This window comes from Phyllobates terribilis, unplaced genomic scaffold (genome assembly GCF_046119375.1).
Source record: "Phyllobates terribilis strain yellow unplaced genomic scaffold, ASM4611937v1 Scaffold_305__1_contigs__length_2280687, whole genome shotgun sequence".
Lineage (NCBI taxonomy): Eukaryota > Metazoa > Chordata > Amphibia > Anura > Dendrobatidae > Phyllobates > Phyllobates terribilis.
The window spans coordinates 279,648-423,826 of record NW_027363065.1 but is presented as its reverse complement, the minus strand read 5'-3'; the positions used below and the strand labels follow the sequence as shown (position 1 = coordinate 423,826).

Here is a 144,179-nt window from a genome sequence, read left to right as displayed (position 1 = left end):
CATAAGATAAAAGGGATAAAACAAAAGAGACTTACTACACCGATCGCAGAGACTATTCAGCTTAGCCGAAGGAGGTCACTTTGGCTGTTCAGTGAATGGGATTCCTGCATACACGATATGTACCTCTCTACGTGAATCCAGATCCTAATTCGGCTTGATCTTTTATCAAATTGAATCTTGAGGGATCCTAAAGGCCCCCTATGTCGGATGTCTCTCCCACACACACTATTTCGGCTGAGCGATTCTGTGTTTAGGAAAAAGCCACCAACAGACAAATCGGCGGTCCGAAATAGGACATGCCTGATCGACATGTCCTCTTTACAGTCAGTTGGCCTGTGTTCCTAGACACACTAGTGTCGGTACAACCTGTCTATATCGGGAGCGAAGTCAATAAGATGCGCTTGAACTGTCATTCATACCTGCTCTAATGTTTATAATAGTAAAGTTAAATTTTCCAATTAAAAAAATATATTTAATCATTAATTTTATAAGTCTATATTTTGAATCTAAAAATGATGCAAAAAATAAATATAAAGTACTGCTCTTTAGGAAACTGTACTGCTAGGTATTAAACATGGAAAAGTGTAATAAAATGTCTTTGGGCTGTGGAGTATTGTACTTACAAGACATCACATGTAAAGCGCCATGGAATAAATGGCGCTATAATAATAAATAATAATAATTCCAAATTAAATGCAAAAATAATTCCGATTTCTTTTTCATTTGTAGGGAGATTTATACCCACAAAACATTTGAAGTTCTTTTCATGTAAAGTTAAAAAAAAAAAAAGAAAAGATTTTGCTAGTTTTACTCTTATCGAAAATTCTTGTAACATAAATTCCTATTTTAAGAAAACTTGTTTTTCCTCTTCTTTCTCCTTTTTACCGGAGATTTTTTAAAATACATTTTTAGGTCTTTATAACAAATATGATGGACAAACGAGTGAATGCTCACTGATCCCTTGATCTCTGCACATGTGCATCAATTTAGATAGAAATTGCCGTGTTAGAAATTAAGGTGAAGCTACAGAGGAATTCTCATTAAAGGCCTTTTTTTGATTTGTTGGATTCCTTACAACAACTATGGATTATTGAATTCTATATTTATTATTATAGCGCCATTTATTCCATGAAGCTTTTACATGTGAAAAAGGGGTATACATACAAGAACAATTGCAATAATCTTGAACAAAACGTGACGGCGACTGGTACAGGAGGAGCGAGCACCCTGCCTGCGAGGGCTCACTGTCTACAAGGGATGGGTGAGGATACAGTAGGTGAGGGTAGAGCTGGTCGTGCAGCGGTATGGTGGAGCGAGGGTTACTGTAGGCTTGTCGGAAGAGGTGGGTCTTCAGGTTCCTTTTGAAGGTTTCCACCATCGGCGAGAGTCTGATGTGTTTGGGTAGAGCGTTCCAGAGTAGGGGGGATGCACCTGAGAAATCTTGTGTGCGATTGTGGGAAGATGAGATCTTGTGATAATAGTAACAGTAAAGCTGTGATTATTTTCTGTGTAAGATCTCCCTGTCCTGCTCCGGTCGTCTTCGGCTCGGTTCGTCTTCGGTCGTCTTCTTCTCTCGTCGTCGTCTTCTGCTTCGGTCGTCTTCTGCTCCGGACGCTGTGTATTTACATCAGTTACAATGTGACTGACCCAAATCTTCGTCAGCTGTGGTGAAACGCGTGTCTGGTTTCTTGGTGGGTGAGCTGATCGTCCTTATGTATTACTGATCTTTTTTGCTTTTTGTCTGTATACTAGATGCAATCCCCTATTTGTACTCACTATTCATTACTATTTAGTATTATTAATATGGTCTTTTTGAAGGGGATTCACCATCCATTTTGCTACATCACAAAAATCTGCTTGATCTAAGGACTTATATACACATGTATAGGCAACAATAGACCAGCTGGCTATCACTCTATGGTGATTTACATTTGATATACCTCTGCACACATGTAATTATGAATCCTTTTTGCTATGTGGTTTTTTGACTACCTCACCCACCCACTTTCTTTGTTCTTTGCACATTTTCCTTTATCGGTTATATGCTTACCCCTAATAAATTTAATGTTTTTATTGAAGATTGATGAATAATACAATTAAAGCAAATACTGAAAAACAGACAAAGTACAACAATGTCTTACATTTCCTTGTGCCATATGGGACCTTTAATAAATGTAATATACTTGGATCAGTTGAGATTTATTTGATAAATATTATGAAAATTGAAAACCTGATTACACAACAATCGCCTCGAAGCTTTTCATCACCAATGGACTTGTTGGATATTATTTAGTGAGGGGAATAACCTGGTAATCTGCTTGTCAGAAAATACTTAAAATAGTATGTTATGGTAGATGTCTCCTGAAGTGCTGGTTTCAATAAGTTGTGCTCCCCCCCCCCCCACCTCCCTTTCCATCATTCTTGCGCTTTCCGCCCTCCTTTCTTCTTTGGTTTATGTAAGAGTTTATATGAACTCATCAGGTTTCTTATACTTGTATTCTAATGTTTCAAGATGACTTATTAACAACTGTCAACTTCTGTATTGTATGTAATTGTAATGTTCTGTTTTCATATCAATGCTGTCAAAACCCAATAAAAATTATTTAAAGTAAAAAAATAATAAAATATCTTTGTGGCATTTGCTTATGTTTTTATTATATTTTTTTTTCCTAAACTCATAGTAATTTAACATTGCTTCAAAGGAAAAATATCACTGTACATACAGTACCCAAAAAGTGTAAATGGCAGAATGCGAAGGAGGTTGCAAAGCTGATCTGGCAACAGCAATCCGGGAAATTTGGAGCCAGATTGATGAAGAGTACTGTTCATCACTCATTAAATCCATGCCTCAGAGACTGCAAGCTGTTATTAAAGCCAGAGGTGGTGCAACAAAATACTAGTGATGTATTGGAGTGTTCTTTTGTGTGTTTGTTTTTCATGATTCCATATTTTTTTCCTCAAAATTGAGTGATTCCATAATTTTTTCCCTCTGCTTGGTCTGAAAAAAATTACCCTTACTGAGTACCACATTTTTTATCTTGATTTCTTTTAGTGTTTCTTAAAGCCCCGAAGTTGCCATTTGAAATGACTTTAGTTTTGTGCCATGTCTGTGATCTGCTTTTTTTCAACAACATTAAACAACTGAATGAATATCCTCCGAACCCGGTGATTCCATAATTTTTGCCAGGGGTTGTAGTAGTGATACTGTCAGGTTTGTATAACCGCAGAGACCAGAGCTTGGTCCAATTGCCATTAACTCTTAAAATGTCTGTCAACCTCTGACTGTGGCATTTAAGTGTTGCAAGCTTGTTGGGCATGGGTTAGACTTCCATCGGTTCCCCTGCTGGGTGCCAATGGGTTGTCTTTGTAGCCGGTGGCCTGATAAATGCCACCTTAATGCTTGACCTAGCCACTGGAGACCATGTTTTTTCCACTATATAGTCCAATACTAAATTAATTTAGGATATAGAACCAGTTGATTGCAGGTTTCAGTTCCCAAGAAAGCCAAATATTAAAAAATAAAATTCCATTCACTCTCCTTTTCCTCATTTAAATATGAATAAAAAATGAGCACATTTGGTATCGCCACATGGATAAAAGTCCAATCTCTAAAAATGTAATATTTTAATTGTACAATGAATGTAGAGAAAAAATATAGAAAATATTAAAAAAAATAGCAATTAACACACATTCCTCAAAAAAAATAATCAAAAGGCCATATTAAATGTTGCCACTGAAAACTTCAGCTTGCCCTACACACAAAAAAAGCCCTTACATGGCTCCATCAATGGAAAAATAAAAGTTATTGGTCTCAAAGTTGTGACACAAACCTTTTTTTTTTTTTCAGATTTTTTTTCCACTGCTCAATAAATGTCATAAGAACAAACCTGCACAAAAATGACAGAATTTTTGGAGTTTATTTTCTCATATTTTTGTGCAGTGTATGGGAAAGTGTATGGTGTCATCAGAGAGCTTGTTTCTTGTGGGAGATGTTGACAGTAAAACAAAAATGTCATGGAGCTTAAGAGTGGAAAAAACAGCGCCAAAATGAAAGATGGCTCCAACCTTAAGAAGATAAAAACATTTCAAGAAATGTAAAATTTATTAAACTCCACATTAACCTTTTAAGGACCGGGTAATTTTATTTTTTTCTTCCGCTCGGGCTTTGTGCACACAATGAGTTTTTGATGCCATGTATTTTCGTGTCAAAAATTCAGTGTCTTACAGCAAAGTGGATGAAATTTATAGAAATCTCTCACGCACTGCGCTTCTTTACTCCACGTAAACTGATCTGTGGGGTTTCAAATCTGCAACATGTTAATGCAGCCGATCTATAAGAGAAGTTATCTGCAGATTTTTCCCATAAACTTGCATTAGATGCGAAAAATCTGCAGGTAAAAAACCCACATCCCCTTTTTAGTGCGTTTTTATTGATGCGGTCATGTATTACATGAGGTTTTGATGTGTTTCTGCTCTAAAGTTTTGTGAAAGCCAAATACCAGGAAGAATCAAAAACAAAGCAGCTTTATTTAAAACATGACATTCCAAAAAGACAAAAAGTGTCAAAGAATGCATGTAAAGATAAAACCCCACTCAGATAAAGTTAGGTCACTTGTGTATTTTCATTTTGTTTTTTTGAGTGTAGAAAACTTGCAACATCAAAAACTAAACATGAGGATGTCGCCTCAAGAGCCAGAAGTTGTGTTTTTCTGGGGACATTGCCGTATGAAGGCTTGTCTTTTGGCAGAAGGAGTTGTAGTCTTGATTAGGTTTCCTTTTACGGCTTTCATTGTGCTTTGATGGAGCTGTGTTAGGGCTCTTTTTTTTTTTTATTACGGAGCTGATCATTTTATTGATGGCATTTTGGAGTACATGTGACTTTTTGGACTCCTTTTAGTTTGTTTGGGTGGAATTGTGGTGACAAAAAACCGCCAGTTCCGTTTAGATTTGTTTTTTTTCCCCCCGTTTCAGCGCTCACCGTGACACTTCAGAGACACCAGTATATTGTGTTTGAAGCTTTCCTCCGTTCCGGTAAGAAGTAGTGTAGAGTCCTCCGTGGTTGATACTTTTGGAGATCTATGGAAGTTATTCCATTGTTCTGTAGAGCTGGATTAGAACTAAAAATGTTACCGCTTAATGAGAATGTTTATGAATGAAGCTTTATTCCCCCAGCAGAGGAGGATATGGCTTATGGACACCAGCGGTATCTCGCAGCCTGGCCATAAGACTTGTTGGTACGGAGCAGCACCAGCTCCTGACATTATTATTGTCCTCTATATGCAGAGACTTCTCCACTACAGATAAAGCTTACGGGGAGGATATGTGATACCGCTGCACATACGGCTGCTAATGATACATGCTCCTTTTTATTGCCGTCCATCAGATCTAGTGCTGAAGATACCAGAGATGTAGCGCTACCTTCTGACATTAGCAGATATAGGAGGCTCGTGGTCTCCTGCGGGGGGCCTGGATGAAGTTGGTATAATTACCCAGTTTTCTGAAATCATTTACATTGGGTTCAGTCCTTTCAGCTCCATTTGCCTCATTGGAATATTTGTACATGGAGTCTGATGCTCCAACACACAGTTTTTGTTCTACAACATATTGGCTGCGCGGGACTCTAAAAAATATTTTTTTTTTTGTTCTTTAATGGGAGAAAAACTTGGTTGCACAATTCTACAGGAGCTGTAGATCGAGTCTTGCATATCACACAGGTATGAAAAATTTGATTTGGGTTTATGAAAATGTTTTCAAATTCAATAACTGATTCTTATGTCCTGAATTAAAAAAAACTTCATTTTTTTTAACCCATCATGTATTGATTTTTGCACAAAACACAAATGATATTACGTAGATGTGAGATGAACAAGAAAAATCTTTATTGTAGCCAAAAATGTACAAAATATTATATAAAAATTTTATTGAACATTCATTCTGCAACTTTAAAATTAATTCTTGCACATTTTCCTTTTCTTTTCAAAGCTTCTTTTAATACCTTCTCTCTTATAAAAGGCCTGCAGATATTTTCTGTGAAGTATCCAGCAGTAGTTCCCCCATCATGTCCACGTTCCATCTACCTTGGTACCATCGTTTCATCTCCTTGTTATCCTGATAATCTTTCTCCTTGCTCTTCGCTAACAGCACCAAGGTTTTCAGGAAATTAGTCCAAATGGGAATGTAAAAAAAAATGTAACGCAAGGCTTTGAAACGTCTCAGCGTGTTCTGCACGCTGGACTTGAAATTTCTAGGTAACAACAATGATCCAAAATTTTTCATGACTCCTTTAAAAGAATCCCAAGGCCTTTTCTCAACAGCTTTTGTTTGTTTCGAACAATTTGTCCTTCGAGAGTTTCCGAACATCTGGACTGCCAAATATGCCTTCCTTCAGTTGTCCTTTGAACAGTCCCTGAAACTTGGTACACAGGTACTTTGTAAAAGCTCTAGTGAAAGGAGGAGAGACTTTTAAAACTGCTTCATCAGTCCAAGCTTAATGTGGAGTGAGAACTTTAGCGGGATCAACTAAAGATGGTATTGCTGGAGCCAAGAAAGTTGGTGAACGAAGAGTCCTATCCAGGCTGTCCGATTCACACAAAAAGCATTGGTATTTTGTGTATCCTCCTTGCTGTCCAAGAGCTAGGAGAACTTTCAGATCACCACACATGGACCATCCTTGTAGTTAAGTTTCTTGAGAATAAAGTCTAAATTCTCCTAGCTTTCCTTCAAGTGCACAGAATCCCTTACAGGCACTCAAGCATACTTGCTGCCACTGTGCAGTAGCACAGCTTTCAGACTTTTTTTTTTTTTTTTTTATGAATCAATAGTCTCCATTCACTCACATTGACTCAATGTTACATTTTTTCCATGAGCCCAGGAAAATCACTGCAATACACTAGAGCACCGTCTTGAGAAAATATGGAAGAAATTCCTTTTCTCTGCTTCTGTACCATGAAAAACAGGTACCAGGGGGCTAGTAAGTTCTTCTCCTTTAGGCTAAAGCCTAAAAGTTCAAGAAGGTCCAAGTTCCTGACTAAATTATTTAATTCGAGATGTGAAAAAAGCTGTGGCCCTTTGGGACTACACGGTGTTCCAAATTATTATGCAAATAATATTTTCTCAGATTTTCCAAAATTACCTATATGAATTGCAGTCATTGTAATTTTCCAGTCAAATAACTATTAGAGTACAATTGAAAGGTTTTTGTACAAACTGCCTATGATAACAGTATATTTTTTAAAAAAATAAAAAACTCAAACTGCACTCAAAATGCATGTTCCAAATTATTATGCACAGCAGAGTTTTCAACCTTTTCATTTTAATAAAGAACAAAAAAATTGTCATTTTTGAAATTATAAGCATTAGCAGGTTATTACAAACTGAAATCAAACAATTTTCAACTCAATACTTTATTCTAGGTGATGTTACATTTGCACATAGGACCCCTTGTTCGAAAGGAGCTTCTGAACTCTCTCGTCCATTGAATTTGTCAGGTTTTGGATGGTTTCTGCTTCAATTGTTTTGTGTGAGGACAGAATACCCTCCCAGAGCTGTTGCTTAGATGTGAACTGCCTCCCGCCGTCATAGACACTCCTTTTGATGATGCTCCAGAGGTTCTCAATGGGGTTGAGGTCAGGGGAGCATGGGTGCCACACCATAAGTTTGTCCCCTTTTATGCCCACAGCAGCCAGAGATGCAGATGTGTTATGTGCAGCATGAGACGGGGCACTATCATGCATGAAATGATCTCGATGGTCCATATGGATGGAGTGGAGGATGGCTGGTTGATGGACATCCCATGCAAACACGGCTATTGCGCTAACAAGGAGGAGGTGGAGTAATGTTTTGGGCTGGAATCATGGGGAGAGAGATTGTCGGCCCTTTTAGGATCCCTGAAGGGGTAAAGATGAACTCCATAATGTATGTTGAGTTTCTCAAACAGCACTTCCTTCCATGGTTCAAGAAGAAGAACCGTGCATTCCGCAGCAAGATCATTTTCATGCATGATAATGCCCCGTCTCATGCTGCACATAACACATCTGCATCTCTGGCTGCTATGGGCATAAAAGGGGACAAACTTATGGTGTGACCCCCATGCTCCCCTGACCTCAACCCCATTGAGAACCTCTGGAGTGTCTATGACGGCGGGAGGCAGTTCACATCTAAGCAACAGCTCTGGGAGGGTATTCTGTCCTCATGCAAAATAATTGAAGCAGAAACCATCCAAAACCTGACAAATTCAATGGGCGAGAGAGTTCAGCAGCTCCTTTCGAACAAGCGGTCCTATGTGCAAATGTAACATCACCTAGAATAAAGTTTTGAGGTGAAAACTGTTTGATTTCAGTGTGTAATAACCTGCTAATGCTTATAATTTCAAAAATGAAAATTTTTTTGTTCTTTATTAAAATGAAAAGGTTGAAAACTCTGCTGTGCATAATAATTTGGAACATGCATTTTGAGTGCAGTTTGAGTTTTTTATTTATTTAAAAAATATCCTGTTATCATAGGCAGTTTGTACAAAAACCTTTCAATTGTACTCTAATAGTTATGTGACTGGAAAATTACAATGACTGCAATTCATATAGGTAATTTGGGAAAATCTGAGAAAATATTATTTGCATAATAATTTGGAACACAGTGTAGTGTGAAAGTCTTTGTCAGAATCCTGCTATTCATGTTTTAAATCCAGTGTATTTTCAAGTTTCTCCAGAGGTGGAGGGACAGGTATTCCTGGACTGTGAGGCACAAGGCGAATCGCTGACAGGAGGTCCGGGTATATAATTTCCTTATTTTTAAAGTTGAATCCCTTTATGTTGCACGTACAAAAGTAGCAGTCATCGCTATGATTTTGTGTTTCGGTCCCAATAGTCACGCCAAAACTATAGCTCCATCTGCCCTTTAGACCACTGTCGTAGTTCTTCCACACAAACCTAACACACTGCACGTGGAGCTCACAACTTGCCCTGATCACCTAATTTTACACCAAAGTTACCCATAATATATTTTTCTGACACAGTCCGTAATATTCCTTCGTTGTTACTTCACTACAAAACAACCGCAAATAAGTTGTTGGGTGAATTGGAACACCCCCTTGTAGCCATTTCGATCACTTTGTTTGAAACAGAAGTTTAATCCACCACAACCACCGAATGTGGAACAGAATCGTGGTAAGCAGCTCAGCACCACACTCTTATGAACTGTCTCAAAGAAAGTCTGCCTTTGCACTGTGATTGATTGCTATGGGAAGCAGTTTTCAGTTCTTGCTGAGGTAAAATGAAAGATACGCTATGAACACCACCACGCTGTTTGGAAGCTGGGTTAAGAAAATCTTTTTTTTGCCCACAGCAGCCAATCGCCGTACAGCATCCATTAATTTGTAAACAATCCAATGACACAAAAATCATCCAGCAAAGGTCACACAAAGTGGTCAAAGTATGGTGCAAGAAAAAAGCCTATGGAGTCAGTGTTAGTAAAAATGTCAAAATTCCATCACGTACAGTTTTTCCACAGAGTTCAGCGATCGAAAGTAGATGGCAATCACAACTCACTTTTCAAACAATTTTTACCATTTCAGACCTGTGTTATCAGTCTCCCATAGACTGCAGGAACTCATCGCTCAGATCCTTTTCCAATAGTGTAGTAGGACCCTGCAAAAGTACACAATATTTTCCTCAGCCTCTAACTTGTAACATTGAGCCTGTAGCTGAAGCACATCTCCAATACGTCTGGTGGAGTTTAATCTCCTTCCACGGTAATAAAACCGGAGGAACTTTCCGTGCCCACTGTATAGTGAAGTATTCAGCCCTGCTCATCACCTGACCAATAAAATCCCAACAGTGAAACATGGTGGTGGCAGCATCATGCTATGGGGGTGTTTTTCAGCTGCAGGGACAGGACAATTGTACTTGGCTACATTCATGTTTCCTTCAATTGCAACCAGAGAGATCCTGGATGAAAACCTCTTCCAGAGTGCTCTGGACCTCAGACTTGGCCAAAGGTTCACCTTCCAACAAGACAATGACCCTAAGCACACAGCTAAAATAGCAAAGAATTGGCTTCAGAACAACTCTGTGACCATTCTTGACTGGCCCAGCCAGAGCCCTGACCTAAACCCAATTGAGCATCTCTGGAGAGACCTGAAAATGGCTGTCCACCAACGTTCACCATCCAACCTGACGGAACTGGAGAGGATCTGCAAGGAAGAATGGCAGAGGACCCCCAAATCCAGGTGTGAAAAACTTGTTGCATCATTCCCAAGAAGACTCATGGCTGTACTAGCTCAAAGGGGGCTTCTACTCAATACTGAGCAAAGGGTCTGAATACTTATGACCATGTGATATTTCAGTTTTTCTTTTTTAATAAACTTACAAAAATTTCTACATTGCTGCTTTTTTCAGTCAAGATGGGGTGCAGAGTGTACTTTAATGAGAAAAAAATGAACTTTTTTTTACAATTTACCAAATGGCTGCAATGAAACAAAAAGTGAAAAATTTAAAGGTATCTGAATACTTTCCGTACCCACTGTACATCAGATTGTATCATACTAATCTCCATATGACTGGAGATGGTTTTGTTGTCTCAGCTCCCCAGCCCCTGTAATCAAACGTGGGCTACTGAGACAATTTATTCTTGTAATGCTCCAAATTATCCTCAGACTCTGGAAATCCTCATAATTGTTTAATAGGCTTTTATGGGTTGAAGCGTTAAATGTAGTGTCCATGCAGAAGATTACAGCACCCAACGACCATAGAACAAAAGACGTCAACACATGATATCCCTTGTCATTGCCTAAATCTTCTACGGCCTTCTTACGTGGTTGACAGGAAGGGTGACCTTTTCATAATTCATCTTTATAAGTTTCTGCATCTCACATCTTTGTTCTCTCATCGCTTTTATTTCTTTACAGTCTTGTCCTTTTCTTTCCTCTATCTTGTTCATGTAAGATGAGCTTTTGTGAGATGCGTGTCAATCCATCCGGTATAGTGGTGTATACTTGTATTCCTACCAGTGTAACACTGTACTTGTAAATAGATTTTGCTTCTTTACAATGATGTTATCTGGCCACAAGATGTTGCTGTTCCTTAAGTATTGTTGAAAGACTGTGTAATGCATATAGAATTGTCAGAGGAGGGGTTACAGTCTGACTCATGGGACACAGGAAGAGGAAGTGTAGCCATCTTGTGTTCAGTCTAGAGATGGCCTAAACAGTGAAAGACGTGCTGGGAAGGGATCCAGCAGCATCTGTGTCTGGGAGAATCCCACAGACAGCAGAGAAGTGGCAGATTGGAGCTGAACTTGCTCGTGACCAGAACCTCTCCAGATTGCAGGAGATTACTGTCAGGAACGCGGTTAAGACTTTAAAGGCCTGGACCCACAGTGAGAGGTGAAGGACGCCACTGAGGACTCAAGCCACAAGCATCATTGGTACTGCTCACCGGTTGGAGGGGCAGTGGAAGGGCAGTGAGTAACTGTGCATGCATCACATAACATTTTGGCGCCAAAATATCTAAGGATGAGGCATAGCCTGTAGTTAGGCAAATTGACTGATGCAAGATACGTTTATTTCTATTTTAAGCATCCAGGACTTATGGATCTGCTGCTACGTTGTCAGTTTGTTTAACCTCTTTAAAGCCCAGGGCGCAGATACGTATTAAGAGCCTGATACGTATTAGTACGTCTTTGCAATCGCGCCCGCACACTGGCTGTGCGGGAGCGATAGCCGCCGGGTGTCAGCTGATTGTCACAGCTGACACCCGGTGCTATGTGCAGGGAGCGGTCCCACACCACTCCTGGCACATTAACCCCCGCAATGCTGCGATCGAAGTCGATCGCAGCACTGTGGTGGCAAGGGGAGGTGATCAGAATACTCCTCTCCTGCCGGCCTCCAGCGCTGTCTGCCGCGGCTTCCCAGATGTTGCCATGACGACCCGATGTCGTCATGACAACATCCGGGTCACCAGACTTTTTTTATTCTGATCGCCTGTATAGCATAGGGCTGGAGCACTATTCCTTCGCTATACAGGCTGTCAGTGCTGCAGATGCAGAAGATACTTTGGTCATGCACTGCGCAAGACCAAAATATCTTCCGCATCTGCAGCACTGACAGCCTGTATAGCACAGGAATGGTGCTCCATCCCTATGCTATACAGGCGATCAGAATAAAAAAAGTGAAAGTCCCATTGTGGGACAAAGAATAAAAGTAAAAAAAATGTCAAAGTGAAAAAAAAAAAATTGTAAAAATATTTAAAAAAAAAAAAGAATCCACCAAAAATAAAAATATAATGTACCGATCGATAAATATTATTATGAAAACCACCCCCCAAAAAAACAATAAAAGTACACATATTTAGTATCGCCGCGTCCGAAACGACCTGACCTATTAAACTGTCCCACTAGTTAACCCCTTTAGTGAACACGGTAAAAAAAAAAAAAAACTAAGCAAAAAACAATGCTTTATCATCATACTGCCAAACAAAAAATGGAATAAAACGTGATCAAAAAGACGAATATAAATAAAAATGGTACCGCTGAAAACGTCATCTTGTCCCATAAAAAACAAGCTGCCATACTGCTCCATCAGCTGAAAAATAAAAAAGTTATAGCTCTCACAATAAAACGATGCAAAAAAAATATTTTTTTCTATAAAATAGCTTTAATTGTGTAAAAGCGCCAAAACATAGAAAAACTATATAAATGTGGTACCGCTGTAAACGTACTGACCCCAAAATAAAGCTACCTTATAAATTTCACCACACGCTTAACAGCATAAAAAAATTAAACAAAAAACAACAATTCAGGAATTTTTTTTTTCTGCCTCCCAAAAATCGGAATAGAAAGCGATCAAAAAATGTCACATGCCTGAAAATGGCACCAATAAAAAAGTCAACTCATCCTGCAAAAATACAAGCCGTCACATGACTGTCAGCCAAAATATGGAAAAATTATAGCTCTCAAAATATGGCGATGCAAAAACTAGATTTTATAAAAAAAAAATGCGTCTTTTAGTGTGTGACAGCTGTCCATCTTAAAAACCCGATATGATTCTGGTATCGCTGTAATCGCACCGACCCGAAGAATAGTCGTCTAATCACTTTTACCGCACGAGGAATGGCATGAAAAATAAACTCTCGGGTTAGGGTTGTGCTAGGGCTAGGGTTGGGGTTGGGGTTGGGCTAGTCTTGGGGTTGGGCTAAGGTTGGGATTTTTTTCAAAAGTAAAAAAAAAAAAAGACGACGATATGGCGACTAGTGTTGAGCGCAAGTGCTCGCTACTAGAGATGAGCGGTGTTCGACTAGAACTGTTCGCCAATCTCAAATTCGAGCTGTTTTGGGCGGTGTTCGAGTTGTTCGACGAACCCGAACGATTTGCAAAAAATTCGGCTGCTCGAGGTTATGTTCAATAACTGTTCGTGCACCAAAAGCGTGTCCTGCATGTCTGGCGCTATTTAGAGCACCAATCATGCAGGGATTGTCTGCCACTCACTGTAATGCCACAGCCATGGTGGTTGTGGCATTGCAGTGATTGCCCAAATCGATGGGAACAGTGCTCACAGTGAAACATGAAAAGCCGGCAATTCAGCAGCGGCAACACCGGTACCCGACAATTTAGAACAGAAAGAATAGAGAATCACACATAGATTAGATAGATAGAAACATGTCAGTCACATATATATGAAGTACAGTGACAGTGTTAATTACTGTACTTGTCATTTAGTGTTAAAATAAAGAATTTATTATTAAAAAAATTGGCGTGGGGTTCCCCATAATTTTAGGCTCTAGCGGAGGTTAAGCAGACGGCTGGGGCAGATGTTTGAAGCCTGGGAAGGGGGTAATACCCACGGAGCTTCCCAGGCTACTAATATCAGCCCCCAGCTGAATACCTAGCCTTTACTAGCTATTAAAATGGGGGACCCCCCCCAAAAAATGACGTGGGGTCCCCCCCTATTTTAATAGCTAGCAAAGGCTAGGCAGACAGCTGAGGGCTGATATTAATAGCCCAGGAAGGGTGCCATGAATATTGGCCCCCTCCCAGGCTAGAAACACCAGCCGTCAGCCGCCCCAGAAATGGCGCATCCATAGGATGCGCCAATTCTGGCACTTAGCCTCGCTCTTCACGCTGCTCTGTAGCGGTGGCAGTGGGGTAATAGGGCTGGGGTTGATGTCAGCTTATAATGCCAGCTGACATCAAGCCCAGGTTAGTAATGGAGAGGCGTCTATAAGACACCCCCATTACTAACCCCATAGTCAAAGTTAAAAAAAAAAAAAAACACCCAGAATAAAATCCTTTAATTGAAATAAACACACAATTCTTTATTGTACTAAATTAAACCATACTTACCATCACGCCTATTCCAGCTGAAGCCAATGTCTTCTGCAATAAAAATAAAATAATAAAGCAACATCATCCTTACCTTTCCATGGTTCCCACGACGGCTTCAGCTCTGCTACATTCACATAACAGGCTGGATCACAGCAGAAAGCTGACATCCATCTTGCCATGCCGCACACACTGAGAAGCTTGCGCTCCTTAGTGTCTCGCTGTGACGGCATAAAGATGAGCCGAGGTCATGTCCAATGAACTCAGCTCACCTCATGCACGTCCCTGACAGCGTGGGAAAATTCTCCTGCACTCAGCGCTTCAGCGTGAGAATTCTCCCACGCTGTCAGTGACGTGCATGAGGTGAGCTGAGATCATTGGACATTAACTCACCTCATGCACATCACTGACAGCGTGGGAAAATTCTCACGCTGAAGCGCTGAGTGCAGGAGAATTTTCCCACGCTGTCAGTGACGTGCATGAAGTGAGCTGAGTTCATTGGACATGAACTCACCTCATGCACGTCACTGACAGCGTGGGAGAATTCTCACACTGAAGCGATGAGTGCAGGAGAATTTTCCCACGCTGTCAGTGACGTGCATGAGGTGAGCCGAGTTCATTGGACATGACCTCGGCTCATCTTTATGCCGTCACAGCCAGACACTGAGGAGCGCAAGCATGCCTGCGCTTCTCAGTGTCTGCGGGATGACAGGCTGGATGGCAGCGTTCTGCTGCGGTCCAGCCTGTCATCTCGATGTAGCAGAGCTGAAGCTGTCGTGGGAACCATGGAAAGGTAAGGATGATGTTGCTTTATTATTTTTCTTTTATGCAGGAGATCGTTGGCTTCAGCTAGAATGGGCGTGATGGTAAGTATGGTTTAATTTAGAACAATAAAGAATTGTGTGTTTATTTCAATTAAAGGACTTTTTTCTGGGCGTTGTGTTTTTTTTTTAAATACTTTACTAGAAATTCATGGTGGTCATGTCTAATATTGGCGTGACCCCATGAATTTCGGGCTTAGGGCCAGCTGATAATGCCAAGCTGGCCCTAACCCCTTTATTACCCAGTGAGCCACCGCACCAGGGCCCTGGATGAGTTGGGTACAGCACCAGAAGATGGCGCTTCTATGAACGCGCCATTTTCCGGGGTGGCTGCGGACTGCAATTTGCAGCGGGGGGGGCAGAAAGCTTGGGCCTCCCTGCGCTGCGGATTCCAGCCCCAGCTGCCTAGTTGTACCTGGCTGGACACAAAAATAGGCCGAACCCCCCCCTTTTTTTTTTTTTTTTAATTATTTCATGAATTTCCTGAAATGATTAAAAAAAAATTGACGTGGGGCTTCACACTATATTTGTGTCCAGCCAGGTACAGCAGGCAGGAACGGGCTGCCCCCAACCATCAGCTGCCTATTTGTACCTGGTTGGACACAAAAATATAGGGAAGCCCTTTTTTTCTTTATTATTTCATGAATTTCATGAAATAATTAAAAAAAAAAAATACGTGGGGCTTCTCCCTATTTTTGTGTCCAGCCAGGTACAACTAGGCAGCTGGGGGATGGAATCTGCAGCGCAGGGAGGCCCAAGCTTTCTGGGGCCCCCCCCCCCCGCTGCAAATTGCAGTCTGCAGCCACCCCGGAAAATGGTGCGTTCATAGAAGCGCCATCTTCTGGCGCTGTACCCAACTCATCCAGGGCCCTGGTGCGGTGGCTTACTGGGTAATAAAGGGGTTAGGGCCAGCTTTTTATTATCCGCTGGCCCTAAGCCCTAAATTCATGGGGTCACACCAATATTAGACATGACCGGCATGAATTTCTAGTAAAGTATTTAAAAAAAACACAACACCCGGAATAAAGTCCTTTAATTGAAATGAACACACAATTCTTTATTGTTGTAAATTAAACCATACTTACCATCACGCCCATTCCAGCTGAAGCCAATGTCTTCTGCAATAAAAATAAAATAATAAAGCAACATCATCCTTACCTTTCCATGGTTCCCACGACGGCTTCAGCTCTGCTACATTCACATAACAGGCTGGATCACAGCAGAAAGCTGACATCCAGCTTGCCATGCCGCACACACTGAGAAGCTTGCGCTCCTCAGTGTCAGGCTGTGACGGCATCCAGATGAGCAGAGTCTCTCACGCTCACCGCATGCGCAGGAGAATTCTCCCACGCTGTCAGTGACGTGCATGAGGTGAGCTGAGTTCATTGTCGGCTCATCTGGATGCCGTCACAGCCAGACACTGAGGAGAGCAAGCATGCTTGCGCTTCTCAGTGTCTGCGGGATGACAGGCTGGATGGCAGCTTTCTGCTGCGATCCAGCCTGTCATCTCGATGTAGCAGAGCTGAAGCTGTCCTGGAAACCATGGAAAGGTAAGGATGATGTTGCTTTATTATTTTACTTTTATTGCAGGAGATCGTTGGCTTCAGCTGGAATGGGCGTGACGGTAAGTATGGTTTAATTTAGAACATTAAAGAATTGTGTGTTTATTTCAATTAAAGGACTTTATTCTGGGTGTTGTGTTTTTTTTTAAATACTTTACTAGAAATTCATGGCGGTCATGTCTAATATTGGCGTGACCCCATGAATTTCGGGCTTAGGGCCAGCGGATAATACAAAGCTGGCCCTAACCCCTTTATTACCCAGTGAGCCACCGCACCAGGGCCCTGGATGAGTTGGATACAGCGCCAGAAGATGGCGCTTCTATGAACGCGCCATTTTATGGGGTGGCTACGGACTGCAGTTCACAGCAGGGGGGGGCCCACAAAGCTTGGGCCTCCCTGCGCTGTGGATTCCAGCCCCCAGCTGCTTAGTTGTACCTGGCTGGACACAAAAATAGAGCGAAGCCCCACATATTTTTTTTTTTTTACTTATTTCATGAAATTAATGAAATAATAATAAAAAAAAGGGCTTCCCTATATTGTTGTGTCCGGCCAGGTACAATTAGGCATCTGGGAGTTGGGGGCAGCCCGTTCCTGGATGCTGTACCTGGCTGGCATACAAAAATATGGCAAAGCCCACGTCAAAATTTTTGGGAAAAATTAATTAAAAAATAAATAATAATTTAGGGACTGCATCTTTATTAACTCCTCAAGTGTCATTTAGTGTTAAAATAAAGGATTTATTAAAAAATAAATTGGCGTGGGATCCCCCATAATTTTAGTCTCTAGCGGAGGTTAAGCAGACTGCTGGGGCAGATGTTTGAAGCCTGGGAAGGGGGTAATACCCACGGAGCTTCCCAGGCTACTAATATCAGCCCCCAGCTGAATACCTAGCCTTTACCAGCTATTAAAATGGGGGACCCCCCCAAAGAAATGACGTGGGGTCCCCCCTATTTTAATAGCTAGCAAAGGCTAGGCAGACAGCTGGGGGCTGATATTAATAGCCCAGGAAGAGTGCCATGAATATTGGCCCCCTCCCAGGCTAGAAACACCAGCCGTCAGCCGCCCCAGAAATGGCGCATCCATAGGATGCGCCAATTCTGGCACTTAGCCTCGCTCTTCCACGCTGCCCTGGTGCGGTGGCAGGGGGAAATAGTGGTGGGGTTCATGTCAGCGCCAGCTGCCATGAAGCCCAGGTTAGTAATGATGGGCGTCTATAAGACACCCCCATTACTAACCTACAAAGTGTTAAAAAGAAAACACACACACTACACCCAGAAAAAAATTTTTTATTTGAAATAAAACACACCATTTTATTTAATTCTTAGTTTACTAAAAAAAAATAGTTACCTGTCCACGTTCCTGCGCTGATCTCCCATGCACAGCTGTCACATCTGGAGATGGTGACAGCTGTGCATGGCTGCTGTAAGCTCACGCTGCCGGGAACACGTCCGCTCCCGGCAGCGGGAGCCACTGACTGAGGTCACCGGAGTGCATTCAGGCAGCGCAGCTCCGGAGACCTCCTTTACGGCACTGCTGTACCGTGGGAATTTCTCACGGTACAGCAGGGCTGTAAAGGAGCTAACCGGAGCAGCGCTGTCTGAACTCCGGCGAACCCTTACGGCCCCGTCATTCTAGCGGCGGCAGCGGTTCAGAGCGGTCACATTCTATGTGGCTGCTCTAAACTGGAGATCATCGTGGGACACTCGTGGACTACTACGGAGGGGTAAGGATAAGGTTGTGGTTTATTATTTTATATTTTATTACAGGAGATCGATGGCTTCGGGGAATTAGGTGTCTAGGTGAGTATAGGTGTAGTTTTTTATTTTTTACTTTATTTTAGGTGGCGATCGGCGGGGACAGGTAATGTATAAACTAATTTATTTTAGGTAACCACTGGCCACCAATGACATGTATTTAAAATTTATTGGGGACACAGTAGGGCAATTTAAATAGCAGGATCAGGCTGATGGGAACTACTGCTCCCATCGAGCTGATCCTGCTGGCACGAGTGGACGGGGGACAGACATAGGCCGATGGGAGTAGTAGTGTCACATCGGCCTATGTCTGCCTGCACGCACACACCCGCAGACATAGCACAGACACCGCGCACACCCACACACACTCGCAGACATCGCACAGACACCCACAGACACCGCGCACACACTAATCATGACAGGCTGATGGTCTGGGAGGTGAGGCTGACCTGTGCGGCCGTGGGAAAGTTCATGTGAGTTCATGCAATGCAGTCAAGCATGAACTCACATGAACCCTCTGAGGGCACCGCGGCTACTTCAAATGAACAGCTGATCGGCATCACCTGATACCTCAGCTGTTCATTTGAAATAACCGGCGGGAAAGCGCAGCACAGAATGGGAAAGCCGGCTGTGAAGTCTTTTCATTGCCGGCTTCCCCGCCCGGGTCCTTCGCTCCCCGCTCCTTGGCGCTGCGCTCCCCGCCCGGTCCTAACTTACGATCAGGATGAGGGGAGCGGAGGATCAGGGTGGGAGGCTGCGGGGAAGCTGTATGGGGCTGTGTGTTTGTTTAAAAGCCGGCGGCTTTTTACCGCCCGCCGGCTATTAAACAATCAGGAGAATTCTTTCAAGCTGGGATGGCATTCTGATGACAGGCTGGATCGCAGCTGAGCGCTGCCATCCAGCTTGTCATCCTTCAGAGACACTGCAGAGCGCAGGCATTATGGGAACTTCCGATTCCGGTATTCGATATTGTAAAAGTATCGGAATTAAGTATCAGAACTCCGATACAGCGAATATCGGCCGATACCCGATATTTCAGTATCGGAATGCTCAAAACTAGTGAAGAGTCCTCCGTGGTTGATAGTTTTGGAGATCTATGGAAGTTATTCCATTGTTCTGTAGAGCCGGATTAGAACTAAAAATTTTACCGCTTAATGAGAATGTTTATGAATGAAGCTGTATTCCCCCAGCAGAGGAGGATATGGCTTATGGACACCAGCGGTATCTCGCAGCCTGGCCACATGACTTGTTGGTACGGAGCAGCACCAGCTCCTGACATTATTATTGTCCTCTATATGCAGAGACTTCTCCACTACAGATAAAGCTTACGGGGAGGATATGTGATACCGCTGCACATACGGCTGCTAATGATACATGCTCCTTTTTATTGCCGTCCATCAGATCTAGTGCTGAAGATACCAGAGCTGTAGCGCTACCTTCTGACATTAGCAGATATAGGTGGCTCGTGGTCTCCTGCAGGGAGCCTGGATGAAGTTGGTATGATTACCCAGTTTTCTGAAATCATTTACATTGGGTTCAGTCCTTTCAGCTCCATTTACCTCATTGGAATATTTGTACATGGAGTCTGATGCTCCAACACACAGTTTTTGTTCTACAACATATTGCCTGCGCGGGACTCTAAAAAATATATATTTTTTTGTTCTTTAATGGGAGAAAAACTTGGTTGCACAATTCTCCAGGAGCTGTAGATCGAGTCTTGCATATCACACAGGTATGAAAAATTTGATTTGGGTTTATGAAAGTGTTTTCAAATTCAATAACTGATTCTTATGTCCTGAATTAAAAAAAACTTCATTTTTTTTAACCCATCATGTATTGATTTTTGCACAAAACACAAATGATATTACGCAGATGTGAGATGAACAAAAAAAAATCTTTATTGTAGCCAAAAATGTACAAAATATTATATATAAAAATTTATTGAACATTCATTCTACAACTTTAAAATTAATTCTTGCACATTTTCCTTTTCTTTTCAAAGCTTCTTTTAATGCCTTCTCTCTTATAAAAGGCCTGCAGATATTTTCTGTGAAGTATCCAGCAGTAGCTCCCCCACCCCACCTCCCCATCATGTCCACGTTCCATCTACCTTGGTATCATCGTTTCATCTCCTTGTTATCCTGATAATCTTTCTCCTTGCTCTTCGCTAACAGCACCAAGGTTTTCAGGAAATTAGTCCAAATGGGAATGTAAAAAATGTAACTTCAAATTTATCAGACAACGCAAGGCTTTGAAACATTTCAGCATGTTCTCCACGATGGACTTGAAATTTCTAGGTAACTACAATGATCCAAAATGTTTCATGACTCCTTTAAAAGAATCCCAAGGCCTTTCCTCAACAGCTTTTTTTTTTGTTTCGAACAATTTGTCCTTCGTGAGTTTCCGGACCTCTGGACCGCCAAAAATGCCTTCAAAGCACAACTGAAGGAACAGTCCCTGAAACTTGGTACACAGGTACTTTGTAAAAGCTCTAGTGAAAGGAGGAAAGACTTTTAAAACTGCTTCATCAGTCCAAGCTTAATATGGAGTGAGAACTTTAGCGGGATCAACTAAAGAGGTTATTGCTGGAGCCAAGAAAGTTGGTGAACGAAGAATTCTATCCAGGCTGTCCCATTCACACAAAAAGCATTGCTATTTTGTGCATCCTCCTTGCTGCCCAAGAGCTAGGAGAACTTTCAGATCACCACATATGGACCATCCTTGTAGTTACGTTTCTTGAGAATAAAGTCTAAATTCTCCTAGCTTTCCTTCAAGTGCACAGAATCCCTTACAGGCATTCAAGCATACTTGCTGCCACTGTGCAGTAGCACAGCTTTCAGACTTTTTTTTTTGATGAATCAATAGTCTCCATTCACTCACATTGACTCAATGTTACATTTTTTTCCATGAGCCCAGGAAAATCACTGCAATACACTAGAGCACCGTCTTGAGAAAATATGGAAGAAATTCCTTTTCTCTGCTTCTGTACCATGAAAAACAGGTACCAGGGGCTAGTAAGTTCTTTTCCTTTAGGCTAAAGCCTAAAAGTTCTAGGAGGCTCCAAGTTCCTGACTAAATTATTTAATTCGAGATGTGAAAAAAGCTGTGGCTTGTTGGGACTAGTGTGAAAGTCTTTGTCAGAATCCTGCTATTCATGTTTTAAATGCAGTGTATCTTCAAGTTTCTCCAGAGATGGAGGGACAGGTATTCCTGGACTGTGAGGCACAAGGCGAATCGCTGACAGGAGGTCCGGGTATATCATTTCCTTATTTTTAAAGTTGAATCCCTTTACGTTGCACGTACAAAAGTAGCAGTCATCTCTATGATTTTGTGTTTCAGTCCAAATAGGCACGCCAAAACTATAGCTCCTTCTTCCCTTTAGACCACTGTCGTAGTTCTTCTACACGAACCTAACACACTGCACGTGGAGCTCACAACTTGCCCTGATCACCTAATTTTACACCAAAGTTACCCATAATACATTTTTCTGACAAAGTCCGTAATATTCCTTCGTTGTTACTTCACTACAAAACAAACGCAAATAAGTTGTTGGGTGAATTGGAACACCCCCTTGTAGATCACTTTGTTTGAAACAGAAGTTTAGTCCACCACAACCACTAAATGTGGAAAAGAATCGTGGTAAGCCGCGCAGCACCACACTCTCATGAACTGTCTAAAAGAAAGTCTGCCTTTGCACTGTGATTGATTGCTATGGGAATCCGTTGTCAGTTCTTGATGAGGTAAAATGAAAGATATGCTATGAACACCACCACGCTGTTTGGAAGCTGGGTTAAGAAAATCTTTTTTTGCCCACAGCAGCCAATCGCCGTTCATCAATCCATTAATTTCTAAACAATCCAATAACACAAAAATCATCCAGCAAAGGTCACACAAAGTGGTCAAAGTATGGTGCAAGAAAAAGCCTATGGAGTCAGCGTTAGTAAAAATGTCAAAATTCCATCACATACAGTTTATTTCACAGAGTTCAGCGATCGAAAGTAGATGGCAACCACCACTCACTTTTCAAACAATTTTTACCCTTTCAGACCTGTGTTATCAGTCTCCCATAGATTGCAGGAACTCATTGCTCAGATCCTTTTCCAATAGTGTAGTAGGACCCTGCAAAAGTACATAATATTTTCCTCAGCCTCTAACTTGTAACATTGAGCCTGTAGCTGAAGCACATCTCCACGTCTAGTGGAGTTTTCCTCCGGTTTTATTACTGTGGAAGGAGATTACTTCACTATACAGTGGGTACGGAAAGTATTCAGCCCTGCTCATCGCCTGCCCAATACAGTCCCAACAGTGAAACATGGTGGTGGCAGCATCATGCTATGGGGGTGTTTTTCAGCTGCAGGGTCAGGACGATTGGTTGCAATTGAAGGAAACATGAATGCAGCCAAGTACAGAGATATCCTGGATGAAAACCTCTTCCAGAGTGCTCTGGACCTCAGATTTGGCCGAAGGTTCTCCTTCCAACAAGACAATGACTCTAAGCACACAGCTAAAATAGCAAAGAATTGGCTTCAGAACAACTCTGTGACCATTCTTGACTGGCCCAGCCAGAGCCCTGACCTAAACCCAATTGAGCATCTCTGGAGAGACCTGAAAATGGCTGTCCACCAACGTTCACCATCCAACCTGACGGAACTGGAGAGGATCTGCAAGGAAGAATGGCAGAGGATCCCCAAATCCAGGTGTGAAAAACTTGTTGCATCATTCCCAAGAAGTCTCATGGCTGTACTAGATCAAAAGGGGCTTCTACTCAATACTGAGCAAAGGGTCTGAATACTTATGACCATGTGATATTTCAGTTTTTCTTTTTTAATAAATTTACAAAAATTTCTACATTTCTGCTTTTTTCAGTCAAGATGGGGGGCAAAGTGTACGTTAATGAGAAAAAAATGATCTTTTTTAGAATTTACCAAATGGCTGCAATGAAACAGTGAAAAATTTAAAGGGGTCTGAATACTTTCCGTACCCACTGTACATCACGTTGTGTCATACTAATCTCCATATGACTGGAGATGGCTTTGTTGTCTCAGCTCCCCAGCCCCATCCCTGTAATCAAACGTGGGCTACTGAGACAATTTATTCTTGCACTGCTTCAAATTATCCTCAGACTCTGGAAATCATCATCATCTCTTAATAGGCTTTTATGGGTTGAAGCGTTAAATGTAGTGTCCATGCAGAAGATTACAGCACCCAACGACCATAGAACAAAAGACGTCAACACATGATATCCCTGGTCATTGCCTAAATCTTCTATGGCCTTCTTACGTGGTTGACAGGAAGGGTGACCTTTTCATAATTCATCTTTATAAGTTTCTGCATCTCACATCTTTGTTCTCTCATCGCTTTTATTTCTTTACAGTCTTGTCCTTTTCTTTCCTCTATCTTGTTCATGTAAGATGAGCTTTTGTGAGATGCGTGTCAATCCATCCGGTATAGTGGTGTATACTTGTATTCCTACCAGTGTAACACTGTACTTGTAAATAGATTTTGCTTCTTTCCAATGATGTTATCTGGCCACAAGATGTTGCTGTTCCTTAAGTATTGTTGAAAGACTGTGTAATGCATATAGAATTGTCAGAGGAGGGGTTACAGTCTGACTCATGGGACACAGGAAGAGGAAATGTAGCCATCTTGTGTTCAGTCTAGAGATGGCCTAAACAGTGAAAGACGTGCTGGAAAGGGATCCAGCAGCACCTGTGTCTGGGAGAATCCCACAGACAGCAGAGAAGTGGCAGATTGGAGTTGAACTTGCCCGTGACCAGAACCTCTCCAGATTGCAGGAGATTACTGTCAGGAACGCGGTTAAGACTTTAAAGGCCTGGACCCACAGTGAGAGGTGAAGGACGCAACTGAGGACTCAAGCCACAAGCATCATTGGTACTGCTCACCGGTTGGAGGGGCAGTGGAAGGGCAGTGAGTAACTGTGCATGCATCACATAACATTTTGGCGCCAAAATATCTACGGATGAGGCATAGCCTGTAGTTAGGCAAATTGACTGATGCAAGATACGTTTATTTCTATTTTAAGCATCCAGGACTTATGGATCTGCTGCTACGTTGTCTGTTTGTTTAACCTCTTTAAAGCCCAGGGCGCAGATACGTATTAAGAGCCTGATACATATTAGTACGTCTTTGCGATCGCGGTCCCACACCGCTCCTGGCACATTAACCCCTGCAATGCTGCGATCGAAGTCGATTGCAGCACTGTGGTGGCAAGGGGAGGTGATCAGGATACTGACCTCTCCTGCCGGCCTCCAGCGCTGTCTGCCGCGGCTTCCCAGATGTTGCCATGACGACCCGATGTCGTCATGACAACATCCGGGTCACCAGACTTTTTATATTCTGATCGCCTGTATAGCATAGGGGTGGAGCACTATTCCTTCGCTATACAGGCTGTCAGTGCTGCAGATGCAGAAGATACTTTGGTCATGCACTGCGCATGACCAAAATATCTTCCGCATCTGCAGCACTGACAGCCTGTATAGCAGAGGAATGGTGCTCCATCCCTATGCTATACAGGTGATCAGAATAAAAAAAGTGAAAGTCCCATCGTGGGACAAAGAATAAAAGTAAAAAAAATGTCAAAGTGAAAAAAAAAATTGTAAAAATATTTAAAAAAAAAAAAAAAAATCCACCAAAAATAAAAATATAATGTACCGATCGATAAATATTATTATGAAAACCACCCCCCAAAAAAACAATAAAAGTACACATATTTGGTATCGCCGCGTCCGGAACGACCTGACCTATTAAACTGTCCCACTAGTTAACCCCTTTAGTGAACACGGTAAAAAAAAAAAAAACAAAGCAAAAAACAATGCTTTATCATCATACTGCCAAACAAAAAATGGAATAAAACGCGATCAAAAAGACGAATCTAAATAAAAATGGTACCGCTGAAAACATCATCTTGTCCTATAAAAAACAAGCTGCCATACAGCTCCATCAGCTGAAAAATAAAAAAGTTATAGCTCTCAGAATAAAACGATGCAAAAAAAATAGCTTTTATTGTGTAAAAGCGCTAAAACATAGAAAAACTATATAAATGTGGTACCGCTGTAAACGTACTGACCCCAAAATAAAGCTACCTTATAAATTTCACCACACGTGGAACAGCATAAAGAAATTAAACCAAAAACAACAATTCAGGAATTTTTTTTCTCTGCCTCCCAAAAATCGGAATAGAAGAGCGATCAAAAAATGTCACATGCCTGAAAATGGTACCAATAAAAATGTCAACTCATCCCGCAAAAAACAAGCCGTCACATGACTCTGTCGGTCAAAATATGGAAAAATTTATAGCTCTCAAAATATGGCGATGCAAAAACTAGATTTTACAAAAAAAATTTGTCTTTTTGTGTGTGACAGCTGTCAATCATAAAAAATCGATATGATTCTGGTATCACTGTAATCGCACCGACCCGAAGAATAGTCGTCTAATCACTTATACCGCACGAGGAATGGCGTAAAAAATAAATTCTCGGGTTAGGGTTGTGCTAGGGCTAGGGTTGGGGTTGGGCTAGGGTTAGGGTTAGGGTTGTGTTAGGATTTTTTACAAAAGTGAAACAAAAATAAAAAAATTAAGATATGGCGACCAGTGTTGAGCGCAAGTGCTCGCTACTTGAGTTTGCATCGGGTGCTCGGGTATGCACTGAGTATCGAGGGTGCTCGAGTGACATGCTCGAGTCTCCGCCCCATATGCTTCGCGGCCAAAAAAACCTCTTGGGGATTGCCTGCCATGCGCGAGCGATCCCCGCATGTTTTTTTTTGGGTGTCTAATAACCGTGAAACATGCGGGGCGGGGACTCGAGCATTTCACTTGAGCACCAGTGATACATGGTGCATACCTGAGTACTCGATGCAAACTCAAGTAGCGAGCACTTGCGCTCAAGACTAATGACAACTTATTCAATATGATGACTTAATGTTATCAAATTCTGTGTCGTACCTCTGGGTTCAAAATGTTCACTATACCCTTTGATAAAATCCTTGAGGGGTGTAGTTTCCAAAATGGTGTCACTTATGGGGGTTTCCACTATTTAGGCACATCAGGGGCTCTCCAAACACGACATGCCGTCCGCTCTCTATTCCAGCCAATTTTGCGTTCAAAAAGTCACACAGTGCTCCTTCCCTTCTGAACTATGCCGTGCGCCCAAACACTGTATTTTCCCCACATATGGGGTATTGGCGTACTCAGGAGAAATTGCACAAAAGTTTTTGGGGTCCATTTTCTCCTCTTACCCTTGTGAAAATAAAAAAAATCAAACCTTTTCCACAAAAATTATGTTTTAGCCCCAAATTTTTTATTTTCACGGCTCCATGTTATAAACTTTGGTAAAACACTTGGGGGTTCAGGGTCCTCACCACACATCTAGATAAGTTCCCTGAGGGGTCTAGTTTCCAAAATGGTGTCACTTGTGGGGGGTTTCCACTGTTTAGGCACATCAGGGGCTCTCCAAACGCAACATGGCGTCCACTAATTATTCAAGCAAATTTTACAATCATAAAGTCTAATGGCGCTCCTTCCCTTCTGAACCCTGCAGTGCGCCAAAAGAGTGGTTTTCCCCCACATATGGGGTATCTGCGTGCTCAGGGGAAATTGCACAACAAATTTTGTGGTCCATTTTTTTCCTGTTACCCCTGTGAAAATAAAAAAAATTGGGTCTAAAGTAACATTTTTGTGAAAAAAGTTAAATGTTCATTTTATTCTTCCATATTCCAAAAATTCCTGTGAAGCACCTGAAGGGTTAATAAAGTTCTTGAATGTGGTTTTGAGCACCTTGAGGGGTGCCGTTTTTAGAATGGTGTCACTTTTTGGTATTTTCTGTCATAAAGACCCCTCAAAGTCACTTCAAATGTGATGTGGTCCCTAAAAAAAAAATGGTTTTGTAAATTTTGTTGGAAAAATAAGAAATTGCTGGTCAACTTTTAACCCTTATAGCTCCCTAACAAAAAAAATAAAAAATTGGTTCCAAAATTGTGCTGATGTAAAGTAGACATGTGGGAAATGTTATTTATTAACTATTTTGTGTGACATATCTCTCTGATTTAAAGGGCATGAAAATTCAAATTTTGAAAATTGCGAAATTTTCAAAATTTTCGCCAAATTTCCATTTTTTTAACAAATAAACGAAAGTGATATCTAAGAAATTTTACCACTATCATGAAGTACAATATGTCACAAAAAAACAATCTCAGAATCAGGGGGATCCGTTGAAGCGTTCCAGAGTAATTACATCATAAAGTGACAGTGGTCAGAATTGTAAAAATTGGCCTGGTCATTAACATGCAAACCACCCTGGGGGGTAAAGGGGTTAATAGCCAAAAACACAAATCACACTCAGGTGCCGACATGGCACAAAACGGACTCCGGACCAAAACTTGAACTTCATTCTGTTTCAGGAGAAAGTTTTTGCGGAGTATTGTATTATTGGACAGGTATTTAACTGTGATAGACTTCACTCAAGGCTAAACCGCCGTCATAGTAATTTTTTGGGGTATTTTCTATGCAATTGAGAATGGACTATTCCTCCAAATTCACTGAAGACATCATGGGAAGAGAGAGGGAGACGTTAAGTTTGTAAACTCTGGTGCTGTACTGCAGACTACTCTCTACGTTACACCCTGAGAAATGGATTAACTGTATGCGTGCAAGCCAGTAGTAGCGGGCTGATTTAGACAGGCACACCAAGAGGCAAACGTCTAGAGAAAAGAGGAAATCCCGATCACTTGAGTGCCACGCTGTATAGCACAGGGGTTCCAGACGTTTAGAAAACATTCATAACATTCTGCATACATTTGCCATTGTCTGGTTAAAATACGTTTTTCTTGAAAACAAACTGTGTAAGAGTCGGGTTTCTTTGTCGGTCACTCCGCCGTGTCCTGAAGAACACCACTGGTACACGACTGACATTTTTTCACATAATACGATTTCATTTTTGAAATTATAAATGTGTCTGAAAGATATTGGATGCTTGTGCTTGTCACCTCCGGCATCAAGACGTCTAGAATGGACAGACGGACACTGCATGTTATTTCATGTTGGTCTTTGCCGGCATCGTTTACCTGTTAACCAAGATCTACGTTTTCTATAAAAGTTATTATTAAAAAAGAAAAAAAAAATCTAAATGAGTAATTTCTGCAAAAGCGTTATTTATTTTTTATTAATAAAATTCTATCATATAATCTGATACGACAGTGATAGTAGATCGTGTCTCAAAAGTGCTACATCTGCCTCCTATCGCCCAGTCGTGTATCTCGTCGTCTCAGGCTTCTGGAGTGATTCACACAGTCTCCTGAGCCACGCGGTAATCGTAGACACTTCCTCGCTCTGCAAAGCTGCGACTTTGACTCTTTATAGGCTTCTGTGTATTATCACCAGCCTTGTTGTCGCCATACCCTCCCCCTCCTGGGGTATGAAGAGTGAATATGTCCTGGGTGAAAAAAAAACAGATTGTACGTTTTATTTTTCAACCATAACAGACCAATGTTCCTGGGGTTGTGATGTCGAAGAAAAGCATCTGGTAGATTTGCTGGTGTTCCTGTTATGCCAAGTACAGACCCCAAAGCTGATACATGACATGAAGGGTTTCATTTCTAATCTCTAGTTATGGCAATGTAAAGCGCCAAGACCAAAAGGTGACTCCGGAAGATCTGCAACACGGCCCGCGCAACCTTTAGATGTCATCAGTTGGGACAGCAGCATTTAAGAGGTTGGAAATGGTGCCTGTTCTGTCACCCATCATACCCCCGCAACATGATTGTGATAACCAAGTTATCAGCATCCCACAATAGGGAAGATGCTGGAGACTTCTGTGTCTCACATGTAGACATCAGAAAGGACCCCAAAAAGGAAATGACAGATGGTATTTACTACATGGTAACTTAGGGCCACAGGCATTCATACAACACTACGGACCTAAAAATAAAAAAAAAATTATAGGTCTTGGAAGAAGAGAAAATGATAGAAAGCAAAGGGGGTCCACCTAAACATGGAGCTGGTCTTGCCTTTAGGTACCAGGCCTCTCTAACATCTGCAATAACTTTATCCCTGTACAAGATAACCAAGCAGAAAAGAGAACCAAGGAGGCTGGGAGAAGCGCATACATTTGGCGCAATATTAATGTGTAAAGTCAAGTGAAGATTAATCCTTCATTCTCTCACCCCAGGTTCTAATGAAATGGAAGTTTTCCCACCCAAGTTGATGTTTTTCCCTTCACTTCGATGCAAGAAGTTGAGCCCAGGAGCACCAGGAGATCCACCTGGAATTAAAGTGATTTATACGTTGTTAAAATAAATTGCCATCTGATATATTTGTGACACATCCACAAGAACCCACGCCTTACAAAACACAGGTCCAATGACCTCTTATTTGCCGATACGGAGTCAGCTAGTAATCTGTAATGGTGTTGAGCAAATAATTTTTTTCCCCAAAAGTTGAGGGTACCAGAGATGAAACCAGCACCTGTCGGGTTCTTTAGTGACAGCCATTAATGGCATATCCTGTGACACTGACCTAGACTAACGCTGTCTGAACCACAGATGGCGCGAATCAGAGTCTGGCTGCGCAATTTTGCCTCCAGGTATTTCTTTAGCGATGGCGTTACAGAGAAAATATACACTACTCAACATTGACGCTGCAACACCAAGAAGGAAAAGTCATGTAATTTTTGAGATCACAGGATCGATGGATGTCACTGATCTGCAAATCAAGAAAAAAAATGGAAACACAATTTTCAAAACATCTTGAGTTATTCAGTATGGAGTACGAGCCACGTGCAGAAATACCGACACTTCCAGCTTCAGTTACTATCACTAAGATTATTAATGGTCGTCTGACGAATGTTCTGAGCAAATCATCAAGATCTGCTGCTGGCAGCTCTTGCGTATTTACTGACCAATGACGTCCAGATGTGCTTGATGGGAGAGAAGTCTGGAGATGCTGCAGCGGTATAACGTTTAGGGCACGCAGGCGGTTCACAGTAAAATGTGGTCTGGTGTCATGTTTAAAAAAACAGCTCATGGGACTCGTTAAAGAAAAGGCTGCACCACTGGTTACATGACCACATCAATGTAAAGCCGAGCTGTTAATGTACTCCGAAGGAAGACTAGAAGAGTCCGGCTACCCCACACCGTAATCCCGGGTTTATGATCGGAGTGATATTCCCTCGTGAAAGCTCCTCATGGCATTGCCCATACGGTCTTGTCAGTTTTGAAGTAAGACGTGTAGTGATCCATTTTGTACTGCAAGTGAAAGTAGATGTCACATACCCGAGGGCAGGCATCAAACAGTCTCTACACAAACCATCAGAAGGCATTGGCAAGGCACTGAGCTACAAGCCAGATGGCCATCTACAGGCATCCATAGATCTCAAGTGACTCTGCTCAAAGGCCATCGTGGTGCAGATCAATATGGCAATGGAGTCCTCGCCTCTGCAGCGACGAGTCCCACTAGGAATAAGCGTGCTACCATGGCCCCTCGTGTCTCTGGACTTGTCTCCCAACGAGCACATTGGAGATGTCAAAGGTTGGTAATTACACAGGAGCTGCCAGCAGTGGATCTTGGTGATTTGCCCAAGTGCATTCAGCATCAAAACATTCTTCAGACGAGCATTAAAGGAGTTGTCTGGTCAAAAGTGATAAGTCTGCAGTCACTCTGTGAGACTTAGCACCTGCGCTGGGGGGGATTGATGTGAGCTGCGGGGATCCGCCGGTGTCAGACTCGGTAACTGAGAGTGTGTATATGTTATACATATACCCGGGCAGCCGGCACCGCATCGCTCCATACAGGTGTATGGAGTGAGGCCACGCGCCGTCTAGTGACTTGGACGGACAGTAGGTGTGTCCGACTAAAAGGCGCGGCCTCGCTCAATACAAGTCTATGGAGAGCGAGGCTGCGCCCACTGGCCGGAGGTATGTATAACGTATACACACCCTCTGTTACAGAGTCTGAAACCGGCAAATCCCGCAGCGCACAGTGTCTGCACTGGGTGGATTCATAAGTCTGCAGTCGCGCAAAGTGACTGCAGACTTATACACGCACTGAGCACACCAACTCTTATATCACTGAGGTTAATAAAACGGTTATCCGGTCAAAGGTAATATCCGCACAGAAACATACCAGATACTGAATAATTTGAAATGTTTTGACATTTTTTTTTCCATTTTTTTCATGCTTTGCATATAATTAACATGTCTATTGATCCAATGATTTTTATAATTCTGTGACTTTTCCTTCTTGGTGTTAGGATTTCAGTGTTGAGGAGTGAAGTTTGAAAGCCGTCCAGGGCCCACAGGAAGAGATATGACTGGTCCGATGACGTCCCCGGCCGGCTTCACCACATCTCGCTCCAGTGGATTGATAGCTGTCTGCCGTGTATGTATTGACTCCACAGCTCTGCGTTTAGGTAGTGTGACATTAGACTGTATCATGAGGACCATCTATCGTGCCACCTTGGATGCCGTAGGGTCGGAACACCCTTCGCTCTGTGAGAACCGACAAGATGACGCGTTCTCTGAACAGCAGCTCCCGAATGACGCCGTCACCACCACAGAACTTTCCCCGACCACCAGAGTCCAGACGTAACTGGAAACGCTTCAGGACCACCGGATACCTAAGAGAGGGGCAGAGGAACAAACTGCAGGAAACATCTAGAGCCGATGTCTGAGCCCGATCCCTGCTAGATTATTACTAATCGCATGCAGGAGAATATACTAGAATGTTCATTAGATATTAATCCAAGTGGATTTTTTCCTTGAATGTTATGTGCTGCAAAGCATTATAGAAGGAAATCCTCTTCCAAGGAAATAAAAAAATCAAAAAAAAAATCAATAACTTGAGAATAAATATACCCCTCCCCCACATTGGCAGAAATGAATACTTTTTCCCCCCTGCCACCCCAAAAAAAAAGTTGGCCCCATATTTTACCAATGAAAAATTTCAACAGTATCATTAAAAAAAACAATTTGCCCGAATAAATTTGTTTTTTTTGTTCTGGCTTTCGGGATTTATCTACTACCCAAAAATTGCAGGTTTATTACACAAGATTACTAAAAAGGGTCAAATAAAACAAAACTTTAAACTGCGTACAAGTGTGTAGGAATACAGTGAAACTATTTTCCCCACACAATGAACATTAAAAAAAATTTCACTCTTGCTTTTTACTTTTACCTTTGAGAGTAAATAATTAGATCTTATTACCTCAAAATGGCGTCTTTGAGAAATACAACGCTCAAAATGCAAGCGCCCTACAGCTAGATCAGATAAATTACAAAGTTATGGCTAAAAAAAAATAATAAAAAAATATTTACTTCGTCTTTAACCTCTGGGCACATATTAAAAAATACATCCACATTGGGTCCGCACGTATGGGAAAAGGCTCAGGAGCTATTCCTTGTACCGTTTCTCCAGAATCTCCGGGTCTGTAATTCGCGTATTGGTCATGTGACTATGAATTCCGCTTCTGCCGTCCCAGTGTGGACCGGCCCCGGCACCGCCGGCCACCGTCTCATAGTATCCGATGTTCTGGTTACCAAATGTGATGTTGTTCATACAGCCCTGAAGAAAAGGACTCCATTATGGTGACGTGCTGCTGCTTCTTCATACATCATGGGGGATTTCAGCAGAGGGGTGAAAATATTTTGGAAAAATTTCCAATTATATTCACCCCTTCACCATATCACATCCCACCCAAAAATGCAATAAAAAGTTGTATGTACTGTAGAATGGTAAAAACCACAGCTCGGCTCACAATAAGATATAAAAAAGTTACAGGTCTCAGAAAATGGCGACACAAGACCATTTTTTTTTTTTTTTTTCATAAAGTTCAGTAAAATAAAACGTTACAAATTTAGTATCTCCATAATCATATGGACCTGGAGAATCAGGATTCCAGGTCATTCTTACAATGTAACAAACACTGTTAAAATGAAACCCAAAAAAAACAATTGTGGAGTTGTGTTTTTTTAATGGTGTCATCCCACTTGGATTTTTTTCAGCCCATTATATTGTAGTTCTGATTCACACTATTCACTTTACAACTCGTCCCGAAAACTACGGGCCCCCATACAACTTGGTCAACGGAAAAATAAAGAAAAGTGGTGGCACTTGGGGGGGGGGGGGGGGGGGGAAGGAAGAAACAAAATGCGGAAAAGTGTCCGTAATGGGTTATGAGTCCTTGCCCCATAGTACAGGGTCTGCGCGCGCGGCATAATCGTGTGAATGAGCCCTGACCCATGATTTGTGTTTGCACTAACCCATCTCACCTGTGAAGCCGCACACACTTGAAAGGCCTTAAAGATGACATCAACAATCCTCTGTGACGTCAGCACGTTGCCCCCCACAACGGCAGCGTCCGGAGAGGGGTCCAGAATCGATCCTTTTGGGATAATGACTCGAATGGGCACCAGGCAACCCTAGAAGAATTCCAAAAATAAAAACAATAATGAATCTGAGCCTTCCTATCTTTACTCAAGGAAAAAAAAAGGCATAAAGATGGTTCTAATAGAGACTTATGTTTGTGTCTTATACATTATTTCATTCGCACGATTCATGTTGCCAAAACTACGCACAGCATGAACCAGATCCCGGCTGCACGATTGCAGTCAGGTATAATGTTCTCCCAAATTCTCCAGCATTTCAGAGAAAATATAGTTAGAAGACCCAGGCGGGGACCATAACCAGAAATCAGACTGGTCCACCGCTGTCTCCGGCGGCTTCTCCCAGCACCGCTCTAGGTGATTGACAGGTCTCTTGCATTGGGAAAAACCTCTCAATCACCTGGAGTGGAGCTGGGAACCAAACCTGGAGATGACCCTAACCGAAACCTCTAACTACTGTATATTTCCTCTGAAACGCTGGAAATATTCAGGGAAAAACGTTCCAAGCTGCAGCCAAGCTGCCAGGTCCGAGTCATCATGCCTGTGATTTAGGCAGCATGAATCACCCGACAACCCATGGACTGTGAGTGCTTCTGGGGAAAGCAGCCGTGCCCATATAATCCATTAACTTCTCTCATGTGATACATGTGGAGAGATTCCTCTGCTGACCTGGTTTAGGGGAATATCTTGGCCGACCATGCAGCGTAGACAGTAGATGAGGGCGGAGAGGGTGATGGCTCGAGGGGCATTACAGTTCCCAAAGACTTCATATCCGGAGTCAGTGAAATCAAAGACCGCGCTTCCCTACGACAAGTGGAGAAAATGTATCAGAAAACTCAGAAAATTTCTTTTTTTAATTAAAAAAAAAAACAGAAAAAAAAAAACACAACAATCTGCACCCAAGAGACATATAAAGGAATTACACAATATTAATCTGAACACGGAGCCATGCCGACCAAAATACTTGGGCATAAGGTAAAGTAGTGGAAAAGTTATTTGTAAAGAGTCGGAAACACAAAAATCACCAGCTCCAAAAATATGTAAAAAAAATACATGATTTATCCTTAAATTGTTGGGTGAAATGTCCTCATATTGTGCTTAAGAAATATAATCAAAGTTGTATGTAAATTAGAGATGAGCGGATCAGGCAAAATTTATGTTTTGGTGCATTTATTTCTAGACCCCAGGGCAGACTAAATGTGAAAACTAAAAAAAAATAACTCTCATACTGACGTCACCGCTCACCTCTACAACCACTCCATGCTTCTCTCCGCTCCTCCATCGCAACTCCGGCCAGTCGTTGATCTAGGCTGCGAGCGGTGAACACCAGGACCTGCTCACGGTGGACAGAGGACAGGGAGCAGCGGCTGCAGCCGAAGAGGTTTCTCTCTTTTTAACGTTTTGTTGGCCCTCTACTGTGCAGTAAGATGGCGGCCGCAGCTGGCTGCCATTTCACTGAATTCGCGCCAAGAGGATTACCAAAAATCCATATTCTCCAGAATGCAGATTTTTGCAAAATTCAAGTACAGTTCAGTCCCATACAAATAAATGTGTCCTTCTCTAGTATAAATGTATCATAAAGCCCAGGAAAGACACAATCTGTGCCCCCCGCATCACTACACGACATCACTATTACCAGTTATTTATACCAAATCCTGACACTGACAAACTACAGTAATTACCGTCCATTATAGTGCGATACTTGTTGTTTTACCTCCTCTTTGTTAATCGTCACCTTCAGCTTGATAGGAGACCCGTCATCCATGTAATCTACAGACTCCACCTCTAGGGCTCCGGACTGCTGCTCCCACCGATGAGCAAACTCCCTCAGCATGCCCCTCACTGCCACCTCTGCGTTACCCTATATAATAGAAAAGCCATCACAGCTCCCCAAAAATCATACAAATACTGATAGTACCATAAAGAGCAAGAATGAGCAATAAAAGAGAAAGCATAATACAAGAATAGTAGATAGAACTAATATAATACTGCCCCTATGTACAGGAATATAACTACTATAATACTGCTCCTATGTACAAGAATATAACTACTATAATACTGCTCCTATGTACAAGAATATAACTACTATAATACTGCCCCTATGTACAAGAATATAACTACTATAATACTGCCCCTATGTACAAGAATATAACTACTATAATACTGCTCCTATGTACAAGAATATAACTACTATAATACTGCCCCCTATGTACAAGAATATAACTACTATAATACTGCTCCTATGTACAAGAATATAACTACTATAATACTGCTCCTATGTACAAGAATATAACTACTATAATACTGCTCCCTATGTACAAGAATATACCTGCTAAAATACTGCTCCTATGGACAAGAATATAACTACTATAATACTGCTCCTATGTGCAAGAATATAACTACTATAATACTGCTCCTATGGACAGGAATATAACTACTATAATACTGCTCCTATGTACAAGAATATAACTACTATAATACTGCTCCTATGTACAAGAATATAACTACTATAATACTGCTCCTATGGACAGGAATATAACTACTATAATACTGCTCCTATGTACAAGAATATAACTACTATAATGCTGCCCCTATGTACAAGAATATAACTACTATAATACTGCCCCCTATGTACAAGAATATAACTACTATAATACTGCTCCTATGTACAGGAATATATTATTGTACATAGGAGCAGTATTATAGTAGTTATTTTCTTGTACATAGGGAGCAGTATTATAGTAGTTATATTCTTGTACATAGGGGCAGTATTATAGTAGTTATATTCTTGTATATAGGGGGCAGTATTATAGCAGTTATATTCTTGTATATAGGGGGCAGTATTATAGCAGTTATATTCTTGTACATAGGGAGCAGTATTATAGTAGTTATATTCTTGTATATAGGGGGCAGTATTATAGTAGTTATATTCTTGTATATAGGGGGCAGTATTATAGTAGTTATATTCTTGTACATAGGGGCAGTATTATAGTAGTTATATTCTTGTACATAGGGAACAGTATTATAGTAGTTATATTCTTGTACATAGGGGCAGTATTATAGTAGTTATATTCTTGTACATAAGGAGCAGTATTATAGTAGTTATATTCTTGTACATAGGGAGCAGTATTATAGTAGTTATATTCTTGTACATAGGAGCAGTATTATAGTAGTTATATTCTTGTACATAGGGGGCAGTATTATAGTAGTTATATTCTTGTACATAGGAGCAGTATTATAGTAGTTATATTCTTGTACATAGGGGGCAGTATTATAGTAGTTATATTCTTGCACATAGGAGCAGTATTATAGTAGTTATATTCTTGTATATAGGGGGCAGTATTATAGTAGTTATATTCCTGTATATAGGAGCAGTATTATAGTAGTTATATTCTTGTACATAGGGGCAGTATTATAGTAGTTATATTCTTGTACTTAGGGGGGCAGTATTATAGTAGTTATATTCTTGTATATAGGGGGCAGTATTATAGCAGTTATATTCTTGTATATAGGGGGCAGTATTATAGCAGTTATATTCTTGTACATAGGGAGCAGTATTATAGTAGTTATATTCTTGTATATAGGGGGCAGTATTATAGTAGTTATATTCTTGTATATAGGGGGCAGTATTATAGTAGTTATATTCTTGTACATAGGGGCAGTATTATAGTAGTTATATTCTTGTACATAGGGAGCAGTATTATAGTAGTTATATTCTTGTACATAGGGGCAGTATTATAGTAGTTATATTCTTGTACATAAGGAGCAGTATTATAGTAGTTATATTCTTGTACATAAGGAGCAGTATTATAGTAGTTATATTCTTGTACATAGGGAGCAGTATTATAGTAGTTATATTCTTGTACATAGGAGCAGTATTATAGTGGTTATATTCTTGTACATATGGACAGTATTATAGTAGTTATATTCTTGTACATAGGGGGCAGTATTATAGTAGTTATATTCTTGTACATAGGAGCAGTATTATAGTAGTTATATTCTTGTACATAGGAGCAGTATTATAGTAGTTATATTCTTGTACATATGGACAGTATTATAGTAGCTATATTCTTGTACATAGGGGGCAGTATTATAGTAGTTATATTCTTGTACATAGGAGCAGTATTATAGTAGTTATATTCTTGTACATAGGAGCAGTATTATAGTAGTTATATTCTTGTACATAGGGGGCAGTATTATAGTAGTTATATTCTTGTACATAGGAGAAGTATTATAGTAGTTATATTCTTGTACACAGGGGCAGTATTATACTAGTGATATATTTATAATACTGCCCATATGTACAAAATTTAAAATGATAGCTCCAGAATTGTGTTACCTAATAATTTAGGGAGCAGAGCAGATGCTTAGTGTTAAAACACTTTTATTATTGATCCATCATTATATATTTTTTTCCATAAATCATTAATGCAAATGAAAATATGTAACTTTGTAAAACCTCTCAGAAATCTGCTCCTTTTTCCTCCTGGGCTGATTTTTCACTCAATACAGGGGTAAAATTTGTATTTGGTGAAAACAGATTTTCTCATCACTAAGAGGGGTGACGGGAGTTGATGCACATAAGATTATATGGAGAGGGGACAGGTGAGGAGCTAGAGAGAGACACAGTTATTCTGCTGCAAGGTCTCCTGAAACAATAGTTACACTTTAAAGGGGTTCTCCTAGAATGTAATAAAATGGCCCCCCGTCACTTCAAACGACGGCCCGACCTGCAGTCTAAAGAAACAGTTCCCGAGACCTGTGTCTCAACTGACAGAGGAGCTGTATTGTAAGCGCACATACCACAGAGCTTCTCAAGAAGGACTGACAGGAGAATAAATAAATCATCTTCTCGGCTGACTGAACACACAGGATTTTTTTCTCCAGCTGTAGTCCTCGGTACTCAGTCAGCTGAGAAGATTTATTTATTTTCCTGTCACCTCACCGGTATGTGCACTTACATACAGCTCCTCTGTCAGTTCAGACATAGGTCTCGGGAGCTGTGTTTCTTCACGCTGTAGCCCTCCTTGATACGTGACCAGGTTGGGCTGTCGTTTGCATTGAGTGACGGGGGTCATTTTATTACATTCTTGGAGAACACCTTTAGCAATAGGTCAGATATATAATCAGTGATTGGCAGTGTCCAATGCTCAGGGCTTTGGTACTAACCTGAATGTGCGCCATGTATGCCTGCACCACTTCCAGACCGTAGATGTCAATTAGCTCATTTACCAACTGGATGCCCTTCTGATTGGCTGCTACCTGTGCTCTCAGGTCAGATAAATTATCATGAAGATTACGGGTTCCACTGCTGCCAGGTATTAGTCCTGGAGCCATCAGAGCCTCTGTGACAGCTGTCAGGACACACAGATGTAAGAAAAAATAAATATTTTAATGGGACTAATATACCATGGAGTAAAAGGGCCAGAAAATCCCAAAAACTAACCAACAATCTTGTAATTAAAGCAAACATTCACCAATGAAAAACATTCTACAAATAACATTAGACTTAAAAAGTCACGGCACGGTGTACATACATTATATTACTTATACTGTACTGATCCTGAGTTACATCCTGTATTATACCCCAGAGCTGCACTCACTATTCTGCTGGTGCAGTCACTGTGTACATGCATTACATTACTGATCCTGAGTTATATCCTGTATTATACTCCAGAGCTGCACTCACTATTCTGCTGGTGCAGTCACTGTGTACATACATTACATTACTGATCCTGAGTTACATCCTCTATTATACTCCAGAGCTGCACTCACTATTCTGCTGGTGCAGTCACTGTGTACATACATTACATTACTGATCCTGAGTTACATCCTGTATTATACTCCAGAGCTGCACTCACTATTCTGCTGGTGCAGTCACTGTGTACATACATTACATTACTGATCCTGAGTTACATCCTGTATTATACTCCAGAGCTGCACTCACTATTAGAGATGAGCGTTGTTCTACTCGAACTGTTCGCCAATCTCAAATTCGAGCTGTTTTGGGCGGTGTTCGAGCCGGTCGGCGAACACGAACAATTTGAGAAAAATTCGGCTGTTCGAGGTTATGTTCGATAACTGTTCGTGCACCAAAATCATAACTGGATTTTTTCTCAGTAATGATGAAAATTAATGTTAATACGCAGTTTGAGTGTACAGCGGGGTGGGGGGAGGGGCAGGGGATGGATCTCTGCAGGAACAATGAAGATCTCCATTTTTTTTTCTCTTTCCCGCATTTGCAGTGGGGAGGTGCAATCTGTCAGCCTATCAGCAGCGCACACACGGAGCGAAGTGCTTTTTTTCACACAAGCAAGGGCATGTGTGATTGGCAGTGTATGTCACATGTCCTTGCCCTATAAGACCAAGCCATTTTCCCCGTCGCCACCATTTTCTCACTGCTGCAGCTGCGTGTTAGACGGCACCGCTGTTGCTGTGTGCGCTATACCTTGTTAATTTCAAGCCAATTTTCGCACAAATCTACAGATAGCTTGGGAGTAGGGAATAGTTGTGATTGCAGTCCTTTTAAGGACTAGGTTACAGCATTTCCTACGACATTTAACAGGCAGGTCTGTGCTCTTAAATAGATAGATTGTGGGAGTAAAGACTAATTGTAATTGCAGTCCTTTTCAGGACTAGGTTACATCAGTTCCTATCAGTTTTTGCCAGGCAGGTCTGTGCCAGTGCTGTGCAAGTTTTTTTCACAGCATTTGGCTGAATCTAGCAAAGCTAATCCTTTTTGGCCTACTGCAGAGTGTGTTAGTCAGTGGAGTAGCCTATCTGTGTTGCAAGATATACCACCTGTGTATATAATACCAATTTTTTTACTGCACCTAGTGAAGTAAAATCTTTTGGGCATAGCATCATTCTATTAGTCCATCTATACTGACCTCCATCAGGTTGCAAATTGAATATAATTTTTTTCTGCATCTAGCTCTGAAAAAAATATTTGGGCTTGTAGCTGTGTGTGGGACTTGTTGTATTAGGCCATCTATACCAAGCTCCACCAGCTTTGAAATTAATAATAATTTTTAGCTGCATCTAGCCCTGAAAATAATTTTTCCCAATAGTGGTAGCAATAGAAATATGGGGCGCACGCCTGGCTAACAAAAATATACGCTTCATAACACAAAACACCAGCCTAGCGCACTGCATTAATAAGATGGCATCATCGTCTCTCCCAGTGCTAGGCCTACTACCCAGACTAGCATTCCTGTGCCTAAAACACAATGTATGGGTCCGCGCTAGCCACTATGCTGAGGGGTATAAAGCTGCTGCTAACGCTTTATAACAATTCAATTGGCAGATTTTCACAGAGCTCTTCCACAACGCCCACCCATCGGGCAACAGTTGCCCACCCTCCCTATGGGATCTAGTGGCGAATAGTTGATGCCATTAATCAGAGCGTCAGTTGCCCCGTCAACGTGGCAAGCATACGGTAAGGCATGGGAAGAGTGGACACGACTAGTAGCAGGCAGACGGGTTGACCAATGTGAACAAGCCAGATCACAAGTCACCATAGAATTTCTCCACCAGCTAATGATGAGGGGCACATCAGGAGCGTCAGAGCAGCGGTGTCTGACCGGAGTAGCATTTCACTTCCAACTACTGAATTGGGGAGATGTGACAAAGATTCATCATCAGACAATCCATAAAAGGGTGGAAAAGGGGTCAGCCAAGTCAGGAATGTAGATGTCCCGTCCCGTGTCACTAAAACTGATTTCTCACATCATATCCCTAACACCATTAACATGACACTCACAATTTGAAGCAACACTAATGTCTACTGCATTTGTGATCGCCTTCTTCGGGGCGCTATGTATAAGCGAATTAGTCCCTCAATCCAAAATTACCACCAGTGGAGGCTTATTACACCAGGACGTAGTCATAGCCAATAATGCAATACGTCTACGCATACACCAATCGAAAACGGTTCCAGCGGGCAGGGGTACTTGGGTACTTCTACAACCCACAAACGGTACACTGAGTCGGGTAACAATAGTAAAAACATATCTAACCATCAGATCACAAAGTAATTTCTTCTTATCACACATTGATGGAACGCCATTATCAAGATACCTGTTCCAAGCTATATTTAATAAATGCATAACATCGGCAGGGAACCACCCCAAAGATTACGGGACACACTGATTCCGCATAGGTGCGGCCACGGAAGCAGCAAGAGCAGGACTGGCAGAAATGGAAGTTCAGAGGATAGGGAGATGGCGATCCACGTGTTTGGCGAGATACATAAGACCAGACTTGTTATCCTAACGTGGTTTGTTTCTTTTACAGGTGACGCTAAGCCAACAGTGTGAGTGATAGGCCACTCGTATATCTATTGGGCACAAAAAAGGGCGAAAGTCCGCCCAGGCGGGAGGAAATTAGAGTTTCATAACACATATTTCAACTGGAGAGGTATTAGAGGCCTGCTATGGCCACAGGTACTAATGGAGGTAATCAAGATAGGGAGAGAGGCAAGAGGTCCGGTCATCTTAGTTATACAGGCCAGGGGAAACAACCTAGGTCATCACAAGAGCGCATAACTAATGGCAATAATGAAACTAGACACTGAGCGCTTCAGAGAATTTTTCACAAAATTAGCTATAGTATGGTCAGAGATTGTGCCGATAGCGGTATGGCAAGGTGCGCGAGACATCACGGCCATCGAATGGACAAGGCGGGTAATAAATATTCGGATGGCAAAATTTAGAAGAGACAGAGGCGGTGTAGTGATACGACACAGACAACTGGAAGGAGATAAAGCAGGCCTCATACGGCCCGACGGTGTTCACTTAATAGATATTGGACTGGACATATTCCAGTCCTGTCAGGACTCCAGGACGGAGTGGAACAAGCGTTAAGAGTGATGGGTGGGGGTCAGAGTCCTGCATACGAGTACGCTGGATCCTCCGTGGCCTGGAAATAGAAAGGACATGTTGGAGAGTTACACTTGTTGGCTAACTTGCCGGAGTGGGGACCCAGGGCATGCTGCAACAAGCTGAATTATTTTAGAAATAAAATGCCTTTCTAATGGAATGAGTATAAAGAGTTAATAAAGCTGTGACCGATCCTCACCCATCCAGTTGTAAGAGTTACATTATTGTATTGTCCATGAAAGGGGGGCGGTAGGGGGGCTGAGCGTCTGGGTTTGGTTGGGGGTCCCCACAGTCTGCCTAGGCTAGATTCATTTAAAAATTCTTATTAGATACACAGGCGGTGCAGCTGGCTTCGCAGCTGGGCTACTACGCCCAAAGTATTGCCTAGGATAGATGCAGTTAAAAATTCTACGCTGACTAGCAGACACTGAAGATTTGGAGCAGACCTCTGAGTAAACAGCTCTTCAGACTCAACCATCTGTGTTACCCAAAGCCATAGTGTATGTAGTTTCTTACAGTTAAAAGGGGGGGGGGGTGCGACCCAACCCACCTGGAATTGACAATGCCAACGTCACGTAAGACACAGCAAGGGGACTCCCAAAATTGTGGCACAGACACCACTTAACCCTAGAATGCTTACCTGTGGCCTTGCAGGCCCGCCCAGTTAATTGTTTTCTATTTTCTGCAAGATTACTTTAGTTAGAATTTTGAAACTCTAGGTATGCTTCATGTATATAGTTGTTTGTCATTTGAGTTTGAGTTATTCCATGTTATTTGCACACGGGCCTAAAGGGCCCCAGGTATGTGAAAGTGTAGATTTTTATGGTCATGCGTTCTAGGGTTAAGTGGCATCAATTGCCCCACTGTTGCTTAAAACGGTTGGTGAGGTGATTTTACCAAATCCCCAAGCTTTTAGTCTCCCAAGGATGACACAGGGGTAGAAATGTCCTTGCGAATCCATGATTTGTTCATCTTTATGAACGTGAGTCTGTCTACATTCTCAGTGGACAGCCGCGTGCGCTTATCTGTCAGCACACCACCAGCAGCGCTGAACACACGTTCAGAGAGAACGCTGGCTGCATGGCATGACAAGATCTCCAAGGCGTGAGTGGCGAGCTCCGGCGATTATTCCAGATTGGAATACCAAAATGAGCAAGGGTTCAGTGACACAGTCATGGCTTCGATGTTCACTTGGAGATTCTCCTGTACCATCCTCTCTAGGCATTGACTATGTGTCAGACTTCTTGTCTCCTGTGGCCTTGCAAAGGATGGTCTAAAAAAGTGGTGAAACGATTCCACAAAATTGCTGTTACCAGCAGATACTGTGTTACTGTTACTGTTTGAGTGATGAAGACTCGACAGTCCCACCGTTGGCAAGTTAGAACTGTGAGATTCACTACGTGCACCACTGGTGTTTTGTGGAAAAGCACATGTAAGATTCTGCAACAGCGTCTGCAGATACTCCTGCATTCGTCAATACCTTTTTATGGCAGGAATTATTTCGGCAAATATACTTTTGTACCGGGGATCTAAGAGTGTGGCAACCCAGTAGTCGGGATTACTTCGAATTCTGACAATCCGGGGGTCATGTTGCAGGTAGTGCAGCAAGAAGGCACTCATGTGTCTTGCGCATCCAGAAGTACCAAGTCCTTGTTGTGTTGGTAGCGAGGTAAGAATCATGCTTCCTTCCTCTGCCCTCTCCCTCCAACCTCGCACAACAGAAAAGTGATCAAGGTCTCCCTCATCTGATGAGTCTTCCATGCCCATCGCCAGTTCGTCCTCCACTTCTTCCTGGGCTCCTGCACCTTCCTCAACAGTTTGGCTGCTACCATGCGCCCTGGTTAATCCCTCTCCCCCACCCTCCCATGCCTGCCGCCTTGGTGCTGCCAACCGTCTGGACCTTGGAGATGTTATCCCTTCCGCATACGACTCCTCCTCTACTTCCTCCACCTCCTCTTGTCCCACCACCTGACTCTGAATTCTGTTTAATGTGTGCTCCAGCATGTAAATGACCGGAATAGTCATGCTGATAATGGCATCGTCGTCAGCACTAAACATCTTCGTCGCCATTTCAAAACTGTGCAGAAGGGTGTGTGGCGCCCCTGAGGGTTCAGTCGCCACAGAGTTACTGCATCTCACCCAGAGGTACTGCATCTCACCCAGAGGTGTGGTATCTCACCCTCAGGTAAGGAAGGCGTATGGCTCGGGACCCTGACTCCTGCATCCAACACATACCCGCAGTGGGGGTAGGGCGAGATTGCTCCTAAGGGAGAGCACAGTCCCAGGTCCCTAGCTGGTTTGAGGGTCCTATGTAGTGGGTGCTTAGGGGAGCAGCTTAGGGGAGCACATGACAAGGAGAGTATAAATAGGAAGCCATCTTAGAAAGAGCAAGCCAGACAGAGGAGGAAAAGTGACAGGAGCAGAGACTAGGCATGAGCTCTGCTCCGGAGGCGGGCCTAGCCTGGGAGGCCCAGGACTGAAAGAGAGAAGAGAGGAGTGGGAGCTGGAAGGCTCCAGGAACCGAAGGGACCCTACGGCTATGGGCCGTGCAGAAGGCCACCCGTACTCCCGCTGCTACCAGGAGGTAGAGGAGTCAGGCCAGATAAGGGGAACCGGTCCCTCAACTAGCGGAGAAACAGCAAGGCTCAACTAGAAACCGGAGGCTGCTGCATTTCATGTACTGCAGGCCAAAGTCCACACCAGTCTCACTAAGAAGGTAGCCACATAGGACCCAGGGGATGGAACACACGTCACCCGCCAAGGCCCGAGGATACCGGATAGAAGTGTCACTGGGTGTGAGGTGCAGGGAGAAGGCCAGAGAAAGGACACACAGAAGGGGGTCCTGCTAAGTACTCCGGAGCTATCTGGGCGTGGACTGAGCCCCTCACTGAGTATGCACAGCACGACGGGGGAGATTGCTCTGGTACCTGTAATCTGGACTACAACAACTGAGTAATATCTTGAGACGGCATCACACGGACTCTGTGTTCATTACTGACTCCCTGCACTACAACCACCATCATCCACCCACACTGCCCTGAAGCTACACTCTTCCTGTGGTGAGTAATAATACCGTTGCTGCAAAACCACCAGCTTCAGAGGACTGTTCCGCAGCGACGGCCCCTTTGGCCGCACTCCACAGGTGGCGTAGTCAGACATTATAAAATCCATATATACAAATTACCCTTGGATTGACCGCCCTGGGTCACGGACTGGGTCACCGCCACAGTGACTACAACCCCCAGCGTCTACCGGCCCGGCTCAGGGTACCCCATGGCCCAGGGGGCGCGTCAACTTCATAGGTCCCTGATCTGAGACCACTCCTGCAGCGTGATTTGCCCCACCTCTGGATCTCGTTGGCCCAGGCTATACGTCAGAACGTATTGCACCAGGGCTTGTCGGTGCTGCCACAGTCGCTGCAACATGTGCAGAGTTGAATTCCACCGTGTCGGCACATCGCATTTCAGCCGGTGAACTGGCAGGCCCAACGACTTCTGTAGAGATGTAAGTCGTTGAACTGCGGGATGCGAACGGCGGAAGTGAGCACACAGCGACCGTGCCCTCTGCAGAAGGCCATCTAGTCCGGGATAGTGGGCTAAAAATTGCTGGACAACCAGGTTCAACACGTGAGCCATACAAGGCACGTGTGTGACATTGCCCCGGTGAAGGGCCGCACCCAGGTTTGCAGCATTGTCGCACATGGCCTTCCCTGGTTGCAGGTCCAGTGGAGACAACCTTTCATGAAACTGGGTCTCCAGAGCTGACCACAACTCCTCAGCTGTGTGACTCACATTTCCCAGACATTTCAAAGTAAACACTGATGCCGTTGAGCCCTGCTGCCAGCATAGTAAAGAGGTGTGCAGGATTCCTTCTGCGCAGTTAGAAAGCAGGTGGCATTACCAGACAGGCTTTGGGTGCAGGTGGAGGACCGAGAGGAGGTTGAGGAGGCAGAAGCAGTGGAGGAACTTCGAGATAAAGAGGATTGACGCACAACTCGTGGGGACGGTAAGACTTGGACAGCAGCCCCTTGTCCTGCTGTCACCATAGTTACCCAGTGCCCAGTCAGCGACATGTAACGCCCCTGTCCATGCCTTCTCGTCCAAGTGTCTGTGGTGAAGTGCACCCTGTCACACACAGAGTTTCTCAAAGAAGCGGTGATGTTGTGTGCGACATGCTAGTGGAGCGCAGGCACACCTTTCTTTGAGAAGTAGTGCCGACTGGGCATCTGGTACTGGGGCACTGTGACGGACATAAGGTCTTGAAAATCCTCTGTGTCCTCCAGGTGGAAAGGCAGCATTTCTGTAGCCAACAGCTTGCAGATGGTGAAATTCAACCTCTTAGCTTTCTCATGGCTAGGAGGAAATGGTCTTTTACTTTTCCACATCTGAGGGACCGAGGGCTGGCTGTTGTGCTTAGACGGTGTTGAGTAGGGTGTCCCCGGCAAAGTGCCGGTCTGTGAGGAAGATGCAGGCGGACATGTTAGGTTGCCTTGATCCAAAGGTGGTGCTCTCGATGTCGGAGAGCGCTCAACACTAGCAGGTGTTTCCACTTCCCAATGAACTGACGACCTGCCAATCACACTGGCTGTTGCGGGTAAAGAGGTGGCAGGTCTGCGTCCAAAAACATGTGTGACTGCTGTCCCCCCAGTCACAGAGGATGAAGAGGCTGCGGATGCACAAGATGGGGCAGACGGTGGTTGGCCCAGCCGGCTAGGCCGCATTGTAGCACAGTGAGCTTCCCACTGCAACTTATGCTTCATATCCATGTGCCGGTACATGCATGAAGTACTCAAAATATGGATTTTTTGGCCTTTACTTAGCTTTTGCTGACAAATATTACAGATAACACGAGTTGGGTCATCCTTATCGATCTGAATAAATGCCCAGGCTATGAAAGGCTTAGAGCCCATGTGACCTGAAGAGCCACTACGACTTGTGGTCAGAGGCAGAGTTGTGGTTGAGGATGCAGTTGTTGACGTGCTTCCAGTACTCCGTCTCTGTTCAGGAAGGCGCAACCTAACCTCGTCGTCAATAGCATCTGTGATGCCCCGCTGCGCTTGGTATCACAGATCCTAGAGGAGTGCATTGATGGAATCCTCCACAAGAGGCCCCCATAAACATTCACACATCTCCACCTTCCACCTCAGACCAGCAGAGGGAGCCCGTTAGGGATATAAATAGGGAAGGTGGAGCTAGGCAGTTCAGTTCCTCTGAAGAGTTCCTGCAGTAGAGAAGCCTAAGAGAGGTCAGTCTGCAGTGGAGCTCAGTCTAGTCTAGAGAACGCAGTTAATAGTTCAGCAGTGGAGCACGAGGCTCCTGCTTGTAAGATTCAGGGAGCCCAGATAGAGCTTAAGGTGTGCCGGTGCCGTAAGATCAGTGAAGCGCGGCAAGCTGCCGTTAGTGTGTATAGCCTAGTGAGGGCCCGAGTAGGCCGAAGGCGAGTGGCGAGTTAGTACATAAGGGGCAGAGGAGCTTAACCAGCTCACCCCGAAGCATTTACCGGACACAGGATCCGAGCTTACCAGTATCTCTATGACCCAGTAAGGCATAACCGGAATCCCTGGAGAACTACAAGTCCCAGGATCGCTAAGGTGCTGATATGTAACAGAGCCAGGAAACGCTTAGGCCCCGCATACTGGTAGCGTGAACTCCAAGAGAAGGCCCTACCACAAGGTCAGCCAGCGCAGGACAGAGACAAAGTTAGGCCTAGCTCCAGGCAGGTCAGAAACTTACTACGCAGAGGCAAGAAACAGGAGGCCCTACACCCGCTCATTGGGGAGGATCCTGATATGCACCCTTCACCCTACAGTGCTCCGGGATGTGCCTGAATTTCCACCAGTAAAAGGTACTGAAGTGACTACAGTGTCCGTTCCCGTTCTTGCTCTGACCCAGCTGGGTCTCGCCTGTCCTGCATTCCCCCTGCATACGCTGCCCTGAGACCTAGGTCCACCTGTGGGGATCTATACCATCGAGCTGCCTTATCACCGGCCTCAGTGGACTGCTGCAGCGCTGGTGCTTGTCACCAGATACCACAGGTGGCGTCATGAACTCTTATAAAATTAACAATTATCCACCCTTTTAAAGAGAGACCCCAGGGTACGGGCCAGGGAGCCGACCACCGCGACATCCCCAAGGCCAGGCAAATGCCCGGGTACCGAGTCATCCCCATCCCCAGGGCTAGTCACATCCTCCTCCACCTCCTCTGCTGACCTCATCGACTGGCTGACTGTGGGTTGACAGTAAGTGGGATCTCCAACCTCGTCATCATCACCCTGTGTGTTATCACACCCGTCGTCCTCAGAGCCAACCTCTTCCTGCCCTGACCGAAAAGTCAAGTTGTCGCTCCAATCAGGTATTTGAGTCTCATCATCGTCTTCATCATTGTCTCCACCAACAGGAGTTACAGTTTGGGAACAAGGGTCTACATTATGCTCAGAACCTTCTTCATCTGGTCCTGGATCCGACTTATAAAGATTCTGGGCATCAGATCAGATCATTTCCTCATCTGGATTAACAGAAGCTCTGGAGCAGACCTCCGTTTCCCAGGCTATAGTATGAGTAAACAGCTGTGCAGACTCAACCATCTGTGCTACCTCATACTCAGACGGGCAGCTGGAGACTTGGGAGCTGTGAGGAAGCAAGTGCGATTGGGGTGACACCTCTGAGGACTGGAGTATTTGTGATGTTGAAATTGAGGTGATGGAGAGCCCACTTGAAGGAGCACTTGATATCCGTTGAAGCACCTGCTGTTTTTGTGCCTCATTTAGAATTTGTAGCGATGGGCGTGTCCGTAAGAATGGGATCGTATCACATTGTTCACGAAAAGAAGTCGACATCTTAGTTTGGCTGGAAGATGGTCTTTCTTCTGCAGATGTTACTCTCCCCCACCGTGGGGGGCCTCGACCCACCGGCGGACAGGCACCAGTATTGGGATAGAGGGGCTGGCCGTCAGGGTCCACCGCGGCTCTGGCACAAACCCGGCGACACAGAGGTGGCACGGGCAGGAACGGACTGGCCGTGTCGGCTTCTCACTTTTTGGATTTTAGAAGGGCATGACATGCCTATATCTGTGTCTCCCCCTCCTTTTACTCCTCCACCTCTTTTCTTTTCGCATGACTATATGTACTTGTCACTTTTCCATGTGTTAGTTGTGTCTTCTGAGCAGTTTGTCAGCTTTTGGACACCTTTGAAGGTGTTTTCTATGTGTTTCTATGTGTTTTTGTTTGCCTGCCATTGGTTTTAACGGTGTTCGAAGGTGTTCGACGAACAGTTCGGCGAACACACGGGTGTTCGACGAACCGAACCGAACTCGAACACTACGGGGGAGGCTCAACACTACTCACTATTCTGCTGGTGCAGTCACTGTATACATACATTACTGATCCTGAGTTACATCCTGTAGATCTTTTATTATAAAAATGAAAAACATAACAATAATAATAACAGAAACATAACAAAATTAACAACCACAAAATAATGTAATGAACTGGTCCAGCCGCTCCCTCTCTCCTCACACACATATTATACATATATACAGATTAATAACAACTTACACTGTGACATCTGGTCCGATTATCAAGCAAAATAATAACAATATAATAAGTAAAATAAACAATAGCTGACAAAAATATATACAAACTAATATATACATTTTTTTTTTAAATTATTATTTTTTTATATATATTTTTAAAATAATATAAAATAAATACTAACTATACAAATATATACAAGACTAAACTAAGCACCCCACACTCAAGCCCACCATTCCCAACCCCGTCACTGACCTGAGAGCTGGTCCTGCGTCTCATGCCTCAGTCCATGTCCAACGTCCATAGGTCAGATCAGGCAGTGCCAGTTTTTCACCCAAATAATAAAGTGTCCCACAAGATGAGCCCACCTCCCCCCTTTTTTCAACAACCCAACCTATCACCTACACCCAAATCCATATCCTATACAATATATACAGAAACAAACAATACAATAACAAACAATACAATAACCACAACTGACAAAGCCCAAGTTTGGCGCCTGCAGCCCTACATCACTGTCTACTGATCAAAACAAAACAAAAATCTATGGTGTCAGCAGCAGCCCACCATCAGGAGAGGAGATGACCAGACTAGGGCACACTAAAAGAAAAGCCTCTCCAGAGGAGAGCGGCCCTTCGTGTAACCATTCTCTCATACTCCAGAGAATGCAACTTCACCAGGTCACCGAGTATGGTCCTAAACACATTGTCCACTGGGAGGATTTTCCTTTGCGTCGATACTAAGCACCGTGCGTTCCACGTGTGATACCTAACCACTGCACTAACTAGAAATAAGGTGCAGCGGTCCCGACCACCCAGGTCTCCGAATGCTCCATAGGCCCATTCCGCATAAGAGAGACCGGCCAGCCTGGGCCAGCCAATGGAGGCGCCCACCCTGGTGTACAACTCTGTGTTAAAGGAACAACGAAGCAGGAAGTGGTCCATGCTTTCCAGCATGGTACCACAATGCTCCCGAGGACAGTTCCTGTCCTCAGAGCTCCTACACTTCAGATTGTCCCTCACACACAGTTTCCCATGAAAGCAGTGCCAAGCCAAGTCCCAGAACTTCGAGGGGATCCTGATAGAATTCAAAAGATGCAGACCCACCGTAAGATCTCGATCTCGAGTGCTAGAGGCCTCTGAAAATGGGTCAACAGAACCCTTTTGTCAAGGAGCTTCCTCTGCCGAGTCATAGAATCATAGAATGGTAGAGTTGGAAGGGACCTCCTGGGTCATCTGGTCCAACCCCCTGCTCAAAGCAGGATTCACTAAATCATCTCAGACAGATGTCTGTCCAGCCTCTGTTTGAAGACGTCCATTGAAGGGGAACTCACCACCTCTCGTGGCAGCCTGTTCCACTCATTAATCACCCTAACTGTCAAAAAGTTTTTTCTAATATCTAATCTGTGTCTCCTCCCATTTAGTTTCATCCCGTCGCTTCTAGTCTTTCCCTGTGCAAATGAGAATAAAGATGATCCTTCTACAATGTGACAGCCCTTGACATATTTGTAGACAGCTATTAAGTCTCCTCTCAGTCTTCTTTTTTGCAAGCTAAACATTCCCAAATCCTGCAACCGTTCCTCATAGGACATGGTTTGCAGACCAGTCACCATTCTGGTCGCTCTTCTCTGAACTTGTTCCAGTTTGTCTATGTCTTTTTTAAAATGTGGTGCCCAAAACTGTACATAGTATTCCAGATGAGGTCTGACCAAAGAGGAGTAAAGACCGATAATGACTTCACGTGATCTAGACTGTATGCTTCTGTTAATACATCCCAGAATTGTATTTGCCTTTTTTGCTGCTGCATCACACTGTTGACTCATGTTCAGTCTATGATCTATTAGTATACCTAAGTCTTTTTCACATGTACTGTTGCTTAGCTCTATTCCTCCCATTCTGTATATGCTTTTTTCATTTTTATTGCCCAGATGTAGTACTTTGCATTTTTCCCTGTTAAAAACCATTCTGTTGGTTGCTGCCCACTGCTCCAGTTTATTTAGGTCTTTTTGAATCCTCTCTCTCTCTTCTCTAGTATTAGATATCCCTCCTAGCTTTGTGTCATCAGCAAATTTAATCAGTTTACCCTCAATTCCTTCATCTAAATCATTGATGAAGATGTTGAACAATACAGGTCCCAGGACAGAGCCCTGTGGTATCCCACTTGAGACATTCATCCAGCTGGATGTGAAGCCATTTACAACCACCCTTTGAGTCCGATCACTAAGCCAGTTATGAATCCACCTAACAGTTGCCTGGTCCATTGCATACTTGGTCATTTTTTCAATAAGGATGGTGTGAGATACTTTGTCAAATGCTTTGCTGAAGTCAAGATATACTATATCTACAGCATTTCCCTGATCCACCCAGTCAGTGATTCTGTCATAGAAGGAAATTAAGTTAGTCTGACATGACTTGTTAGTTACAAACCCATGCTGACTCTGGTTAATCACTTCATTCTTATCCAGGTACTTACATACATGATGTTTAATAATTTGTTCAAAGATCTTTCCTGGTATAGAAGTCAGACTCACCGGCCTATAGTTCCCTGGGTCCACCTTCTTCCCCTTTTTGAAGATAGGAACAACATTTGCTCTTCTCCAGTCTTCTGGGACTTCTCCTGTTCTCCAAGAATTTTCAAAGATTATGGAGAGTGGTTCTAAAATTTCTTCTACGATCTCCTTCAGTACTCTGGGGTGTAATTCATCTGGACCTGGAGACTTGAACTCATTTATGTTAGCTAAATATTCCCTCACAATCTTTCTGTTTACAGATAACTTGGATTCTTCTATTCCTTTAAAAGGACAGTGAAAATCAGTTGATGTTACATTTTCTTTCTGAGAGAAAACAGATGCAAAATAGGAATTAAAAAGTTCGGCCTTCTCAACATCCTCTCTTACCATTTCTCCATTTTCATCCTGTAAAAATCCTATAGCATCTTTGACTTTTCTTTTACTTTTGACATACCCCCAAAATCCTTTTTTATTGCTTTTGACATCTCTTGCAAGCCTTAATTCATTGTCAGCTTTAGCTAACCTGATACGTGCCCTGCAGGATCTGCAGACTGCAGTCCTGACCTCCCACATTCCCAGACCCCACCGGCGAATTACCTTCAGAACCAGGGTAGTTTAAGCCGGGAGATGTCCATGCGGTGTGCGTAAATCCTTCACTTGCCCTCCTGTCTGCCATTCCTGGCAGAAAGACTGAAACCATCCCCTACAGGAGAATACCCACGGAGGAGCCCTCTCTTTCCATAGGTTTGCAATATTGATCTTAATGAAGGTATTCACAAGGAATACCACAGGGTTGACCATACCCAACCCTCCTAGTCTCCTCGTATGGTAAGTAACCTCCCTCTTGACCAGGTTCAGTCTATTCCCCCATAACAGCTGGAAGAACAAACTGTAGACCCGAGTCCAGAGAGGCTCCGGCAAGATGCACACACTGCCCAGATAGATCAGCAAAGGGAGCAGGTAAGTTTTGATCAGGTTTATCCTTTCCCTTAGGGTCAAAGACCAACCCTTCCATTGGTTCACCTTCTGGGTGTCGATCTCTAGCCTGCTGTCCCAATTTTGTTTGGGGTAATCCCCCTGGCCAAATTCAATGCCAAGAACTTTTGCAGAGACTTTGGGTCCTGGAAGGGTGTCCGGGAGATCAAAACCAGGATCTCCTCCTCCCAGCCAGAGACTCTCACACTTATCCCGGTTGATCTTAGACCTGGATGCCTCCGAGTAGCGATTTACCTCTGACATCAGCCATTCTGCCTCCCCATCAGAGAAAACAAAAACGGTGACGTCATCGGCATACACCACCACTCTCAGAGTGGCTTCCGATGCTGCCCGGTCCATCACGATCCCAGCCAACGGTCCATGCTCCACCCTCCTAAGAAGTGGGTCAATCGCAAACACGTACAGCAGCGGGCTCAAAGGACAACCCTGGCAAACACCACATCCAACCTCAAAAGAGCGGCCAATCCAACCGTTCACAAGCGGGAAACTCTCTGCCCCAGCATACAAGGTCTTAAGCCAATCAACAAACCCCCCGGCAGGCCATACCTCAGAAGGACAGACCAGAGGTACTCATGATAAACCCAATGAAATGCTTTTGCCTGGTCCAGTGACAGGATGTACCCCTTCCAGTGGCCAGCCCTACCCTTCTCCATCGCCTCTCGGACACAGAGTACAGCACTAATTGTACGGAGGCCCGTAACAGAGCAATGCTGGGCTCCCGAAAGGAGTCGGGGCGCAAATTTTACCTGCCGATTAAACAGCACCTTTGCCAAAACCTTCCTGTCTGCATTGAGAAGCGCTATGGTATGTCAATTCTCAGTGCAAGATGGGTCCTTACCCTTTGACAAGATGATCAGGACAGACCTACTCATTGATTTTGGCAGAGTGCCCAAGGAAAGACACTCATTGAATACCTCAGTCAAGAGGGGAACCAAGGCGTACTTAAAGGTCTTATAGAATTCAGATGTTAAGCCATCTGGACCGGGATATTTCTTTAGGGCAAGCCCTTCAATCGCCAAATTAACTTCCTCTTCTCTGATCATCTCTGTCAAAACGCCAAGAGAGGGGTCTACCCCTGGTTCGGGGACAGCTTTAGCCAGAAAAGCCGACATCTCATCCCAATCCAGATCCCTCTTCCCCAAGAGGTGCGAGTAGAAGGATCTGACGACGTCCAGGATCCCTGATCTGGATCTTTTCAGGGACCCCGCAGTGTCAACCAGTCCTGAAACAACTTTACTATTCACTGACATCTTGCAGTTTCTGTAATGGTCAGGCGAGCGGTACTTCCAATAATCCCTCTCAAAAACCAAAGATGCTATCATACTGACACTTCATTAGCAAAGATTTCACTCTGGAGATCTCCTCGCGGCTACATCCAGTTGAGACAAGATGCTCGAATTTCCTCCTCAGGCCCTGATACAGGCAATACCAGTCCAGGCTCCTGAGGCTCGAGATCTGGCGGAAGAATCTCGCAACCCTTTTCTTGAACATCTCCCACCACTCTGACTTACTACTACAAAGATCCAGTAAGGGTACCTGGCTCTGAAGAAAATCCTCAAAGGACTGTCTTATCTCCGCTTCTTCCAAGAGGGAAGAATTGAGCCTCCAAAAGCCTCTTCCCATCCGGGGGGGTCTCTGTAACATTCAGGCAAAACAAAATCAAACTGTGATCGGAGAACTCCACCTGAACAACAGATACTGAAGAGACGGCTTCCTCCTTTAAATAAAACCTGCCTATCCTGGACCTACAGTTACCTCTACGATAGGTGAACCCCTGGTGGCCTGGGGTGTGCCGGATGTGGACATCCACCAGGCGAATCTCACTAGCTATACTATTAAGGGCGACACTATCATAAGTCAGCTTGTCTCTGGAACCTCCTCTATCCCGGGGCCTCGTGACAGTGTTAAAGTCCCCTCCAAAGACGACCTGCCGACTAGTAAAAAGGTAGGGCTTGATCCTTATAAAGAGACACTTCCGGTCCCTCTTAGATTGGGGACCATAGTTAATGAGCCAGAGCTCTTGTCCCTTCATGAGGACATCTAATATCAGGCACCTCCCCATTTCTAACTCAATAACCCGTCGGCATTCTACCGCTGCAGTAAAAAGGACCGCCACTCCGCTATACGGCTCAGCCGCAAGAGACAAATAGGAGGGCCAGAGTCTCCACTCCCTCTTAGCGATAAACACCTCTGCCATATTTGGCAGCCTGGTCTCTTGCAAAAAGAAAATGTCAGCTTCAACCCGGCTGAGAAAATCAAAGGCCGCAAATCTAGCCATATTTGACTTAATACTGGCGACATTAATAGACACCAGTGTCAACGGAGTGGGTACCGCCATCATTGGTGATTGAGTTAGATGGCTTTCTTCTTCCCACTGCCCTTATCCTCTGCCTCAGACGAGGAATCCTTCCCCCTCTTTAACGATACAGATGTGTCCATTCCCACATTTTCCCTTCTTTTTTCGTCCTCATCTCCAGACCAGTCCCTCCCCCCATGGACCTTGCATCCCCAGGAGACTCGGCGCCCCCTGTAAGCTCTGCCGAAGCCGGAACCTCACCCTCAGCCTCCTCCTCAGAGGAAGAGATGTTATCAAGGGCTTGGAACCGGTTAGAAAGACAAACTAGAGGGCAGTCAGTTTTACCTTCCTTAGGTACCTTGGTCAGAGCGGGAGAAGATGTTTTATCTCCCTTCTTTCTCTTCTTTTTGGTGCCGAGCTTACGCTTGTCCTGTTGCCACTGCTTATTATCCTCATCCATACTTTCATAATGGGAGGATTCTGAGGCAGAGGTGGTTTCATCCTTGAGGATCCTCCTGGCCTCCTCATCCAACTCATCATCCCTCGGGGCTTCAGCAGCAACACTGGCATCCAGGACAGGGGCCGCCCCAGTAGCCCGGGGCTCGCCCCGCTCCCTCTCCTGTCTGCGCTTGTCTAGACGCCTCAGCTGGGCAGGCGTCTTTTTATAGCTTTTCTTCCCTGGCTCATCAGTCCCCCACCCCTGCTAGTCCCCTCCCCAGCAGAATCGGCCTCACGGCTTTCTCCCACCGGGGTCTCGACTGCATTAGCGAAGGAGCGATGACAACAGCTGAATGGGTGACCTAACTCACCACTCAGGTGGCACCTAATCTCCACACAAGAGGCAGCAAGATGGCTGACACCCCCACACAACGCACATTTCTGTACAGTGCAGTTTGCACTGAAGTGTGTGGGGTCACCGCACCTGTGACAGAGCTTCGGTTGCCCCTGGTAGAAGACCAGGATACGATCCCTACCCAGGAAGGCAGATGATGGAATGTAGGCAACCGTACCACCTGAACACTTAAGTTTTACCATAAACGTCCGGGCCCCTGACCAGATACCAAACTCGTCGCGGTTTTTCTTTGGCATCTCCACCACCTCTCCATACCGACCAAGCCACGTCATGATGTCATAACAAGAAAGTGACTCGTTACGAGTCATCACGGTCACTTTCTTGATTTCTTTTTGGCGAGACACTGCCTGAACGGCAAAGTCTCGCCAGCTGGGCTCATTTTTTGCCAACTCATAATTCGTCCAGAAGAGCTCAAGCCCCTCCAGCCGAACAAAGCTGACATCAAACTCAGGCGTGGAATAGGGATGTATCAAGGCGTAGATATCAAATCGCGTTGAAGCCCATCCTCAGCAGTAGCTCCACAACTTTAGACCTTGGAAGACATGCATCACTGCCCCTCCACCGAAGACGGACCACATTCCTATGCACACTCCCTGGCCCGGCTGTTGGGAGGGACCACACTGTATCCCCCCCTTTTTGCTCTCGGAAGGCACCGAGGCCATGCCTCTCTATCCAGAAGGATAGATCAACCTCTCGACCCTCTACCATTAGTGATCTCTCCCCCTTCTTTAGAGCCTCCAGAAGGCGCCGTTGCAACATGCCGTCCCCAAATCCCAGAGACGAGGAGTAGGAGGCCCTATTTGCCCCGGAGGTGACACTGGCATAACTCTGGACAGGCGTTGCCACCACCGAGGGGGGGCAACCGGACCAGTGACTACATCAGCCCCAACAGCATCACCATTACCTACCTCCATCTCACCCTCCACCAAACCAGCAACCACACCACTAGACAATGAATTGGCCTCATTCACACCCACCACCACATTCATTCCTGCTGGACCAGTAACAATGGTGGATAACATTTTGACCTCAGCATCATCAGGCACAAGGGGCTCAGTCACCTCCATAGAATTGAAGGCGACCTCACCCCTGGTCTTATGTGTGCCCTCCACATCAGTCGGTAATTTCTGTTTGACATTAGGTATAATGCGCCGCTGATCTTTAGCTGCTGTGAGGCGCCGCTGATCTCTAGCATCAGGATCCTCCGGACCAGCGATGCCAACACAAAATAGCACTTTCGTGGGAGGACTGGAACTCTCAGCCTCAGCAGCCCCCTCACACTGCTACCACTTCTCAACTAAGTGATCAGCGGCAACAGCATTCAGAGGCGCCGAGGCTACCGGAGCTGCCCCCGACAACGGGCTGCTCCCCCCTCCCACTGAGGAGCGCACCACAGCATCGTGGCTAGACCGAACGCCCGCCACCGGGCCGCCCTCACTGTCCAGCCTCTCGGCTGATGCACCTCCTGCTGCGCCCCCGCTACTACAAGCAGAGATGGAGCTCTGCGCCTCACTACCACGCTCTGTAATTTCCCCGCGCCTTTGCACCGGATCCACAGCAGAACCCGGGCTGGGCTTGGGCAACGGGGCTTATACAGCGAGCTGAGCCTACCGCCGACTCAGGGGGTACAGGGAGGGGGGCATAGACATAGCTTACCGCTTCCTGCAGCTTTGGCTTGGTCTTCTTAGCCTTTTTGTTGTCCCCAGGTGCCTCTTCTGGTAGATCGTCACTAAGATAGAAGTTTTGGAGGCACACTGGGGACTCCAGGAGCTTTATTTCCGCCATTAGCGCCCCTCACTGGCCGCTGCTGTCACTGTCCTCCCCAGAGCCGGCAGAACTGCGACCGGATGCCATTGTTGCCTGTCCTGCCGGGAGCTCGCTGCACGTGGCCTGCGGGTGACTTTGCAGGCTGCCAGGTGGGGCTTTCTGCTGGTCATCATCACTCTCATCATCCACCTGGCTCTCAGGCTGAGCCCCATCTGCCTTTGCTCTCTGTTATCAGCCATTTCTCTGAATCGGTCTTCTTTTATCAGTTTTTCCTTAAACAGACCACTCTGCTCTCTGATGGTAGCTCTCATTTGTTCCAGCACATGAATCTCACTGGTGAGCCTCTTTACCTCCACCTGGAGTTTAGCCTTCCTCTGTTTGGAGGTCCCTGCAGCTTTGGCGCTTGTGCAGCGCAAGCTCCTCCCGGAGCCTCCTGACGAGCTTACTCGCATCTTCATACTCACGGAGGCGACTCATGACCCGGGAGGCATAGGTGGACACAGACTCCCAGGGACTTTGAATCGCCCAACATTCCTCAGTGAGGTCGGCCTCACCTCCGTGAGCACTCAGCTTTCCTCCGGAAGGAGCGCCATCATGCACGCTGTCAGGCTTACCCTCCATGCTGGAAGCCTTGCGGCTTCTAGGAGTCTCCACAGTCCCGGGGGGGGGGGGGTGGAGTAGGAGCCACATTGCTGCGACACCTAGTGGAGCGTCTCACCCCTGAGTCCTCCGATGTGCAGGCTGGTTGCTGGTTTCTCCTGCCCCCCGCCGGCCTGGTTCAGGAAGCAGAAGCCTGGGACTTGGCTCCATCACTCATCCCAGGAAACCAACTCCCCCCCTGGGTAGGAGAGAGATCAGATCCCCAGGTGGAGAGGTGTTGTTTCTCAGAGCTCTGGAGCAAACAGCAGGATCTGCAGCCACCACACCCACAATCACCACAGTGAGCAACAGCTGATCAGAGCTGCATTCACTATTCTGCTGGTGCAGTCACTGTGTACATACATTACATTACTGATCCTGAGTTACATCCTGTATTATACTCCAGAGCTGCACTCACTATTCTGCTGGTGTAGTCACTGTGTACATACATTACATTACTGATCCTTTACTGATCCTGAGTTACAGCCTTTTTAATACTCTAGACCGCTTGAGCTGAATTATCTCAGCATTCCCTGCTAGTTCAGTTCTTCGGAGAGGTAGCACTGAAGATTTTCTCAGAGGTATATATTTTAAAAAAAACAAGCAAAAACATTTTGCTGTGTTGAAGTGTAATAGCTATTGTGACGATACAGCTTATAATCTTAATCAGCTGGACAAATAGATTTGTTAAGCCAAGAGAAATACATTACTGTGTTCATGTTGACTTGTAAATGTATGTGTATTTCTGTGGCTGGTCAAGAAGGACACACTATTATGTGTATAAAACAGAATGTTGACTTCTCTTTGTTTGGAAACAATGATGTTTGTTAATATGCTAATGACATATTATAATGAGTTAGCTAGATATTTATTTACACGAGCCCCCTACTATACCAATTATGTAAATAGATTAGCTCTAACAATGATACCTGAGCCCTGTGAGTAATGCCCTCCCTAACTCCTTACCTGTGAATGTGTAATTGAACAGACAATTGTAACTATTTTAAGGGACACATGCTTCTGTAGAAGTCAGACTTGAAACAGAAATTGGAAAGAGACTTTTCAAGGAGAATCAAAGATCAGACTCTCTGAGACCATCAGCTTGGAAGCATGGCTTTAACCAAAGAAACACAGATTTGGATTCTACATTATTCCGGTCTAAGGGTATATGGCCCTGACTGGAAAGATACGGCTCTGCTCCGTTGACCATCAAAGAGCCCATGGATACGTTTGGGGAGACCAGGTTGGGACGATGAAGTCACCTGGTCCCATGGATATGTTTGGGGTTGCCAGTTGGGACCCTCTGGTTGCCTGGAACCCATGGAGACATTCGGCGAAGCCAGATTGGGACCAGTCGGTCATCTGGCCCCATGGAAACTCTCGGAGAGGCCAGGATGGGACCCTCGGGTCTCCTGGCCTTGTACCTCGATGGACTGCTAGCTTCTTAAGCTTGCCGCTACCCTCTCTCTTTGGGGGCTCGCCAGAAGCAGGGGGCCACTGGTTGAGGTAGTTGGTCCTGGAAGTTCCAAATTTGCAGTTGCTCTATCCCAGTTGGGCGGAACGGAAGGGTGAGACTGTAATGTTGTACCATCTTGGGTGTTTGTTGGGACTGTTCTATGTGTTTATTGTCCACTTTGTGGTTCAATAAAGTATTGCCACGCTGTTTGACCCTCACGCTGCATTGTCTGAGTAGTGTTACGCCCACGGAAGACCCCGGGTCTTCACAGCTATCCTATTAGGTGTGTCTGTTTACATGATTGTTGGTGATTTTAAATAGTAACCTACGTACCTCTACCATTCATTACATCTTAGATATAAAAGAGGCCAAGACGTAGCTTCAAAATTGTATGTAAAAGGAAAATTCTTCCAGCTGCTGTCGTCAAATATCAATGTTCTGTACAATGCAAAACTGCTAACGCCACATGTGAAAAGGTCATATTCTGACGCTTTCTCATCATATGTCAGCAGTGGGGGTGAAATACAGCAGCTACTGGATGGTCTCTGATTCATAAGCATTGCTGCCTTGCCCAATTTTGCGGCCTTTACCCATTCCCCTCAGGTGTGTCATGTCCGCTCACCTTCTTCTTGGAATGTTCCTTCCTTCACGAGTTTGAAGGAAGTAAAAACAGCTCCTTCTTCCTTCAAGGACTTGGAATGGGGTGGCATGGAGCCGGGGGTGATGCCTCCAATGTCAGCATGGTGCCCGCGGGACGCCACAAAGAAGACTGGGCGTGGGGCTTCTACCCGGAAAACCTGCAAAATATAGTGTGAAGACAATGGAAACTGTCACTGACAATGTAATAGCAGGCATCAGCATTCTGTGATTGTGGGAAGATGTCTTCGTGCTTTCCTGAGCTCATGTACAGTACTGGCAAAAAGTTTTATGCAGGTATGAGGAGAAATGCTGCAAAGAAGCTTTCAATCAATTTACAAATGCAAAGTAAATGAAGAAAAGAAAAATGCAAATCTAATCAGTGGCTGGTGGCCGCCCGTCATCAGTGGCTGGTGGACGCCCGTCATCAGTGGCTGGTGGACGCCCGTCATCAGTGGCTCGTGGCCGCCCGTCATCAGTGGCTCGTGGCCGCCCGTCATCAGTGGCTCGTGGCCGCCCGTCATCAGTGGCTCGTGGCCGGCCGTCATCAGTGCCTGGTGGCCGGCCGTCATCAGTGGCTCGTGGCCGCCCGTCATCAGTGGCTCGTGGCCGCCCGTCATCAGTGGCTCGTGGCCGCCCGTCATCAGTGGCTCGTGGCCGCCCGTCATCAGTGGCTCGTGGCCGCCCGTCATCAGTGGCTCGTGGCCGCCCGTCAACAGTGGCTGGTGGCCGCCCGTCACCAGTGGCCGCCCGTCATCAGTGGCTGGTGGCCGGCCGTCATCAGTGGCTGGTGGCCGCCCGTCATCAGTGGCTGGTGGCCGGCCGTCATCAGTGGCTGGTGGCCGGCCGTCATCAGTGGCTGGCCGTCATCAGTGGCTGGTGGCCGGCCGTCATCAGTGGCTGGTGGCCGGCTGTCATCAGTGGCTGCCCGTCATCAGTGGCTGGTGGCCGCCCGTCATCAGTGGCTGGTGGCCGGCCGTCATCAGTGGCTCGTGGCCGCCCGTCATCAGTGGCTCGTGGCCGCCCGTCATCAGTGGCTCGTGGCCGCCCGTCATCAGTGGCTCGTGGCCGGCCGTCATCAGTGGCTGGTGGCCGGCCGTCATCAGTGGCTGGTGGCCGGCCGTCATCAGTGGCTGGTGGCCGGCCGTCATCAGTGGCTGGTGGCCGGCCGTCATCAGTGGCTGCCCGTCATCAGTGGCTGGTGGCCGCCCGTCATCAGTGGCTGGTGGCTGGCCGTCATCAGTGGCTCGTGGCCGCCCGTCATCAGTGGCTCGTGGCCGCCCGTCATCAGTGGCTCGTGGCCGCCCGTCATCAGTGGCTGGTGGCCGCCCGTCATCAGTGGCTGGTGGCCGCCCGTCACATCCATCACTTCTTCTTGTCACTTCTACACCAGTTATAGTGGAACTCAGCAGGCGGTTGCTCCAAACATTTTGGAGAACTTACTCCAGATCTTCTGTGGATTTATGCTTTACAGCATTTTTCTTTCCACACCTGCCTAAAACTTTTGCACAATACTGTTCATATTTCTAAATGCATTTCCCTATTTTTTCTTTTCAATTTGGTTTTCCTTTTCCGACTTCCACAGCTGTATTTTTGTAAAATGTATTTTTCAGCTATGTAGGGTTTTTTTCTGCAGGAGGAGATGTAGTACCCTACCATACACTGAAAAACAAGAAAAAAAATCTTTATGAGGAGGGGGGAGGACAAATCCATATATTTATTTTTTGGTAGCTTCGTATGTACGCTGTTCACTGTAAAGTATAAAGGGGGGTTGCCTGATGAATAAAAGACATTATCCATCCATAGGATAATTTACCGATCGGTCCGGTTCAGGTTCCAGTCATCAATCGTCAGAATGGGGAATTTTTAACCCCATTACAAATTTGAGCGTCAGGTAAGATGCCCGACTGCCGCTCCATTTATTCTCTATGGGGCTGCAGGAAAACAGCCGAGTGCGGGGAAGGAATAGAGAAGCAGTTGAGCATGCGCAGTGCGGAGCCATTTTGCATATCAGTGTGTATCCCAGAAGTCGGACCCCCAGGATCAGCGAGTCCTCACCGGACAACCCCTATCACGTCATTATTAGGACAGTACCACTTTTTTTTTTCCGTCATTTTTCAGGTCGCAGCAGCTGAACTCACTATAAAAATGGCAGATGCCGGCTGTGTGATACTGCCGGCATCAGCCTCTAGCAGCAGAGATCGGAGCTAGGTTCAATCACTGCTGTTTAGTCCCTTTAATCTTTTACAGCGGCATTAAGTGACGCGATCCCGGGGAAACCAATTGTTTCCCCCACTCTCCACGCGACATGAATGTGTTGCGTGCAATGGCTGCAGCCTATTTGCCCCCATCTTTGTACCTTAAAGGGGCAATACAAGTTAAAAAAATATATAGATTTTTACAAATATAAATGTTGGAATCGCCCCCTGTTATAAGCCGCAGTACCAGACACGGCCACAGTCTTACATAAGGCGCTGTGCATATAAAATGGAAATCAGCAATAAAAAAAATAACCATAGAAAAAACACAAAATGATACTCTGACTACAACATCAGGCCGGGGTTTGGTGGGCACTTACTGGTGTGATCACTGTCAGATCCGGCAGGTGACTGCCCCCGGCACACGGGTGATTGCTCAGAATCACGTCGCCTATTTTCAGATCATCTTGCAAGTTTTTAATCTAAAACCAAACAACAAATGTAAAACTCATTTAGGCAAATCCCCCCCCAAAAAAACTGAATTGTCCGACAGATGGAAAAACTCAGTGCGGACCAGGACTAGATGGAACAGAGAAGGAAACAGCTCAATCCGCGAGTCCTACATGTTTTTTATTTTCTTATCCACGGAGCAGTTTGTGTTTTTTTCTGGGGTGAGTTGTATTTTAGATACTTTTTATCAATTAAGGTTTCCTTTTCTTGTTTTCCCACATGATGTACAAGGTTTAATTCTGTTACAAAAACGACAAATACTAATTTGGAGGCTTTTTTGTCTAGGTTTTACTTTTTGCCTCCCAAAAAAAAAAAAAAAGAAGCCTTAGTTCATCAGTTTAGATTTTAGGTGCAAAACTGTTTGAAATCTTGAAAAAATGTTGTGACTTTTGATTTTTTACGGCAGCTCTGGCCGGCTTCGCTCATTTCTTTCTTTTAAAGTGGGCATCGCCCAGTGGGAGAAACATAGCCGAGCATGGCTGAAAACAAATTCAATACTGAAGTCCCTGCCCGGACTGCAATCCTTCTGGTGGAGCACGGCAGGTGGAAGAGGGGTGGGAGAAACATAGCCGAGAACGGCTGAAAACAAATTCAGTACTGAAGTCCCTGCCAGAACTGCAATCCTTCTGGTGGAGCACGGCAGGTGGAAGAGGGGCCAAATTCGCTTAGAGAAACACGCCTCTTGAATATGGCACATCTTACTCCAGTGCGCACTAGAACAAGACTGGCGTCTTGAGGAGTTGGGGAATGGATGCAAAGAAGCCTCACCTGAAATTGGACAGTTTCCTGCATCGCCCCTAAATGCACTGGGATATGGGGGGCATTGGACACCAAACCTCCATCAGGGCCAAAGAGAGCACAAGAAAAGTCCAAGCGTTCCTTGATGTTGGTGGAGATGGCCGTTCTTTGAAGGATACGACCCATTTGTTCTACGCAGAAAGAGGGGATGTCTGATTAGTAACAGAATGGACATATGTCTCATAATCAAGACAATGTAAGAGTCTGACCAGCGATGCTCATAAAGCGGTGGGAAAAGATGGACAACTGGATGGTGTCGAGCTCCGGTCCAATTGTTTTATGTTTTCCGCTCCCCACAGAGATCCGGATGTCACCATACTCTGTAATTGAGGCCGTGCAGTCGGGCTCCACCAATACAGTGCTAAAGATACAAATGTATGTTAAATCCAGCAAGATACTCCAGATTCAAAGGTTTAGCGTTCATAGAATCATAGAATCATAGAATGGTAGAGTTGGAAGGGACCTCCTGGGTCATCTGGTCCAACCCCCTGCTCAAAGTCATAGTCATAGGCTGGATTTTATTCGTAAATGTACCTGAATACCAGAACTGGAGCCTCGAGCTTCCAGTCATAGACTCCCCTTAGTACGTCATTTGCTTTGCCTTCAGGCTCAGTGATACACAAATATGTCAAGATGGTCGTTGGGGGTAGTAATTGTGGCCAAGTGATCAACAGTGGCATATCGTTCTCAAAAGGCTCCATTTTGAGTTAGAAGTACAAATCACTGTCCAGTTATTACTGATGACTGGTCAGTCCCCGATACCCGCTGGAGGAGCTCCTCTGACACCGGCTCATGCCTCTACAGAGTTGCTTCAAAATCAAGCCTTCACGGGAAGCCACATTCTCCTTATACAGTTTCATGACCTCTTCCACCTCGTCTAACAAACCTGTCGTTTCCCTCCTCTCCCTAATCCCAGGTTCCACGTCTCGATTAAAGAGGCATCTTAAGGCCAGGGCCCCACTATCAGTATTTGGTCAGTATTTTTTCTCAGGAGTGGGTGATAAATGGAGAATTGGTGACTTGTTTCTATTATACCTTTTCTCTGATTGTTCCTCACCTGGTTTTAGCTCCCAATCCTGAGAAAAAATACTGACCGAATACTGACCAAATACTGATGGTGGGGCCGTGGCCTTAGACCCAACCAAGCAGCCACCAGATAATCTTAGATATGAGTGACCCAAGTCTCCCTCTACTCTCCCAGGTTAACTTTAATAAAAACTCGGAAGAACTAAACATAATAGATCGGAGCCTCTCGATCCTGGATACTCTTCAGATGTGGTAAATTGTCTCACGCTCTCCGGACCCTAAATGTTCTCATTCCCCACTTACTCTGTTTTGCCCCCACCCAGCCTTGTGAGGTGCTTCACCTCGCTCCTCCGATTCTGTCTTCTTTTCCTTATTCTACAAATTCCTTCTGCTCCTTCCTCTACATGTTGAGTTTGTAGCAGTGAATTTTTGATTCTATCTTGTCACTTAGAAGTTCACCAACACTATTTGTTCATTTTAATAGCCGAGCGTGACTTACGTAATGTTCAGCTACTGATATAACTATAACCTGCTTGTACTCTCTCTTTCAGACTACCCCTACATAAAACCGTGGTCCTTCTGTGCTCATCTCCCACCACAATTTAAACCTGCTTTTAGTCCACATACCAGTTTAATATGTCCAGGAGTTGTCTCATTTCTATATAAATTGGCATCCACTATTTTTCAGAGGGCAGTTCTTCCTTAAACAGAATTCTACTAGCACTACAGGTGTTGTAACTACCTTCCCCTCACTCTCTACCAAGACTTGCTCCTGCCATTGTCCAATTACTTTCTGACCCAAAGAGAACCTGTCATTTACCATAAGGGTGCCTTCAGACGTTCGTATAAAATCGGTCCGAGATGGTACTGTGGCACCCCTGCGGGGGATTACCACAGGATCCATAGGTGCACGGAGAGATGTACACTTGGGCACACACACCACCTTCCACCCCAGGTCTGAGGGGAGGAGTCAGTTTCCAGGGAGACAGAAAAAGCGGCAGTTAGTCTTGTGAGGGATGAAGGAGGAGAGACCCAGACAGCTGTTGGCTGAGGACCAGTGAAGCCCTGAACTAGGAAACAGGTCTGAGTTGTGAAGCGCCCTAGAGAGAGGGACGGAGGCTAGAAGGAGAAAGAAAGAGATAAAACTATTATCCCTTTAGCTCACCCGGACGCCGGAGTCCGAGATTGCTATTAATTCAGGAATAGCATAGAAAACCCGGAGAGATCAGGAGGATCTACTCCCCTTGAAGAAGAAGGGGAAAGAGTCGCCAAACTTGACCAAGTATAGGACCAGGGGCCCAGAAAGAGAATTGGTAGCCCCAAGGAAAGGTCCTCATTGTCAGTTGTGGAGAAGGACCCCAAAGAAAGTCAAGGTGGCACGTTCAGCTTAAGGCAGGACTGATCCCAAACAATGCACACATTGTTAGAGGAGGCCTCACAAATCTCCAGAGTGAATATCTCTACCAGCACCGAAAACCTGGTTACCCTCCTGAACTGTACCTGTTACCGGACATCAGAAAAAGAAAGGTACTGTAACAAAGACTTAATATGTGTGTGTGCCTATTTTGACATTACTGCCTATAACGTTCGTACAAGCCGTATGCCGATCACCTCAGCAACCATACACAGCGCTGGTAACCGATATTACCAGTTACCACAGGAGGCGTCAGGACACAATACTCCCATCATCCTGACCCCCATCCCTTTACTGACAGTCCAGGGCACGGGACCGGGAACCAACCAACCGTGATCCCCACAGAAGTAACCCATCCATCCCGGTATCCGAGTACCCCTACCCCTGTCGACCGAATCAATTTGGCGTCACGAACAGGATACTGGGCCCGGTAGAACTGAGTACTGTGTGCTTAAATTGAACTTTATTGAAAGTTTGTGTACTGTAAAACGGGCCGTCATTACTGCGTCATAGAGAAATTAAACTGCGTCACAGAACGGAGAGAGTCGCGGGGGCGCGGCTAAAGGAGCGCGAGGATAGCCCCGCCGTTTTTTTTTGAGTCACCGGTTACTGAAGGAGTTAATCGTAGCGGTTGGCAACGGTTAACTAGGGGGGCACCGTCATGAGTGAAACAGATGATGTCCGAGACCTTGAGGGAGGGGATGCCCAAGACACAACAGCAGTCGGTTCCTCAGCTGGTGAAGGAGCCGCAGCATCTGGAGCGATGGCCCCGATAATGCCAATTGCCTTGCCGTATGTACCGGGGGCCAAATGGTTACCGACGTATGAAGGTAAACCCGGTACCTTAGCAGCTTTCAAACGTAAAATGTGTGCGGTGCTGGACATGTATGCAATGACAGGAAAGCAGCGAGCCTCCGTTGTGCAGGGACAATTAATAGGTGCAGCGGAGCTAGAAGCTGAGACTTGGAGTGATGCTGATGGAGACTCTATAGAAAATGTGTTTGATAAGCTCAAAGCTGCTTTTGAAAAGCGCACACAGTCTGAACTAAGGATGCTATTCTACCAATGCACGCAGAGACCACAAGATACCATCAGAGACTTTGCCCTACGTTTACAAGCGGCACTCCGGTCCATAAAACAGGTAGATCCAGCAAGTGTGTAAGACGAAGATAAATTGCTTGCAGAACAGTTTATGAATGGGTTGAGCTCAGACTTTCACCGTCAGCAGGTGCACATGTGGGTCCTAGATCATCCAGATGTGGATGTTAATACCTTAAAGGACAGTGCTATAACTGTACTACGAGACCCATTACCTGCAAAACCTGCAATCCCATCCTGGCAGGTTAATACCTCTCACATCAACTTAGAGCCTACCCCTAAAAACTCTGTAGAAGTGGTAGGACAAGCTGTCGCACCCGAATCTGCTGATGACCTACGTAATCAGGTGTTACAACTAACCAAAAACATGGACTACGTGCTAAAACTCTTGGAAGCCAGACCGGAGGCACAACCACCAAGCAAAATCCAGTTAGCTGAATCCCCTGAGGATGTTCCATGGATGAGGAGAAAGCTCATGTCGCCTGTGCAGGGGACCAATGCACCATTCCAACGCAGAGTCATGTTGCCCGTGGAGGGGATCAACGCACCATTCCGACGCAGAGCCACCGACCACACGGATTCTTCAGGACAACCTGTTTGCCTTAGTTGCAACAAACCGGGCCACTTTGCAAGAGGATGTCGTTTAAACCTGAGATTCCTGGGTCCGCGAGCCAATCCCCAGGAATAAAATGGCAGGGCCCATATGACTGGCGTAGTCGGTATGTGGGAGGCCGCCCGTACCTCAACATTACGCTAGAAGGAATCCCCACATCGGCCCTATTGGACACTGGGTCACAAGTCACCACCATCCCACATATCCTTTACAAGCAATTTTAGTCTGATGCTGATCTTAGCCCCCCAGACTCTAGTCTTGTCATTATAGCAGCTAATGGTCAACCACTGAATCAGATGGGGTTTAGAGAGGTGACAATAAAGCTGGGGAGGGTGAAGTTGAGAGGCCAAGGGTTATGTGTGGTAGAAGATGACCCCAATAACAAATGTCCTTACATGGTGCTTGGTACTAATGTGATTGAAAACTGCCTTGAAGAAGTGCTGTTTTTACTCCAACAGATTACAGAGACTGCTGGCATTGGGGGGAGGAGAGTCCTTCAAAGAGAAAGCCGTGCCTTAATTCACAAGCAACAGGTAAATCTGTTTGGGGGGGAGATTGGCAGTGCGCGGGTAACAGACCCGTTTCCAATTGTATTACCACCAAACAGTGAAATGATGATATGGTGTCGAGCAGCTATGGGCATCAGAAGAAAGGAATACCAGGCAATTGTAGAACCGGTATATTCAGAGCATTGACCTACACTGCTGGCAGCTAGAGGGGTGGTGGATGTACGCAGGGGAAGAGTACCAATCCGTGTGTTGAATTGTGGAGAGGAAGAAGTGAAACTACCCCGGTATGCTACTGTAGCAAAGCTGTACACTGTCAGTAATAACAACATACAGACACTAGAGCCCTTGCCCCCGTCAAGTCAGGCGGAGGACAACAACCCCAAGGGACAGCTGGAGGAGTGGTGTCAGCAGTTGCACATAGGAACTGATGCCACTCCCGACCACCAGAAGCAAGGAGTTTCCTGGGTAGTACAAGAGTTTAGCCAAGTATTCAGTAAGCATCCATTAGATTTTGGGAGGATAAAAGGGGTACGCCATAACATACCCACAGGAGATCATCCCCCGATTAAAGTGAGACATAGACCCATCCCACCAAACCACTACCAATGTGCTAAAGAGATGCTGCAGGACATGAAGGAGGCCGGGGTTATAAGAGATAGCTGTAGTCCCTGGGCGGCCCCCTTAGTCTTAGTCAGAAAGAAGGATGGCACTATGAGGATGTGTGTGGATTACAGGGAGGTCAATAAGATTACCCCGGATAGAGGAGTCTCTTGCTGCATTAAAGACTGCTAAGTATTTCTCCACATTAGATCTCACTAGTGGGTATTGGCAGGTCTCCGTTGCAGAAGAAGACCGGGAGAAAACAGCATTCACAACACCAATGGGCCTATACGAATTCCATAGCATGCTATTTGGGTTATGCAATGCACCGGGGACGTTTCAGAGACTCATGGAGTGCTGCCTGGGACACCGGAATTTTGAGACAGTACTTTTATACCTGGATGACGTCATTGTGTATTCCAAAACCTATGAAGAACATCTGGAACACCTGGTGGAGGTATTTACAGCTCTAACAAAGTATGGAATGAAGCTCAAACCATCTAAATGTTACCTGCTGAAACCAAAAGTCCAATACCTAGGGCATGTGGTCAGCGAGGATGGCGTAGCACCAGATCCGGAAAAAGTGACAGCTATCCAGGACTGGCAGAGGCCGACCACCGTCAGAGAGGTACGTCAGTTCTTAGGTTTGGTTGGGTATTACAGAAGATTTATTAAGGGCTACACGAAGATGGCAGCGCCCCTACAAAATCTTCTGGTAGGCCAAGCTAAGAAGAGAAGGTCTTCAGAGCCGCCGTTGGAATGGGGAAAGAAACAAGAAGACTCCTTCCAACAAAAGAAACAGGCCCTAAACGGTGAGGAAATCTTGGCGTACCCAGATTATAACCTACCATTTGCCCTCTACACAGATGCAAGTAATGTAGGCCTGGGAGCAGTACTGTCCCAAATACAAGAAGGCAAGGAAAGAGTAATTGCCTATGCCAGTAGAAGACTTCGACCTACCGAGAGGAACCCGGAAAATTACAGTTCCTTTAAGTTGGAGTTCCTGGCCTTGGTCTGGGCAGTCACGGAGAGGTTCAAGCATTACTTAGCAGCTTCAAAATTTACCATCTTTACGGACAACAATCCGATAACACACTTGGATACTGCAAAACTTGGTGCATTGGAGCACCGATGGATGGCCCGGCTATCGAACTACGACTTTACCATCAAGTACCGAACAGGCCGTGGAAATGCAAATGCTGATGCCCTCTCCAGAAACCCTCAAGCACATTTCATAGAATCATAGAATCATAGAATGGTAGAGTTGGAAGGGACCTCCTGGGTCATCTGGTCCAACCCCCTGCTCAAAGCAGGATTCACTAGATCATCTCAGACAGATGTCTGTCCAGCCTCTGTTTGAAGACGTCCATTGAAGGGGAACTCACCACCTCTCGTGGCAGCCTGTTCCACTCATTAATCACCCTAACTGTCAAAAAGTTTTTTCTAATATCTAATCTGTGTCTCCTCCCATTTAGTTTCATCCCATTGCTTCTAGTCTTGGGATGAAACTAAATGGATGCAAGGGCTTGAAGAAGAAACAGATGACTTGGAGGAAATAGAACTTCCAGCTTTCCATAAAAGTAGAAAATGGAAAATGACAGAAACCCATATCTACCAGAACCGTCAGGATTTTGCACTAAACCCGCTGCCTCATTATGGATGGAAAGAAACCCAAGACAGCGATCCGGCAGTGAGCCTAGTGAAGAGGCTGGTAACCCAACCGGATTCCAAAATTGAGAAGAATGCTCCCCCAGAAGCCCAATACCTGTGGATACAAAGAAGTAGGTTATCTATATATATAATCGTCTTATCCCGTCCGTCTGTCTGTCTGTCTGTCTGTCCAGGAAATCCCGCGTCGCTCATTGGTCCGCCAGCGGCCAATCAGCGCCACGGGATTTCTGAAAAAAGATGGCGGCCGTTAGCGGCTCATCTGCGGGACGGAGCTCAGCGGCGATGCAGCCGGGAGATGACCGGCGCGAGGCGCTCATTTCCCGGCCGGTACCTGCAGAAGTATCCCGACCGCCGGACCCATCTGTGGTACGGAGATGCAGCCGGGAGATGACCGGCGCAAGGCGCTCATCTCCCGGCCGGTAGCAGCGGAAGGACCGCCGGCGCCGCTGACCTCCGTGAGGAAGGGAGGACCGGGGAGCGGAGCTGCGGGTCGGGATACTTCTGCTGCGAGCGCCCGCTATGTCCCGGGTTCTTGCAGTGGAAGTAGCCGCACAGGCAGCGCCGCTCCCCGGTCCTCACCAAGACGATTCGATGATTGGTCGCGGTCTTCGGACCCGACCAATCACTGATCTTAGCGCAAAACTTAAACACCGCTGTGCTGATTGGTCGCTGACGCTGCCCGCGACCAATCACCGATTTGGGCGCCACATTTAAATATCGGCCGCGACCAATCACCACAGCGGTGTTTAAATGTGGAGCCAAGATCGGTGATTGGTCGCGGCCGATATTTAAATTTGGCGCCCAAATCGGTGATTGGTCGCGGTCAGCGTCCGCGACCAATCAGCACAATAGTGTTTAACTTTGGCGCCAAGATCAGTCATTGGTCGCGGGCCAAGACAGCGACCAATCACCGATTTGTGCGGCACTTTTAAATAGCGACCGCGACCAATTGGATGTCAGCGCCGCTGCCTGTGCGGATACTTCCACTGCAAGAACCCGGGACATGAGCGGGTGCTCGTAGCAGAAGTATCCGGACTCGCAGCGCCGCTCCCCGGTCCTCCCTTCACAACCTAGCCGCTGATGTCCCCACAGTATCCGCATGGTGTTACAAAGGTCCGGGACATTTGTGTTAAAAATCGCTGATTGGTCGCTGGCGCTGGCCGTGACCAATCACCGATTTGGGCGCCAAATTTAAATATCGGCCGCGACCAATCACCGATCTTGGCTCCACATATAAACACCGCTGTACTGATTGGTCGCGGACGCTATTTAAATGTGCCGCCAAAATCGGTGATTGGTCGCGCACAGCGTCGGCGACCAATCAGCACAGCGGTGTTTAAATGTGGAGCCAAGATCAGTGATTGGTCGCGGCCGATATTTAAATTTGGCGCCCAAATCGGTGATTGGTCGCGGGCTGCGCCAGCGACCAATCAGCGATTTTTTTACACAAATGACATCCAATTGGTCGCGGCCGCTATTTAAATCTGCCGCACAATTCGGTGATTGGTCGCTGTCTTGGCCCGCGACCAATCACCGATCTTGGCTCCACATTTAAACACCGCTGTGCTGATTGGTCGCGGCCGATATTTAAATTTGGCGCCCAAATCGGTGATTGGTCGCGGGCAGCGCCAGAGACCAATCACCGATTTTTAACACATATGTCCGGACCTTTGTAACACCATGCGGATACCTCGGGGACATCAGCGGCTAGGGTGTGAAGGGAGGACCGGGGAGCGGCGCTGCGGGTCGGGATACTTCTGCTCCGAGCGCCCGCTCATGTCCCGGGTTCTCGCAGCGGAAGTACCCGCACAGGCAGCGGCGCTCCCCGGTCCTCACTAATACAATTCCGCTCCCTGCTCCTCACCAATACGATTCGCGGATTGGTCGCGTGCGGAGAGCGCGACCAATCAGTGATCTTGGCGCTAAAGTTAAACACCGCTGCCCGTGACCAATCACCGATTTGGGCGCCACATTTAAACACTGCTGTGCTAATTGGTCGTGGACGCCAGCCGCGACCAATCAGCGAGCTTGGCGCAAAATTTAAACGCTCTGCTGATTGGTCGCGGACACCATCCGCGACCAATTCGCGAGATTGGCGCCAACATTAAACAACGCTCTGCTGATTGGTCGCGGACTCCAGCTGCGACCAATCAGCGATTTTGGCGCCAAATTTAAATACCGCTCTGCTGATCGATCGCGGTCGCTGGCCGAGATCAATCAGCAGTATTGGCGCAAAATTTAAACACCGCTCTGCTGATTGGTCACGGCCGACAACCGCGACCAATCAGCAGTATTGGCGCCAAATTTAAACCTCACTCTGCTGATTGGTCGCGGCCGGTGGTTGCGACCAATCTGCGTTTTTTGTGCCAAATTTAAACAACGCTCTGCTGATTGGTCGCGGTCGCTGGCCGCGACCCATCAGCATTATTGGCGCCAAATTTAAACAACGCTCTGCTGATTGGTTGAGGCTGCCGGCCGCGACCAATCATCGATTTTGCCGCCCAATTTAAACAACGCTCTGCTGATTGGTCGCGATTAATCAGCGATTTTGGCGCCAAATTTAAACCCCGCTCTGCATCTTTCTGCTGATTGGTCGCGGTCACCGGCCGCGACCAATCAGCAGTATTGTCGCTAAATTTAAACACCTCTTTGCTGATTGGTAGCGGTCGCGACTAATCAACGATTTTGATGCCAAATTTAAACACGCTCTCCAGTCCTCACTAACACGGCTTGCTGATTGGTCGCGGCCGCCGCCCCCGACCAATCAGCGATTTTGGGGCAAAATTCAAACACCGCTCTGCTGATTGGTCGCGGCCGCCATCCGCGACCAATCAGCGAGATTGGCACCAAATTTAATCAACGCTCTGCTGATTGGTCGCGGTTACCGGTCTCGAATAATCAGCATTATTAGTGCCAAATTTAAACACCGCTGTGCTAATTGGTCCCGGCTGTGACCAATCACCATAATTGGCGCCAAATTTAAATACCGCTCTGCTCATTGGTCACGTTCACTAGCCGCGACCAATCAGCATTATTGGCGCCAAATTTAAATCCCGCTCTGCTGATTAGTCGCGGCCGCCGGCGCCAAATTTTAACACAGCATTGCCGATTGGTCACGGTTGCCGGCCTTGACCAATCAGCGATTTTGGCGCAAAATTTAAACACAGCTCTGCTGACTGCGCCCGGTCGGCCGCATACCTATTCTAGAATACCCGATGCATTAGAATCGGGCCACCATCTAGTTTATCTATAAAAACCAATTGTGCAGACGGTATATCAATCCAAGGACACATGAAATGGTATGGCAAGTTGTGGTTCCAAAGAGAGACGTCCAAATGGTATTGGAAGCGTACCATAATGGAGCAGGACACTTTGGATGGAGAAAACTGGAAATACTGTTACGTGAGAGGTTTTATTGGATTGGCATGAGGTCTTCCATAGAAAAATGGTGTAAAAATTGTGGCCCATGCTCATTAAGAAGAGGAGATCGTAACAACCAGAAAGCACCACTCCAGCCTATCATAACCAAACAGCCCTTGGAACTAGAAGCCTTGGATCATGTCAAACTCACACCCTGTAGATCAGGCTATACTTATGCTCTTACAATGGTGGACCACTATTCCAGATTCCTAGTGGTAGCGCCTGTGAAGGATTTGACAGCTCAGACAGCAGCAAGAACCTTTCAAGCTTATTTCTGCAGGCCACATGGATATCCAGAACAGGTATTGACAGATCAGGGTCCTGCATTTGAAGCGGAAATATTTCAAGAGTTCTGTAGCTTGTATGGATGCAAGAAAATTTGTACCACGCCTTACCATGCCCAAACTAACGAAATGTGCGAAAAAATGAATCACGTGGTAATAGCATTGCTGAAGTCTCTACCCTTGGAAGACAGAAACAGATGGCCAGAGAAATTAGCAGATCTGATTGACATCTATAACAACATCCCAGTAAGCTCAACTAATTGTACCCCGGCATACTTGATGAGAACGAGACTAGGAAAATTGCCAGTGGACTTTGAAATGGGCATTGTAGTTCCTGAGGAAGACCCCTCAAGTGCAGATTGGGATACTAGAAGAACAGAACAATACAAGAAAATACAGGAGTGTGTTGAGAAAAGTCTAGCAAAATCCAGAGAAAGACAAGAAACCAATTTCAATAAAAACGCACAAGGAATCCCGTTAACCCCCGGAGAATTGGTTTTGAAAAGGAAAAAGAGACTTCATAAGTTAGATAATCAATGGGAAGAAGAACCATACACTGTATTACCATCCAATTTTGACAAGCAGAAAACCTGTCTAATCAGCAAGGATAACTGAAAAACAACAGCAACAGTGTCCCGAGATCACTTAAAGAAGTGTCCTCAACCCTTACAACAAAAAGAATATATCCCTTGTCCCATACCAGAAGAAGAGACGCCAAGGACAATTAAGACAATCTTAGGAGAGTTACCCGCAGATTGGCCCCAAATAGAAGGAGCATATTTAATTCCCATGTTGACATTCCCACAACCAGTAGAAGGATCAAGAGCAGAAGAACCACCTGCTGCATCCGAGCTAGGGAATCCTGCAATCGGTGTACCTGCCATTCCCACTAGGGAAGTGGGAAGACACTCCGGCATACTTGTGCTACATAGACCAACACATGAGTCAGTAAGTAGTGTTCGCTCCCCACCAGGCTTACGCACCAGTGGGATACCAGTTTTACGGAGGTCATCACATATTAATTTTGGACACCCACCACTCAGATACAGGGAGTAAACCATAACAAGTGGGAAAAGTAAATACACTGTGTTCCAAATTATTATGCAAATAATATTTTCTCAGATTTTCCCAAATTACCTATATGAATTGCAGTCATTGTAATTTTCCAGTCAAATAACTATTAGAGTACAATTGAAAGGTTTTTGTACAAACTGCCTATGATAACAGGATATTTTTAAAAAAATTAAAAACTCAAACTGCACTCAAAATGCATGTTCCAAATTATTATGCAAAGCAGAGTTTTCAACCTTTTCATTTTAATAAAGAACAAAAAATTGGTCATTTTTGAAATTATAAGCATTAGCAGGTTATTACAAACTGAAATCAAACAGTTTTCAACTCAAAACTTTATTCTAGGTGATGTTACATTTGCACATAGGACCGCTTGTTCGAAAGGAGCTTCTGAACTCTCTCGTCCATTGAATTTGTCAGGTTTTGGATGGTTTCTGCTTCAATTGTTTTGCATGAAACAGAATACCCTCCCAGAGCTGTTGCTTAGATGTGAACTGCCTCCCGCCATCATAGACACTCCTTTTGATGATGCTCAAGAGGTTCTCAATGGGGTTGAGGTCAGGGGAGCATGGATGCCACACCATAAGTTTGTCCCCTTTTATGCCCATAGCAGCCAGAGATGCAGATGTGTTATGTGCAGCATGAGACGGGGCATTATCATGCATGAAAATGATCTTGCTGCGGAATGCACGGTTCTTCTTCTTGAACCATGGAAGGAAGTGCTGTTTGAGAAACTCAACATACATTATGGAGTTCATCTTTACCCCTTCAGGGATCCTAAAATGGCCGACAATCTCTCTCCCCATGATTCCAGCCCAAAACATTACTCCACCTCCTCCTTGTTAGCGCCGTAGCCGTGTTTGCATGGGGTGTCCATCAACCAGCCATCCTCCACTCCATCCATCTGGACCATCGAGATCATTTCATGCATGATAATGCCCCGTCTCATGCTGCACATAACACATCTGCATCTCTGGCTGCTGTGGGCATAAAAGGGGACAAACTTATGGTGTGGCACCCATGCTCCCCTGACCTCAACCCCATTGAGAACCTCTGGAGCATTATCAAAAGGAGTGTCTATGATGGCGGGAGGCAGTTCACATCTAAGCAACAGCTCTGGGAGGGTATTCTGTCCTCATGCAAAACAATTAAAGCAGAAACCATCCAAAACCTGACAAATTCAATGGACGAGAGAGTTCAAAAGCTCCGTTCGAACAAGGGGTCCTATGTGCAAATGTAACATCACCTAGAATAAAGTTTTGAGTTGAAAACTGTTTGATTTCAGTTTGTAATAACCTGCTAATGCTTATAATTTCAAAAATGACCATTTTTTGGGTCTTTATTAAAATGAAAAGGTTGAAAACTCTGCTGTGCATAATAATTTGGAACATGCATTTTGAGTGCAGTTTGAGTTTTTTATTTTTTAAAAAATATCCTGTTATCATAGGCAGTTTGTACAAAAACCTTTCAATTGTACTCTAATAGTTATTTGACTGGAAAATTACAATGACTGCAATTCATATAGGTAATTTGGGAAAATCTGAGAAAATATTATTTGCATAATAATTTGGAACACAGTGTAGGTACAAAAATGTAAATATGTGGTTAAAGTCAGTATATAGAAGGGTGACGAGTAGACCAAAACAGGTTACACCAGGTACACAACATAAAAAAAGGGGTGAGTAGAGTTGAAGTAAGAAGCGGTCTAGGGAGAGCAAAATCTTGGCCAATAGGTGACCCCATGGCCAAAGGGGCTACAGTGCTTATGACCGGGAGAGGCCCCTGCAGTACCTAGGACCCTTGCGCCGAGGCACAAGTAGTAAATGTTTTGTTGTGTATTGTGAATTATTAAGTCTATTTGAATCTTTAAGCCTAAAGAGACTTTACCTGTTTGGACGTCTGAAACTTTTTGAAAATTTTTTAAGAATGGACCGAAGCCACAGGACTGGTGGTGGCAAAAACACTTTCCCTTTAACAGCCTGCAGCAGATCGACTAGCGTTGTATGGACTGGTTATCAGTTTTTCCCATTTTCCCTGGATATTGTAAATTTTATTTTGGAGACTCTGTCCAAATTACAAATATAAATGTTATCTTTGTTAAAAAAAAAATAAAAAATTGTTTCAGTCCCGGTGGAGTGAAGTTAACTAGGGGGGAATGTGGCACCCCTGCGGGGGATTACCACAGGATCCATAGGTGCACGGAGAGATGTACACTTGGGCACACACAACACCTTCCACCCCAGGTCTGAGGGGAGGAGTCAGTTTCCAGGGAGACAGCAAAGCGGCAGTTAGTCATGTGAGGGATGAAGGAGGAGAGAGACAGAGAGCTGTTGGCTGAGGACCAGTGAAGCCCTGAACTAGGAAACAGGTCTGTGTTGTGAAGCGCCCTAGAGAGAGGGACGGAGGCTAGAAGGAGAAAGAAAGAGATAAAACTATTATCCCTTTAGCTCACCTGGACACCGGAGTCCCAGATTGCTATTAATTCAGGAATAGCATAGAAAACCCGGAGAGATCAGGAGGATCTACTCCCCTTGAAGAAGAAGGGGAAAGAGTCGCCAAACTTGACCAAGTATAGGACCAGGGGCCCAGAAAGAGAATTGGTAGCCCCAAGGAAAGGTCCTCATTGTCAGTTGTGGAGAAGGACCCCAAAGAAAGTAAAAGGTGGCAGGTTCAGCTTAAGGCAGGACTGACCCCAAACAACGCACACATTGTTAGAGGAGGCCTCACAAATCTCCAGGGTGAATATCACTACCTGCACCGAAAACCTGGTTACCCTCCTGAACTGTACCTGTTACCGGACATCAGTAAAAGAAAGGTACTGAAACAAAGACTTAATGTGTGTGTGCCTACTTTGACATTACTGCCTATAGCGTTCGTACAAGCCGTATGACGATCACCTCAGCAACCATACACAGCGCTGGTAACCGACTTTACCAGTTACCACAGGAGGCGTCAGGACACAATACTCCCATCATCCTCACCCCCATCCCTTTACTGACGGTCCAGGGCACGGGACCGTGAACCGACCAACCGTGATCCCCACAGAAGTAACCCATCCATCCCGGTATCCGCGTACCCCTACCCCTGTCGACCGAAATCAGTACCACAATGCACATACTGGCTGGCGGGTCTCCTGACCCGAGAGTGACAGGTTCATATATTTCTAGAAAGCTGTCATGCTCGAGTTAGGAGACCCGCCAGCCAGTCCGTGCATTGCGGTCCGATCTCAGACAGATTTATATAGACTTATGAATGTGCCCTACATGTCATCTTTCTTATCTGGTGTAAATGCTGCAGTTCTCCTGAATCTGGCATTGCTTATATTCTGTTCCTGCACCCCCATTTCTGAGACATGCCCCCCTTTTTACAGTATTTAAAAGTAGTCTTTTTAGCCAACTGGGTGTGGTTCTTAAGAGTTACATCCTGTAGAGAGACAAGAACCTGCCCCACATCCTGTCAACTGATAAGAGGATTTCTGTTGCTAGAAACGCATTACACTTACCAACAGGCACAAATGGGAGACACCCACTTGTCTTCACTATGGTGTGATATTTTTGTTACCCTTTCTGATATGTTTTTCTTGTGCCTACATGTGGTTGGACCAGTGGAAAGAAAAAGACCCGCCCTCAATTCCTGTAAAGAGGCAAAGACCCGCCCTCACTTCCTGTAAAGAGGCAAAGACACACCCTCACTTCCTGTAAAGAGGCAAAGACCCGCCCTCACTTCCTGTAAAGAGGCAAAGACCCGCCCTCACTTCCTGTAAAGAGGCAAAGACCCGCCCTCACTTCCTGTAAAGAGGCAAAGACCCGCCCTCACTTCCTGTAATTTGGTTCAGTGCTTCTGCTGCTAGAGACGGATTACACTTGCCAGAGATCGGCACAATAGATTCCATACATTGAATTGATCATCTCTGTATTATGTGATGTCCGCACCTGTTCTTATCTATAATAATGGCCGGTCCATCAATTGTGTGGTCACAGGATAGATCCTCCAGAAGATACACACTGGTGTCCATGTATCCTTCTTCAAAATAGCATTTAGTGACCTGCGAACAGGTTACAGATTAAAAAAGTAGAACTAAAGTGTTGTCAGATTTTAAGAACAGAGCAGTCAACTGCACTAATCTCACCGACATCATTGGTTTGTGGGATGTGTGTCCATTGGGCGAGTTGTGTGCGGCAGATGTCTAGCGTGGATGTGGTGGGTTGTCTTCTGTGTGAGTGGCGCTTGAATGTGAATTGTGGCCAGCAGACAAGTGCTGTAAGTGTTATAATTATTCAGAAGAGGAGTGGAGGGTACAATATTTTTTCAATAGGTAGGAGGAGTGTGGGCAGCTGTTAATTTGGCATGCGAGTGTAAAATGTGTGGATTGCATCTGTGTTGGGTGGTGCGTGCACATTTATTCAGTGGTTGAGTGGGAAACGGGTCCTGTGATTGCATTGCATAGACGTGAATGTGATTATTCGGTATATTTCATGCGTGTGGGGCATACCTAGCTGATAGGTGAGGAGCGTACCTAGCGGATAGGTGATGCGTGCGGCACGTACCTAGCGGATAGGTGACGGGCGCGTACCTAGCGGATAGGTGACGCACGTGGCAATCTAGTGTCTGAAATGTGTATGGTGGATAAGCAGAGTACCAAGCAACCACGCACTTCTACTTAGCCTCTAATTCTTTGTGTTTTTTGGAATTGAGGGGAGAGGGCGCGTATATTGAGGAAAAAGGGCACAAACATTGAGGGGAGAGGGTGCAGACACCGAGGAAAGAGGACTCATGAATGGAGGAGAGGTCGCGCATACGTTGAGAAGACTGGGAACATACATTGTCGGGAGCATAATTTGAGAAGACTGGGAGCATACATTGTCGGGAGCATAATTTGAGAAGACTGGGAGTATACACCAAGTGGAAGGGGGCACGTACATTGAGGGGGTAGTCTAATATCTTTAATGGAGGGACACATACATTGAGTGGGGGGGAGCACATACATAATCATTTGTGTTTCTATCACTTGGTAAACTGCAGGACTCACTCACAGTCTCCACACGTGCCGGCCGACCACTGGGCACGATACGAGTCTCGCAGCGGACGCCAGTGCTGCCCGTTCCTCGCACACGGATGTCGTCCACTACAATATTCCGGGAGGGGATGGTGAATCCAAACTCCTTCATGTACCTGTCGAGGGTCACATTATATTAACAAATCAAAAATATGACTGACGGGGAACTTTTTGGAATTATCTTAAGAAAATATTTTACTCCCAATCTTTTGGTTGACTCGCCTTTTTCATCCTTACATTTACTAGAATAGGTGATATGTTAAAGGGGGTGTAGACTTTTGCAACATCTTTTTTGCAAGAAAGCTAGGAGGGATAGCTAATACTAGAGAAGAGAGAAGATTCAAAAAGATCTAAACAAAGTGGAACTGTGAGCAGCAACTAACAGAATGGTTTTTAACAGGGAGAAATGCAAAGTCCGACATCTGGGCAATAAAAATGAAAAAAGCATATACAGAATGGGAGGAATAGAGCTAAGCAACAGCAGGTGTGAAAAAGACTTAGGTATACTAATAGATCATAGACTGAACATGAGTCAACAGTGTGATGCAGCAGTAAAAAAGGGAAACATAATTCTGGGATGTATTAACAGAAGGATACAGTCTAGATCACGTGAAGTCATTATCGGACTTTACTCCTCTTTGGTCAGACCTCATCTGGAAAACTGTGTCCAGTTTTGGGCACCACATTTAAAAAAAAGACATCGAAGACCTGGAGCAAGTTCAGAGAAGAGCGACCAGAATGGTGACCGGTCTGCAGACCATGTCCTATGAGGAACGGTTACTGGATCTGGGAATGTTTAGCTGCAAAAGAGAAGACTGAGAGGAGACTTAATAGCTGTCTACAAATATCTGAAGGGCTGTCACATTGTAGAGGGATCATCCTTATTCTCATTTGCACAAGGAAAGACTAGAAGCAATGGGATGAAACTGAATGGGAGAAGATACCGATTAGATAGTAGAAAAAACTTTGACAGTGAGGTGATCAATGAGTGGAACAGGCGGCCACGAGAGGTGGAGAGTTCTCCTTCAATGGACGTCTTCAATCAGACAGATGTCGGTCCGAGATGGTTTAGTGACTCCTGCATTGAGCAGGGGTTGGACATGAGGACCCAGGAGGTTCCTCCAACTCGAACATTCTAGGATTCCATGTTAAGTTTTTTCTTTTCCTCCAATGCATCTAAAATAACGCATAAAAATGTCCCAGCGTTTTTTGTATACAGCTCTTGAATTTATATTTACGTGTTATTTCTCACCCTCTTCTTCATAACTTTTACACATTGGAAAAGGGAACACAACTAGCGGGGCTATTACATGACAGAAGGTTTAGATTGCACAGGGGTGGTGTGAAGATTGGGGAGACACATAACTCTGCAGAAGAACTGCTGACACGTAACGGTAGGAGAGTTGAGTTTTTGTTAATTTGTTGCAATGCATCTGAATTATGGTGTCATGTGGATACAAGTAGAAATGTTCAGCGCAGGGTCGTTGTGGTCCAAGCAGGTTATGAATGCAGCTCTGGATGTGACTGGAGGACATTATATTACTGAGGATAAGTAGGCGGTAAGTGAAGGACTTTCAGGGTGGTATCTGGCATTAAAGGGACACAACTGAGCGGTCGCCCTTATATTTAGGATCCAGACCTAAAAGGAGTTTCCGGATTGTACCTGGCAGTGAAGGCCTCCTTGAAATCCCCCACCCGGTAGGAGTCGGGGGTCCCAGGGTATCCTCTTGCAGAACACATTAGCGCACAGTCAGTCCGCTCGTACCGGAGATGGAGGAAGGGCTCAGTGTCAATTTGTGACCTGTATGAGATAATATAAACACTGTGTGAGGTCACGGCCCCATGATCAGTATTAGGTCAGTATTTTTTCTCAGGAGTGGGTGATAAATGCAGAATTGGTGACTTGTTTCCATTATACCTTTTCTCTGATTGTTCCTCACCTGGTTTTGGCTCCCACTCCTGAGAAAAAATACTGACCGAATACTGACCAAATACTGATAGTGGGGCCGTGGCCTAAGAGCGATTTCTGGGGTCCGGATAATAATGCAGCGTGTTAGTTCTGATACAAAAACTCCACAGAGCGAACAGCCTAAAATGTCACCGCTTTATTAATTTCCTTTATAAGTGGAAGGAGCACGGCCAAAATCAGATCAGATGAAAAGCGGTCACACGGGAAGCAGACGTAGAACAAGGGATGATGACGCTAAAGATTATTCACAAGAAATCAAGTTGTCTCCTTTCCACCATAAATGGTGGATTAATTGCTGATTCTTGGGGGTCCGACTGCTGGGACCCCTCGGTGATCCTGAGATGGAAGCTCTGTAACCCTGAGAATATGGATCTGCAGCTCTGTCAGGAAGGGATTGGAGGTGCACATGCACGAGCAGTCCCATAGAGAATGGATGGACCAATCCCTTCCTGACGCAGAGCCCAGGAGGTTCCAGAGCCCCGATCTCAGGATCACTGAGGATTCCAGGGGTCCATCCCATGATTATCAGTAAGTTATTTCCTAGCCTATGGCCTAAGGGTAAGTTTTGATTCTAAAACTGTTCTAGACTACCAGAGAAACAGGTACTAACATCTCCAATAACTCAGACCACAAGGATGGCCTAGATCACAGGGGAAATATTTTCACCTTCTCTAGATCACGAGGGATGAAGAGATTAAATTTGTCTGCTGTTCTAGACCACCAGGGATGTAAGCACTGACCTCCTTACTAGCGGAGACCTGAGGGATGGTGACATTAACGCCTCTTCTGTTCTAGACCACCAGGGATGCAGATAACCTTTAAATTAACCGAGACCACCATGGATGGTGACATTACCTCCTCTGAAAGTGGGCACTAACAACTAAAGTGAACTACACCACCAACATGGGGATATTAGCTACTCCAATGAATGGCAAAAAAAACATGAATTAGGGGACATGGAATGTAACAGGGGGGAATGGTGTGTAGTATCCCACCACCAATACTAGAGGGTCCGCTAACGCAGGAGATATCAGAAGATGAGCCCCTGCAACATGCTGACTGCACTAGAAATGCAGCAAGGTCTGAAAACTTTATATTTGGGGGTTAACTTGGGTGCATCGTAAAAACTGAGAAATATGGTAAATTGTACAAATAATACTTCTGTACCGCGGACTAATATCTACGGCGTCAATCGATTACCGGTGAAATCCTTGCTGCTGAAGGGCTTCTATGCACTGCGCCTCCAAGGCTGCGATTCTCTCCTCCAGAAGCGGAAAGGATTCTTTACTGTACAGCACAGAACACGGCTCCTGAGCCTCATGCACCACATCGGCCAGCGCCATGCCGAACGCCGACAGGACGCCACCGTATCTGGAAACAACCGATACAAAAAGTCCGGGGTAAATAAACCAACTTATGGCTCCTCGAGCAAGAACTGAGCAATACGAGCCGCTCACTTATGGATAAACACGGTCTTCATGCCGAGAGATCGAGCGATGGCACAAGCGTGCTGCCCCCCGGCCCCTCCAAAACACGCCAGCACGTGACGAGACGTGTCGTGACCCTTGGCCTGTAGACACAGAGGATTCCAAAAGTAACGCTAAATATTATTCACCAATTTCCCAGTAACTTCTTCTCATTTTTTTTTTTTTATCTTTCTGCTAATCTCACATGAGGGCTTGTGGGTTTTTTTGAGGGATGAGCAGTAGTATTATATGCAACCATGTCATTTGTTATGTCAAATAATAATAATAAAAAAAATCCTTTATGGATTGGAATGGTGAAAAAACAAAACGCAATTCCGCCATTGTTGCATTTTTACGGCATTCGCTGCGCGGTAAAAGTAATCTGGTAACTTTTATTCTGCAGGTCGGTAGGATCACAACCCCAATAAAATGTACATACGTCTTCATACATTACTCTTTAAAATATTATTATATCTACCGGTATATATATTTTTTTGTTTTGTTTTTTCTTGTTTTCTGTGGCAGGAGTCATCAGCTTCATTGTTACAAATGACTTTTTGATTGTTTTTTACATTTTTAGAAGGGACCAAAAAAGACAATTCTAGTGATTGTTTGTTTTTTTTATGGGGTTTTTCCAGCTTTTATTCACATGGCGAAACCAAAACCATTTCTATTTTTTTCCACAGAATAGTGATGGGGTGGGTTTGAACTTCTAGGCCATGTTCACATCACGTTTTTAACCCCGGTCAGAGCCTCCGCTGGGGCTTGTGTCTGATGCCTGAAAAGCTGGATGTGAATAAAAATGGTGACGCAGACATTGACTTTAATGAAGCAGACGGGGTCACTCTGCGCCCCCACTGACCTCTCTCTGCAATTTCCACCTTTTTTTGAAGCGTGGATGACCGCCTTTTTGAGATGGGAACAAAAGTGCAGACACTATGGAGAATGACGTCAGGCAGAGCACAAAGAGACTTTGTCTGCAGTTTCGCCTGATTCTGCTTTTTCAGGGACTAAAGACAGAATCCTAGACGGAGTTTAAAGTGTGATGTGAACATAGCCTTATGCTTTTATGTATACAATAAATTTGTTTAATATATTTTTTTCGTTTTTTTAACTATTCACATTTTTCTTGACTCCCTTTAGGGGGCTTGTACAATACGCTGCAATGCCTGTGTATCACAGTGTGCTGTAAATTTACCAATACCCTATAAATGTCCTATGAAGATGGGTGGATGGGCAATGGGCTGACAGAGGTACCACAATTTCTTTGTCTAACCATGGTTGCAGCTGATGCAGCATCTAAGGGGTTAAAAGTCAGTGATCGCTGAGATTAGAGGTTCACTCTCGCGAATGTTCCCCATCGGTCCGCACCTGAGTGAGTGATCGGATTGGGCGACACATGGCTTCGTTGGCGACTCGGATGAAACCCATGGCCACTTCCTCAATGCTAAGTGAAGCTCCGCCCCCTGGTCGGCCATGTTGGAATTGGTTGATTTCCAAGGTGAGTTCCTTAAACTTTTGTGTTGTGTCTTCCTTTGAGAGAGGCTGGTCCTCAGATGGACCGAAGATCCGGGGAAAGTAATCAGGTAGGAGACGGCCTAGACAGAGGTTGGCGTCTGTTACCGTCAGGGGTCCCCCTACAGAAGGATGGGTTCGTTAACTAATGGATTAGAAAAATGTCCCGTAAAAGACATAATCAGGACATTCAGCCTTGGAATATATACTGGGAAGGATTCCAGTCACTAACAGCAAGCAGAGACTTAGAAAAAAAAAAGGTAGAAATAGAAAGTCGACTAGAAAGTTGCAATATCAGGCACAACCTGTGAATAGATGTGGCGCTGTTTCTCAAAGAAAGCAGCCTTGGTTTTCTATTCATAGAAAGTCCCGTTAAGCTTTCCTTACATATATGACTGGAATCCCCCATCTTACAGCCCATTACCCTTCCTGTAGCACGTGGGTCCAGGGTGGGCTCCCGCAGACTCCGGCCCAACAACAAATAATCCCGATCTGAAAAAAACAGATCGCAGTTCATTATTAGCATTATCTTAACACTTGGCAAATGTCCTTCTGTGATTAGATGAACGCCCAGTGTGAACAAAGCCCTTCAGGTAAGGACGAAAGTCACTGCGGTCTTGTAATGACTTTATACACCCACCTAAAGAAAAGCATGGAGCCCCCGCCAGCAGCCACGGTGTTCACATCCAGCTGCGGGGCCTGAATGCTGATTCCAGCTGTGGTGGCCTCAAACACATGTTCATACTCTCCGGCATAGCGGCTGACGTCTGTGGAGGTCCCTGGTATAGAGAAAGGAGCGGTGCTGATCAGCATTCATTGGTATCTCAGCATTTAATACAACCCTCAACATTGCAACTCCAAGAAGGAAAGTGGTGGAAAGATGGATCTCACAGGATGGAGACGTCACGGATCAGGAAGATAAGGAAGAGTGGAAACTAAGCTTTAACAATCTCTCGATTTATTGAGTCTTGAGTATAAGGAGCACGTGCAGAAATCTCCGCACTTATAGCCTGGGCTGCTATCATATATACGTCATGGTTGGGAAATACTTCCTGATCAACGAGATATATACGTCATGGTGATCAGCCGCACACAGGAGCTGTGGTGGGCCATCACAGCTGGGTATTCAACTGATATGACAGCTGACACCTGCAGTTTAACCCCTTAACTGCTGCAACTGATATGAATTGCAGCATTTATAAGGCAGGCAGAGGAAGGAATGGCGTAAAAAAATATACAGCATTAGGAATGGCGTAAAAAATAAATCCAATTCTTTACCTGCTGTTGCTTTTTTCTTTCTGCCTCCCCAATATCGCAGTAAGGCTCGGCTCACATTTATCCTGTGCTCTACGCTGAGCGCTTACACCGGGGTTTCCATGTAAATCTCTGAAATACGTTATTCAGACGGAACTCCCGGCAGAAGACTTCCTATAATGTGGCAGATGAAGGCACTGTGGACGGGGTCCGACCTGTGATCCGGAGGTGTCCGTCTTCTTAGACGTGCATAAAAGCGCGGTCCGCCACAGTTTTATGCACTTCTAAAAAGAAGAACACCACTAAACAGAGGCCAGATGGAGTCCAGAGTAACTGTACTGCCTCATTATAGTGAATGGATCCCTCGGGGGTTTCATCTGAATCACGTCATTCAGAGATTTAAATGGAAACCCCGATATAAGAGCTCAGGGTAGAGCACAGGATAAATGTGATCCAAAATGTTATGTAAAATGTTCCCAATAAAAGCTTCAACTCCATTCACAAAAAAAGTCCCAACTCAGGTCCGTCATCTGTTATCGGAAGTATATGGGGATTCCATGTTACTGTTAGCATAAAGGCTCTGGAAAAGCACTATGGCTCCTCGCCCTCCAAAAGACATTCAGCAAATTCTCCACTCAAAAAACCAAATGCCCCCCCCCCTTCTGAGCCCCAGCGTGTCTAAACCACATTTAAAGTAAAATGTTTGGCATTTCTGTAGCGATGACAGCCCACCTAATTTACGGGTGAGTGTCTCCAGAAGCACAAGCTGGGCACAACGTACTGGTCACTACAACGACAGTTTGCAATTTTCACTCAGCAACATCCACTACTGCTCGATTATGGAAAACACCTATGGAGTCAAATCATCACTACACCTGTAGATAAGTTCCAAGAGGAGAATAGTTTCCAAAATGGGGTTCACTTGAGGGGGGATTCTGCTCTTCTAGCATTTAGGGTCTCTGTATATGGAGTTTGCAAACTATTCTAGGAAAATCCGCTCTCCAGGAGTCAAATAGCGACCCGTCCCTCCCGAGTTTCGCCGTGTGGCTAAGCAGTACTCTACTGTCACATATGGGGTATTTCTACATTCTGCAGAAATTGTGGGACAAATTTTTGGTGACATTTTTACCCATTTCCCAGTGTGAAAATGTAAAATCTGGGGCTAGAACAAAATTTTGGCAGTAAAAATATAATTATTCTTTCTTCACTGGCCAATGGTCTGTGACCCACCTGGGTTGTCAATATGATCACTGCACCCCTAGATAAATTCATTGAGAGGTGTAGTTTGCAAAATGGGGTCACTTATGGGGGGGTTCTGCTGTTATAGCACCTTATGGGCTCTGTCAATGTGACATGGCACCGTCAAACCAGTCCAGCAAAATATGAACTCCAATATGGCACTTATTCCCTTCTGAGCTTTGCACTGTGCCTCAAAAGTAGTTTTTGACCACATATGGGGTATCGGCATACACAGGAAAAATTGCACAACGAATTTTGGGGTCCATTTTCTCCTGCTATCCTTGTGAAAATGAAACAAATTGGGGATAAAACAACATTTTTGTGGGAAAAATATATATTTTTTTTCATTTTCACAGATCAACGTAAAATTCTGTGAAGCACCTGTGGGTTAAAAGTGCTCATCACACATCTAGATAAATTCCTTGAGGGGGTCTAGTTTCCAAAATGGTGTCACTTGTGGGGGGTTTCCACTGCTTAGGCACATCAGGGGCTCTCCAAACGCGACATGGCATCTGCTAATGATTTCAGCCAATTTTGCATTCCTTAAGTCAAATTGCATTCCTTCCCTTCCGAGCCCTGCCGTGCGTCAAAACAGTAGTTTTCTCCCACATATGGGGTGTCAGCATGCCAAAGAAAAATAATCCAACAAATTTTGGGGTCTATTTTCTCCTCTTACCCTTGTGAAAATAAAATATTTGGGTCTAAAGTTAAATTTTTGTGAAAAAAAAAGTTAAATATTCATTTTTTCCTTCCACATTGCTTCAGTTCCTGTGAAGCACCTGAAGGGTTAATAAACTTCTTGAATGTGGTTTTGAGCATCTTGAGGGGTGCAGTTTTTAGAATAGTGTATTTTCTGTCATAGAAACCCCTCAAACTCACTTTAAATGTTATGTGGTCCCTAAAAAAATGGTTTTGTAAATTGTGTTGTAAAAATGAGAAATCGCTGGTCAACATTAAACCCTTCTAACTTCCTAACAAAAAAATTATGTTTCAAAAATTGTGCTGATGTAAAGTAGACATATTGGAAATTGCTTGGAAGAGCTGCATTCACTATTCTGCTGGTGCAGTCACTGTCTACATACATTACATTACTGATCCTGAGTTACATCCTGTATTATCCTCCGGAGCTGCACTCACTATTCTGCTGGTGCAGTCACTGTGTACATACATTACATTACTGATCCTAAGTTACATCCTGTATTATCCTCCGGAGCTGCACTCACTATTCTGCTGGTGCAGTCACTGTGTACATACATTACATTACTGATCCTGTACTGATCCTGACTTACCTCCTGTATTATACTCCAGAGCTGCATTCACTATTCTGCTGGTGCAGTCACTGTGTACATACATTACATTACTGATCCTGAGTTACATCCTGTATTATACTCCAGAGCTGCTCTCAATATTCTGCTGGTGCAGTCACTGTGTACATACATTACATTACTGATCCTGAGTTACATCCTGTATTATACTCCAGAGCTGCATTCACTATTCTGCTGGTGCAGTCACTGTGTACATACATTACATTACTGATCCTGAGTTACATCCTGTATTATACTCCAGAGCTGCACTCACTATTCTGCTGGTGGAGTCACTGTGTACATACATTACATTACTGATCCTGAGTTACATCCTGTATTATACTCCAGAGCTGCACTCACTATTCTGCTGGTGCAGTCACTGTGTACATACATTACATTACTGATCCTGTACTGATCCTGACTTACCTCCTGTATTATACTCCAGAGCTGCACTCACTATTCTGCTGGTGCAGCCACTGTCTACATACATTACATTACTGATCCTGAGTTACATCCTGTATTATACTCCAGAGCTGCACTCACTATTCTGCTGGTGCAGTCACTGTGTACATACATTACATTACTGATCCTGTACTGATCCTGACTTACCTCCTGTATTATACTCCAGAGCTGCACTCACTATTCTGCTGGTGCAGTCACTATGCACATACATTACATTACTGATCCTGAGTTACATCCTGTATTATACTCCAGAGCTGCACTCAATATTCTGCTGGTGCAGTCACTGTGTACATACATTTCTGATCATGAGTTACATCCTGTATTATACTCCAGAGCTGCACTCACTATTCTGCTGGTGCCGTCACTGTGTACATACATTACATTACTGATCCTGAGTTACATCCTGTATTATACTCCAGAGCTGCACTCACTATTCTGCTGGTGCAGTCACTGTTTACATACATTACATTATTGATCCTGAGTTACATCCTGTATTATACTCCACAGCTGCACTCACTATTCTGCTGGTGCAGTCACTGTGTACATACATTACTGATCCGGAGTTACCTCCTGTATTATACTCCAGAGCTGCACTCACTATTCTGCTGGTGCAGTCACTGTGTACATACATTACATTACTGATCCTGTACTGATCCTGAGTTACATCCTGTATTATACTCCAGAGCTGCACTCACTATTCTGCTGGTGCAGTCACTGTGTACATACATTACATTACTGATCTTGAGCTGCATCTTGTATTATACTCCAGAGCTGCACTCACTATTCTGTTGGTGCAGTCACTGTGTACATACATTACATTACTGATCCTGTCTGATCCTGAGTTACATCCTGTATAATACCCCAGAGCTGCACTCACTATTCTGCTGGTGCCGTCACTGTGTACATACATTACATTACTGATCCTGAGTTACATCCTGTATTATACTCCAGAGCTGCACTCACTATTCTGCTGGTGCAGTCACTGTTTACATACATTACATTATTGATCCTGAGTTACATCCTGTATTATACTCCACAGCTGCACTCACTATTCTGCTGGTGGAGTCACTGTGTACATACATTACATTACCGATCCTGAGTTACCTCCTGTATTGTACTCCAGAGCTGCACTCACTATTCTGCTGGTGGAGTCACTGTGTACATACATTGCATTACTGATCCTGAGTAACACCCTGTATTATACTCCAGAGCTGCACTCACTATTCTGCTGGTGCAGTCACTGTGTACATACATTACATTACTGATCCTGTCTGATCCTGAGTTACATCCTGTATTATACTCCAGAGCTGCACTCACTATTCTGCTGGTGCAGTCACTGTGTACATACATTACATTACTGATCCTGAGTTACATCCTTTATTATACTCCAGAGCTGCACTCACTATTCTGTTGGTGCAGTCACTGTGTACATACATTACATTACTGATCCTGAGTTACATCCTTTATTGTACTCCAGAGCTGCACTCACTATTCTGTTGGTGCAGTCACTGTGTACATACATTACATTACTGATCCTGAGTTACATCCTGTATTATACTCCAGAGCTGCACTCACTATTCTGCTGGTGCAGTCACTGTGTACATACATTACATTACTGATCCTGAGTTACATCCTTTATTGTACTCCAGAGCTGCACTCACTATTCTGTTGGTGCAGTCACTGTGTACATACATTACATTACTGATCCTGTCTGATCCTGAGTTACATCCTGTATTATACTCCAGAGCTGCACTCACTATTCTGCTGGTGCAGTCACTGTGTACATACATTACATTACTGATCCTGAGTTACATCCTGTATTATACCCCGGAGCTGCACTCACTATTCTGCTGGTGCAGTCACTGTGTACATACATTACATTACTGATCCTGAGTTACATTCTGTATTATACTCCAGAGCTGCACTCACTATTCTGCTGGTGCAGTCACTGTGTACATACATTACATTACTGATCCTGAGTTACATCCTGTATTATACTCCAGAGCTGCACTCACTATTCTGCTGGTGCAGTCACTGTGTACATACATTACATTACTGATCCTGAGTTACATCCTTTATTGTACTCCAGAGCTGCACTCACTATTCTGTTGGTGCAGTCACTGTGTACATACATTACATTACTGATCCTGTCTGATCCTGAGTTACATCCTGTATTATACTCCAGAGCTGCACTCACTATTCTGCTGGTGCAGTCACTGTGTACATACATTACATTACTGATCCTGAGTTACATCCTGTATTATACCCCGGAGCTGCACTCACTATTCTGCTGGTGCAGTCACTGTGTACATACATTACATTACTGATCCTGAGTTACATCCTGTATTATACTCCAGAGCTGCACTCACTATTCTGCTGGTGCAGTCACTGTGTACATACATTACATTACTGATCCTGAGTTAGATCCTGTATTATACTCCAGAGCTGCACTCACTATTCTGCTGGTGCAGTCACTGTGTACATACATTACATTACTAATCCTGAGTTACATCCTGTATTATACGCCAGAGCTGCACTCACTATTCTGCTGGTGCAGTCACTGTGTACATACATTACATTACTGATCCTGAGTTACATTCTGTATTATACGCCAGAGCTGCACTCACTATTCTGCTGGTGCAGTCACTGTGTACATACATTACATTACTGATCCTGAGTTACATCCTGTATTATACTCCAGAGCTGCACTCACTATTCTGCTGGTGCAGTCACTGTGTACATACATTACATTACTGATCCTGAGTTACATCCTGCATTATACTCCGGAGCTGCACTCACTATTCTGCTGGTGCAGTCACTGTGTACATACATTACATTACTGATCCTGAGTTACATCCTGTATTATACTCCAGAGCTGCACTCACTATTCTGCTGGTGCAGTCACTGTGTATATACATTACATTACTGATCCTGAGTTACCTCCTGTATTATACTCCAGAGCTGCACTCACTATTCTGCTGGTGCAGTCACTGTGTATATACATTACATTACTGATCCTGAGTTACCTCCTGTATTATACTCCAGAGCTGCACTCACTATTCTGCTGGTGCAGTCACTGTGTACATACATTACATTACTGATCCTGAGTTACCTCCTGTATTATACTCCAGAGCTGCACTCACTATTCTGCTGGTGCAGTCACTGTGTACATACATTACATTACTGATCCTGAGTTACATCCTGTATTATACTCCAGAGCTGCACTCACTATTCTGCTGGTGCAGTCACTGTGTACATACATTACATTACTGATCCTGAGTTACATTCTGTATTATACCCCAGAGCTGCACTCACTATTCTGCTGGTTATTATTGGAACAGCCAGCAAGCTTGTATACAGACAGCTGCTAACATTGACATCTTCTGCAGATTATGTGGAATGTGGATAATCGTGCTCGGAGGTGAACGGACGGTTTTAATTCCCCAGTGATCTTCTATCTCACCTCCCATATCAAAGCCAATAACAGGCTGAGGATTTTTGGGCTGATAGGTGGTGATAGCGTAACCTACTACTCCCCCTGCTGGTCCAGAAAGGATGGCACGTGACCCATTGAAGCTGTGCATTGGAGTCAGTCCTCCATCTGAGCGCATGAAGAGAACTTGGAGATCCTGCAAAAAAAGTAACAGATCATGTGAATTCAGCATCATTGCCAAAGAGGCTGCGAATAACAGATATTGTAAGTCTCACCTTGAGATGGTTCTGAAAGCCGCTGCGAAACCCGTCCAGATACCTCTGTATGCACGGGGTCAAATAGGCGTCAGCACAAGCTGTGAAGCCCCTGGGCACCATTCGAATCATCGGCATTACCTCCGAGGAAAGAGACACATGGGTGAAACCCAATGAACAAGCCAGCTCCCCGATCTGATGCTCATGAGAAGACCACCTGTGGGCAACAAAGTGACAACTCCAGAATTATTATTTATTATTATAGCGCCATTTATTCCATGGAGCTTTACATGTGAAAGGGATGTACATAGAACAAACAATTACAATTCATATGAACAATACAAGTTGACGACTGGTACAGGAGGAGCGAGGACCCTGCCCGCGAGGGCTCACAATCTACAGGGGATGGGTGAGGATACAGTAGGTGAGAGTAGAGCTGGTCGTGCAGCGGTATGGTAGAGCGGTGGTTACTGCAGGTTGTAGGCTTGTCGGAAGAGGTGGGTCTTCAGGTTCCTTTTGAAGGTTTCCACCGTCGACGAGAGTGTGATGTGTTGGGGTAGAGAGTTGCAGAGTTGGGGGGAAGCACAGGAGAAATCTTGTATGCGATTGTGGGAAGAGGAGATAAGAGGGGAGTAGAGCAGGAGATCTTGTGAGGATCGGAGGTTGTGTGCGGGTATGTACCGGGAGACTAAGTCACAGATATATGGAGGAGACAGGTTGTGGATGGCTTTGTATGTCATGGTTAGGGTTTTGAACTGGAGTCTCTAAGCAATGGGGAGCCAGAGAAGGGATTAAGAGAGAGGAGAGGCCGGGGAATAGCGGGGGGACAGGTTGATTAGTCGGGCAGCAGAGTTTAGGATGGATTGGAGAGGTGCTAGAGTGATAGTAGGGAGGCCACAAAGCAAGAGGTTGCAGTAGTCGAGGCGGGAGATGATGAGGGCGTGCACTATTGTTTTTGCAGATTCGTGGTTGAGGAATGTGCGGATCCGGGAGATATTTTTGAGCAGGAGTCAGCAGGAAGTGGAAAGGGCTTGGATATTTTGTTTAAAGGAGAGGTTAGAGTCCAGGGTTACCCCGAGGCAGTGGGCTTCCGAGACTGGGGAGAGTGGGCAGCCATTGACTTTGATGGATATGTCAGTTGGGGGGCTTGAGTGAGACGGTGGAAAGATGATGAATTCAGTTTTATCCATGTTAAGTTTTAGAAATCTGTCAGAGAAGAAGAATGAAATAGCGGACAGACATTGTGGGATTTTGGTTAGTAGGGAGGAGATATCGGGTCCAGAGAGGTAGATCTGTGTGTCATCAGCATAGAGGTGATACTGAAAGCCATGAGACTCTATGAGCTGTCCCAGGCCGAAGAGATCCAAGATAGGGCTAAGTCTTTGATGCCAAGAGATGAGAGAGTCTGTAGTAAGAGGGAATGGTCGACTGTGTCAAAGGCAGATGACAGGTCTAGGAGGAGGACAGAGTAGGGTTGCTTGGATTTAACAGTTAGGAGGTCGTTGGGGCAGTTTCAGTGGAGTGGTGCGGTCGGAAGCCAGATTTGAGGCGGTCAAAGAGAGAGCAGGAGGAGAGGTGGGAGGACAGTTCAGAATGGACATGTTATTCCAGTAGTTTTGAGATATAGGGGAGAATGATATATGGCGATAGCTAGACATGGTCAAGGGATGGCTTTTTGAGGATGGGTGTCATCGAGGCATGTTTGAAGCATTTATTTATTTATTTATTTATTTACTCACTTATATAGTGCCATTAATTCCACAACGCTTTACAGACATTATGGGCACTGTCCCCATCTGGGCTCACAATCTAAATTCCCTATCTTTGGAATGTGGGAGGAAACCGGAGAACCCGGAGGAAACCCACGAGAACATGGGGAGAACATACAAACTCCTTGGAGATGTTGTCCTTGGTGGGATATGAACCCAGGACCACAGCGCCGCAAGGCTGCAGTGCTATCCACTGAGCCACCGTGAAGCATGAGGGGAAGACACCAGTTGTTAATGACAAGTTGAAAAGGTGGGTTAGGGTATGGGTTAGGATGAGGATAGTGGTAAGGTTAGGGATGAGGTGGGACGGGGTTGGGTCAAGTTTGCAGGTGGTGAGGTGTGATTTGGAGAGTAAAGAGGAGAGTTGATCTTCCTTAATGGTGGAGGAGCTGGTTTTGGAGGAGGATTGAGTAGGTGTGAGGAGGGGCTGTGGGGACTTTAGGCAAAAGCTTTGTCTGATGTTATCAATCTTCTGCTTGAAGAATGTGGCAAAGTCTTCAGCTGAGAGGAGAGGGAGGAGGCGCTGGGGGATGGAGGAGAGAAATGAAAGTTTTAAATAGCTGTTTAGGGTTGTGAGACAGGGATGATATGAGAAGTATGTTTGTTTTGCTGCAGTGAGGGTGGACTTGAAGGTAGTGAGGGACTGTTTGAATGCAATTAAATGCTCGTTGGAGTGGAACCTTTTCCATGTCCGCTCAGCAACCCTGGCGGCCCATTGCTTTTCTTTAGTCAGGTTGGTGTGTGAGGGTTGCCGGTTGAGTGGGCGAAATGTGGTATGCGTGAGGGGGCGACCAAATTGAGAGCTGCAGCTGTTGTGGTGTTTTATATAGTGGTAGCAGCATTTGCATCGTGTAATGAACTTATGCCTGTGAGAGGGAGAAGAGATTCAGAGAGTGAGTGTAGGTCAAGGTGTTTCAGATTTCTGCGAGGATGTGCAAGTTTGTGGAGTAGGGCTTGAGCACCTGGAGAGGAGAGGGTAGAGAATGTGAGTAGGTTGTGGTCAGAAAGAGGGAGAGGTGAGCTAGAGAGGTTAGATAGGGAACAGAGGCGGGTGAAGATGAGGTCCAGTGTGTGGCCATCTTTGTGAGTGGCGGCAGAAGTCCATTGAGCAAGGCAGAAGGAAGAAGTGAGGGATAGAAGCTTGGAGACAGATGAGTGGGAAGTGTGAATGGGGATGTTGAAGTCACCCATGATGATAGTGGGAATGTCAGCGGAAAGGAAATGAAGCAGCCAGGTGGTGAAGTGGTCAAAGAAGGTGGTGGTTAGTCCGGGGGGGAGGGGGGGTGGCGGTAAACGACGGCCAGTTGGAGGTTGGAGGGAGAGTAGATGGGCACACAATGCACTTCAAAAGAGGGGAGAGTATTGGAGGGTGGCAGTGGGATATGGGTGAAGGAGCAGTTGCCTGACAGGAGAAGACCTACTCCTCCACCATGCTTGCCATTGGAGCGAGGGGTGTGAAAAAGGTGGAATCCACCATACGAAAGTGCAGCTGGGGAGGCCCTGTCAGAGGGGGTGAGCCAGGTTTCGGTGATGCCAAGGAAGGAGAGTTTGTTAGTAATGAAAAGAACATGGATGTAGGAAAGTTTGTTGCACACGGAGCGAGCGTTCCATAGAGCTGTCTTTAGTGGGGCTGGGGAGGCGGGGGCTGGGCGGATGGGAATAAGGTTAAAAGGGTTGCGAGAGTTTGTGACAGATCGTGGATTGGAGGTGGAAAGGACTATGGGGATGTGGTGAAGAGGACCAGGATTTGGAGAGATATCGCAGGCATTCAGAAGGAGCAGGGAAAGTGTTAGCAGGTGGGATCAGGAGAGGGCATGAAGTGGCTGTCTGTGTTTGGAAACAGAGGAGTGAATATTGAGGAATAGTTCTGAGGAGGAGGTGAGACGAGTGGGGAGGATGGAGGGAGAAATGAAGAGTTCCTTACTAGGTGTTAGTAGAAAGTGAAGTACTATAGAGGAGAGAGTGAAGACAAACAAGAACATCATTTACTTTGCCTGGGTATCCTGTTTCCATTGGTTCCCTTCAGGTGCAATTCATGATATATAAGGACAAAGAATAAAAATTGCTAAGGACAATATCCCAAAAAGTGACTCCCCCACTCACGCGTAAGAATGCATCAGGACCACCGCCAGACTGCGAATCCCCCTGGACAAGACACCTTGTAGCAGGATCCTCAGCTTCTCCAAGTTAATTGGCTCCCAGACTTCTAGAGTGTCACCAGTGGACCCTGAATACAGGAAAATACCAACATCTATCACAATGGTTCAATGATTGTTGAAGCGACCACCAAACACCCAACAGTTGTTATGTGTGATATCTGCCAGACGTCTGACATCATCTGATCTAACCTATGAAGGTCTTCAGAGAAAGGTGTTTAGGAAGCTGGCAGCCTCCCTGACGCAAAACGACTCTTTCCTCCACCTCAATTACTTCTTCATACAGAACCTCAGGCATCCGGATTTCCTTAGAAGAAAAACATGGTTTAAAAATGCAAAATTATAACAGGAGCCACATCTACCATATGCCAACTATAATACAAGTGTCACATAATGCAGGACAGAAGGACTTTTATTGGTACCAGGGCCAAGATTCGATTGTTACCTCTGCAACCCCTACGGCTATAGGCCTGAATATGGTGCATGGTGAATATGGAGACTCACCAGGTCAAAGATTTTAGGCCGGGCTTGGTTTCCAATATGTAGCAAATCTCTGAAGCCTTTTGTAATCAGCAGCGCGATCCTCTCTCCTTTCCTTTCCAGAAGAGCATTGGTCGCCACTGTTGTCCCCATCCGTATCCATTCTATCTGCTGTGTGTCCAGAGGTTGGTCCCGGGGGTACATACACCTAGTCTCCTGGAGATGAAGAAAAAACAAAACCAGAAATTAAATTATGCAATATAGATCAATGCTCCATCTCCGTGAAAACCATTGTCTTGGACTCTTACATCTTCTAGGATCCGCCTGATTCCTTCGGTGGGAGCATCCTTGTAATTTGCTGGATCCTCAGATAATAATTTCATGACACGAACCTTTCCTCCAGGGCATCGTGCAAAGACGTCAGTGAAGGTGCCACCACGGTCTATGGCAAACTGGAACTTCTGACGTTCGCCCATTATATATTGGGCAGCTCACAACCCTAGATAAAAAACAATAATAGTTTTCTCAATTAATATAACTTAGAAATGTTGTTGCAAGCCTAGATATTGCAAGCCCGCTTCTTGCTGTCCATATTCTGATTCCAGTATTGCCTGAAGAAGGACTCTGTTGGAAACATTGCCATGTCATGAAATTCTGATGATGTCAATAAAATTTCAAGTGCGGAAAGAGGATAATCTCCAATGCGGTTCCTTTTCTTTGGGCTTGGCTATAACATACTTGTTATGGTGTCCCTCTTCTGTTCTTTTGACTCCATGATGGAATGTCCATCTAATATGTCCATGGCTATTGGCCACATGTCCTTAGAAGATAGATAATATATTGGGCTGTGGCTGCTCTTCACACGATATTGTGAGTTTTGCTATACACTACAATGCACATGTGTTAAAGAATATGGGCTTCAAAAACTCTTTGCAAACTTTTCCTATTAATTTCTATGGGAATCCACTTTGAGGTTCATAAGAGGTAGTTTTTTTAAGTGTTTTCTTTTTCCTGAAGAGGTTTTAAAAAAAAAAAAAAAACACCATGTGGAAAGAGAAAAAAAAAGGATTCCCGTTCAGTGAATTATTACAGAATCTGATCCAAAACTAAGCATGATCAAATCAAAAGTTGCCATATGAGTCCAATGAGTGGAGTCACTCAATGATAGGACCGTCCACTGGACTCCTAACCTCTGAAAGAAATGGATTAATCTTTTCCCCTAAAACGATATATCCCTCTGCTCTATAAAATGATGTCTGTAGATTGGACATGTTCACTGAGACAACAGAATGGAAAGGTCCATCAGTAGATTGGGGACGAGGGAAAGGCGATGCGACAAGGCAAAGTCTGAACCGGAGCTTGAAACAGCTGACAGCAGAAATCTTTGGCCCATTCCTCAGAGATAATCATTAATCCACTTATTTCAGTTCTTGGGATTTGAAAAGAAAAAAAAAAGTTTCATGGTTCAATGAAGACAATGACTTTTAAAGTCCAAATGAAAAAAAAACTGTCTGGGAACATCTACAGCCCTGAGAAGATCATCCCTGGAGAGGACACCGAAACGTGTGATTATTTAGAGGTTTTCCAAGATCACAATATTAGCAATATCAGATTAGTGGGGTCCGACTGTCTGGACCGGTGTCGATCAACCCTATGTCATCAAAAGCTTTTATGCCAGAAAACTGATGCAAAAAAAACTGCTTTGGAAAGTTGTAAACTTTGCCAAATTTATTAAGTGACGTGCACAAGGCCAGTCTTCATGAATCATTCGCCATTAGTTTTTCCCAAACAGAAACTGCTGCATTAAATAATCTTATTTTTTATATTTTTAGGAGAGTTTTAAAGTGGTCTTGAAGAGTTTTTTTATTTATTTTTTTGCAGCCTTTTGATTTCACACCACTTAGTTTGGAGAATCTTCAGAATCTGCATCAAAGAAGTAACATGATATGCATTTTATGTTTTTTTTACACTAGGCGTTTTCCAAAAGCTCTTCCTGTTTCTGCTCCAAAAACTCAACAAAAACACATGGGCCCTGATTCATTAAAGCTTTTACGCCATAATTTTGGTGTAAAAAGCTTTGAAAAGTCGCAAAATTTTAGAGCAACATCAAGTTGTGTTAAAATTTTGCAACTTTTTCGTCATTTTCATACCATTTTTGCTGGGCCAGACCAGCGGTATGGCGACTTTCGCTCATCAAATTCATGACAAGCGGCGTTCCTTACGCTGCAAGAGTATGTAGGAAGATTTGTGCGCACGTCACTTGTCAAATGCACCAGATTCATGAAGAGGTGTGCACCTCTTAAACTATGTGCGCACGTTCAGGATTTGAAGCAGAAATTTTCACAGCGTTTCTGCATCTCCTTGGCAGGAAAAACGCTGCTGAAAAACCGGGCGATTTTGACGCTTTTTTGTAGATCAATGAATGTTCTTTGGAGCTAAATAAAGTTATTTGGTGGGACATTGCTTTTTGGATTACCCTCAAAACTGGGGTGAGTATATTAGTTAATTTAAATGATTAAATAATGTGTGTGTTGTATTTCAAATAAAGTGTTTACTCTGTGTCTGTGTGTTTATTTAACGCTTTACTTTACTTTAATTAGGTTTGGTGATGAAAGGGTCTGATTGACACCTTGTCATCACCAAACAAAAGAGCTAGTTGTCATCTTATCCCATTCACCCAATCTCATTAGCATTTCCATTCATGTAATTTCTGGGGCAGCTGTGAGCTAGGAAGGTGCCATTAGGCAAACATGTACGCCAGCCATTAATAGCAGCTCACAGCTGTTTCGTTAGCCGCTACGTTCCCACGAACAGCAACAATGAGCGCTTTGAATGCAGCTTATTTTTGCTGCGTCCAAAACGCAGTGTTCTAATGCCGCACTTTTGTTGTCGGTACATGTGAATCCACCGCATATAATGACACTACAATCAGTCGAAATCTGCAGCGGAGACTAGCGTGTCCGCTACCGAAATCGACATGCTGTGGGTGAGTTTGGGTACGTGGCCACAGTCAGTAGACGCTGCAGGTTTGACGCTGCATGTTTATACAGCGTCAAACCCGCATAGTGGATGTGATCTCTAGAAATCCCATGTCCACTATGCGTGCATCAGAGGCAGCGAATCACCCATGGACACTGACATGCCGCACGTCTTTCAGGATCGCAGCAAGTGAAATTCTCTTGCGGAGTCGCTAGTGTCCGCAACAGAAATTTGACCACTAGAATGTATAGAATTTTGCCAAGCGAAAGCTAAAAGTATATTCAACAGCAACGTGCAATCTGAAGAAAGGACGTATACGCCGCTGACTCCCGCAGGTTCAACTCCCGGCTTTATCTAAAAACCCTTCACTAAAACCTGCGTCTCTCCGGAGCCCCCATCAATAGTGAAGAGAGCGGTGGAGCGCAAGATCTACCACCAAATCCATTCACACAGGGATCTCCAGAGCCCCCGTTCTGGGCATTGATTAGGGGGTCACCAAAATAAGAGCCCCAGGGATCGTTAAGATCTTCTGCAACTCCTTTCTTCAAGAGCCAGTAACATGTCCGTCAGGATTTCTTTAGAATTGAACAAGTGACGGAATTATCAATACTAAGGAAATCCTCAAAAAACATGACCCGTCGGTGGCTCCGGAGGACCGGAGATGGGGGGACACCGTCCTATACCATGAATAGGGGATAACTTTCAAACTTGTGAATACCCCTTTAAATAATTAACGTTGTTCTCTCTGTCTAAATACCCTGACACAAGACCAGAGGGGATTGTTGCCCCCCAGACCGCAGGGCCCACCGCCCCATTCCCTGGACACCAGTCCCTTCATTCTCCATCACTCACATCATCCGTTTACACCGAGCGATAGAATCTTTTTTGGCAGCAGAAGTTTATGATTTCCAACAACTTGTTATCATCTCCAGTCCAACGAGGCGTCAAGTGCGAGACGCCGGCTGATAACATAAAGCAATGGCCGCCAACCACTGCCGGTCACCCCGACTGTGCATATGCAGAGAGGACACACAGGACAACCGCCTGCAGTCCCATGTAACAACATAGATAACGGAGTACAAAGAAGGCAGTAGAGGTCACCAGCAGTCCTATGTAACACCACAGATAACACAGTGATAACTCTCTGAGTACAGATAATGGAGTAGATGTCACTTGCAGTCCTATGTAACACCACAGATAACACAGTGATAACTCTCTGAGTACAGATAATGGAGTAGATGTCACCTGCAGTCCTATGTAACACGCTGGCATTAATAAGTGACGGGATCCACAAAACCAAATAGTTCTTTATAACAATTCCACTTGTCCCATTTTCCGCTTGATCTGATCTTTCTCAGGTTACGGGATGTATAATTATTATTATTATTATTATGTATAATGTGATGATTGATGAGATCCGCTACGTCAGTGTGAACACACGCCTGTATGGCTGCGCCGCTCACTTCCCACCTACCCGCTTCTCCAGGACAGGACGCCGCTTCTCCAGGACAGGACGCCGCTTCTCCAGGACAGGACGCCGCTTCTCCAGGACAGGACGCCGCTTCTCCAGGACAGGACACCACTTCTCCAGGACAGGACGCCACTTCTCCAAGATCAGCTGGTAGAATCCCCCCGGCTCCTGGAGGAGGAAGGACGGATCCGCAGTGATAGGAGGGGACCCAGCAGACAAATGCCCCCTATAACCTGGAGATGTAACACTCAGGCTAAATGTCCTGTATATTCCCTTCCTGCAGATTCCTCACCTCCTGGTGTCATGTGTCTGTGTCACTAACCTGCTGCACTGAAGGGGTTAACACTCCTGAATGCAGATTTATCCACACGCCTCCTAATCCTCCAATGAAAAGGCAGGAGTGATGAGCAGCCGGCTGTGATTGGTCAGGGCAGTCATTCAGCTGAAAGGTGCAGCCACATGGTCCGCTGCTGTGCATTGTGCGGGGTCATGTGACCTGAGAGCAGGGTATATACGGGCGTGAGTCTGTGTGTATACAGCAGTGCCGGAGGACAATCTGCATGTAGTCAGCGGCAGGATCAGATCTGCATAAAGTGTAAAAAAAAAACATTATAATAAACTAGATGGTGGTCCGATTCGAACGCATCGGGTATTCTAGAATATGTATGTGGCCGACCGGGCGCAATGAGCAGAACGTTGTTTAAATTTGGCGCCAATCTCGCTGATTGGTCGCGGCTGATCTTCCGATGTTAGCCGCATGGAGGTCTGCGGCGCCGGTCGGGGTAGTTCTGCTGCTAGCGCCGCTCATCTCCCCGCTGCATCGCTGCTGACCTCCGTCCGGCAGATGAGTCGCTAACGGCCGCCATCTTTTTTCTGAAATCCCGCGTCGCTGATTGGCCGCCACCGGACCAATGAGCGACGCGGGATTTCCTGGACAGACAGACGGGATAAGACGATTATATATATAGACTAGATGGTGGCCCGATTCGAACGCATCGGGTATGCAGCCGACGGGGCGCAATTAGCAGAGCGGCGTTTAAATTTGGCGCCCAAATCGCTGATTGGTCGCGTTCGGCAACCGCGACCAATCAGCAAAGCGGTGTTTAAATTTGGCGGCAATATCGGCGATTGGTCGCGGGCGGCGGCCGCGACCAATCTGCGAACCGTGTTAGTGAGGAGTGGAGAACGTGTTTAAATTTGGCACCAAAATCGCTGATTAGTCGCGACCAATCAGCAAAGCGGTGTTTAAATTTGGCGCCAATACTGCTGATTGGTCGCGGCCGCCGACCGCGACCAATCAGCAGAGCGATACAGAGCGAGGTTTAAATTTGGCACCAAAATCGCTGATTGGTAGGGGCCGCCGGCCGCGACCAATCAGCGATTTTGGCGCAAAATTTAAACAACGCTCTGCTGATTGGTCGCGGCCGTCAGATGCGACTAATCAGCGACTTTCGGGCCAAATTTAAACCCCGCTGTGCATCGCTCTGCTGATTGGTCGCGGTTGCCGGCCTCGACCAATCAGCAGAGCGGTGTTTAAATTTGGCGCCAAAATCGCTGATTGGTCGCGGGCGGCGGCCGCGACCAATCAGCAAACCGTGTTAGTGAGGAATGGAGAGCGTGTTTAAATTTGGCACCAAAATCGCTGATTAGTCGCGACCGCGACCAATCAGCAAAGAGGTGTTTAAATGTGGCGACATTACTGCTGATTGGTCACGGCCGGCGACCGCGACCAATCAGCAGAGCGATGCAAAGCGGGGTTTAAATTTGGCGCCAAAATCGCTGATTGGTCGCCGGCCGCGACCAATCAGCAGAGCGTTGTTGAAATTTGGCGCCAATACTGCTGATTGGACGCGTCTGGCCTCCGCGACCAATCAGCAGAGCATTGTTTAAATTTGGCGCCAAGCTCGCTGATTGGTCGCGGCTGGCATCCGCGACCAATTAGCACGGCAGTGTTTAAATGTGGCGGCAAGATCGGTGATTGGTCGCGGCCGCTATTTAAATGTGGCGCCCAAATCGGTGATTGGTCGCGGGCAGCGGCCGCGACCAATCAGCAGAGCGGTGTTTAACTTTAGCGCCAAGATCACTGATTGGTCGCGTGCGGAGAGCGCGACCAATCAGCGAATCGTATTGGTGAGGAGCGGGGAGCGGAATCGTATTAGTGAGGACCGGGGAGCGGCGCTGCCTGTGTGGCTACTTCCGCTGCGAGAACCCGGGACATGAGCGACTGCTCGCAGCAGAAGTATCCCGACCTGCAGCGCCGCTCCCCGGTCTTCCCTTCACACCCTGGCCGCTGATCTCCCCACAGTATCAGCATGGTGTTACAAAGGTCCGGACATTTGTGTTAAAAATCGCTGATTGGTCGCTGGCGCTACCCGCGACCAATCACCGATTTGGGCGCCAAATTTAAATATCGGCCGCGACCAATCACCGATCTTGCCTCCACATTTAAACACCGCTGTGCTGATTGGTCGCCGACCCTGGGCGCGACCAATCACCGATTTTGGCGCCACATTTAAATAGCGTCCGCGACCAATCAGTACAGCGGTGTTTAAATGTGGAGCCAAGATCGGTGATTGGTCGCGGCCGATATTTAAATTTGGCGCCCAAATCGGTGATTGGTCGCGGGTAGCGCCAGCGACCAATCAGCGATTTTTAACACAAATGTCCGGACCTTTGTAACACCATGCGGATACTGTGGGGACATCAGCGGCTAGGGTGTGAAGGGAGGACCGGTTAGCGGCGCTGCAGGTCGGGATACCTCTGCTGCGAGCGCCCGCTCATGTCCCTGGTTCTCGCAGCAGAAGTATCCGCACAGGCAGCGCTGCTCCCCGGTCCTCCCTTCACACCCTAGCCGCTGATGTCCCCACAGTATCCGCATGGTGTTACAAAGGTCCGGACATTTGTGTTAAAAATCGCTGATTGGTCGCTGGCGCTGCCCGCGACCAATCACCAATTTGGGCGCCAAATTTAAATATCAGCCACGACCAATCACCGATCTTGGATCCAGATTTAAACACCGCTGTGCTGATTGGTCGCGGCCGATATTTAAATTTGGCACCCAAATCGGTGATTGGTCGCGGGCAGTGCCCGCGACCAATCAGCGATTTTTAACACAAATGTCCGGATCTTTGTAACACCATGCGGATACTGTGGGGACATCAGCGGCTAGGGTGTGAAGGGAGGACCGGGGAGCGGCGCTGCGGGTCGGGATACTTCTGCTGCGAGCAGTCGCTCATGTCCCGGGTTCTCGCAGCGGAAGTAGCCGCACAGGCAGCGGCGCTCCCCGGTCCTCACTAATACGATTCCGCTCCCCGCTCCTCACCAATACGATTAGCTGATTGGTCGCGCTCTCCGCACGCGACCAATCAGTGATCTTGGCGCTAAAGTTAAACACCGCTCTGCTGATTGGTCGCGGCCGCTACCCGCGACCAATCACCGATTTGGGCGCCACATTTAAATAGCGGCCGCGACCAATCAGTACAGCGGTGTTTAAATGTGGAGCCAAGATCGGTGATTGGTTGCGGCCGATATTTAAATTTGGAGCCCAAATCAGTGATTGGTCGCGGGCACCACCTGCGACCAATCAGCGATTTTTAACACAAATGTCCGGATCTTTGTAACACCATGCGGATACTGTGGGGACATCAGCGGCTAGGGTGTGAAGGGAGGACCGGGGAGCGGCGCTGCGGGTCGGGATACTTCTGCTGCGAGCGTCCGCTCATGTCCCGGGTTCTCGCAGCGGAAGTATCCGCACAGGCAGCGCCGCTGACATCCATGCGGGAAGGGTGTGAAGGGAGGACCGGGGAGCGGCGCTGACATCCAATTGGTCGCGGCCGCTATTTAAATGTGCCGAACAAATCGGTGATTTGTCGCGGTCTTGGCCCGCGACCAATCACTGATCTTGCGGCTAAAGTTAACCACTACTGTGCTGATTGGTCGCGGATGCTGCCCGCGACCAATCACCGATTTGGGCGCCAAATTTAAATATCGTCCGCAACCAATCACCGATCTTGGCTCCAGATTTAAACACCGCTGTGCTGATTGGTCGCGGCCGATATATAAATTTGGCGCCCAAATCGGTGATTGGTCGCGGGCAGCGTCCGCGACCAATCAGCACAGCAGTATTTAACTTTTGCGCTAAGATCAGTGATTGGTCGGGTCCGAAGACCGCTACCAATCATCGAATCGTCTTGGTGAGGACCTGGGAGCGGCGCTGCCTGTGCGGCTACTTCTGCTACGAGAACCCGGGACATGAGCGGGCGCTCCAGCAGAAGTATCCCGACCCGCAACACCGCTCCCCGGTCCTCCCTTCCGCATGGAGGTCAGCGAGCCGGCAGTCCTTCCGCTGTTACTGGCCGGGAGATGAGCGCCTCACGCCGCTCATCTCCCGGCTGCATCTCCGTCCCGCAGATGGGTCCGGCGGTCGGGTTCCTTCTGCTGTTACCAGCCGGGAGATGAGCGCCTCGCGGCGCTCATCTCCCGGCTGCAACGCCGCTGAGCTCCGTCCCGCAGATGAGCCGCTAACGCCGCCATCTTTTTTCTGAAATCTGAGATGTCTGCAAACACCGAGTATATGAGATGTCACCTGCGCCGCGCTGTGCAGACAGTATACAGCCGACTCCTCCCGGCTCCTGATTTCCCTCATCGCCTTCCAAGAGCCGTCACTTTATATTTTTGGCTGATAGTGTTGTATTCTGGTGTGAGATGAGGTTACATAGTTACCATGTATCATCACCTTTCTCAGGTCCACACCATTTTCTGATCTCTGCATTTTTTGGGGAGAAGGCAAAGGGACAAAAAAAAAAAAAACACTTAATTTTTCCCCATTACATTTCCATATACAGGTGAATCTCACTAAATTAGAATATCATCAAAAAGTAAATTTACTTCAGTTCATCAATGCAAAAAGTGACACTCATATATTATATAGAGTCATTACACACAGAGTGATCTATTATATAGAGTCATTACACACAGAGGGATCTATTATATAGAGTCATTACACACAGAGGGATCTATTATATAGAGTCATTACACACAGAGGGATCTATTATATAGAGTCATTACACACAGAGGGATCTATTATATAGAGTCATTACACACAGAGTGATCTATTATATAGTCATTACACACAGAGGGATCTATTATATAGAGTCATTACACACAGAGGGATCTATTATATAGAGTCATTACACGCAGAGGGATCTATTATATAGAGTCATTACACGCAGAGGGATCTATTATATAGAGTCATTACACGCAGAGTGATCTATTATATAGAGTCATTACACACAGAGCGATCTATTATATAGAGTCATTACACACAGAGGGATCTATTATATAGAGTCATTACACACAGAGGGATCTATTATATAGAGTCATTACACACAGAGCGATCTATTATATAGAGTCATTACACATAGAGGGATCTATGATATAGAGTCATTGCACACAGAGGGATCTATTATATAGAGTCATTGCACACAGAGGGATCTATTATATAGAGTCATTACACACAGAGGGATCTATTATATAGAGTCATTACACACAGAGGGATCTATTATATAGAGTCATTACATACAGAGTGATCTATTATATAGAGTCATTACACACAGAGTGATCTATTATATAGAGTCATTACACACAGAGGGATCTATTATATAGAGTCATTACACACAGAGGGATCTATTATATAGAGTCATTACACACAGAGGGATCTATTATATAGAGTCATTACACACAGAAGGATCTATTATATAGAGTCATTACACACAGAGTGATCTATTATATAGAGTCATTACACACAGAGGGATCTATTATATAGAGTCATTACACACAGAGTGATCTATTATATAGAGTCATTACACACAGAGGGATCTATTATATACAGTCATTACACACAGAGTGATCTATTATATAGAGTCATTACACACAGGGATCTATTATAGAGTCATTACACACAGAGGGATCTATTATATATAGTCATTACACACAGAGGGATCTATTATATAGAGTCATCACACACAGAGTGATCTATTATATAGAGTCATTACACACAGAGCTATCTATTATATAGAGTCATTACACACAGAGGGATCTATTATATAGAGTCATTACACACAGAGTGATCTATTATATAGAGTCATTACACACAGAGGGATCTATTATATAGAGTCATTACACACAGAGGGATCTATTATATAGAGTCATTACACACAGAGGGATCTATTATATAGAGTCATCACACACAGCGTGATCTATTATATAGAGTCATTACACACAGAGGGATCTATTATATAGAGTCATTACACACAGAGGGATCTATTATATATAGTCATTACACACAGAGTGATCTATTATATAGAGTCATTACACGCAGAGGGATCTATTATATAGAGTCATTACACACAGACGGATCTATTATATACAGTCATTACACACAGAGGGATCTATTATATAGAGTCATTACACACAGAGGGATCTATTATATAGAGTAATTACACACAGAGTGATCTATTATATAGAGTCATTACACACAGACGGATCTATTATATAGAGTCATTACACACAGAGGGATCTATTATATAGAGTCATTACACACAGAGGGATCTATTATATAGAGTCATTACACGCAGAGGGATCTATTATAGAGTCATTACACACAGAGGGATCTATTATTTAGAGTCATTACACACAGAGGGATCTATTATATAGAGTCATTACACACAGAGGGATCTATTATATAGAGTCACTACACACAGAGGGATCTATTATTTAGAGTCATTACACACAGAGGGATCTATTATATTGAGTCATTACACACAGAGGGATCTATTTCACGTGTTTATTTCTGTTAATGTTGATGATTATGGCTTACAGCCAATGAAAACACAGAAGTCATTATCTCAGTAAATTAGAATACTTTATAACAACAGCTTGAAAAATGTTTTTAAAATCTGAAATGTTGTCCTACTGAAATGTATGTTCAGTAAATGCCTCAATACTTGGTCGCGGCTCCTTGTGCATCAATTACTGCATCAATGCGGCGTGGCATGGAGGGATCAGCCTGTGGCTGCTGAGGGGTTATGGAAGCCCAGGTGGCTTTGATAGCCGCCTTCAGCTCATCTGTATTGTGGGGTCTGGGGTCTCTCATCTTCCTCTTGACAATACCCCATAGATTCTTTATAATAGATTCTCTATGGGGTTAAGGTCAGGCGAGTTTGCTGCCAATCAAGCACAGTGATACTGTTGTGTGTAAACCAGGTGTTGGCACTTTTGGCCGTGTGGACAGGGGCCAAGTCCTGCTGGAGAATGACATTTCCATCTCCATAAAGCTTGTCGGCAGAGGAAAGCATGAAGAGCTGTAAAATGTCCTGGTAGACGGCAGCGCTGACTTTGGTCTTGATAACACACAGTGGACCTACACCAGCAGATGACACGGCTCCCCAAACCATCACTGATTGTGGAAACTTCACACTAGACCTCCAGCAGCTTGGATTGTGGCCTCTCCACTCTTCCTCCAGACTCTGGGACCTTGTGGAGTGTGTCAATGACTGCCTTCTGGACATCTGTCAAGTCAGCAGTCTTCCCCATGATTGTGGAGCCTACTGAAACAGACCAAGGGACCTTCTAAACACTTAGGAAGCCTTTGCAGGTGTTTTTTTGTTAGTTATTCTAATTTACTGAGATAATGACTTCTGTGTTTTCATTGGCTGTAAGCCATAATCATCAACATTAACAGAAATAAACACTTGAAATAGATCACTCTGTGTGTAATGACTCTATATAATAGATCCCTCTGTGTGTAATGACTTTATATAATAGATCACTGTGTGTGTAATGACTCTATATAATAGATCCCTCTGTGTGTAATGACTCTATATAATAGATCCCTCTGTGTGTAATGACTCTATATAATAGATCCCTCTGTGTGTAATGACTCTATATAATAGATCCCTCTGCGTGTAATGACTCTATATAATATATGAGATTCACTTTTTGTATTGAAGAACTGAAATAAATTAACTTTTTGATGATATTCTAATTTAGTGAGATGCTGATGTATTTTTATCTTTTCAAATTTTATTCACTTTCTAGGAAAAAGGGTGTGAAACGCGCTCTTTACGAATAGTTACACTGTTTATAAGGTTGAAAAAAAGACAAATGTGCTTCAAATTTAACCGAGGGACGGGAAAGAGAAAGGGAAGGGGTATATGTACAACCACAATGCATGATCCACTCCGGGATCCACTGGAGAAAACATTCAGAAGTGAACTTTACACATTTACAAATATACCGTATATACAGTAAGAAGACCCGAATATAAGCCGAGGCGCCTAATGTTACCACAAAAAACTGGGAAAACGTATTGACTCGAGTATAAGCCGAGGGTGGGAAATGCAGCAGCTACTGGTAAATTTATACAGTATGAGGCCGCACGCAGCTCCCTATATACAGTGTGAGACCGCACGCAGCTCCCTATATACAGTGTGAGGCTGCACGTAGATCCCTATATACAGTGTGAGGCCGCACGTAGATCCCTATATACAGTATGAGGCCGCACGTAGATCCCTATATACTGTATGAGGCCGCACGAAGATCCCTATATACAGTGTGAGGCCGCACGTAGATCCCTATATACAGTATGAGGCCGCAAGTAGATCCCTATATACTGTATGAGGCCGCACGTAGATCCCTATATACAGTGTGAGGCCGCAAGTAGATCCCTATATACAGTATGAGGCCGCAAGTAGATCCCTATATACTGTATGAGGCCGCACGTAGATCCCTATATACAGTATGAGGCCGCAAGTAGATCCCTATATACAGTGTGAGACCGCACGCAGCTCCCTATATACAGTGTGAGGCTGCACATAGATCCCTATATACAGTGTGAGGCCGCACGCAGAGCCCTGTATACAGTATGAGACTGCACGCAGCTCCCTATATACAGTGTGAGGCCGCACGCAGCTCCCTAATTACAGTGTGAGGCTGCACGTAGATCCATATATACAGTGTGAGGCCGCACGTAGCTCCCTGTATACAGTATGAGACTGCACGCAGCTCCCTATATACAGTGTGAGGCTGCACATAGATCCCTATATACAGTGTGAGGCCGCACGCAGAGCCCTGTATACAGTATGAGACTGCACGCAGCTCCCTATATACAGTGTGAGGCCGCACGTAGCTCCCTAATTACAGTGTGAGGCTGCTCGTAGATCCCTATATACAGTATGAGGCCGCACGTAGCTCCCTGTATACAATTTGAGACCGCACGCAGCTCCCTATATACAGTGTGAGGCCGCACGCAGCTCCCTACATACAGTATGAGGCCGCACGCAGCTCCCTACATACAGTATAAGGCCGCACGCAGCTCCCTACATACAGTATGAGGCCGCACACAGCTCCCTACATACAGTATGAGGCCACATGCAGCTCCCTACATACAGTATGAGGCCACACGCAGCTCCCTACATACAGTATGAGGCCGCACGCAACTCCCTACATACAGTATGAGGCCGCACGCAGCTCCCTATATACAGTATGAGGCCGCACTTAGTTCCCTATATACAGTATGAGACCGCACGCAGTTCCTTATATACAGTATGAGACCGCACGCAGCTCCCTATATACAGTATGAGACTGCACGCAGCTCCCTATATACAGTATGAGGCCGCACGCAGCTCCCTATATGCAGTATGAGGCCGCACGCAGCTCCCTATATACAGTATGAGGCCGCACACAGATCCCTATATACAGTATGATGCCGCATGCAGCTCCCTATATACAGTACGCAGCCGCACGTAGATCCCTAGATACAGTGTAACACAGGTACTTTAGATGCAGTGACACAGAAACACAGAGCAGCCAGTACAGGGTTAATAAACAGGGGGGATTTATTGTAACAGGGGAAATATGGGGACAACAAGGGGAGTAGCAGGTAACAGACTATAACCGACAATCCACAGTTTGGCTAAATGTAGCAGAGTCGACACGGTTGTAATCGGCAGTTTTACATTTAGCTGACTCTTGTTCCCCACAAGGCAGTTGCCGGCTGATGCCGGTGTTGTTTTCTTCTGGTTTCCCCGCCTAAACAATGCTCCGTCTTCTGGCGGCAGCGAACGGTCTCTGGTTTGACCTGTTGAGCCCCTAGTCCATAACACTGCATCTCACTTGCTCGGCTCCACGGACCCTGCGTCTCTTCTCCCTCTAGTGGGGCTTGACTCCAACTATCAACTCTCTGCTTTCCAGCGCAAACCTCCATTTTTTTCTCTCTTCCTAGACGCGACCCCAGCTCCCCGGTCACCTGACCCCTGAGCTCTGGACATGCCCCCAGCTTCCCGGTCACCTGACTCCTGTGCTCGCAGTCTGTCTTCCCCCTGCAACCAGAGGCACGGCCCCGGCAGTTCCAGATCACTTGTTCTGAAAGTACTTACATCCCGGTCTTCCCCCTTACACTCCCTCTCTCCTTTAACTCGCCATTCCACGGGCAAGGGTTCCTTCACCAAACGTTCACATTCTTGGACTTCCTGCACCATACCTTGCCATATAAACTGATCTTGTTCGTAACGGTGAGGAGGCACTCCTGCTGTTGTCCGTTCTGATCGGCGTGTTACGCTCGCGCCCGGACTTACTGGCGTGAGCGTGATTAGTGATCCCACTGTACCATGAACCGAGGAGTGCCTGGAGGGGCGTAACTAAGTATCTACCCGATCCGACCAAGGTCGCTCGGCGGCTAACGACTCCGTGAACCAAGGAGGAACCAAGCAGAGGGACCAGGTGCGACTCCAAGTCAGACCCCGGTCACAGTTGTTGACCCACACCGGGGAATGCAGGAACAGGCAGGTAGACTGGCATACAGGCAGGTGGGTATTGGCAAGTACGGCTGGTATGCAGACAGGTGGGTACTGGGAAGTACGGCTGGTATGCAGACATGTGGGCACTGGCAAGCATGGCTGGTATGCAGACAGGGAGATACTGGCAAGCACGGCTGGAGTGCAGACCGGGAGGTACTAGCAGGTTGGAGCGCAGGCTGAATAGGGTCCAGTACAGACTGGGAGACAGGTACAGAGCCGCAGATGCGGTAGACAAGCAGAGTAAAGCGAACCCGCTGGAGCGGAGGACAAGGCAGAGCAGAGCGGAACCGCAGGTGCGGAGAACAGGGCTGAGCAGAGAGGAACCGCCAGAGCGGTAGGCTAGGCAGAGCAGAGAGGAACCGCCGGAGCGGTGGGCTAGGCAGAGCAGAGGGGAACCGCCGGAGCGGTGAGCCAGCAGAGCAGAACTAAACCGCAGGTGCAGTGAACAAGGCAGAGCAGAGAGGAACCGCTGGAGCGGTGGCCAAGTCAGAACAGAGAGAAGCCGCCGGAGCAGTGGGTAAGTCAGAGCAGAGAGAAGCCGCCGGAGCGGTGGGTAAGTCAGCGCAGAGAGAAGCCGCCGGAGCGGTGGGCAAGTCAGAGCAGAGAGAACCCGCCGGAGTGGTGGGCAAGTCAGAGCAGAGAGAACCCGCCGGAGCGGTGGGCAAGTCAGAGCAGAGAGAACCCGCCGGAGCGGTGGGCAAGACAGAGTGGAGCGAAACCGCAAGTGCGGTGGACAAGGCAGAGAGGACAGGGCTCTGTTTACATGGAACAGACTAGAAAATACAGGAAGATACGGAGGAAGGGAAAAGGGACAAGCAGAACCAGATACACACAAGGTACTTACTATGCAGTAGCGAGTGGACACAAAACTCACAAACAGAAGTACAGAGACAACAAGTTGGAGTTAGGTGCAGGTTCAGATACTGCAGGAAAAGGGAAGGTACGGACATAGAGACAAACAGATAACAGGCTAGGATGCAGTTCAGACAGGAACTGCTACTGCAAGGAGATACAAGAGCAGGCCTGGTTATACAACCCCCAGAGTCGGAAACAGACTAGAAGTCACAGGTAACAGGTCTGGGAATGCAGCCCCCAGAGAGGCGGGAACAGACTAGAAGTCACAGGTAACAGGTCTGGGAATGCAGCCCCCAGAGAGGCGGAAACAGACTAGAAGTCAGAGGTAAGAGGACAGGACCTGGCAATACAGTTGCAAAGACAAACTGAGTGAAGGTATTGCTCAGGCACCTCCTACTGGGTGGAGGGGGTTTAAATATTCAGTGACTCACAGCAATAGGCTGGAGATGCATTAGGGGTGCGCCCACAGCAGCTATAAGAATCAGGAAGTAACCGGGCCGCCGCCCTAAGCAGTCAGTCAAGGGACATGCACACAGCATGAACCGGAGCAGTAATTGCAGACTGGACAGCCAGGTAAGATTGCGGTCTTGCATTGTGGGAGGTGGTGCACTATGCAAGCACACCGCCAGGGATGTTACAGTACCCCCCCCCTTACGCCCCCTCTTCTTCAAGCCTGCAAGGGTCTTCTCCAGAGAATTTGGAGGCCAATCCTTCTCTTCAAGAGGATTACCTCTTCTGTACATTAGAGGAAACTAAACTGATCTCATCATCTTTGTGACTAGGATGCTTCCTCCTATCAAGCCATCCTCAGCAACAGATGAAGTGGGAGAAGTACCAGGAACAGCATACAGGAAAGTCTCTCTCCGTTTGTTATCAGGTAGCACCCTGGTGGATTCAGGAGACAACTGGAGGTCCTCCACCTGGTTGGAGGGGTTCAGAGACCCGGGGGTAATCACTGCTTCGAAGTACGCTTTGCCAGGCTTACAGGATGAGGAGGGCAAAGTACCAGGTACAGGGTGTAGGAAAGTCTCTCTCCCTTTGTTATCAGGTAGAACCACGGAGGATTCAGGAGACAACTGGAGGTCCTCCGCCTGGTTGGAGGGGTGCAGAGACTCAGGGGTAAACACCGCCTTGATGGACGTAAGACCAGATTTATTAGAGACGGAGAGTCCTTGCTTTAGGACCATCTTCAAACTGGTTTCAGAGATGACATGTCTGTAAGGCGGGACGGTACCTGAAGCCAGATCATTGGTACAATCGTCGAGACTGTGTGGGGACATTGCCTCCGCTTCTCTTCCTTCGGAGACTTTAGCACACAGCGAGACAGCGACTAGCAGATCTGGTGAAGATGAAGAAGAAACTGCTGACTGTCCTGAAGATATGGGGACTGGACACCCCTTGTACCTTAGCAGTCCCCCAGGATACCACATGCAGGATCTCCAGACCTGAGCGGGCACTTGATCTCTCGGCTCTGGACAACCTGTGGGTAAGCCAGTCAGCACCTGGAATGTGAATTTCTTCATGTGTAATGCTTCAATCTGGAGCTTAATTTGTACAGACATATTTTGACTGTTTCTGAGTAGGGCTCGTCCTTCTGCTGACAATGCCCAAACCGGCTTCTGGAGTTGTCGGACGGGAATCAGACACCGACTCTTCAAGGCTTTAAGCCCGAAACTTCCAGTTAATCCGAGGCCTTCACTTGCCACGGAGACAGTCATGGTCATCTGTGGAGAGGAAACACTAACGCCAAGGGCAGCCTCTCCTACAGGCCTAATGTCTTGGGATACTCCAACCTTCGCTGGACAAAGACCGTCAGGGGGTCCCAGACCACTGCAGCGGGGCTGCAAACCGATTTTGTGACTGAGTTCTGGCTTCTGCTTTGCCTGACAAACATAGTCATCCTTCATAGATTCAGTGCGGAAAGCTGCCTCTACAGGTTGGGGAACAGGGGTCTTTGGGCGGACAGAACCTGGCGTGACGGTTTACCTCTACGCCTTGCACGTCTGGACTGTCTCTTGAGGTTGGGAAGAGAAGTATTCTGTGGAGCATAGTCATCCTGTGTGGATTCTGGGTGGGCAGCAGTCTCTTCGGGCTGGAGGACTGGTAGGCTACCTACACACATTACCCATCGGGGCTGCTCCGGGATATTGGGAAGGGAAGCTTTAGCAGAGGTTTCAGGTTTAGGGTCATCGAAGACCATTAGAAAGGCCACCAGGAAGGCCTGCAGGTCAAAGATGATAGGATCCCATGCTTCCCATAGGGGGGTGATCCATTTCAAGGCATCACCCGCTAGGTAGGACATCATAAATGCCACTTTAACCCGATCGTTAGGAAAATAGTGAGCATAGAACTTGAAATGCAGCATGCATTGCTCCACAAATGCACGGCTTCTTTTGGGATCCCCATAGTACCGTGGAGGATCCGCAGGAATGAGTACTGATAAATCCATTTGGACTGGTGCATAAATCGCCTGGGCCATAGCTTGAGAATTTTTTTTTTCTTGGTGCACGTATTCGCCAGACAAGGATTCAAAATGTCTCTGAGAGCGAAAGGCTGTGGGGCTCAACGGGAACCATGGCCTGAGCAAACTGTTACGATCGCGCCTGGACTGACTGGCGTGAGCGTGATTAGTGATCCCACTGTACCATGAACCAAGGAGTGCCTGGAGGGGCGTAACTAAGTATCTACCCGATCCGACCAAGGTCGAACGGCGGCTAACGACTCCGTGAACCAAGGAGGAACCGAGCAGAGGGACCAGGTGCGACTGCAGGTCAGACCCCGGTCACAGTTGTTGACCCACACCGGGGAATGCAGGAACAGGCAGGTAGACTGGCATACAGGCAGGTGGGTATTGGCAAGTATGGCTGGTATGCAGACATGTGGGCACTGGCAAGCACGGCTGGTATGCAGACAGGGAGAAACTGGCAAGCACGGCTGGAGTGCAGACCGGGAGGTACTAGCAGGTTGGAGCGCAGGCTGGATAGGGTCCAGTACAGACTGGGAGACAGGTACAGAGCCGCAGATGCGGTAGACAAGCAGAGTAAAGCGAACCCGCTGGAGCGGAGGACAAGGCAGAGCAGAGCGGAACCGCAGGTGCGGAGAACAGGGCTGAGCAGAGAGGAACCGCCGGAGATGTAGGCTAGGCAGAGCAGAGAGGAACCGCCGGAGCGGTGGGCTAGGCAGAGCAGAGGGGAACCGCCGGAGCGGTGAGCCGGCAGAGCAGAACTAAACCGCAGGTGCGGTGAACAAGGCAGAGCAGAGAGGAACCGCCGGAGCGGTGGGCTAGGCAGAGCAGAGGGGAACCGCCGGAGCGGTAAGCAAGCAGAGCAGAACTAAACCGCAGGTGCGGTGAACAAGGCAGAGCAGAGAGGAACCGCCGGAGCGGTGGGCTAGGCAGAGCAGAGGGGAACCGCCGGAGCGGAGGCCAAGTCAGAGCAGAGAGAAGCCGCCGGAGCTGTGGGTAAGTCAGAGCAGGGAGAAGCCACCGGAGCGGTGGGTAAGTCAGAGCAGAGAGAAGCCGCCGGAGCGGTGGGCAAGTCAGAGCAGAGAGAAACCGCCGGAGCGGTGGGCAAGTCAGAGCAGAGAGAAACCGCCGGAGAGGTGGGCAAGACAGAGCGGAGCAAAACCGCAAGTGCGGTGGACAAGGCAGAGAGGACACGGCTCTGTTCACATGGAACAGACTGGAAAATACAGGAAGATACGGAGTAAGGGAAAAGGGACAAACAGAACCAGATACACACAAGGTACTTACTATGAAGTAGCGAGTGGACACAAAACTCACAAACAGAAGTACAGAGACAACAAGTTGGAGTTAGGTGCAGGTTCAGATACTGCAGGAAAAGGGAAGGTACGGACATAGAGACAAAGAGGTAACAGGCTAGGATACAGTTCAGACAGGAACTGCTACTGCAAGGAGATACAAGAACAGGCCTGGGTATACAGCCCCCAGAGGCGGAAACAGACTAGAAGTCACAGGTAACAGGTCTGGGAATGCAGCCCCCAGAGAGGCGGGAACAGACTAGAAGTCACAGGTAACAGGTCTGGGAATGCAGCCCCCAGAGAGGCGGAAACAGACTAGAAGTCACAGGTAACAGGACAGGACCTGGCAATACAGTTGCAAAGACAAACTGAGTGAAGGTGTTGCTCAGGCACCTCCTACTGGGTGGAGGGGGTTTAAATATCCAGTGAATCACAGCAATAGGCTGGAGACGCATTAGGGGTGCGCCCACAGCAGCTATAAGAATCAGGAAGTAACCGGGCCGCCGCCCTAAGCAGTCAGTCAAGGGACTTGCACACAGCATGAACTGGAGCAGGAATAGCATACTGGACAGACAGGTAAAATTGCGGTCTTGCATAGTGGGAGGTGGTGAACTATGCAAGCACGCCGCCAGGGATGTTACACGGCGTAACTCAGTTTGACAGATCGGGGGTGCAGGGACACTTGGATTCCCAATCTCCACCTGCCCGGTGGCTTCAACCTATGGTGTTCCCTCGCCGCCTGCACTGGGGACTGCAGGTAATCGAGTGCTGGGGCTCGGAGGTAGAATCAGCAATTCTTCTTCATCCACATCGTGGCTTGAGGCAACTGTGACAGGACCCTCTTTACACTGTGTTCCAAATTATTATGCAAATAATATTTTCTCAGATTTTCCCAAATTACCTATATGAATTGCAGTCATTGTAATTTTCCAGTCAAATAACTATTAGAGTACAATTGAAAGGTTTTTGTACAAACTGCCTATGATAACAGTATATTTTTTAAAAAATAAAAAACTCAAACTGCACTCAAAATGCATGTTCCAAATTATTATGCACAGCAGAATTTTCAACCTTTTCATTTTAATAAAGAACAAAACAATGGTCATTTTTGAAATTATAAGCATTAGCAGGTTATTACAAACTGAAATCAAACAGTTTTCAACTCAAAACTTTATTCTAGGTGATGTTACATTTGCACATAGGACCCCTTGTTCGAAAGGAGCTTCTGAACTCTCTCGTCCATTGAATTTGTCAGGTTTTGGATGGTTTCTGCTTTAATTGTTTTGCATGAGGACAGAATACCCTCCCAGAGCTGTTGCTTAGATGTGAACTGCCTCCCGCCATCATAGACACTCCTTTTGATGATGCTCCAGGGGTTATCAATGGGGTTGAGGTCACGGGAGCATGGCTGCCACACCATAAGTTTGTCCCCTTTTATGCCCATAGCAGCCAGAGATGCAGATGTGTTATGTGCGGCATGAGACGGGGCATTATCATGCATGAAAATGATCTCGCTGCGGAATGCACGGTTCTTGTTCTTGAACCATGGAAGGAAGTGCTGTTTGAGAAACTCAACATACATTATGGAGTTCATCTTTACCCCTTCAGGGATCCTAAAAGGGCCGACAATCTCTCTCCCCTTGATTCCAGCCCAAAACATTACTCCACCTCCTCCTTGTTAGCGCCGTAGCCGTGTTTGCATGGGGTGTCCATCAACCACCCATCCTCCACTCCATCCATCTGGACCATTGAGATCATTTCATGCATGATAATGCCCCGTCTTATGCTGCACATAACACATCTGCATCTCTGGCTGCTATGGGCATAAAAGGGGACAAACTTATGGTGTGACCCCCATGCTCCCCTGACCTCAACCCAATTGAGAACCTCTGGAGCATCATCAAAAGGAGTGTCTATGATGGCGGGAGGCAGTTCACCTCTAAGCAACTGCTCTGGGAGGGTATTCTGTCCTCATGCAAAACAATTAAAGCAGAAACCATCCAAAACCTGACAAATTCAATGGACGAGAGGGTTCAGAAGCTCCTTTCCAACAAGGGGTCCTATGTGCAAATGTAACATCACCTAGAATAAAGTTTTGAGTTGAAAACTGTTTGATTTCAGTTTGTAATAACCTGCTAATGCTTATAATTTCAAAAATGACCATTTTTTTGTTCTTTATTAAAATGAAAAGGTTAAAAACTCTGCTGTGCATAATAATTTGGAACATGCATTTTGAGTGCAGTTTGAGTTTTTTATTTTTTTAAAAATATACTGTTATAGGCAGTTTGTACAAAAACCTTTCAATTGTACTCTAATAGTTATTTGACTGGAAAATTACAATGACTGCAATTCATATAGGTAATTTGGGAAAATCTGAGAAAATATTATTTGCATAATAATTTGGAACACAGTGTAGAAGCAGGTGATCCTTCATCTTCGTCATCTTTAGACAGACAGGGCTGCAGCATACTGATGTTTGAGCTCCCTAAACTTTTGTTGTACCAAACGTCGGAGGGTCTGCAGTCGATGCCGGTGTTCCCATCCCCGTCCGTGGGTAGTCCTCCTCGGGGTCCAGCTCTAACTCGGTAATCTCTCGCCCCTTTCGCCCGAACAGTAAGGTATAAGGAGTGAACCCCGTCGTACTATTCACTTGGTTGTTGTAGACCCACACCAACTCAGCCACAAACTCAGGCCATCGTACCTTCCGATCTTCCTCCAACGTGCGGAGCATTTGGATCAGTGGCCGATTAAAGCGTTCACAGGCCCCATTTCCTTGAGGGTGGTAAGGAGTAGTCCGTGACTTCTCAATCCTGTACAACCGGTGCAGCTCTTCCATCACCCGGCCCTGGAAGCAGGCGTCTGGATGGGAATGGATCCTCTTTGGGCAGTCATACACCTGAATGAAGTCTCGGCAGATGGCCTGTGCAGCTGATTCAACGGTCTGGTCACTGGTCGGGGTCACCACCACAAACTTTGTGAAGTGGTCTGTCATCACCAGGCAATGTTCATACCCGAGATGCGCCGGTCCAACAGTCAAATAGGCGATCATCAGCACCTCCAAGGGGGCAGAAGTCACAATGGTTTGTATAGGGACCCGCTGCTCTGGGGCTTAACCAGCTCACAGCTTCGACATCTTCGAAAAGTGTCTTCTATTATTGCTCGCAGTCGGGGGTGATACACCAGCCTCTGCAACCACTGAAATGTTTTCTCTGGTCCAAAGTGAGCCCCTCGTTAATGAGCCTCCTTAGCCACTACTCTGACCAACTTCTCTGGGATCACCATTTGCCAAGTGATCCCGAACTCTCGCAGTAGCTGTACCCGTCGGTACAGCAGCCCGTCTCGCAAACAAAGTCTCTCCCATTGTCACAGCATTTTCAGGGCCCCCGGGGACAGGGTACTCCTCTCCTTTCGACTGGGGACCTGTCTCAAAGCCACCTATTGACGTAATTGGGCCACTTCTTTGTCAGTCTGTTGAAGTTGGACCCAGTCATCTCTTGGCTGCCCTAGCACTTGTTCTTCCGACGTCTCTCCGATCTGTCCCTGCGCCGTGACCAGTGGTCCCATGAAACTTCGGAAGCTAGGGACCTCATCCGCCTCCAAATCTTCATCGCGGTCATGATCAGGCCGCTCAAATGTCACTCTGGAGAGGGCGTCGGCATGAGTATTCTCTGCCTTAGACCGGTAGGCGATCTTATACCGGTACCTGGCCATGCGGGCCACCCAACGCTGCTCCAGGGCCCCCAATTTCGCATTCTCTAAGTGAGCCAGCGGGTTGTTATCTGTTCTCACCAGTACTTTGGACCTGGACAAATACTCTGCAAACTTTTCGGTCATTGCCCAAACCAGAGGCAGCAACTCTAATTTGATAGAGCTATAATTATCTGAGTTCCTCTCAGAGTCGTGAAGGGAGCGACTGGCGTACGCAATCACGCGCTCTTCTCCTCCTGTAATTGGGATAACATGGCTCCCAGACCATGTAGGCTCCCATCAGTGTGGAGTATGAATGGTTTGGAGAAATCCGCATAGGCTAGTATTGTGGCCTTGGTCAGAGTCATTTTTAGGGCACTGAAGGCCTCTTCCTGGCTGCTTCCCCACCGAATCGCCTGATTCTTGGAGCCCACCGACACTCCCTTAAGTAGCTCGAGCAATGGGTTGGCTATGCGGGTGAAGTTCTTCATGAATCTTCGGTAGTACCTGGCAAGTCCCAGGAAGGCCCGAAAGTCCTTCACTGTCTTCGGGGTAGGCCACTCCTGTACGGCGACCACCTTTTCCCTGGTGGGCTTGACTCCTTCACCGGACACAGTATGACCAAGATATTTGATCTGTTTGTGGAACAGGTGGCACTTCTGGGGCTTCACCTTTAGGCCATGACTCTGTATGCGACTCAGTACTTGCTCCAGTCGCTGGAGGTGCTCCTCGAAGGTGGCAGCATAGACAATTATGTCGTCAAGATAAATCAGTGTCGCCTCGAAGTTCAAATCGCCCAGGCACCTCTCCATCAGACGCTGGAACGTCCCGGGGGCGTTAGTCAGGCCGAAGGGCATCCGATTGAACTCGAACAGTCCCATGGGTAATATGAATGCCATCTTCGCATGGTCATGTTCGGCCACGGGCACTTGCCAATACCCCCTGGCCAGATCCAAGGAGGAGAAGTATCTTGCCTTCCCTAAGGCCGACAGGGACTCTTCGATTCGGGGTAGTGGGTAAGAGTCTCATACTGTACAGGCATTCAGTTGTCTATAGTCCACACAGAACTGCAGGGTCCCATCTTTCTTCCTGACCAGGACAATCTCCCGTATCACACCATTCTGTAACATATGGGATAGCATCTCCTTAACCTCTTTATACATCTGAGGAGGTATCTGCCGGTATCTCTCCCGCACTGGGGCAGCGCTCCCCGTGGGAATCTCGTGGGTAATGGATTCGGTGCAACCAAAATCATCCTCATGGCGAGCAAAGACTTCCTGGTACCGCTCCAGTACCTCCTCAACCTATTGCACCTGTTGAGGTGAAAGTCCCGTCAATTCAGCCCGCATTTGTTCTAGGATTCTTTGTCCCCCCTTCGCACTAGCACGGTGGGATTCCGGTGGCACGGTGACCGCCAGAGTCCAGGGATCTCCTCATACAGCGGACAGCTGTACCATATCAGGTCGCACCAACTTCTCTGGCATTCCCAGAATCTGGCCAGAGATCACCTTTGTCCAGATTAACGCACTGCACTATAACATTGCCACCCTGGACAGTGGCCAGTGTCCGAGCCACCAGGAGTCCGGGGGGTACTTTGTCCATTGATGTTGGTTCTATCTGAACTTCGACCCCCTCAAGAGGTGTGCAAACCTGTGCGGGTAATGTGAGTACAGTTTGTCCTGGCGGTAAGGTGAGCGCCGTAGCTGCTGGTACTATTATTTTCCCCAGTACCTTCCCTTCACTCGACGTTTCCTGAGCCTGGGTGGCTCGGATTCATTGTTGAAAAACCCTCCTTTGGGAGGTTCGTGGGTCCCATCGGTCTAGAGGAATCTCCTTTGGCTCACTAATCAGGATTTGCCCAATCTCTTTCAGCACATTCATTCCGAGAGTCACTGGGGGTCCACTTCCGGTTCCCCCTGCGACCAAGACGACCCCTTTTTTTCCCACATCTTTTCCACACACTCGTATCTTCATTCATACCACCAATGCGACCGGGATGGGTAATTGATTAGCTGCCGTGACTCCTGAGTCTAATTACTGGTCCCCATTCAGGCCGCGCTATCTCTGGAAATCGCTGTTGAATGTAGGCTTCTGTCATCGTAGTCACCTGGGATCCCGTATCAATCAGGCAGTGAACAGCCCGACCGCTTATTTCGACCCAGACAGTCGGACTGGTGGAAACTAGGTCCTTGGGACTTCCTCTTTTTCTTTCCCCTTCCGTAGGCTCCGGGCTGTGTCCCCCAAACATGGAGCCTGTTCGTTTAACGGCTGCCGCGACAGGGGCCGCCCTCGGCTTGCACAGCCCCTGGTGTAATGTCCTGCGCCTCCGCACTTCCAGCAGGTTATGTCTCTGTCTGTGTAGGGCTGCCTCACTCCTCTACGGAACTCTCCTGCAGGGGGGGGGCCTGAATTCAATTCTTTCCCTAACTGGGGCAATCGATCCGGGTATCGGTGCGAGGGGGTTCTTGAGACTGGACCATTCACCCCGCATCTCCTGCATCTGCTTTCGCATCTCTCGAGCCCATTCCGGTTCAGCTGCCGGCGGGGTGGGTACCTCGTTACTCCGGACCATCCCTGCCAGGACCGTCACTCCCATCTCCTGCTCTCTCACACGTGCCTCTGCCCCCACTTCTAGAAAAGTCATACGTGGGTTAGCGCGCAGGCACTCCCGCAAAGCCTGCTTCAGCTGCACATCCCTGAGGCCTGCCACAAATTGGTCCCTTAAGATCACGTCAGGGGGCCCATTCACAAATTCCCCATGTCGTCTTTTCTAGTGATATAGGCATCCACCCTCTGTAATGCATTAACATATTGCGTCACAGTCTCCACCTCCTGCTGCACTTGGTGATACAGCCGTATCCTCAGCTCTACTACATTGGTGGGATCCCCATGCATCTCCTCCAGTATCCGCACCACTTTTTCTACAGTATCCCGGTCATGGAGAGGGCGGTACATCACGGACTGTCGGGCCTCGCCGTCCAGGGCCAGTAAGGCTATTTCAGCTTGCATAGCTGGGGTCATCGGATGCATACGTAACATACTCCTAACTCTCTCAATCCAGTCCCACGCATCATATTGTCCCCGGTGAACTTTGGGAGATTGCTGAGCATGGCCCCCAGCGGCAAGTTAGATCCAGGCGCTCCCAGGATGGACTGCTCTGCAGTGTCTGTGTCTAAAGACTGCATCCTGCCGACTACGCCAAATGTAACACAGGTACTTTAGATGCAGCGACACAGAAACACAGAGCAGCAAGTACAGGGTTAATAAACAGGGGAGATTTATTGTAACAGGGTCAATCTCCACCCAAGGAGTAACGGGAAATATGGGGACAACAAGGGAAGTAGCAGGTAATATGCTAGAACTAACAATCCACAGTTTGGCTAGATGTAGCCGAGTTGATACGGTTGTAATCGGCAGTTTTACACTTAGCTGACTCTAAGCTGACCGGATGATGACGGTGTTGTTTTTTTCTGACTTCCCTGCCTAAACAATGCTCCGTCTTCTGGCGGGCGGTCTCTGGTTTGACCCACTGAGCCCCTAGTCCACAACACTGCACCTCACTTGCTCGGCTCCACGGACCCAGCGTCTCTTCTCCCTCTAGTGGGGCTTGACCCCAACTGTCAACTCTCGGCTTTACCGCACAAACCTCCTTTTTTTTCCTCCTCCTAGATATGCTCCCAGCTCCCCGGTCACCTGACCCCTGGACACGCCCCCAGCTCCCCAGTCACCTGACCCCTGAGCTCTGGACACGCCCCCAGCTCCCCAGTCACCTGTGCTCTCAGTCTGTCTTCCCCCTGCAACCAGAGGCATGGCCCCGGCAGTTCCGGATCCCTTGTTCTGAAAGTACTTATACCCCAGTCTTCCCCCTTACAACAGTATGAGGCCGCACGTAGCTCCCTAGATACAGTGTGAGGACGCATGCAACTCCCTATATACTGTATGAGGCCGCATGTAGATCCCTATATACTGTATGAGGCCGCACGTAGCTCCCTATACACAATATGAGGCTACACATAGATCCCTATATACAGTATGAGGCTGTATGTAGATCCCTAGATACAGGATGAGGCCGCACGTAGCTCCCTAGATACAGTGTGAGGACGCACGCAACTCCCTATATACTATATGAGGCCGCATGCAGATCCCTATATACTGTATGAGGCCGCATGTAGCTCCCTATATACAGTATGAGGCTACACATAGATCCCTATATACAGTATGAGGCTACACGTAGATCCCTAGATGCAGTATGAGGCCGCACGTAGCTCCCTAGATACAGTGTGAGGACGCATGCAACTCCCTATATACTGTATGAGGAAGCATGTAGATCCCTAGATACAGTTTGAGGCTGCACGTAGAACCCTAGATACAGTATGAGGCAGCACGTAGATCCCTAGATGCAGTATGAGGCCGCACGTAGATCCCTAGATGCAGTATGAGGCCGCATGTAGATCCCTAGGTACAGTATGAGGCCGCACACAGCTCCCTATATACAGTATGAGGCTGCACGCAGCTCCCTATATACAGTATGAGACCGCACACAGCTCCCTATATACAGTGTGAGGCCGCGCATAGCTATCTATATACAGTATGAGGCCGCACATAGCTCCCTATATACAGTGTGAGGCCGCACATTGCTCCCTATATGCAGTATGAGGCCGCATGTAGATCCCTAGATACAGTGTGAGGACGCACGCAACTCCCTATATACTCTATGAGGCTGCATGTAGATCACTATATACAGTACTAGATTGAGGCCAAATGCTATCGCATTGGGGGGGCTGTGATGTCACGATGGGGGCAGGCTTTGCAGCGTTGAGAACCTCTCCCCCCATGTGCTCACCCACCTATCCACTCTCTCTCTCCCCCATGTGCTGACTTTTCCCATCTGTGCTCTCTTTGACCTGTCTACCCCATGTGCAATCCCCCTTCTCTGCTGTCTCTCTCCTTCCTGTGCTGTGTTCTCCCCTCATGTGCTGTCCCGTTTGAGTTGTCTCCCCCCTGTGCTCTGTCTCTCCCCCCTGTGCTCTGTCTCTCTCCTCACTGTGCTCTGTCTCTCTCCCCCCTGTGCTCTGTCTCTCTCTCCCCCCTGTGCTCTGTCTCTCTCCCCCCTGCGCTCTGTCTCTCTCTCCCCCCTGTGCTGTCTCTCCCCCCTGTACTGTCTCTCTCCCCCATGTGCTCTATCTCTCTCTCCTCCCTGTGCTGTCTCTCTCCCCTATCTGCTGCCTTCTCCTCTCATGTGATCTCTTCTTTGACCTGTCTACCCCATGTGCTCTCGCCCTTCTCTGCTGTCTCCCCTTCCTGTGCTGTGTTCTCCACTCATGTGCTGTCCTGTTTGAGCTGTCTCCCCCCTGTGCGCTGTCTCTCTCCCCCCTGTGCTCTGTCTCTCTCCCCCCTGTGCTCTGTCTCTCTCTCCCCCCTGTGCTCCGTCTCTCCCCCCTGTGCTGTCTCTCTCCCCCTGTGCTCTGTCTCTCTCTCCCCCCTGTGCTCTGTCTCTCTTCCACCTGTGCTCTGTCTCTCACCCCCTGTGCTCTGTCTCTATCCCCCCTGTGCTGTCTCTCTTCCCCCTGTGCTCTGTCTCTCTCCCCCTATGCTGTCTCTCTCCCCACTGTGCTGTCTCTCTCCCCACTGTGCTCAGTCTCTCTCTCCCCCTGTGCTCTGTCTCTCTTCCCCCGTGCTCTGTCTCTCTCTCCCCCCTATGCTGTCTCTCTCCCCCCTGTGCTGTCTCTCTCCCCCATGTGCTGTCTCTCTCCCCCTTGTGCCGTCTCTCTCTCCCCTGTGCTCTGTCTCTCTCTCTCCCCCCTGTGCTGTCTCTCTCTCCCCCCTGTACTCTGTCTCTCTTCCCCCTGTGCTGTTTCTCTGTCCCCCCTATGCTCTGTCTCTCTCCCCCTGTGCTCTGTCTCTCTCCCCCTGTGCTCTGTCTCTCTCCCCCCTGTGCTCTGTCTCTCTCTCCCCCCTGTGCTCTTTCTCTTTCCCCCTGTGCTGTCTCTCGCTCCCCCCTGTGCGCTGTCTCTCTCCCTCCGTGCTCTCTCTCTCTCCCCTGTGCTGTCTCTCTCTCCCCCCTGTGCTGTCTCTCTCTCCCCCCTGTGCTCTGTCTCTCTCCCCCCTGTGCTCTGTCTCTCTCCCCCCTGTGCTCTGTCTCTCTCTCCCCCCTGTGCTGTGTCTCTCTCCCCCCTGTGCTCTGTCTCTCTCCCCCCTGTGCTCTGTCTCTCTCTCCCCCTGTGCTCTGTCTCTCTTCCCCCTGTGCTCTGTCTCTCTCTCCCCCCTGTGCTGTCTCTCTCCCCCCTGTGCTGTCTCTCTCCTACCTGTGCCGTCTCTCTCTCCCCTGTGCTCTGTCTCTCTCTCTCCCCCCTGTGCTCTGTCTCTCTCCCCCTGTGCTCTGTCTCTGTCTCCCCCCTGTACTCTGTCTCTGTCTCCCCCCTGTACTCTGTCTCTCTCTCCCCCCTGTACTCTGTCTCTCTTCCCCCTGTGCTGTGTCTCTCTCCCCCCCGTGCTCTGTCTCTCTCCCCCTGTGCTGTCTCTCTCCACCTGTGCTCTGTCTCTCTCTCCCCTGTGCTCTGTCTCTCTCTCCCCCCTGTGCTCTGTCTCTCTCTCCCCCCTGTGCTCTTTCTCTTTCCCCCTGTGCTGTCTTTCGCTCCCCCCTGTGCGCTGTCTCTCTCCCCCCCTGTGCTGTCTCTCTCTCCCCCCTGTGCTGTCTCTCTCTCCCCACTGTGCTGTCTCTCTCTCCCCCTTGTGCTGTCTCTCTCTCCCCCCTGTGCTCTGTGTCTCTCTCCCCCCTATGCTCTGTCTCTCTCACCCCTGTACTGTCTCTCCCCCCTGTGCTGTCTCTCTCCCCCTGTGCTCTGTCTCTCTCTCCCCTGTGCTCTGTCTCTCTCCCCCCTGTGCTGTCTCTCTCCTCCCCTGGGCTCTGTCTCTCTCCCCCCTGTGCTCTGTCTGTCTCCCCCCTGTGCTGTCTCTCTCTCCCCCCTGTGCACTCTCTCTCCTGTGCTCTGTCTCTCCCCCCTGTGCTCGGTCTCTCTCTCCCCCCTGTGCTCTGTCTCTCTCCCCCCTGTGCTCTGTCTCTCTCTTCCCCCTGTGCTGTCTCTCTCCCCCCTGTGCTCTGTCTCTCTCCCCCCTGTGCTCTGTCTCTCTCTCCCCCCTGTGCTCTGTCTCTCTCTCCCCCTGTGCTCTGTCTCTCTCCCCCTGTGCTGTCTCTCTCCCCCCTGTGCTCTGTCTCTCTCCCCCCTGTGCTCTGTCTCTCTCTCCCCCCTGTGCTCTGTCTCTCTCTCCCCCTGTGCTCTGTCTCTCTCCCCCTGTGCTGTCTCTCTCCCCCCTGCGCTCTGTCTCTCTCCCCTATCTGCTGCCTTCTCCTATCATGTGATCTCTTCTTTGACCTGTCTACCCCATGTGTTCTCCCCCTTGTCTGCTGTCTCTCTCCTTCCTGTGCTGTGTTCTCCCCTCATGTGCTGTCCTGTTTGAGCTGTCTCCCCCATGTGCGCTGTCTCTCTTCCCCCTGTGCTCTGTCTCTCTCCCCCCTGTGCTCTGTCTCTCTCCCCCCTGTGCTCTGTCTCTCTCCCCTCTGTGCTCTGTCTCTCTCCCCCCTGTGCTGTCTCTCTCCCCCCTGTGCTCTGTCTCTCTCCCCCCTGTGCTCTGTCTCTCTCCCCCTGTGCTGTTTGTCTCCCACCTGTGCTCTGTCTCTCCCCCTGTGCTGTCTCTCTCCCCCCCTGTGCTGTCGCTCCCCCCCCTGTGCTGTCTCTCTTCCCATGTGCTCTGTCTCTCTCCCCCCTGTGCTCTGTCTCTCTTCCCATGTGCTCTGTCTCTCTCCCCTGTGCTCTCTCTCTCCCCCCTGTGCTGTCTGTCTCTCTCCCCCCTGTGCCCTGTCTCTCTCTCCCCCCTATGCTGTCTCTCCCCCCCTGTGCTCTGTCTATCCCCCCTGTGCTCTGCCTCTATCCCCTGTGCTCTGCCTATCTTAGCCCTGTGCTCTGTCTCTCTTCCCCCAGTGCTCTGTCTCTCTCCCCCCTGTGCTCTGTCTCTCTCTCCCCCTATGCTGTCTCTCTCCCCCCTGTGTTCTCTCTCTCCCCCTGTGCTCTCTCTCTCCCCCTGTGCTCTGTCTCCCTCCCCTCTGTGCTCTGTCTCCCTCCCCTCTGTGCTCTGTCTCCCTCCCCCCTGTGCTGTCTCTCTCCCCCCTGTGCTCTGTCTGTCTCCCCCCTGTGCTGTCTCTCTCTCCCCCCTGTGCACTCTCTCTCCTGTGCTCTGTCTCTCCCCCCTGTGCTCGGTCTCTCTCTTCCCCCTGTGCTCTCTCTCTCCCCCTGTGCTCTGTCTCCCTCCCCTCTGTGCTCTGTCTCTCTCCCCCCTGTGCTCTGTCTTTCTTCCCCCTGTTCTCTGTCTCTCTCCCCCCGGTGCTCTGTCTCTCTTCCCCCTGTGCTCTGTCTCTCTCTCTCCCCCCTGTGCTCTGTCTCTCTCTCTCCCCCCTGTGCTGTCTCTCTCCCCGCTGTGCTCTGTCTCTCTCTCCCTTGTGCTCTGTCTCTCTCCCAAATTTGCTGTCTCTCTCCCCCCTGTGCTGTCTCTCTTCCCCCTGTGCTCTGTCTCTCTTCCCCCTGTGCTCTGTCTCTCTCTCCCCCCTGTGCTGTCTCTCTCCCCCCTGTGCTCTGTCTCTCTTCCCCCTGTGCTCTGTCTCTCTTCCCCCTGTGCTCTGTCTCTCTCTCCCGCCTATGCTCTGTCTCTCTCCCACTGTGCTGTCTCTCCCCCCTGTACGGTCTCTCCCCCTGTGCTGTCTCTCTCCCCCTGTGCTCTGTTTCTCTCCCCCCTGTGCTGTCTCTCTCCCCCCGTGCTGTCTCTCTCCCCCCTGTGCTCTGTCTGTCCCCCCTGTGCTCTGTCTGTCCCCCCTGTGCTGTATCTCTCCCCCCCTGTGCTGTCTCTCTCCCCCCTGTGCTCTGTCTCTCTCCCCCTGTGCTGTTTGTCCCACCTGTGCTCTGTCTCTCTCCCCCGTCTCTCCCCCCTGTGCTGTTTCCCCCCCCCCTGTGCTGTCGCTCTCCCCCCCTGTGCTGTCTCTGTTCCCATGTGCTCTGTCTCTCTCCCCCCTGTGCTGTCTCTCTCCCCCCCTGTGCAGTCGCTCTCCCCCCCCTGTGCTGTCTCTCTTCCCATGTGCTCTGTCTCTCTCCCCCCTGTGCTCTGTCTCTCTTCCCATGTGCTCTCTCTCTCATCCCTGTGCTCTGTCTGTCTCTCTCCCCCCGTGCTCTGTCTCTCTCTCTCCCCCCTGTGTGATCTGTCTCTCTCTCTCCCCCGTGTGCTGTCTCTCTCTCTCCCCCCTGTGTGCTCTGTCTCTCTCCCCCGTGTGCTCTCTCTCTCCCCCCGTGCGCTCTCTCTGTCTCCCCCCTGTGTGCTCTGTCTCTCTTCCCCTGTGCTCTCTCTCCTCCCTGTGGTCTGTCTCTCTCTCTTCCCCTGTGCTCTTTCTCTCTCTCCCCCGTGTGCTCTCTCTCCCCCCTGTGCGCTGTCTCTCTCCCTCCCCCGTGTGATCTGTCTCTCTCTCTTCCCCGTGTGCTGTCTCTCTCCCCCCTGTGCTCTGTCTCTCCCCCCTGTGCTCTGTCTCTCTCCCTCCCCTCTGTGCTCTGTCTCTCTCTCTCCCCTGTGCTCTGTCTCTCTCTTCCACTCCTGTGATGTCTCTCTCCCCCCCCCGGTGCTATCTTCTTCCCTCATGTGTTCTCTCGTTTGAGCTGTCTCCCCGCGCAGTAAATCAGACCGCCGCCATCTTTGTGCAGGCAGATAGCGGCGGTCACATTAAAACTGCACATGCGCTCCTCCTGTACAAAGATGGCGGCTGTCAGTGAATCATTCGGCTGATCCCGGCGGCAGCGTGTTTGCGACGGTGTTCCGCTGGTGGTACTGCGCAAAAAAAATGCGTACGGCGTATACAGTGTGTGTGGTGCGTATGGAGTATACAGTGTGTGTGGTGCGTATGGAGTATACAGTGTGTGTGTGGTGAATATGGAGTATACAGTGTGTGTGGTGCGTATGGAGTATACAGTGTGTGTGTGGTGCGTATGGAGTATACAGTGTGTGTGGTGAATATGGAGTATACAGTGTGTGTGTGGTGTGTACGGTGTATACAGTGTGTGTGTGTGGTGCGTACGGTGTATACAGTGTGTGTGTGGGGTGTACGGCGTATACAGTGTGTGTGTGGTGCGTACAGCGTATACAGTGTGTGTGTGGTGTGTACGGCGTATACAGTGTGTGTGTGGTGCATACGGCGTATACAGTGTGTGTGCTGCGTACGGCGTATACAGTGTGTGTGTGGTGCGTACGGCGTATACAGTGTGTGTGTGGTGTGTACGGCGTATACAGTGCGTGTGTGTGGTGCGTACAGTGTATACAGTGTGTGTGTGGTGCGTACGGCGTATACAGTGTGTGTGGTGCGTACGGCGTATACAGTGTGTGTGGTGCGTACGGCTTATACAGTGTGTGTGTGGTGAGTACGGCGTATACAGTGTGTGGATGTGGTGCGTACGGCGTATACAGCGTGTGTGTGTGGTGCGTACAGCGTATACAGTGTGTGTGTGGTGCATATGGAGTATACAGTGTGTGTGGTGCGTAAGGAGTATACAGTGTGTGTGTGGTGCGTACGGCGTATACAGTGTGTGTGGTGCGTACGGCGTATACAGTGTGTGTGTGTTGAGTACGGCGTATACAGTGTGTGTGTGGTGAGTACGGCGTATACAGTGTGTGTGGTGCGTACGGCGTATACAGTGTGTGTGTGTTGAGTACGGCGTATACAGTGTGTGTGTGGTGAGTACGGCGTATACAGTGTGTGTGTGTGTGGTGCGTACGGCGTATACAGTGTGTGTGTGTGTGATGCGTATGGTGCATGTGGTGCTATGTCTCTCTCCCCCCTGCGCTCTGTCTCTCTCCCCCCTGTGCTGTCTCTCTCCCCCCTGTACTGTCTCTCTCCCCCGTGTGCTCTGTCTCTCTCTCCCCCCTGTGCTCTGTCTCTCTCTCCCCCCTGTGCTCTGTCTCTCTCCCTTGTGCTCTGTCTCTTTCCCCTATCTGCTGTCTTCTCCTATCATGTGATCTCTTCTTTGACCTGTCTACCCCATGTGCTCTCCCCCTTGTCTGCTGTCTATCTCCTTCCTGTGCTGTGTTCTCCCCTCATGTGCTGTCCTGTTTGAGCTGTCTCCCCGCTGTGCGCTGTCTCTCTCCCCCCTGTGCTCTGTCTCTCTCCCCCCTGTGCCGTCTCTCTTCCCCCTGTGCTCTGTCTCTCTCCCCCCTGTGCTCTGTCTCTCCCCCCTGTGCTCTCTCTCTCTCTCCTGTGCTGTGTTCTCCACTCATGTGCTGTCCTGTTTGAGCTGTCTCCCCCCTGTGCGCTGTCTCTCTCCCCTGTGCTCTCTCTCTCTCCCCCCTGTGCTCTGTCTCTCTCTCCCCCCTGTGCTCTGTCTCTCTTCCCCCTGTGCTCTGTCTCCCCCCCCTGTGCTCTGTCTCTCTTCGCCCTGTGCTCTGTCTCTCTCTCCCGTGTTGTCTCTCTCCCCCATGTGCTGTCTCTCTCCCCCTATGCTCTGTCTCTCTCCCCACTGTGCTATCTCTCTCCCCCTATGCTCTGTCTCTCTCCCCACTGTGCTATCTCTCTCCCCACTGTGCTCTGTCTCTCTCTCCCCCCTGTGCTCTGTCTCTCTTCCCCCTGTGCTCTGTCTCTTCCCCCTGTGCTCTGTCTCTCTCTCCCCCCTGTGCTCTGTCTCTCCCCCCTATGCTCTCTCTCTCCCCCCTATGCTGTCTCTCTCCCCCCTGTGCTGTCTCTCTCCCCCCTGTGCTGTCTCTCTCCCCCCTGTGCTCTGTCTCTCTCTCTCCCCCCTGTACTGTCTTTCTCCCCCCTGTGCTCTGTCTCTCTCTCTCACCCCTGTGCTCTGTCTCTCTCCCCCCTGTACTCTGTCTCTCTTCCCCCTGTGCTTTCTCTCTGTCCCCCCTATGCTCTGTCTCTCTCCCCCTGTGCTGTCTCTCTCTCCCCCCTGTTCTCTGTCTCTCTCTTCCCCCTGTGCTCTCTTTCCCCCTGTGCTGTCTCTCCCTCCCCTCTGTGCGCTGTCTCACTCCCTCCGTGCTGTCTCTCTCTCCCCCCTGTGCTGTCTCTCTCTCCCCCCTGTGCTGTCTCTCTCTCCCCCCTGTGCTGTCTCTCTCTCCCCCCTGTGCTCTGTCTCTCTCCCCCTGTGCTCTGTCTCTCTTCCCCCTGTGCTCTGTCTCTCTCTCCCCCTTGTGCTGTCTCTCTCTCCCCCCTGTGCTGTGTCTCTCCCCCCCTATGCTCTGTCTCTCTCACCCCTGTGCTGTCTCTCCCCCCTGTACTGTCTCTCTCCCCCTGTGCTCTGTCTCTCTCTCCCCTGTGCTCTGTCTCTCTCCCCCCTGTGCTGTCTCTCTCCCCCCTGTGCTCTGTCTCTCTCCCCCCTGTGCTCTGTCTCTCTCTCCCCCCTGTGCTCTGTCTCTCTCTCCCCTGTGCTCTGTCTCTCTCTCCCCTGTGCTCTCTCTCCCCCCTGTACTGTCTCTCTCCCCCCTGCACTCTGTCTCTCTCTCCCCCCTGTGCTGTCTCTCTCCCCCCTGTACTGTCTCTCTCCCCCGTGTGCTCTGTCTCTCTCTCCCCCCTGTGCTCTGTCTCTTTCCCCTATCTGCTGTCTTCTCCAATCATGTGATCTCTTCTTTGACCTGTCTACCCCATGTGTTCTCCCCCTTGTCTGCTGTCTCTCTCCTTCCTGTGCTGTGTTCTCCCCTCATGTGCTGTCCTGTTTCAGCTGTCTCCCCCCTGTGCGCTGTCTCTCTCTCCCCTGTGCTCTGGCTCTCTCCCCCTTGTGCTCTGTCTCTCTCCCCCCTGTGCCGTCCCTCTTCCCCCTGTGCTCAGTCTCTCTCTCCCCCCTGTGCTTTGTCTCTCCCCCCTGTGCTCTGACTCTCTCTCCACCCCTGTGCTCTCTCTCTCCCCCCTGTGCTCTGTCTCTCTTCCCCCTGTGCTCTGTCTCTCCCCCCCCTGTGCTCTGTCTCTCTCTCCCGTGTTGTCTCTCTCCCCCATGTGCTGTCTCTCTCCCCCTATGCTCTGTCTCTCTCCCCACAGTGCTGTCTCTCCCCCCACTGTGCTCTGTCTCTCTCTCCCCCCTGTGCTCTGTCTCTCTTCCCCCTGTGCTCTGTCTCTCTCTCTCCCCCCTGTGCTCTGTCTCTCTCCCCCCTGTGCTCTGTTTCTCTCTCTCCCCCCTATGCTGTCTCTCTCTCCCCTGTGCTGTCTCTCTCCCCCCTGTGCCGTCCCTCTCCCCCTGTGCTCTGTCTCTCTCTCTCCCCCCTGTGCTCTGTCTCTCTCTCCCCTGTGCTCTGTCTCTCTCCCCCCTGTGCTCTGTCTCTCTCTCCCCTGTGCTCTGTCTCTCTCCCCCTGTGCTCTGTCTCTCTCTCCCCCCTGTGCTCTGTCTCTCTCCCCCCTGTGCTCTGTCTCTCTCTCCCCCCTGTACTGTCTCTCTTACCCGTGTGCTGTCTCTCTGTCCCCCCTATGCTCTGTCTCTCTCCCCCTGTGCTGTCTCTCTCTCCCCCCTGTACTCTGTCTCTCTCTCCCCCCTGTGCTCTCTTTCCCCCTGTGCTGTCTCTCGCTCCCCTCTGTGCGCTGTCTCTCTCCCTCCGTGCTGTCTCTCTCTCCCCCCTGTGCTGTCTCTCTCTCCCCCCTGTGCGCTGTCTCTCTCCCCCCCCTGTGCTCTGTCTCTCTCCCCCCTTTGCTGTCTCTCTCTCCCCTGTGCTGTCTCTCTCCCCCCTGTGCTCTCTCTCTCCCCCCTGTGCTCTCTCTCTCCCCCCTGTGCTCTGTCTCTCTCCCCCCTGTGCTGTCTCTCTCCCCCCTGTGCTCTGTCTCTCTCTCCCCCCTGTGCTCTGTCTCTCTCTCCCCCCTGTGCTCTGTCTCTCTCCCCCCTGTGCTCTGTCTCTCTCCCCCTGTGCTATGTTTGTCTCCCCCCTGTGCTCTGTCTCTCTCCCCCCTGTCTCTCCCCCCTGTGCTGTCGCTCTCCCCCCCTGTGCTGTCTCTCTTCCCATGTGCTCTGTCTCTCTCCCCCCTGTGCTCTGTCTCTCTTCCCATGTGCTCTGTCTCTCTGCCCCCTGTGCTCTGTCTCTCTTCCCCTGTGCTCTCTCTCCCCCCTGTGCTCTGTCTCTCTCTCTACCCCCTGTGCGCTGTCTCTCTCTCCCCTGTGTGATCAGTCTCTCTCTCTCCCCCGTGTGCTGTCTCTCTCTCTCCCCCTGTGCTCTCTCTCTCTCTCCCCCCCGTGCGCTGTCTCTCTCTCTCCCCCCCGTGCGCTGTCTCTCTCTCTCCCCCCTGTGTGATCTGTCTCTCTCTCTCCCCCCGTGTGCTGTCTCTTTCTCTTCCCCCTGTGTGCTCTTTCTCTCTCTCCCCCGTGTGCTCTCTCTCTCCCCCCCGTGCGCTGTCTCTCTCCCTCCCCCCTGTGTGATCTTTCTCTCTCTCCCCTGTGCTCTGTCTCTCTCCCTCCCCTGTCTATCTCTCTCCCCGCTGTGCTCTGTCTCTCTCTCCCTTGTGCTCTGTCTCTCTCCCCCCTGTGCTCTGTCTCTCTTCCCCCTGTGCAATGTCTCTCTCTCCCCCCCGTGCTCTGTCTCTCTCCCCCTGTGCTGTCTCTCCCCCCTGTGCTCTGTCTCTCTCCCCCCTGTGCTGTCTCTCTCCCCCCTGTGCTCTGTCTCTGTCCCCCCAGTGCTGTATCTCTCCCCCCCTGTGCTGTCTCTGTCCCCCCTGTGCTCTGTCTCTCTCCCCCCTGTGCTCTGTCTCTCTCCCCCTGTGCTGTTTTTCTCCGCCCTGTGCTCTGTCTCTCTCCCCCCCTGTCTCTCCCCCCTGTGCTGTCTCTCTCCCCCCCTGTGCTGTCTCTCTCTCCCCCCTGTGCTGTCTCTCTCTCCCCCCTGTGCGCTGTCTCTCTCCCTCCGTGCTCTCTCTCTCTCCCCCCTGTGCTGTCTCTCTCCCCCCTTTGCTGTCTCTCTCTCCCCTGTGCTGTCTCTCTCCCCCCTGTGCTGTCTCTCTTCCCCCTGTGCTCTGTCTCTCTTCCCCCTGTGCTCTGTCTCTCTCTCCCCCCTGTGCTGTCTCTCTCCCCCCTGTGCTCTGTCTCTCTTCCCCCTGTGCTCTGTCTCTCTTCCCCCTGTGCTTTGTCTCTCTTCCCCCTGTGCTCTGTCTCTCTCTCCCGCCTATGCTCTGTCTCTCTCCCACTGTGCTGTCTCTCCCCCCTGTACGGTCTCTCCCCCTGTGCTGTCTCTCTCCCCCTGTGCTCTGTTTCTCTCCCCCCTGTGCTGTCTCTCTCCCCCCGTGCTGTCTCTCTCCCCCCTGTGCTCTGTCTGTCCCCCCTGTGCTGTATCTCTCCCCCCCTGTGCTCTGTCTCTCTCCCCCCTGTGCTCTGTCTCTCTCCCCCTGTGCTGTTTGTCCCCCCTGTGCTCTGTCTCTCTCCGTCTCTCCCCCCTGTGCTGTTTCCCCCCCCCCCTGTGCTGTCGCTCTCCCCCCCTGTGCTGTCTCTGTTCCCATGTGCTCTGTCTCTCTCCCCCCTGTGCTGTCTCTCTCCCCCCCTGTGCAGTCGCTCTCCCCCCCCTGTGCTGTCTCTCTTCCCATGTGCTCTGTCTCTCTCCCCCCTGTGCTCTGTCTCTCTTCCCATGTGCTCTGTCTCTCTTCCCCTGTGCTCTCTCTCTCATCCCTGTGCTCTGTCTGTCTCTCTCCCCCCGTGCTCTGTCTCTCTCTCTCCCCCCTGTGTGATCTGTCTCTCTCTCTCCCCCGTGTGCTGTCTCTCTGTCTCCCCCCTGTGTGCTCTGTCTCTCTTCCCCTGTGCTCTCTCTCCTCCCTGTGGTCTGTCTCTCTCTCTTCCCCTGTGCTCTTTCTCTCTCTCCCCCGTGTGCTCTCTCTCCCCCCTGTGCGCTGTCTCTCTCCCTCCCCCGTGTGATCTGTCTCTCTCTCTTCCCCGTGTGCTGTCTCTCTCCCCCCTGTGCTCTGTCTCTCCCCCTGTGCTCTGTCTCTCTCCCTCCCCTCTGTGCTCTGTCTCTCTCTCTCCCCTGTGCTCTGTCTCTCTCTTCCACTCCTGTGATGTCTCTCTCCCCCCCCGGTGCTATCTTCTTCCCTCATGTGTTCTCTCGTTTGAGCTGTCTCCCCGCGCAGTAAATCAGACCGCCGCCATCTTTGTGCAGGCAGATAGCGGCGGTCACATTAAAACTGCACATGCGCTCCTCCTGTACAAAGATGGCGGCTGTCAGTGAATCATTCGGCTGATCCCGGCGGCAGCGTGTTTGCGACGGTGTTCCGCTGGTGGTACTGCGCAAAAAAAATGCGTACGGCGTATACAGTGTGTGTGGTGCGTATGGAGTATACAGTGTGTGTGTGGTGAATATGGAGTATACAGTGTGTGTGGTGCGTATGGAGTATACAGTGTGTGTGTGGTGCGTACGGCGTATACAGTGTGTGTGGAGCATACGGCGTATACAGTGTGTGTGTGGTGCATATGGAGTATACAGTGTGTGTGTGGTGTGTACGGTGTATACAGTGTGTGTGGGGGGTGTACGGTGTATACAGTGTGTGTGGGGGGTGTACGGCGTATACAGTGTGTGTGTGGTGCGTACAGCGTATACAGTGTGTGTGTGGTGTGTACGGCGTATACAGTGTGTGTGTGGTGAGTACGGCGTATACAGTGTGTGTGGAGCATACGGCGTATACAGTGTGTGTGTGGTGCATATGGAGTATACAGTGTGTGTGTGGTGTGTACGGCGTATACAGTGTGTGTGGAGCATACGGCGTATACAGTGTGTGTGTGGTGCATATGGAGTATACAGTGTGTGTGTGGTGTGTACGGTGTATACAGTGTGTGTGGGGGGTGTACGGTGTATACAGTGTGTGTGTGGTGCGTACAGCGTATACAGTGTGTGTGTGGTGTGTACGGCGTATACAGTGTGTGTGTGGTGTGTACGGCGTATACAGTGTGTGGGGTGTACGGCGTATACAGTGTGTGTGTGGTGCATACGGCGTATACAGTGTGTGTGCTGCGTACGGCGTATACAGTGTGTGTGTGGTGCGTACGGCGTATACAGTGTGTGTGTGGTGTGTACGGTGTATACAGTGTGTGTGTGGTGTGTACGGCGTATACAGTGTGTGTGTGTGGTGCGTACAGTGTATACAGTGTGTGTGTGGTGCGTACGGCGTATACAGTGTGTGTGGTGCGTACGGCGTATACAGTGTGTGTGTGTGGTGCGTACAGCGTATACAGTGTGTGTGTGGTGCATATGGAGTATACAGTGTGTGTGGTGCGTAAGGAGTATACAGTGTGTGTGTGGTGAGTACGGCGTATACAGTGTGTGGATGTGGTGCGTACGGCGTATACAGCGTGTGTGTGTGGTGCGTACAGCGTATACAGTGTGTGTGTGGTGCATATGGAGTATACAGTGTGTGTGGTGCGTAAGGAGTATACAGTGTGTGTGTGGTGGGTACGGCGTATACAGTGTGTGTGTGGTGCGTACAGCGTATACAGTGTGTGTGTGGTGCATATGGAGTATACAGTGTGTGTGGTGCGTAAGGAGTATACAGTGTGTGTGTGGTGCGTACGGCGTATACAGTGTGTGTGGTGCGTACGGCGTATACAGTGTGTGTGTGTTGAGTACGGCGTATACAGTGTGTGTGTGGTGAGTACGGCGTATACAGTGTGTGTGTGGTGCGTACGGCGTATACAGTGTGTGTGTGTGTGATGCGTATGGTGCATGTGGTGCTATGTCTCTCTCCCCCCTGTGCTCTGTCTCTCTCTCCCCTGTGCTCTCTCTCTCCCCCCTGCGCTCTGTCTCTCTCTCCCCCTGTGCTGTCTCTCTCCCCCCTGTACTGTCTCTCTCCCCCGTGTGCTCTGTCTCTCTCTCCCCCCTGTGCTCTGTCTCTCTCTCCCCCCTGTGCTCTGTCTCTCTCCCTTGTGCTCTGTCTCTTTCCCCTATCTGCTGTCTTCTCCTATCATGTGATCTCTTCTTTGACCTGTCTACCCCATGTGCTCTCCCCCTTGTCTGCTGTCTATCTCCTTCCTGTGCTGTGTTCTCCCCTCATGTGCTGTCCTGTTTGAGCTGTCTCCCCGCTGTGCGCTGTCTCTCTCCCCCCTGTGCTCTGTCTCTCTCCCCCCTGTGCCGTCTCTCTTCCCCCTGTGCTCTGTCTCTCTCCCCCCTGTGCTCTGTCTCTCCCCCCTGTGCTCTCTCTCTCTCTCCTGTGCTGTGTTCTCCACTCATGTGCTGTCCTGTTTGAGCTGTCTCCCCCCTGTGCGCTGTCTCTCTCCCCTGTGCTCTCTCTCTCTCCCCCCTGTGCTCTGTCTCTCTCTCCCCCCTGTGCTCTGTCTCTCTTCCCCCTGTGCTCTGTCTCCCCCCCTGTGCTCTGTCTCTCTTCGCCCTGTGCTCTGTCTCTCTCTCCCGTGTTGTCTCTCTCCCCCATGTGCTGTCTCTCTCCCCCTATGCTCTGTCTCTCTCCCCACTGTGCTATCTCTCTCCCCACTGTGCTCTGTCTCTCTCTCCCCCCTGTGCTCTGTCTCTCTTCCCCCTGTGCTCTGTCTCTCTCTCCCCCCTGTGCTCTGTCTCTCTCCCCCCTGTGCTCTGTCTCTCCCCCCTGTGCTCTCTCTCTCTCTCCTGTGCTGTGTTCTCCACTCATGTGCTGTCCTGTTTGAGCTGTCTCCCCCCTGTGCGCTGTCTCTCTCCCCTGTGCTCTCTCTCTCTCCCCCCTGTGCTCTGTCTCTCTCTCCCCCCTGTGCTCTGTCTCTCTTCCCCCTGTGCTCTGTCTCCCCCCCCTGTGCTCTGTCTCTCTTCGCCCTGTGCTCTGTCTCTCTCTCCCGTGTTGTCTCTCTCCCCCATGTGCTGTCTCTCTCCCCCTATGCTCTGTCTCTCTCCCCACTGTGCTATCTCTCTCCCCACTGTGCTCTGTCTCTCTCTCCCCCCTGTGCTCTGTCTCTCTTCCCCCTGTGCTCTGTCTCTCTCTCCCCCCTGTGCTCTGTCTCTCTCTCCCCCCTGTGCTCTGTCTCTCTCCCCCCTGTGCTCTCTCTCTCCCCCCTATGCTGTCTCTCTCCCCCCTGTGCTGTCTCTCTCCCCCCTGTGCTCTGTCTCTCTCCCCCCTGTGCTCTGTCTCTCTCTCTCCCCCCTGTACTGTCTTTCTCCCCCCTGTGCTCTGTCTCTCTCTCTCACCCCTGTGCTCTGTCTCTCTCCCCCCTGTACTCTGTCTCTCTTCCCCCTGTGCTTTCTCTCTGTCCCACCTATGCTCTGTCTCTCTCCCCCTGTGCTGTCTCTCTCTCCCCCCTGTTCTCTGTCTCTCTCTCCCCCCTGTGCTCGGTCTCTCTCTTCCCCCTGTGCTCTCTTTCCCCCTGTGCTGTCTCTCCCTCCCCTCTGTGCGCTGTCTCACTCCCTCCGTGCTGTCTCTCTCTCCCCCCTGTGCTGTCTCTCTCTCCCCCCTGTGCTGTCTCTCTCTTCCCCCTGTGCTCTGTCTCTCTCTCCCCCTTGTGCTATCTCTCTCTCCCCCCTGTGCTGTGTCTCTCCCCCCCTATGCTGTCTCTCTCACCCCTGTGCTGTCTCTCCCCCCTGTACTGTCTCTCTCCCCCTGTGCTCTGTCTCTCTCTCCCCTGTGCTCTGTCTCTCTCCCCCCTGTGCTGTCTCTCTCCCCCCTGTGCTCTGTCTCTCTCCCCCCTGTGCTCTGTCTCTCTCTCCCCCCTGTGCTCTGTCTCTCTCTCCCCTGTGCTCTCTCTCCCCCCTGTACTGTCTCTCTCCCCCCTGCACTCTGTCTCTCTCTCCCCCCTGTGCTGTCTCTCTCCCCCCTGTACTGTCTCTCTCCCCCGTGTGCTCTGTCTCTCTCTCCCCCCTGTGCTCTGTCTCTTTCCCCTATCTGCTGTCTTCTCCTATCATGTGATCTCTTCTTTGACCTGTCTACCCCATGTGTTCTCCCCCTTGTCTGCTGTCTCTCTCCTTCCTGTGCTGTGTTCTCCCCTCATGTGCTGTCCTGTTTCAGCTGTCTCCCCCCTGTGCGCTGTCTCTCTCTCCCCTGTGCTCTGGCTCTCTCCCCCTTGTGCTCTGTCTCTCTCCCCCCTGTGCCGTCCCTCTTCCCCCTGTGCTCTGTCTCTCTTCCCCCTGTGCTCAGTCTCTCTCCCCCATGCTCTGTCTCTCTCTCCCCCCTGTGCTTTGTCTCTCCCCCCTGTGCTCTGACTCTCTCTCCACCCCTGTGCTCTCTCTCTCCCCCCTGTGCTCTGTCTCTCTTCCCCCTGTGCTCTGTCTCTCCCCCCCCTGTGCTCTGTCTCTCTCTCCCGTGTTGTCTCTCTCCCCCATGTGCTGTCTCTCTCCCCCTATGCTCTGTCTCTCTCCCCACAGTGCTGTCTCTCCCCCCACTGTGCTCTGTCTCTCTCTCCCCCCTGTGCTCTGTCTCTCTTCCCCCTGTGCTCTGTCTCTCTCTCTCCCCCCTGTGCTCTGTCTCTCTCCCCCCTGTGCTCTGTTTCTCTCTCTCCCCCCTATGCTGTCTCTCTCTCCCCTGTGCTGTCTCTCTCCCCCCTGTGCCGTCCCTCTCCCCCTGTGCTCTGTCTCTCTCTCTCCCCCCTGTGCTCTGTCTCTCTCTCCCCTGTGCTCTGTCTCTCTCCCCCTGTGCTCTGTCTCTCTCTCCCCCCTGTGCTCTGTCTCTCTCTCCCCTGTGCTCTGTCTCTCTCCCCCTGTGCTCTGTCTCTCTCTCCCCCCTGTGCTCTGTCTCTCTCCCCCCTGTGCTCTGTCTCTCTCTCCCCCCTGTACTGTCTCTCTTACCCGTGTGCTGTCTCTCTGTCCCCCCTATGCTCTGTCTCTCTCCCCCTGTGCTGTCTCTCTCTCCCCCCTGTACTCTGTCTCTCTCTCCCCCCTGTGCTCTCTTTCCCCCTGTGCTGTCTCTCGCTCCCCTCTGTGCGCTGTCTCTCTCCCTCCGTGCTGTCTCTCTCTCCCCCCTGTGCTGTCTCTCTCTCCCCCCTGTGCGCTGTCTCTCTCCCTCCGTGCTCTCTCTCTCTCCCCCCTGTGCTCTGTCTCTCTCCCCCCTTTGCTGTCTCTCTCTCCCCTGTGCTGTCTCTCTCCCCCCTGTGCTCTGTCTCTCTCCCCCCTGTGCTCTGTCTCTCTCTCCCCCCTGTGCTCTGTCTCTCTCTCTCCCCTGTGCTCTGTCTCTCTCCCCCCTGTGCTCTGTTTGTCTCCCCCCTGTGCTCTGTCTCTCTCCCCCCTGTCTCTCCCCCCTGTGCTGTCGCTCTCCCCCCCTGTGCTGTCTCTCTTCCCATGTGCTCTGTCTCTCTCCCCCCTGTGCTCTGTCTCTCTTCCCATGTGCTCTGTCTCTCTGCCCCCTGTGCTCTGTCTCTCTTCTCCTGTGCTCTCTCCCCCCTGTGCTCTGTCTCTCTCTCTACCCCCTGTGCGCTGTCTCTCTCTCCCCTGTGTGATCAGTCTCTCTCTCTCCCCCTGTGCTCTCTCTCTCTCCCCCGTGTGCTCTCTCTCTCTCTCCCCCCCGTGCGCTGTCTCTCTCTCTCCCCCCTGTGTGATCTGTCTCTCTCTCTCCCCCCGTGTGCTGTCTCTTTCTCTTCCCCCTGTGTGCTCTTTCTATCTCTCCCCCGTGTGCTCTCTCTCTCCCCCCCGTGCGCTGTCTCTCTCCCTCCCCCCTGTGTGATCTTTCTCTCTC

At 47.5% G+C, this 144,179-nt stretch overlaps 1 protein-coding gene across 5 annotated transcripts; it reads right to left on the bottom strand.

The window, feature by feature from the left end:
• Positions 1 to 28,594: 28,594 nt before the first annotated feature.
• On the bottom strand, positions 28,595 to 103,784 carry LOC141220972 (5-oxoprolinase-like). Of its 5 annotated transcripts, none has more exons than XM_073666430.1 (28): positions 103,550 to 103,784; positions 103,422 to 103,486; positions 99,277 to 99,467; positions 98,993 to 99,184; positions 98,681 to 98,795; positions 98,436 to 98,559; positions 94,585 to 94,780; positions 94,340 to 94,505; positions 87,258 to 87,396; positions 87,042 to 87,109; positions 86,474 to 86,739; positions 85,094 to 85,206; positions 84,837 to 85,007; positions 83,331 to 83,468; positions 81,645 to 81,783; positions 80,544 to 80,656; positions 65,115 to 65,266; positions 64,876 to 65,036; positions 63,978 to 64,079; positions 61,386 to 61,560; positions 39,010 to 39,194; positions 35,555 to 35,701; positions 34,510 to 34,644; positions 33,727 to 33,876; positions 32,862 to 33,019; positions 31,915 to 32,075; positions 29,626 to 29,723; positions 28,595 to 28,895 (listed from the first exon to the last, which is right to left on the bottom strand). In XM_073666430.1, the coding sequence occupies exons 3-28, from the start codon at positions 99,442 to 99,444 to the stop codon at positions 28,746 to 28,748; spliced, it is 3,882 nt and encodes a 1,293-aa protein (XP_073522531.1). In that variant the 5' UTR covers positions 99,445 to 99,467; positions 103,422 to 103,486; positions 103,550 to 103,784; the 3' UTR covers positions 28,595 to 28,745. The 5 variants fall into 5 exon arrangements, with proteins under 5 accessions (XP_073522531.1, XP_073522528.1, XP_073522529.1 ...); XM_073666427.1 differs by having other exon boundaries at positions 103,422 to 103,586; positions 103,711 to 103,768; XM_073666428.1 differs by having other exon boundaries at positions 103,422 to 103,586; positions 103,741 to 103,762.
• Between the last annotated feature and the right edge of the window lie 40,395 nt (positions 103,785 to 144,179).

Excerpts from the sequence above, each read along its gene's own strand:
- LOC141220972 (XM_073666429.1), bottom strand. The coding sequence starts at position 99,444 with ATGGGCGAACGTCAGAAGTTCCAGTTTGCCATAGACCGTGGTGGCACC. Across the intron at positions 94,781-98,435 it reads GTCCTGATGCATTCTTACGC|GTGGTCTTCTCATGAGCATC; the intron begins GTGAGTGGGGGA and ends TGTTGCCCACAG. Across the intron at positions 39,195-61,385 it reads AGGAACATTCCAAGAAGAAG|CTGTCACAGAGGCTCTGATG; the intron begins GTGAGCGGACAT and ends GTGTCCTGACAG.